Raw genomic sequence first — 132,518 nt, forward strand, 5'->3', positions numbered from 1 at the left:
GTATATGGACTGGAGTAGAAACATCATGAACCAGGAAATTCCTACGAGATTTAATCGAGACGGACCGCTTCGATATCAAATCAAGCCGGATGCAATCAGGACGACACGACGAATCGTCAGACTGGGAGAGAGCATCTCAAATGATACTCCGCCGAGCGTGTAGGCGGTGCGCTGACTTGATGGTAGCTTGGGCGCGGCGGTCGCAAATCACACATACAACAATCTCTGGAGCATATTCGCACGCAACATTTGATATACTGTCACTCATAGACAGCCTGTCTCTCAACTCGTCACCTAAACTCTCTCGCCCCCTTCTACTTCCCATCGTACCCTTTGACCCTCGTCTCCCCACTCCCATCAACCCTCCCACTGGCAACGCCCAAACTCCTCTGAAACGCACCCGTAATCCCAATCTGGTCGGTCAGTATACTAACCATATCAAATCCCCTCTCCGCATACCTCCTCGCATCCTCCCCGGAGTTACAGTACATGGCCACTTTCTTCCCCTCGGCATGCGCTGCCTCTTTAATGCTCTCAATCGCCTCCTCCAACTCCTTGTCCATTGTCGCAGTCAGGATAGGATGCCCAATATTATTACCGAGATCAAACGGCCCAATCAGCAAACAGTCCACGCCGGGCAAAGCGGCAATCTCGCGGCAAAAAGCAAGTGCAGATGCGGTTTCTATTTGCACAATGGTGAGGAGTGTAGCATTTGCGTGTTGGAGGTAGTACGTCAGCGGTTCATTCGAGAAACATTGCGTAGGGAGCGGGGAGCCGAAACCGCGGGTTCCTTGTGGCGGGAATTTGGCGGAAGAGACGAGTTTCTTGGCGTCGTCGACTGTGTAGATCAAGGGCACTATGATGCCGTGGGCGCCGCTGTCAAGAGCGCCTGTGGTAATCGTCAGTCCGTCACGTGAAGATGCGTGAGGGGTGGTTGACGTGTGTGTAGGCACGGAAATTACGTACGCTTTACCATCCACGGTTCGTTGGCTGCGATGCGAACAAGAGGACTTACGCCTGCGTGTGCTATGGCGGTGACGGCTTCGTGCATCTCGCTGTCGTTGATATTGCCGTGCTCTGTGTCGACACATATCCAGTCTACGCCTGAACGGGCGATGGCCCGAGCATGATTTGTGCCTGGTAGCATCTGGAACGGTGTTAAACTCTTTACATCAAGTTTTGTATCATCATTGAGAGGGCTTACCTGCCATCCTCCGAATGTCGGTCCGCCTTTCTGGAAGGCCTTGTATACCCGGCTTGCTTCTTGGAGGGTGTTCATGTTTCGCGGGCGGAAAGGTGATTGGTTGTTGTGAAATGGAGTGATTTCAGGACGTTTGAGGAGTGATTGAGACGGTGGCTTGAGTGACTTTGACAGAGTGGCTCTTCGTAGGGCGTGCGATACCGTCATGGCTTTTGCAGGGTCGAGAGGGGTATGGCCGTGTTGGAGACAACTACCCCACAATGAGACCCGCTAGGCTATGCGGGTTCACGGGGGCGGCATCATGCCTTCTTTGCTTTGGCACATCGCAGCCTTGAAAGATCGTTCGCCTAGAAGCCTTTTGCGATGAGAATCCATTCCTGTATTAACTGTGAAGCATGCTGTTGTGGGGTTTCATCCGTGCAAGGAAGGTCAAGGGCGCCGGGGGTCTTTGCGGCGAACACGACGCCCTGCTGGATTTGTGGAGCCTTTTATCTCCGTGTCATCAACACCAACGCGCTGTGACCATCACAGAACTCACTTCCATCATATTCAGATATCTGACTGCCGCCAGATGACAGCGGTCGTCTGTCGTATCGTGTGCGGCTGCTATGCTGTCGAATACTCTCGCGGGTGCGACCCAACATCCTCGGAGATACAATCCCAAAGTAAAGACCGGATGCAAGACGTGCAAGTAAGATGATGGATTCGCCACTACACGACGATGACTTTGCCAACCAACGCCAGAAAACGACGCGTGAAATGTGACGAAAGCCGGCCCCATTGCCTAAAGTAAGCAGGCAAGCTCACCCACACGCAGGCTGGCAGACTGCCATGCTTACCTGAGTAGATGCACCAGTACTAGTCGCAAATGCGATGGATACAGCCAACTGAAGCACAGATACCAAACTCAGATCATTAGCTATGCGCTGGATCCATTAAAAGTGCCCCAACACCCGGTTTCGGCATTCTCCGGCAATGTAAATGTACAGTATTTGGAGTTTTACTACTACCACATCGGACCAATGCTATCCCGCAGGTTCGATGGCGACTTTTGGTGTGGCCTAGTCCTCCAAATGGCACGAGCGGAGCTCTCTGTCCGCAATGCCTTGATAGCCCTGGCTCATCAGAATCAAACGCAACACGGTAGGCCAGGACACGCGCGTCATTATACATCAACGAAAGACGTAGAGAGCAGTCGCCAATTTGTGCTACACTACAACAAAGCCATCAGATGTCTCGTAGCCCGCATGAACGAAGCATCGTACGCACCAGAAACGGGGTTGGTGACTTGTGTGCTCTTCGCCTGCATCGAGTTTCTACGAGCCGATAAGCAAAACGCCCTGCTGCATATGCGAAACGGGCTTTACATTGTCTCCGAGCTGCGGAGAAGACATGGTGTTGGCAACCTCTCTCGCGAGTCGCGTGCCGCAATGATGCACAATGGCATCAGTGGACCGTTGGAGATGATTGAGAAAACTCTTGTCCCAATCTTCACACAGGGCCTCATATCCGCGCTACTACACGGTGTAGATGTGGACATGGAATTCGCTTTCCTCGAGTCTACACTGCCGACGCACTTGCATCTGGAAACCTTTAACAATCTCCGCGAGGCACGCTTCGCGTACTGCGAGATGAGAGACGCATCGATTATTCTTGCGCGTGATTTCGCCATCAGGCTGTTCCAAGGCCTTGCACCATCGCCATCAGATGTAGAGCGTCAAACCCATGTTCTGGCTTGCCACCAGACGTGGTTGAGAGCTCTACTCGCCTTCGAAAAAAGCTCTACGCCTGTCTCTGAAGAAGACAGACTCGCGGTTAGTACGTTAAAAATCGGTTATTATACCACGTATACTGCTTCGGCGTGTGTGCACGATGCCAGTCAAATGTCGTTTGATGCGCATCTCGATAGTTTCAAGGCCGTCGTATACCACGCTGACGTGCTCATCAATAACACTACGAACGTTGCCGGCCGCTCTCAAGAGCACTCGAGGCCTTCCGGCGCCGCCGCCAACTTCACATTCGACACGTGTCTCGTCCCGGCCTTGTACTACGTCGCTCTCCGCTGCCGCCACCCGTCCACCCGTCGCGCTGCTATTGCGCTTCTCTCTCGCGACCTTCCCCGTGAAGGCCTCTGGGATCCGGGTCTGTATCGCATAGTAGCCGAGCGCATCGTGGAGATTGAAGAGAAAGAAGTGGATGGAAGAGGTTGGCCGGTACAACGAACGAGGTTATGGAGTGCGAGTGCAACGGCCGACGTCAGTGAAGAGACTGGGCTCCGATTAGATTTTCTGTTTGCGAGAGACGTTGGGAAGGGGGCGGGGAAGACGTGGAGCGAAAAGAAGGTGCCTTCTGTAGCTGAGCTATACGTTGAGGTGTGCAGTACGACTTAGACGCTTGGTAGCAATGCCGAATATCTGTGCATGACGCATACAGAGCATCAACAGACCTGGTATACTGGAAGTAACAATCTCAATCTCAATCGCTCATAGACGGACGCGTTCTCTCCGTGCCAGCACTGTCTACAATTATATGGATATTCGCTGCCTCCCACAACCTCCCACAATCGTCTCCATCAAGAACGCCAAGTGACTCCAGATACGGCCAAACCCCACTGCCTGGTCTTTATACCAGCCGCGGCGATGCTGTTAGTACAATCAAGAAGAACAAGAAGAGGAACAACAAGTAGAAGAGTAATGTTACATATCCGTAATCATAGCCTGATCGTCGCCACGCTGACCCTCGGTCACGATACCAAGCAGACGCGCATACGGCACTGTGATACGCTGGAGGTCGCGATGTTTCCCTGCATACCACGTTAGCAACCAAGCCCCATAACATCATCCAAGACAACATTAGCAAGAAAAGAAACTTACCAAGAATCAACACAGCCTCCTTGAGCAACTCCTCCCTCTTCCACCCACAAATCTCCTCCGGCTCCTTCACCGCGCCGTCCTCCTCTTCCTCATCATTATTTCCCTCCTCATCCTCAGCAACAAGACTACCCGTGAGGCTCCGCAACAACTCTTCAATCTTACCCTTGAGGCCCTCCGCCCCAAGCCGCTTAACGTACATGGTCAGATAAATCTTAAACTCCTCTCTCGCACCCAGAGTCCGCGCAGCCGCAACCCTGTTCTCGAGATGCGCGACCGACGCCGAGCTCTCAAACGTCTCGTAGCCCTCTGCCGAAACGAGAATCTTGATGAGGCGCTGGAGGTGGAAGGCGCGGCCCTGGAGTAGAGATTGGTTCGTCGTGTTGCGCTCGAGTGCGGGGATAATGCCCGCTGAGATGTTCTCGAGAGAGACCTGGTCGTCCTTTTCTTTCTGTGTGCTCTTGTCCTTGGAGGAGCGGATGTTGCCGACGGAGGAGTCGGTCGAATTCCAGTATTGACTTGTTACGCCCCACCAGGGTTCTGAGAGGCGTTGCCAAATGTACATGTCCGGGTTGTATGCGTAGCCTTCGCCGTTGGACATGGCTACTGTGATGCGGCCTGCGGAATTTAGGCGTGCGAAGACGATGCCAGGAGAGCGCGTGAGGTGGGGGCCTTGGGCGTAGGCTGCGATGTCGAGGATGGGGGCGAGGGAGATGGGTGGGTGTGGCGCGGACATTGTTTTCAGGTTCCAGATGTAGACCATGCCGACCGCTGTTATGCACATTAGCCACCAGCCTCGGCAGTCCATGATTACGGGTTGTGCTTCTAGGACCATGGCGTTGAGGGTTCGGCGACCAGCGGGCGTCCACGCGTATACTGAGCCGTCTTCGCATGCTGCTGCGAAGAGGTTCGTGTTGCCCGTGACTAGGAGTACGGCTTTTGGCAGGAAATCCTGCCAGAGTGACTGTCCCTTGCTGGTGCACGTCAGTCTTGTTGGATCGTGGTCCTGTGGACGGCCCGTCCGTGATGGTCCGCTCGCGTTGCGCGCTTCTAGAATGACAGTATCTGGTATTTCTGCCTTTCCTGTGTTGGCATCAACGCCGCTCTGCAGTGGCTCGCTGCCGTCCATAGTTCGCACAATGACACTCCTGACTTTTGGCACGGCCAATCGTACCTGAGCAAGGGCCATGTGAGGATTGACAATGGCCGGCCTGAGGACTGAAGGAGGCTCTATCAGTTCGTTCGTCTTTGACGGTGCAGCAGCTGGAGGAATCAGACCCTTCTCGCTGTTGAGTACGATTGCTGCACCTCCAGGTTTGACTGAACCAGCCAATCTCCGCTCCACTTGTCTGTCTTCATCGCCTTCGATTTCAGCAAACTTCCTCTTGTTTCCAATCAACATGGTTGCAAGTCCGCCTTTTGGAAACCCGTCGTATGGCTTCGACAGATCGAGAATGTTGTGGGGATTATCATTCCGGCCGCCTGACGTGGCTGTTGCAGAGAGGAGCTGGGTCTGGGGCAAGGATGATTCGCCAACACCAGACGAAGATGACATGAGCATAGGTGCTATCCGCTTCTTGCCATCCTTATTAATAGTCACCCTTTGCTTGAGCTTCTCGACTCTTGCATCTGGAGCTGGCTCCGTAGGGGCCTGCGGTAGTGCAGCAGCGCTCGACCCATTTGTGAGGTTTGTCGTAGTGGCGCCGTTGGTTCCGTTGGGGATGGTTGGTGGTTGGACTGCACCTCCGGCGTCGCCCATGAGTGCACCCATCCTGCCTTGAACGCCCTTTAGCTCTCCACTCTTGCTGCTCTCTTCCAAAAGTAGCGCGTCTGTACCCTCGATGATGCCAACTCTTCTGCCAGCGCCAAACTTGGCAAGCGTCTTTTCGTTCTCCGCCAGCGTTGCCGGATAGCCTAGTTCTCCAGGCGCAAATACGAGTGTCAATATGCTGCCGTCTAAACTGGTAGCGTATAGCGTCTCTCCGTTTGGTGCCCACGATAAGTCAGAAATCGACTTCCCTGCCAGCTCTTGCGAGATCATAAACGGCCTGGGAAAGCTTGTGTTCCATACACTCAAGCACTTGTCTTGTCCGGCGCAGGCGACAATCGTAACGGTCGGCTGGTTGATGGATCCGTCCTTTTCTGGTCGCGGTGGGTCCCGGTAAAACAATCGTGGCGAAAACGAGGTTACTTCAACAGGGCCTTCGTGGCCGACTAGACTGATATCTCCATCCCACGATCCACGTGCAAGAATAGCGACAGAGCTGACGGGCCCGTTTGTAGCGTTCGCAGCGGCAATGTGTGCGCCGTCGGGCGACCATGAGCAACGGCGGAAGTATGTAGTAAGCGGAGATGTCTGGAAGGGCGCGGTAATAGTATGGTCCAGGACGAAGTTGTTGACCTGGTCTTGCTGCGAGGCGTTTGGCGGCGGAGAGTTGAATCGGTAGACCTTGATGGTGCGGTCGTCGCTAGCAGTGGCAAAGTATTTGTTGGCTGGATCAAATGTTATGCCCTTGACGTGACTCTGGTGGTTCGACAGTGTCTTCAACTTCTCGAAGGAGTGCCCAGACCAGACTACCACCTTCGAGTCCAACCCCACCGATACCAATATTGACGAGTCAAATGACCAGCCCAGATCCTGCACATCGTTTTCGTGTCCTATGAGGCGGCGAGTGACGCGCCAATTCTCGACGGGCGGGGGTTCGTTGGATCCTGCAACTCTATCAGCCCATGTTCACTATGCGTGCCTTGCCTTTACCCACCAAATGTCGGACGCGTCGGGGCCGCATTCTTGTCGAGCATGTACACGCATACTATCTTGTCATCTGCGCCAGAAGCCAGGTATTTGCCGTTGGACGAGAAGCGGACCGCGTGGATGGTGCCCGAATGATGGCTCACAGCTGCGAGCTGCTTCGGTTTCGTATACGAGGGGTCGTTTGAATTGAGAATAGCCTCGGTAGACCAGATGCGTACATAGCCATCTACAGATGATGAGTGTCAACAGTATTCTCGCGAGCAGCGCATCGCGCAGGGGAAACGCCAGGGTGGGTGGACGAACCTCCGGCGGCCGTGGCCAGGCGCGATCCATCAGGCGAAACGTGGCAGCTGTATACTTCAAAGTCCTTCTGTTCCCCTGTGGCAAATTTGTGTTAGCAACATTGCGACACACCAATAACACATGTGTGCGCGGAGATGCACGAACCCGGGTGTGTTAACCACTGTGGTTTAATGAGATGCATGGTCGCGTAGATACCGCTAGCAGTTGAATCATGCTATTACGCGACCATGAAAGTAGGGTAGAAAAAGCTGGCGGAAGCAGTCGTGGGTGGGTAGTTGGGGCGCACGTTTTGGTGAATCGCGACAGTTGTCTGGTGTTGGCGACGCGATCTCGCGGTTGACGCTACTTGGCAGACGTTTGGGCAGGGGTTTAAGGTTTAGGTGCATGCGCCGATCAGAAGGTGGACGTTAAACGAGCCGCCCGAGGCTGTGGGGGGTCATGGATCAGAGTAGTTGGAGAATTGTATCATGCATTTGTGCTAACACCATGATTCGGTCTTCTTTCGTCTCGCTTTCCCTGATTTTCTCGCAGACAGAAAATGCCAAGGTTCTTTTCCAAGCTGGTTGGTTATTCCGCTTCCCTATTGGTTGCTTTTTACAAAGACACCCGCATCCGGAACTATTGTGGTATACTACTAAATGCGAAATGCTACTCAACGCGTCCTGCTCAGATTCATGGCCCAGGTATTCATCTAGCGGGCAATTGCGTAGATGACGCCGATGCTCTAATGTACGCATGTCCTGGTGCTTGTCGCCAAAACCCATACAATGCTCGCTTGAGTTCGTTACAAGCAGATTCCTTCGACAAACATCTACTTCGGGGCTGGAATCCATGGTATGTGGGCGAGGTCGATAGCAGCGTGATCGATTGGTACCGCATAGCTTGTGATTGCATGGGCGATTATTTTGTTCATTTCGCCTTCTTCCTCTTCTTGAACACTACCGCTGGTGCAGCTGGCGCATCCTCATCCTTTTTTACAACAACCTCAGCAGCCTTTGCTTCCGCCTCCTCGGCCGTGGGTATATCCTGCAGGGTCTTGGCCTCGTTCTCTTCTTCAACTTCAGCTTTCACTCCATCCTCTTGTTCTTCCTTCTTGACCTCTGGCTGCGGTTTCTTCTTCCCTAGCAAGCTCTCGATATCATCATCGCCACCCTTGCTGCCCGGAAAGCTCTTAAACGTGTGTCCCCAGCCTTTCCTTTTCGTGATGAGCTCTCCGGCAGCCTTTTGCTCCTCCTCATCTTCATCCAGTTGTCGCTTCCGCACACCCTTGTTCAGCGATGTTGCCTTGAACTCTCCATCCTCGGTGACTTCTCCCACCACTTCTTCCTTGACAGTCTTCCATTCGCCCGCCACAGCCAAATCGCCTCTTGCAGCCGCGGGGAGCGCCACACCCATAGCTGCCAGCTGTTCCCATTGTCGCTTCCTGTCCTCTACTGTGGCTTTCTTCTCGGGTTCCTTCTTGAATGTCGGTTTGCCGCCTATGCCGGTCGCGACGGAAGGGGTCGAGGATGAGGAGGGCACAAGGCCATTCAGACGTGCGACCTCTGCTTGCGCGCGCGCCTGATTGCGCTTCTCGTTTTCTTGTTCGCGATGCAGTCCCTTTAGACTACGCTGGATGTTGCCTTGGTGGCGGCCGGTCGCTTCGTGCTGCGCGCGCTCGAACTTGGTGTCCTTTACAAACACGGAGCAAAACTTGCACCAGTATTTTGGCTGCGATAGAGTTAGCGCGTGATACGTTTGTGTGTGTTGGTCTCACTTGCCGTCGATTTCCAGTATTCGGCCATGGTTGAATGTCGGACAAGTGGTTCGCGATCATCCAAAGTCGGGAAAGCTCACTTGACGCACGGTCCACGTCTCGGTGGTCCGCAAATGAACCACGACTGTGCATCTTTCACCATTACCCCCACTTAACCTTAATTCGTCCTCACATGTCCCGCACCAGCTCGTCATCGCTCTACCTTCCCAAATTCCACATCGGCGGAGTCAGCCTCCTGTCATTTGTAACGCACACACTTGTAACCTTACTGCTCGACTGATGTCATCCTGTCTGGACTGTAGAAACGCCTCACGAAGCTCATTTGTAGTCTGAACGCACAGCACCTGAGACACGCTGGTCAACTCTTCCTTTTATTTTCCACCAAAGCACAATTTGTCTTGCTAGAGCTCTGGTTTGCAGACCCTGAGAATGACGATTCGGCACTGAGGAGCGAGGCCAGACTGCTGTCAAAGACTGATATCTTAGTGCGTCTCAAGACGTCGCGATGCCAGCCAAACTCGATAGAGAGATCTACTAAAAGTGGAAAGCTCCCACAAAGATTCTAGCGCTATGCCATCGCAAGGTACATTTGTGTTGTATTCCAGGTCCAATCGAGTCTGAATACAAACAGCGTCTCATATCATCTAGGCATACACCACTGCACGTAACTTTTTCCAAACTCAGTGAGTTTGGAGCATCGTACTCGATAGCACCAGCAAGCAGATTTTGATCCGCAACGGTACTGGTTAACGGGGCACTCAATATATACAAAACAGTTACCGGCACCGCCAGTACTGCGACCCAATTCCATGTTCGGAGCCTCCAGGTTCGACTCCGTATACTCAGGCAACTCCCACCTATTCTTTTTCATCTCTCATAAAATCCCGCAAGCTATCCCGTCACTCTATCGACCCTTAAACTGCTCATCACCCAAAGCACTGAACCCGCCATTCAATGCCCCTACCCTCCGCGTAGGGTACAAGCGTCTGGCGTTCCTACATAGACTGTCTCATGGTCTTTTTATATGCTTCCAAGGGCAGCAGCCACGTCACCACCATATCGAGAAAACTTGCCTGTAAGGACATATGCGCCGATCAGGGAGAGTGCAGTGCCTACTCCTGTGAATGGGAAGAGATGATCATCTGCGTCGCCGAGGATGTCAATGCGGTCCTTGTGTGGGCTATGCCGAGACATTCTCCTCGGACCGACTTTAGTGGCATGGAAATCTTTTGCAGACTCTCAGCCTTGTAGAAAGCTCGTTCGATCCCATCCCGCAACTTTTACAAGTTCTTCCATACAGTCGTCTGATACCATAGCATATCATATTGTTTTTGTTTTGTTGCGCATGGATAGACCTTAACGCACTAATCGAGTTCTAGTATCTCAAAAGCTATTCGGCCCGCGTACACCGAAAGTCACCGAGATTTTGTAGGAGGCTTACTGTCAAGCCCGTGTCTAGTACACCCAAGTGGCCGAACAATTCAAGGTCAGTATTCAGTGACTACGAGGCATTGGCGATGATCACTTTCGTCGAGTATATATACCTCCACAGGTGCAGCCTTGCCTTGTTGTCTACCTCGCAAATCACCATACCCATCGAAAATTGTACTATTCTCCCCCATATTCGAAATGAGAGCGGCTATTTCCCTTATAATTCTTGCCATGTTTGGCAAAAGTGTGTTTGCACAAAACTGTTCACCTGACGGTGGACTTGGTTTTAACCCCGATACTACGACCTACCAATCAACCATCTGCTGCAGCGGGTGCTCACCGCGTAGTTGTCGACTTGATGTATGTTACTTCTATCAAGACATGTGTCGTAGTCTAACTTTGTTATACAGACCAATGTATTGCTTTATTACTGCCCCCAAATGGTAGACGGCCAGTGCTCAGGGCCAAGTGTTTCCGGATGTCGATTTTGAATAGTCTCAGCGATTTGTAGGAGAGGGGTCAAGGAGCAAGAACTTCATGTTGCAGGTGCATCTCGGCGCCTAAGACACTGTCCTGTAGAACTGGCATCGCTATGAACGAAGACTGGCTTGATATGTATAGTAAAGTTTTTGGGTTCTTCAATAAAGGTTGATTTTCTTAGGACACAGTGCATGTCCAAGGTTCTCTAACAGATGAGCCGGAATCTCTTGGTGCTAGCTTTCCAACGTCATCCGATCGGCGCACAGCACCACAACGACGCCGAACACGTACCGTGCGCCATCTTGATCGTCCGCGACTATTAATTGTGGGGCCGACGCGATTACTATAGTAGACCTGACGCGTGCCAAGGCCAGATCTTCCACCAGGCAGTCCGATCGGGGGGAGGGGGCTGTACTGTACGAAACACAGTTCCACGTCAAGAACCACGATACAGTGGTAACCCAGACAAAGCAGGCTCTAGTGAAACAAATCTAAAGCTATACAACAACATAGCTGTTCCCTCAAACACAGCCTGATAACTATTGCCATACAAATCAGGCCTTCTCTAGGAGACCCAAGGCAATTCCACACACTCGATAAGGGGGAGTGGGTTGATCCCACCATGCTGCATACTCTTTGGCATGTTTTGCAGGCGAGTCGGCCCTATAAATGGCGGTCAAACAAGCTCTTGGCCAGCCTTGTGGATCGTCGTTGCTGAGTCATCTTTGGGTATACATGCCCGCTTACTGCTACTGGAATTTGAGGGCTAGTTGCCTCTAATGGATTTGCTTGAACTCGACACTTGATTTCTTGAGCAAGTGCTTAAGGCAACAAAAAAAGTGATGTCGCTTATCAGGTCTGACTATCGCCTGAGGAGTTTTGCCATAGGTAGTAATTGGATACATGAATCATACAACAAAGAAAACGATAAGCACGGATATTGCGTTACTTAAAGCACATGATACCATTATGTCAAGATCCCGTCAATTTCCCTGGGGGTACCTAACCATCTGCGGACATCTCAGCAGCCCATATCCCAATCCTTTTCCGGCCCACTCACTCAGATCGATATCAGTACTATCCACAGTCTCCCAGCCCATCTTCTCGTAGAATTTCTCAGCTGAAGCGGTGGTTTGTACAATTACCAGTTCCTTCTCTAGCTCGTACTCACGGTACATGTAATCTACCATCATTCTCCCGATGCCCTTTCCTTGCCATGCAATTTTGACGTTCATTGCTCCGATTGCTAATTCAGAGTGTACCACATCAGTCTGCATGTAGAATGCACTCAAGCTAGGAAAAAAACTACTTACTGACATGAGGCTTCCCACCCGTAATCCCACGCCATTTCGCAATCACATTCCTCGACCAGTATCGCCCAAAAGTTCCTGGGTGAGTAGGTCCTACCTCCTCCTCAGAAGCGACTGCATGAGCTCCAGACGGCGCAGCAGCATTGACCCAGCTCCCGTCCTCCCACTTCACTAGCCCCCATCCCACCGTTTCTTCGCTCTGTGCGTCGACAGCTTTGATCAGATGGAACTTTTGTCCATCAGGTTCGGTAAAGCGTGCAGAGAGTCGGGTGACGAGTGTATGCGTCTCTTTTTCCGTGGCCAGGCTGTGGTATGGGCTGAATTGGAAATGGGTTAGCAACGAGGTCTCTGCGGCTTCTGTGCGGATTGCTGCGAGGGTGGGGATGTCGGAGAGGGTGGCGGGGTGGATGGAGATGTGGGCTGTCATCATTGCTATGTAACACTGGTACGAGCTATCTTCTGATGGAAGAGGTTGGCTCAATCTTTGTTACGTTCAGGACAGAACGTTGCGGGGCCCGACATCACCAACAGCGCCGATTGTGGCGCAAGATTGTCAAAACCATGCCGCATACCTCCTGCCGTAATTGGCGTAGCGCTTTAGAATGTCGCCATTCACAAGAACAAAGAATCTAGCTTGCAAGAGCGGGACTCCCGGGCCCGACCTGCATATGGGCCCTGCCGGGCGATCGAGTGACATTAGCCTAAGTCCTTGATCGACGATTTGGATACATTCAAGAAAGTCAACACAATTGCGGACTAACTGAAACTCTGCAACCCGATGTAATGCACAAGACGCGATTTCGCGTTGTATAATCGTGATGAGGAACACAGGTCAAAGGTTGGATTACCAAAGATAATTGAGGTTCATCCATGTTGTCCGAGCCGCTAGCAAACGATGCTGGTTGCAAGCGGCCACGCTATCCTCTTAGAGTATGCGATATTTATCGATCCCCTGCTCTGTGGCCCACACACCCTGCCAGTACGTCCAGATAAGCAACGCCGCTGCAATGCTTCGGTATTTAAGCATGTCCGGGCGGTAAGATCCCTTGGCGATGGTGGTTGATCGATCCATCTCACCGTTGGAGGCCTTAAGAACCAAGAAACCTACCGATTTCGTCTAGAACCCGGGCTCTGCAGCACGCAGCATGTCGCATACCATGAACTTACGCACTGTGTAACCCCAGAAGGTCTTCTCGTCCGTGACCAAAGGCCCGGCACGGTCAGGATCTACCATCGACGTGGATACCGTCACACCATCGATCCATATACAAGGTGCGTGTATGGCCAGTAGAAGCCAGGATCTATCATCGCTTTCGCTGGTAGTGACGTTGCTGACAGCATGGAGCATTGACCCCGAGTATCGAACTATAGTCCTCTCTGCACAATCTTTGTAGCTGCATACAACATGCTAAATCGGCCAGGGAAGCTCTTTTTGCCTGATATGCTACCTTGCTGGTAGTCACAGGTCGTCGTGGTTTCTGTTCTGTTGCATCATCCATAAGCCATGGGGATCGAGTCGCCGGTTCGCGGTGGCCAGCGACGTAGCTATAAAGGGAGCAGCGAAGCCGTATTCGCTGGTCAGATCATTCAACAAGCTTTCCGTAACTCCAAGACCACTCCGGGACCCAGATACCATCTCATACTTCCCTGAACATCATGTTTGGCAAACTCTTCATCACCGCAGCAATGGCGCTACTCGCCACGGCCGCAGAAACGAACAGCACCTCGACCGACCTGGCTACGCAAGTCACTAGGATCGCGGATTTGACAAGGATTGCCTACATCCTTCACCGCGACATCGTCGCCGTCAACAACGATGCGTCCGACCGGCGTGTGACAGTTTCGGCTCTCGATGCGATCGCCAACCAAGCACTGTTGGCCCAAGACTTGAACAACTCCCCGACGGCCAAGCGTGCGGTGTACACGGAAGAAGAGCAGTCCCAGATCGCGGATGCTTATGCTGAGGTAAGTCAAGGAATACGTCTATCTTCGGAAACACTGGGACGTAGCTTACGAAACGCCACTGTCCAATAGTACATGAGCATTACTAGCGCGATGCTGGGCGCCGCCGTAGACAAACATTTTGCAGTCGTCTCGCATGGTGCTGGACACACCGAAGGCGCTGCCATGAACTACAGTATGTTTGCCACGAAAAGCTGGTCGGAGGCTGTGCTGGCGAGCATCCCGGCACAAAAGTCGGCTATGACTGTGCAGAAGGCGGTGCACGATAATAGCTATCAGATGACTGTTGACCTTTACTTGAAAGGGCCGAGCGGTCTGACGGATTCTGCTTGAAGACGGGAGTAGGACTTTGTTTTGATATGGGAGCTAGTGCGGTGGTTTGAGATCAGTCGGAGCATGTGTGTTGAGGAGCTGTTATAGATTTTGCAACGACAAGTAGTCTGTCGATTGACTGCCATTCGTTAGATGAGAAATTCAGCTCTTGAGCAGGACCTTTTCCCCACAGCTTTGCTGTTGTCGTCGCGCCAGCTGTAGTGCCGGCTTATGCTTTCCTGTATGATTCCGTCCGTGCTGTTGTACCCACACCGCATGTAAGCCTATGATCTTCCGTACGATTTGTCCTGTGATCATCTAGGATGTTGGGCCTTGAAGAGCGGGAGTCTCACTACGCGTCTTCCTCCCGTCTCGGTGATGCAGAAACAGCAGATAAGGATGTTAGAGCGGATGCAAGGATACTATAAAATCAGCTGGCGGAGAAGTGAATCTAGCTGGGAAATCATCTGCTGAAAGGATTAGAACTGATGGCGGGGCGCACGCTCTGCGGGTTGCTGCTGCCGCTCCTTGGGCAACGAAACTGCGGGAAACTGCGAGAGAGTGTAGAGACGCTTTTCGGTCTTCTGGCAGGCCTGCTGTATCACGACAATCATTGGATTTGAGCTTTGGGGAATGGTTGATTGTGTGTGACTTTGGTCAGCGGGAAACCGCTGCTACAAGCTATAGAAAAATCCAGCGATAGAAGCCACAGGCGCAAACGAATACAATTGAGTTCTCCTAAATGAGAGTTCATAAGATAACGTCGCGTTTTGGATGAGAATTTGGCATGGCTGAGGCGAGATAGTTGGAGTTGATGATGACACTTGGAGTCGCGGACCTCGAGGATCGACGAGGGGGCAGAGGCGCCAAGCGAAAGTGAAGCTCACGGCTGCGCACCACCAACGCCGACCTGCACCAACGCACTCGCTTCCCACCTCCATTGTCAACGCGCAGGTCACGAAATCTTCCACGAACAAAGTCCGAGCCATCCGTTGTCATCGTCGAATACTCCACACATCGATCGGCCTCGTGCACCCCGCCCAACGTCGCAATGGCCATCTTGGGAACGGCGCTCAACAGCATCGGCGCGCTCTTCCTCACACATGCGTACGTACATATCTAGCCCACATCGGACCATGCTCAAATAGAGAGGACGATGAATATCACTACATGCGCCATGACAGCAACTGACCCCCACCAGCGTCTACTCCACCCACGAACACACGGCAACGTTTGCCTCAACACCCCTCCCGCTCGACATCTCGCTCGAACTCCTCGCCTCCATCTTCCTTCTTTCTCTCGGCATCGTCATGTCTTTTGCGCCGCTGAAGCCGATTCAATGCGCACAATGGGCGGGCCAGATTTCGAGACAAGGACGACACGGCGAGGGACAATACACAAGAGAGGGTGAAGAGATTTTGAGCGAAGGCGATCCTTATGCGTTCCTGGGGCTAGATGGGGGCATTGGTGGCAAGGGCGAAGGCAGGAGGGGTTTCTGGGATGTCATAGGCAAGAAGAAGGAATATGAAGCTTGGGTTAGGCAAGGGGGAAAACAGTAGACGTGTATGGACAGAGAGGGCGGATATGGGTTGACGAGGCCCAAGGGAAGATTGGAGGTATGATACACAGGCAATGCGCATTCGGGTTGCTTGTTGAGCGTGCACACCATCACGAAGCGATTAGGAGTCGATACCAAAGAAGACTGTGTGTCGACTACCGTTGTTTTATCGTACATTGTCAAACACCCAGCCCAGATCCCGTATACTGTATGTGCCGAAAGACCAAAATCCCAAACGCCATGCTTGAACGAGCAACATCAAGCAACCGCTTACAATTTCTTCTCTTGGATCCTCCCTTCGCTCCCCGTCTCTCACGCATCGCCCGTCAGCTTCTCATCCGATCTCTCTCCACAGTCATTCACCCTGCAAGCCCAACACCCGTTCCCCTCCATCGCCTTCCCAAACGCCGCAACATCCGCACTCCTCCTCCTAGGCCCCTCCTCATCCCCATTGACATCCACACCACTGACCCACCAAATTCCCGCCGCAACAATCCTAGCAACAATCTCCACCTCGTCCTCATCCCTCGGCGCATACACCAGCATAAACTCCCTCGGAACAAACTTCCTACACCAGCCCCCCCTCGCCAACGGATGTCTCTCCCCCCACCCCTTCTCAATCACGAGATTCGCATCTGCAGGATGCAACGTCATATGCATCGACCCATCACTCGGATGCGCATGACAAATCTCTCCTCCACACGTCCTCGTAATCGGCACGCTCGTAAACAACCCCGAACTATGCTTCTCAAAGCAGCTCGTGCGTTCCAGCAACCGGTTCCGCGGGTCCGCTGCAAGTTCCTTGATCTTGCTGACCAGACAGCTGTAGATGGCCTCGCCACTCTTTTGCGTTTGCTGGCGCTGCGGCGCGATACCGCGGATCAGTGGCTTGCTTCCTTTTCTCGGTGGCAGGGCGTCGGCGTCTGCGAAATATCCTTTTTGTGGCCGGAAGTGTGGGGGTATGGCGATGGGGCGGAGGGGGTCGCGGAGGCAGATTAGCGAGAGAAGTTTGATTTTTAGGTAGCCTAGGGGTGTTGCTGGGGTGCCGCCGGGGCCGAGGGACAGGAAGGCGCAGTAGTCGGCGTGGATGTAGAAGGCTGTTATGATGGGGAGGGTGAGGGTCAGGGTTGCGATGAGCATGTGCAGATGTGTTTCTGTGAACATGCTTGGTTGAGGTGGGGGGATGGTGGGTTGTTGGAAGGTGGAGGGGAGGTCTGCTGTTGTAAGGTTGTTTGTGTCGAGCATTGCGGATGGCCAGGTGACTGTGGTGAACGGGGAAGTAATTTGGAGAAAGTTTGAGGTAAAGAGGAAAACCAGTACTGAGGTTCTTAACAATCCCTCTTATGCGTAACAGTAACTGCTTTGACAAAAGAGATACGCAAGGAACAATAGCTCCGTGGCCCCAGAAGAAAGAGGAGGTACCCCCGCAAGAAAGGTCGGTGTACCACGCAAACGCAGGGTCCGCGGAAACTAGAAGAATGACGTTGGATTGATACAATAAAGAAAGCTAATTCATGAATCTCAACAAACACGTCGACTTTCAACGACAGTAAAAACCACGAGAATTGCGAAGCCCAAGAGCCCCAATGTTTAGCACCAATATGCATCACACGCCCCGGGCACAGGTGATCCTTTTTATAAGCCCATCCCAAGGTTTCTAGAGCCACGCCTATCCGCAGCGCGCGACGTCAAACCGCGTACCCCGTGGTCCCGACCGTCCACGTGCCTAGCCCTGCATCCGGTTAGCACGGCCTGCGTCTGTGGGGCCCGGGGGTTTAGCGGCCGCTGCGCTAGGGTACTCATTGGTCCACCTCACGCGTGCCTGTGACGTTGAACCTAAATCAATTGCTGGCTTTTCGCTTCGCTTTCTCCCATGCCATGCCATGCCCTTTCTCCACACTTGCAGCGCTCCGTCGTCACTGTGTCGTGGGTGCTTGTTTATGCGCGAGGGTCTGGGCGTGTGTGTGTTTGGTGCATGGCCGACTTGGGGGAGAGGAGAGAAGGGCGGGGAGCTGGATTTCACGTGGTGAGGAGTGAGGGGATGCTGATGTCAGCTGCGCTCACGCGGTGGTGTGCATGCTTGGTTCCGAACATGCGGCGGCTTGGAGCTGAATTCTGAAACGCAGCTGGCTCCGCGCATGTTGCTCTTCGTCGACACATATCTTTATCGTGTCGGTAGTGCGGGTTGGGCTGACTGTACGCCAACAAGCTATGGCCAGCAGCTTGGTGTTCCAATAATTGACAGACGAACCGGAACCTTTCCGGAACAAAATGATAACCAGGCTTCTCCTTAGCGTGGCTGCAACAATACCCGCTAGTTTACGACAGCTGCTGGGATGGGCGTTGTCTAGAGGCACCGTGCAGCATGCAGTGTGATCGGATGAGCGGTGATGCGTGGCGCGCTGTGAGCTCTTTGCTTTATCGCCGAGCTCGGAACCTGGTTCTCGAACATGATAGAAGGCCACGAGTGTTTGCTGTTAAAGTGAGTGGAGAGGGCTTCTTCTTGAGCAAAAATGCTTGTAACTACACATTTTAGGGCCGCGTCAGCCACCACATCTATCTTTTACACTTATACCTCCGTTCATCTCGCATCAGCCTAAGCACTGGAGGCCAATGAGTGTAGAATGAGATTATTATGGCTTGTGAACAACGAAAATATTTCAAGACTTCTCGGTGCTTGCAAGGCAATGGCATGAGAACTTCAGCCGAAGCGTAGTAAAATTTGAACCTGTATTCAATTTTCAACCCAGCCTCAAACGGCGATAGTATGCCATCAATTGATCCGATGCTGAAATTGGTACCCAAAAGGAAAAAGTCCTTCTAGTACATGGTAAGGCTCTCGCTTTTCCAGCCTCTGATCAATGTTCCCGTTCATAGCTGGCACTCTGGAACCGTTACTCGCCTTCTTGACCCTTGGATCCACTTTCGCCTTGTTCATCCTTTAATTCATGTTCGCCACTGTCCGAATCTTCGTCCCTGTCCAAACCATCGTCACTGTCCAACTCGGAATACTCGGTATCCAGATGGTCTTCCCTGCGAACCATGACATAGCTATGTCCGCAGCAAGAAGGCGCCCAATTCTGGACAATCCGTTTGGGAACTCCCTTTTTCAAGACCACGAGAAGCTTATTGTAAGATCGACCAACCCACAGGCCTGCCCATCTCTTTTCCAAGATGAAATTGACGGAAATCAACTTGTCAAAATGCTGGGCCTCCATACTTGTCAAGAAAGATTCGGCGAAGTCAACATAGGCATAAGAGAACATGAGGCGGTTCTCCAGCTGAAAGCCGTCATACCACTCAAGCAATGCGACCTTGAGTAGAGGATATTGACGCATGATTGAAATAACGGGGAGTAAGTCGACTGATTGAGGTTGCTCCCAGTCTATCATGCCTTTGATTTCGAAAGGAATATCCTTCAGTGCCGAATTGTTGTAGCGAACAAAGAAGGAATATACAAATTTGAAGAGATCTTCAACTTTGAGTTTGATCTCACCCCGAAGTGAAAACAGAGTTCCGAACTCGGAGTGAACTTGCTTGTGGGTGCAAGCTAGGTTGGCGGCGTCTCTCGCTGACGGCCTCAGGTCGATAAAGTGCTCGTAGATGATGTTGCGCAACTCTGTGGTCTCGAGTCAGCTTGCGAGGACTGGGAGCTGCAATCAATGATACACCTACCTCCGGACAAGTCGAAGAACGAAGTCCCGCCACTGGTGTCTCTGTCACTTTGACTGTTAGTATAAGATCATCGAGATTCGTGTATGGATACGACTCACGTGACTGCCATGGTGTTATCGCGGATTCTTGCTCTGATCTCTGGGTGGTACTCAAAGAATCATGCAAATGCGTAGGATAGGTGGGGAGTGAGTATTGTAAGAAGCAAAGTGATTGTTGTGGGCGGGGGCGCGTTTATCAGGGCCTGCGCCAAGACCGCGCTAGCAAGTCGAAGTGAGTGCGTGTAAGGAAGAGAAACAAACAAAACTGGAAAAAGAAGAAAAACCCCATTTCATGTCCACCTAAACGCCATTCGGATCCTCCCAAGGAGATGAGATGAGATGAGAGGTTGTCGGAGTGAGCAGAGGCTCAAATGAAGGTGAACGATTAAGTGATCACGTAACTAATCTATTACGTGATTAAATCCGAAGTATATAGTCTATAGGCTTAGGAGGTTTACCTGAGCAGAGTTATCTGATTAATACACTTAACACAACTAAGTAATCTAGTCCTTTTGGTCTAACAGAGGTATATACCTGCAGTCATTCACACCCCCAATTATTATTACCTACATATGCAGTATGTTCAGAGTTTCTTTCCTTCAATTTGATCTTTTTGAGGTGATATTTGGGGTGACAATTGGGGTGCTCTACTTCCGTCTGATCGTTTGGGGGCTTCCAAATTTCTTTTACAAGATTAAGCTGCAATTTTCAACACCGGGTAGCGCAAATTTTTGAACAGTGACGAGTTCGTTACATAGTATCTACACACTATCCGCACGTATCCTCCAATCAATAAGCACCCTCCCTCTTCTCATACCCACTCCCCACCACAGTCTTCACACTCTTCATCCCACTCCAAATCTCCGCATCAACCTCCAACTCCAACCCATCCACCTTTGTACTCCCCCCATCCAGACCCCAAAGACTCACACCCAAGTAATTAGTCCCGTGATAGTTCAAGATACCCTCTGTAACCGGGAACTTGACCTGCGGCCCCACATTACTAACATACTTGCCGTACTGCCAGCCATTAACATAGAGCTGCACACGGTACGCAGGGACACCGGAACCTGACGAAGAATTGCCGGAAGAAGTGCCATTGGTGAATGTGAAACTGAGTGGGATATCGTAGCCAGCTGGCATATTGAGATCGAATTCAGTGGCAAAGAAACCAATACCTGGCGCAGAGATACCGTCGGCGACTGGGCCGGCAGAAGCTTGCCATTTAGCGTCTGTGGCAGCAAGCGCACCGGGGAGATGCAGACCCTGGCGTTCAACGTACAGGCCGCCTTCGTTGAGGGGACCACGAGAAATATCGCGGTAGTCTTCTCCGCCGAGGTTACCAGTGAGTTTCCAGGCGATGTCGGAGGCGTTGTGGCCAGACAGCTTGTAATCCAAGATACCACGCGGGTTCTTCATGGTTTCGGTTCCGATGGTCCAGTTTTCGTCTAGGCCTTGGTTGTCGACGACGACCGTGATGGTGTATGTCTTTCCCTTTGTCAGATTGGGCAGGGTGAAAGTGGTGTTGCCGTTCATGGCTGCGTCGTAACCACGCCATGAGCCGAGGAACTGGTCGCCGATCCACGCAGAGGAACCGAATGCAGAACCGCCTTGCGTGGAAAGGTAAAAGGTTGATTCGTTTCCGGATGCGGTGAAAGTACCGCGGAAGAGCAGAGTTCCTGTGTGGTAGCCGTAATCGGAGCTGTAAAGCGACACAGGTGTAGTCAAGGGACGCAGAGAGTTGTACGTCTTCTTCAGATTGGCTGTAGTCCACTCGCTGTCGTCGTATCCGGGTTGGATCTCAGGTAGCGAGTCGACATACTTCCATTCCAGTTCGCTGAGTTTGGGGATGCTGACATCAGGTTTAACAAACTCAATGTCTGCGGATAGAGTTCCTTGTTCAGAAGTGGTAACTTCAATGTCCTTGTCGTTAAAAGTCAACTTGGACACTCCAGACGAAACTCCACCAATAACCTCAACAGTCGTTGTAGCGTTGAGATCACCAACAAGGGCGATGGTGTTGCCAGTGACCTTCGCAGTGCGCATCAGGTAGCCTGCCTTGACAATGACAGGGTTAGAAGAGTCATGGGGTGCTTGATCGATGGCCCAGTAGTTGAAGGCCTCGCCACGATCAAGCATGTAGACGTAGATGGGGCTATCAGCTCCAACCTTTGCGACCTTTCTGGTACCATCAGCCTTGAAGTTCAGGATTGTGGCACCATGAGCAGTAGTGCTCGCGACATCGCCTTCGACAACTTCCAGCCCGGTGACATCGATAGCTAGTTCGTGGGTCTCTCCTGGTCCGCCGTAAACGACGAGAACTGTCTTGTCATCATATTTGTGCCAAGTGAAAACTTCAGCAGTAGAGTAAACAAGAGTGGTACCACCGATGTCGTAGTCGCTGACATGGACCTTGGAATCGCGGCCATTCAATGTAAGAGAGGTGCCGTTCATCTGAGGTACGGTGATATTTCCGAAGACAGAGGTCGAAACGTGAAGCTTGTAGGTCGTAGATTCCAACGAGTTATACTTGGAGTGCCTCAAAAAGTAGAATGTAGTCTTCTCGTTAGTCGCAGGAGTAACGCTCAGATCGGTGCTGGTTGTCCAGGTGGAATTCGAAGTATTACCGCGCGCAGCAGTGAGATACGCAGGGCTCACCTTGAGAAAGTTGGCCTGGAGTTTGAGCTCAGAATACTTCTCGCGGTCGACTTGACGGTCTTCCTTGATCGGCGCGGCATAATCGTAGCTGGTGTAGCCACCAGGGTGACCAAGGTTACCCCAGTTGGTACCACCGTAGGTCATGTACAAGTTCAAGATTGTGACACCAAAGCTGTACAGCTGCTTGTAGAAGACACGATTGAACTCTGCGCCGACCAGAATACCGCACTTGTCGAAACCTGGTCCACCCCACGGGTCGAAGCTGCCGGACTGGAACTCAACAATAGAGTACGGGGTAGTAGGGCTTTGCTGCTCGTGAAGCTGACGCCAGTTTGTTGGCAGGTTGCGATCAGGCCAAGTGTTGGGGTTAGCGCAGTCAAATCCAAGGGGATAGCCGTCGTGGCCATAGATGTCAACAGCTGCAGGTTGACCGGGTGCGTTGTATCCCTTGGGGGAGGCGTCGTTGCTGATCAGAGGTACAACGATGCCGGCATCGCGAATCTGGTCTTCAACATATTGCATGTAGACCGGATCCGGGAAAGGTTTGATGGCTGAAGTAGCTTGCGTGTACTCGTTCTCTGGCTGTACAAGGATGATAGGGCCACCCTCGGTGATTTGTGCAGGCTTGATCGTAGCTAGTACGTTCTTCATGTAGTTGTCGGTCGCTTCTAGGAAATCAGGAGCGCGCGTTCTCAGCGTGCCGTTGATCCTCTGGATCCATCCGGGGAAACCTCCGCCAGATACTTCAGCGTTGATATAAGGGCCCGGTCTAGCGATGAGATAGATACCAGCCTCCTGTGCAGCGTCGAAGAAAGGCTGGAGCTCAAAGACACCTTCTTCGCGGTAAACACCAGGCTTGCCCTCAAGCAGAGCCCAGTCAACGTAGAAGGAAACGCCGTTGTAACCAAGAGCCTTGATCTTCTGGAAAAGGTCGGCATAGAGATCAGGTACTGGTAGTCTGTAAGGGTGGACCTCGCCAGAGTACAGGAAGATGCGTTCTCCATGTACGAAGAGCGAGTCCTCGTCCCAGGTGACCTAGAGTCATTGTTAACAACAGCCGATTTCCAATTGATAGTTGGATTCTGCCACTCACGATGTCTTGTAAAGCCTCTCTCTTGTACGGCTTGATCCATTCCTTAGGCGAGTATCCCACAGCCCTAGCCGCACTCTCAACAGCAAAACACCCAAGCGCAACCGCGCTACCAAGCCTCAAAAAGCTCTTCATGTTGACCAGTCTGCGGAACCAAAGGCCAAGTTGCTTGTAAAGCTGAGCAAATCCGCGGGGAAGCAAGCAATATAAACAAATTTCCCCCAGCCCCCGAAGCTTCCCATAGTTTGCATGCTAGCCGACCGGGATCTTGACCTGGTTCCTGTCGGGACAAATCAATGACACCATCTCGTGCCATCACGTTCCGAGCGCATTTCCTTTTGTTCCCCACTAAATTTTTCCCCAGTTTACCCCCCATGTTATGTCGGGCGGTGCTCAAGCCGTGCGATTTCAACCGGATGAGTAACCAAGTCACGCAACAATGGACAAGGTTCGCCGGATGAGTAGCCGTAGCCATACTAGTCTCCCCAGCATCTCCAAAAAAAACCGCAAACCACCGATTCCACCAATATCGCGGCATGCACGCTCGTCAAAAGGTCGCTAGGGCGCAGCGCAATGCGTACAACTCGGATGACGCAGGCGGGGAAGTTATGCCCGATGAGCGCCACGGCCGTTGCCCAGGCGGTGCATAGTGGGTGACGATCGGTGGGATTTAGCGGTGGGGTTAATGCTTGACGTCCTAGTCTCTTCGCTGTGGATGCTTGCGGAAAGCTTGGGTCAAGTTCCGTTACGAGAAAAACTTGTGCCGCTTTCTGTTTTGGGCAAGGCATCCGCGCGGTGATGACAACGGGCGTCGGCGTAATAGATGGGTTGACTCGATTGCCGGTTTCTGGGGCAGGGAGATCGCGGATGGCATGACTAGAGATGGGCTGGGATGAGGGTGCGGATGTGGAGGGACTTGCCGAGGTACTTTGGTTTTGGGCTGACGTAACACGGGTCTGATCATCGCGAAAGCAAGTGTGCACATACTCTATATGTAGAACAGTATCGCAGCCTCCTCATTATGGGTGAGTTCTCGTAAGAATCTCGTGTAGGGCGAGAAACGACAAAATTGGCTACTGATCCATTGTCCGAGGTCCGTCTACATGCTCTACCAGACGTCCATATGCATCTACATGGCTCAAAGCAACCAAGCAGCCGACTTGCCTGCAACCATCTCCACGCACAACGCAACGTTGCGTATATTATACCACGCCGTCTCAAGAAACAATTGCAAGACAACGACTGCCTATGAATCCAAAACTCCTGTACATGATTTCCTGCTGCCATGGAAAAGCTGAGCGGCATATCGATGCACCCAATAACACCACCACCAAAAATCGCGCCCTGGAAGATAAAATGCGAAACTCAACAGGAGTAAGGTAGCCAAACATGCTAAGAACCGAGCGCCGCAAAAGCGATACGGCACAAATACACCCATATATCAAAACTACCCGTCGTCCAATACACAACTCAACGACCGCAGCAAAAAATAGAAAAGAACATCCCCTCACTCCTCCACACCCCCTTTATTGCGGCGGATACGAGAAGTTCTGCGCACCACCCGGATAATACCCCGCGTTCCCGCCCACAGTATTAAAATTCGTAAAGTCGACCGTCGTCGCCCCCCAGTCATAAGGGTGATCGTTGTCGCTCATCATGACCGGACCAGCCCAGCTGTTAGTAAACGTCTGCGCGCCGTCAATCTCCATGGCCACTCTGGCTGCGTGCAATTCTTGGGGTCTTGTCTGCCATTCCTGGTACACGGAGTGTATTGGGACGGATGTAGTGCCTGATAGATGGTCTTGGTTGGAGCCGGTATCGAAGCCGGTTCGTGATGTGGGTATGGTGTGCTGAGACGGGTTGCCGTATTGATATGAGGAGTAGCTTTGCGATGAGGTGTGTGCTCCGGAACGCAATATGGGATTTGAGTCGTAAGACGGCGCGTTTGTTTGATGCGTATATGTAGGTGTGTGAGTGGCTGGGGATGTCTGAACTCCATTGCGGTTCACGGCGGTAAAGGAATTCTGTGATACAGGGTGTTGACCTGATCTCTGATCGGGTACCCCTTGCTCTTCACGTTTGACAGGAGCGATGTTGGTAGGTAGAGTACGTTCCGTGGAATCCTCGTCATGTGTTAGTCTGACGTCCGCAAGATCTTTGTCTTTGTTGGACCATTGGCTGTTGTTGTCATTTGAAATGTCACCGAACTGCTTGTGCGACTTTTCGAAGAATTGCGCGTAATCTTTGAGCCCACCACTGGCGATACCATCGCTCGAGTTGCTCTTCGGAGAATCGTCAATTTGTCCAGTCAGCTCTCTATACTTTTTCTTTTCCCGACGATAGTATCGCTGCCACTCTGCGAGTTGAACAAGCCAGGAGCGAGCCATCTTAAAACGCCTCAAGATGCGAAGTAGAAAGCCGTTTGCAATATCGTGAGCTCTGGGACTCAAACGGGATGAGAGCACGCCGTCGGGATCCATTTGGGGGAAATAGTGGCAGTAGATGGCTGGGATTGTCAGTAATATTCAATCAAAAGAGTGAGATACCACCTACTTCCTATCCCTACTGCAAAACAAGAAAAGGCTACCGTAGGAGTCTGCACCAGATCACTATGAACCCTCGACGTTTCAATGGTGTGGAGTAGATCCGTAAAGTCCAAGCAGGCTCTCCAACAGTCTTTGGCTTGCTTTATCCAATACTCCGGATCCGGGGGTTTCTCTTCGATCAGTGGCTCATCCAACGGGCCGCGAGGATACGCCAACGTCCACGGTGACGTGGGCATGTACTCTCTATAAAGCCAGACGAAACACAGCGTGTACATTGCGTGTATCGAGACGTACTTTCCCGGTTTGTTGTAAATGCGATCTTCGGTGTTGTCTTTGGTTAGCTGGAGATGGTCAGGCAGGTCGTGCTTCAGCTGCTTGAGCTTATCCTCCAACTTCTTGAAACCTGTCGTTGAGCGCCATGGGGGAGTTTTGCCTTCTTGTCTGTACACTATCAGCAACACATCCCAGTCATGTTATCGACACGGCACATACCTTCGGCCCCGCTTGCAAGACCATTGCGACACTTCGCCGAATATCACGACGGCTTTGATGTACCATGTGAGTTCTGCCTCGTGTTCACCAATCTCCCACTTTCCTCCATTTAGCGGGTCGGCTTGATCAGCACCATTCTGTTCGTTGCGACGGCACTCAGTATGCTCGTTCCACCGCTTCCTCCGTGCTTCGTATGCAGCATCATCCTCGCCCAAAAGTCGCGTCCGTGCTTTCCTTCCAAAGTTGAAGGCGCCATCGCTGCACACAAGTTGCGTTCTTTGGAGTTGGTCAGGCGTGAGCATCCTTGGCCGATCCTCCCCCCAGCTCAGATAGCAATCCATAAGACAACAACTCCAAAATGTCCGTCGCTGCGTTTCGCGCAAAATGAATTGATCCTTCTCGGAAAGGCCCTTCTCGCTATCTTTCAGTGGCGCAGGTAGCCCCTTGTCATCGACATCCAGATGTGGGTAACCCAAGACTATGGCGCATCTGATAGCAAGGCCAATCTTGATCCAGCCCTCGGTGCCTTGCAGGTTGGTCCATTCGTAATAGCCCAGCATGAGCAGTGTCTGGATCTTCTCCAGAGTTGGGAAGCCAAAGGCCTCGGTACCCATCTGCGTACGCGTAGCCTGAGCATAAAACTCGGCCGTCTTGGTAGGGTCATTTCCAGTCTGCTGCACGAGCTTGTCGTGGAAGCGAGCAGTCTGAGTAAGGAACGCTAGCAACAGAGGGGGGTACAGTTGAGGAGATTGGCTCTTGGTCGGAGTCTTGGCACCAGACGGGCTGTCGGTTGATTGTGGCTGCTGCACGGAGCTCAGGAAAGTTCTCTTGTGCAGGAAGGGAAAGTCAGTAGAGAAGTGCTTGTCGTAGATATCGAACAGCTCCTCCCAGACCTGGGGCGTGAGCAGAGGCGATTGGAGAGCGTCCTCATACGTACCCAGGCCTTCGACTGGGCGTTGTGCTGTAGTCGAGGAGGGCGCTAGCAGCTTGCGCCGCTTCTTGGGCGGGGCCTGGGAGTGTCAGCACTAGCTCACGTGACTTGAACCAGCACCTGTTGTCGGCGATGGATGCATGCACGCACAACGGCTTCCGGAGCATCCAGAGGGACGGCTTACATCAAAGTCAGCAGTGCTGTCGCGGCGCACCGATGCGGTGGTGCTTGCGACGGCTGCGTGGTCCCAGGTGCAGTCACGGTTGGTGTTGGCGCAAGCCTTGCACGTGGTCCCTTGACCGGTGTTTTCGCACTTGGTCTTGCTGCGGCGACATCTGGTGCATGCAATCTGCGAGCGCATGCCTCGTTTTGCGGAGGGCTCAGCACTGCCGCCGACGGCATCAAGAGGACCCGGAGTCTGCTGCGGAGAGGCCTTGACGGTGGACGGTGAGAGCTGCGTCAAGGGAGATTGGTGGTGTTGGTGCTGGCTGGGAGGAGACGATGGCCGTTGGGGCCCTGGCGGTGGTTGTTGTGGATAAACAGGCACTGCAGTTAGCCGCGGTGCATTCTCTCCGGTCATGGGAGTATGCGCAACGGCGCCCAGCTCAGGCGGTGCGCGAATGTTGGCGAGGATTCCAAAAGAGTTCAAAAAAGGGGGGCAGGCGAAAACAGATAGCGACGAAAGAAGGCGGTGCGTCGAGGCGGCGCGTGTTGTCGAGTCTCTTCGGGTGATGTTGCTGCGATGTGCGGGCCGGCGAGATGGCTGCGGTTGCCGGAGACGCCGTGCAGGGCTGCTGGGGCCGACGATTACCAGAAGACTTTGTGTAGATGCAGATGCAGGCGGGCGGTATTGCGCAATCGTCTCGTGCTCCAACGTCTCTCGCAGCACAATCTGCAGTCGCTCGGATCGTGGTGTTCCAGAGTCGGTGCTGGCTGGCCTCTGACGGACGACCGCTGCGGGCACACGGGTATTAACGTTGGATCTCCCTTCCGACGGGACGAAAGCAACTTGGCGCCGGTCCTTGCAGCGCGCTGCCATAGCATACACAGCTATTTAAGCGATCGCTTCATCTGACAAACTGCCAGTCACCGCGATTCCGCCGCCGCTCTACGGCCACGAGCTTATTGCTTACCCTTCTGCTACGGTAGCTAGGCCGCTCGAGACGACCCTCTAGCTTGCGCTCCCCGCGGGGTCGTCGAAGCAAGTTTACAGTTCATCGGTGGCCCGGTCAGAACCACTGCTACATCTCCACATTCCGCCTGGCCCCTAGTCTCTCAAATGCCCTCTTCTCCTGCTTGCTCAGCGTATGGGCGGTCGCACACAGAACAGGCGCTGCCACGTGGGCGGGCCTGCATGCAGTAGTAAGGTGTCGCAAAGCCTTGAAGCGCACGTACAAATAAGCCCAGCCGTTTGCGTTTGGCTGTAAGCACAGCCGCTTCACCGTCACCTCACTCTAGCCTGCCAGTACCATGCCCGTCATCGCCAGCGCATGTCCCCCATGGTGGTATGCAACCCTCCGAACGGTGCACCGTCTTCACATGATGCGAGCGCTTCGTCCATCCATTGCCCCATCGAGTCGGCTACGCATATCGCTTCCTCTGATATGATCTGACCGTGTCGGCCAGTAGACGTAGCCTCGTTGTCTTACCTCCGCGGGTCTGAAAGCGGCGTCCATCTCGATCGCTCGGCCTTAGCATATGCCTCGTTGCCGGGAAAATCATCGACATGCGCTGCTTCCGCATCTCAACGACGTTGTAGATGAATAGCTGTCAAGGATCCACGACGACCCATGGTACGCCGCACTTGCACGTCAGGCCAGATGGGACGTTATTCCCCTCGCCACGGTTAGCGAGCTATGTTGCGCATGCGCATGCGACCAAGTTCAGCCTGACATTGAGGAGTGAGATCATCTGCAAGCTTCCTAATCTGGCGCCTGCTTGATCGGTGTAGAACCTTGCGTTATCTGCCATCGCGGGATTAATTTCGCGCCCGTTGCGCCTCTAAATCGCAGTACACAAGGTTTTCGGGGTGAGTTTGAGCGTGTCATTCGTCCATGCCATACCGTTTTCAGGAGGTAATTAACGCACTTTCTTTGGAGACACAAGGTTGGAAATGTTACTGACTATCTTCAGCCTTATGCATCTGGTATGCCTCTAATCCCTGAACGTCATGTCCGGGAACGACAACGCCGCCCAACTCCCTTTTTGAGTAACGTCCGTAGAAAGCGCTCGGACCGCGTCCAGCCGTCTGGTCCGCGGAGCGTTGGCGATCACGATGACGCGGGCTCGACCATGTGGTCTCGAGTCGTCCGGACGGCGGAGTCAACATGTGAAATTGAATACGCGCGACTGGATCAGGTTTGTTGTGAGGCGTGCATCGTACAACCGGCAGACGGGGCGGCGATGTTATTGCTTAACAAAATACATTATCAATACGAGATGAACGTGTTCATGCCTCGGAGCACGTCTTCGCATCCTTCTCATGCGACTCTGGCGAGAAGCAGTAGCCAGCGCGAGCCACCAAGTCCAGGCATGATATTGATCTACCAATCATTAGCATCGCAGCCGGATACAGCATGCGCCAATAGTAAGCATACCTTGCTGAGTCGCGGTGTAACAGTCACTGGGATGATACTCGCTGTATTGCTAATCGAGATGTCGATATCAGTAGCACGAAGAGAGCGACACGCCATGCCTGATGGAATTCTTTACGTCGAGAAGCCCCTCGCACACTTGCCTCATCCCCAGACCGAGGGAATACAAGGTGAAGGTGCCCTGGATGACGCACAAGTGTACTTCTAGAAATCGTGACCAACGCGGCGAGGTACACTTGTACAACACTAGGAACGAGAAGCGTTGTCATTAAGCTCATCATACGTCGTCCGGCCGTTACTCATCTAATGACATCCCACTTAGAGGTTACAGCCACATCCACTCCACAATCCTCTTGTAACCAATCATCATCCTACCACTTCTCAATCGCAGGCCTGAGATCGATCTCCCAGGTAAAGTTCGTCTTGGGCTGTGTATGCAACCACCAGTAGTCATTCGCAATCTGCACTCAATTAGCCCTTTTCCCTTTCGCACCCGACTAACCTCCAGTCCATACTCACCGCATCAGCACTCAACTTCGCCTCAGGAGGCATATCCTTCAACCACTCCTTCGTCCTCGGAATATCAATCACCCCATCAATAATCGCATGCGCCACATGCACCCCCTGGGGCCCAAACTCCCTCGCCAGACTCTGACTCAGCGCTCTCAACGCCCACTTCCCCGTCGAAAAACTCGCCATCTGCGCATTACTCTTCACGCTCGCCGTCGCGCCCGTAAAGATGAGACTAGGCGGGTGTTCCGAACTCTCCACCCCTTTCAACAACAACGGCAAAAACGCTTGCGAGAATAATATCCCGCCCATCGCCGATACCCCCAAACTAGCCTGAAACGTCTCTGCTGGAATCTCCAAAAACGGTTTCCGCATAAACGCACCGCTGGCGTTGAAAATGGCTGCTGCGGCGGCGACGTCGGGACCAAATTCTTGTTTGATGCCGGCGACGGCTTTGGCGAGGTCTTCTTTGGAAGATACGTCGGTGCTGATGCCGAGGGCTTTGCCGCCCGCGCTGTTGATTTCTTGGGCGAGGGCCTCGTAGTTTTCTGGGTTGCGGGCGAGAAGGACGACGGGGTAGTGTGTGGAGAATTTGCGGGCGACGGAGGCGCCGGTTCCGGCGCCGACGCCGGCGACGATGGCGATGAGTTTGGAGAGGGGCATTGTTGTTGGTGTTGTTTTGTGTGTGGTTACTGGACGGTGATGGTTGGTGTTAGTGTTGGTGTTTGGAAGGGGGTAGTCGAGTCGAAATGGAATTGGATATGTGATGACAAGGAACCTCGACGACGCGAACTTATTATACGTTACACTTTGCTCGCTGCTCGCTCTTACACGTTTCAGTACCTTACCAATGATGTTTAGTAAACTTGTAGACTATCCAGTGGTGTCATGGCGGTTCCTGATTGCATGATTGCGGAGTAACTGGAGCGCGAGGTGCGTCATGATTAATAAGCACCCCTCCACTTGTTCTATACTCTTCCGTTCCTATTCGAAATGAAATAGAATCGGATCTCTATAGCTGCATACAGCAGATGCGAGGTGTTTGAAACATGTACTTGCTTGAGACCATCCTGGTGAGTTGTCCAACCGCGTGGTGCTGCCCGGTTCTAGCCACATCACGCATCTGGTATATCGTGAAGCATGAACTACTTGGACGTAACTTCGTTGATGCATTACTATCATCTTTGGTCTATGCAGCTCTTCCGGCTCATCACAACCTCATTCACGCCATACCCGCCCTACCCACCTGTATCCTCTCTCCGGTGGGTTTGTCGTCGCTCCTCAGAACAGGCCAACTAGCGCCATCCGCCTTGACCAATGTCATCTCGAGCTTGGTACCCAGTATCCTGAACTTGCTCTCTTCAGGCTTGATGGTCGAGAAAAGGGGGAACTCGGTCTGGTAACGCTTGCTATCTGTAGTCGGCAGATCGAGTGTAACGTGCTGTGGCTGGAAGTCGATGACTGCAGTTGCTTTATCGATTTTCTTGAGGTAGAGGGAGGCGACGACCGAGGTTGCGGTTTGATAGTAATCATGTCTGTGTATGTAGTCAGCGACTGGTCTTGGAGGCGGCTGCCAGCAAGAGAAAAAGGCATAGAGGACATACCGGACCGTCTCTAGCTTCTCCTCGCCCTCCTTCTTCTTCCCGCTGCCAACGAACAGATGTCTGTCCTTTGTCTTGCACCCCTCAATCTTCATAAACTGGTCAAACTCCATGACCCTCCGCTTACAGCAACTCCATCCCTTGCTGCCCTCGTGGAAGATGGGCGCACCAGGGTGGTGCACACAGCTCTCGCCTTCGCGGTTGCCTCCCTTGTGCACGGCGCCGCATCCTTTCCGCCTGCAGGTCATGCCCTCTTTGATCTCCAGACTAGGGTCGTCGTCCTCGGACTCTGGCGGCGGCGCGGGCGAGGCCGTTGGCTTGGGCGTCGCTTGTGCAGTGGGCAGTCTCGGGGCAGGCGCCGGCAGCGATTCCTCTAGCGATCCGAGGTTGACCTGCGTGCCATTGGGCACATCGGGGGCTTCGACGGGCTCTGGCTTGGGCGTGTCGTCGACGTCCGAGTGCTTGCCCCGTGTGCAGGGCTCGATTGCAAGGAACTCGTCAAACGTCAGGACGCGAGGTTTGCAGCACTCCCAGCCTGGAAATTGTTTCCATATTAGCATCTTCATGTCGTGATGCGCGTGTACCGGGCTGCGCTGACCTACCTTTCTGCCCCTCGTGGAATTTGGGTGGGCCGGGATGGTAAACACACTCCTCGTTGTCGTCGTCGTACGTCTTGCCGCAGCCCTTGTGAACACACTTCTTCGCCATGGTATCGGTTTGTGCAGAGACGCGTCTAACGAGGGGTGACTATGTGGAATGCGCGCTGCGCTGGGTGCTGCGATGCCCCAGATTTTGTTCCGCTGGCTCGGAATATTCTGGAAATCAGCCGTCACCGATGTCATTGGGGTCCAAGCGCGAGCTTAATCCGGGGCCTTGAGCTTCCATGCTTGCAATCACGTCGCGTCCACTCGGTCTTTCTTGTCTGTCTCGTACGCCCAAAGCAGTCGTTACGGCGTGTGTGGTTGTTCAATCAGTCGCCACCATGTTTCGCGCCACGTCCCGTCTGCTCGCTTGCCGCATCACCTTCTTCACCCGAACCCCATGCGGCCTGTGCGACACGGCAAAAGCTGTCGTCCAGAACGTCCGGGCGCAAAGACCCTTTGAGTACGAGGAGATTAATGTCATGGAGTCCGGCCACGAGAAGTGGAAGAGTCTATACGAATTTGATACTCCGGTGGTAAGGAGCTGCACGCCAACTTTATAATATTACGATGCGCAGAGTACCTGAGTGTTCAACTAGATCCACATCGACAAGGCCGAAGCTAAGGGGACGAGCGCATCTTCACTCAAGCTCATGCACCGTTTCAAGGAAGATGCAGTAACCAGGGTCATGGATCAGGCAGAGTCATCGTGAGAACGACATTGCGTACAAACAGCCCTCACAAGACACCCCACCCCACCATGACTTTGCTGGCCCCTCAACTCCACATCGTCTCCGACCTCCACCTAGAATATCCAATCACAAATCCACAATACTTGCACACCGAGCTCAACGTCACCGGCACTCTATTGCTCCTACTCGGGGACATAGGCCTAGTCAGGCACCATGGCCTTTTCGTGTTCCTGCGAAATCTCCTCAGCGAGAACCGCACCTGCCGCATCTTTTACGTCCTAGGCAACCACGAAGCCTACCAGATGACCCTTGAAGACGCCGTTGAGAAGATGAGGAATTTTGAGGACACCGCAAGACGAGACTACAATGGTCGCTTCAGCCTCCTCTTCCGCGACCGGTGTGACGTTAACGAGCACGTAACAATACTAGGCTGCACACTCTGGAGTAGCATCCAACCGGATCAAGCTGCAGATGTGCGTTCCAGAATGAAAGACTACAACCAAGAACGAGGCATACAAGACTGGACGCCTGAGAGAAGTTGCACAGAACATAGCCGCGACGTAGAGTGGCTGAACGAGCAAGTCAGCCACATCCAAGCGACTGAACAGCATAGAAGCATCATCATTGCGACACACCACTGTCCTACGACTGATCCTCGCGCGGCAGACCCAAGGCACGCTTCTAGTTCTATGAGTTCTGGCTTCTGCTCTGATTTGTCAAAGGAAGTGTGTTGGATGAGTCCGGCCGTTAAGGTCTGGGCTTTTGGACATATGCATTATAGTTGTGCGTTTAGGGACAATGTCACGGATAAGTTGGTCGTGTCGAATCAGAGGGGTTATGGAAGTATGACGGGAAGTGGCGGGAGTACAAAGAGAATTGAGACGGTGGGAGTAGAGCAAAAGGGAGACAGGTGGCAGCTTGTAGAGTCCGTGCCAGTACCTAGGGATATATGAAAGATCTGAAATCGTAAAATTCAGGTCACAGGGTATCTACACAAAAATCGAAACCCACCCGAGAACGCCCTTGATATCATTCCATTCCTATCTTTACCGCGGCCTTACTTCCGAAACAAACTCGTCGCACTCCCCACCAGCGGATTCGGCTGAAACTCCATATCATTTCCGCCTGCAAACAACGGTACACTATCATCATCCACCCTACTCCTCGGCTTCAGCTCCTCCCCCCTCGCAATCTCAATCGTATTGATGACGGGCAACGCCAACAACAACAACGGCAGCAACTGTCCAAAACTCCAGTTCCCCTCGGACGGACCCACCAAACGCACTGATTCCGGCGGCGACCCAAAGGCTTGGGATTCGAGCACGACGCGGATGGTAGCGCCGACGCCCATGGCGAGGCAAGTGAAGAGGCCAATGACCTGGACCGTCTTGAGCCACTTTGGGTTTGAGCGGTTGTGCAGGTACCACGTCGCGAAACCAAAGGTGAGGACCTGGCCGGCGATGACGGCGATGGTGCCGGCGATGGAAAGCGCGGCGTTGGAGCTAGTCCCGTTGCTTTGCACGTGCCAGACACATGCAATCGGGAGTCTGGGCTCCATATTCTTCATCACCGTTTGCAGGATAAAAATACCAGATAGAATGCCGAGGAACATGTTGATGAGCATGAGGAGCTGTCTGATCCAGCGCAGTACCCAGTCGCGTTTAAAATCGTTTACGAGCGCGAGCAGCGTGGCGAGATTGGTTGCCGTGGAGAGCAGCGAGAGCAGCCAGATGATGAAGAAGTGGTAGGGCACCATTGTTTTCATTTTCGCGAGCCCGACGGATTGGATGCCGATGCCGGTTAGGATTTGTTGGTCGGAAAAGGATTGGAGGAGTTTGCGGGAGATGGGGGCGGATGTGGATTTGCGGAGGCCGAGGAGGATGATGGCGGCGGAGAGGAGGATGGAGAGGATGTTTGTTATTATGAAGGATAGAAGCGTCTGTTGGGGGTCATGGGTCAGTATTGGAATTATGGTAGGTTGGTGGGACGTACGCCTGCGCCTGCTACTCCAGCATCTGTGTTTGTTGTCTCGGGGACGGTGGAACAATTGAATGCCATGATTCCTGTTCTTGGCTCTTTTGTCGCTTCAGTATTCTCTTCGGTATCGTGTCTACAAGGAGCGTGGTCGCGTCAGGCCAGCATGCGCGGAATCGTCGGAACTGCGCTATCTTGTCGCAGGATGAAAATCGCAGGATGGCAATCGCAGATACGCGCGCAAACAAAAGGGACGTTAAAGAAAGAGTGGCGCTAGACAGCTACAAGTAGATTTGTAAAAAGTGAAAGTGAACGTAGATAGAATCAAGAAGCCAGCACAGCCTCAAGCCAATGTCATCCTCACCCGCCAGGGTCCCGCATCCCTCCCATCTAATTTAAGGCATGTTGGCGAGCGCTCAACCACAACGGCAGTGGATTGCAGTGCAGGGGTAGAGATCGACGCGTGAAACAAGGCGGCAATGCCAGCCAATCGACGACCGTTGCCCGTTCACATCTGTGGCGCAGCGCTTAATCTGCGACAGATGCTGGGCCAGTTAGAGGTGCGGGGTAGGCAATCTCCATGGATGGACGATAACGTTGTGTTATGCGTAGAAGCGATTTGGTGTGCGTGGTGAAGGAGGAGTGGGGTTTTTGAGGTGAGGGCGCTTGCGCAGGGGAATGGGCGGGCGTGCATAAAGGGTCCGCGACGGCTTCATTTCTTAGCGCGTAGGCGGATGGTAGGGCCGGGCTTGAGGAGATCTTCATTTGTTGTTAGTCCATCACTTCACCTATAATGATCCGGCGAATCTTGTGATGCAGCTGTGATATTTCTCTTCGGGTCCTGCTAACGACTAAACAATATTTCCAAATGATCTTTGGACTCTCTGTTGCGCATAAAATACAATCAGACTAGCACCTATATTATTCACTGCGTAGAAGGGCATAAGGACGATCGCGGTGTTGTGGTCGTCGGTGGAGGCTGAGTCCACCCTGGCTAGGCATCCATCGATGTCTCACGGTTGCAAAGAATACATTTACCCCGCAGGCGTCAGCATCCCCCAACCTCCAGACTGACATGCCTCAAGAGCATCATCTGCAACACAGGCGTTCATAAGTACGTGATAATCCTCCATCTCGTCTTTAGTGACTAACGCCATCTTAGTTACGGCTTGTCAAATTTATCTGGTCCACACCAATGTCGATAAGGTTTCCACCAGCCTCGCACTTTGGAAGATTCCAAGCAGCTCAAGATGACGGACGCTGGGTCTGGGTGGCTCGCACTTGATATCAAGGACATCGACGAGAAGAAGCTACTGCCCGGTGTCATTGGCCAAGATGGCACGCCGCCACATCTCCCTACGCAAATGGTGGAGATACCCTTTGACAATCCGGATCAGGTCGCAGTCGTTTCGTGGCGCTGGGACGGCGATCTACACATGTCAGGTTCCCGGAATATCGCCAGCGTCATACGCGTCGCGAAGCAGCGCGGTATTCGATATCTGTTCATTGATATCATCTCCATAGACCAGAAGTTGCCTTCAGGCGATCTTATCGCGCAAGTCGCAGCGTTCTCGGCACTTTACACGAAGATCACAGTTCTTGCTGCATACGACATTTGCGCAGACGGAAACCCGTATGCCCTCTTCAGAAACACTGTTCTACGCCCGTGGATCCTGAATGAGATGCGCCTTTTTCGACAAAACCCCGGAAGAATTATCTACGTAGGACATAACTACCTGGGTGCAGACTCTTCACTTATACGCACCTACTTCATCATCCCAACCCAAGACCAGGAAATGGTGCGCCCGAATTTCCTGAACAGACTTGAGGAATTGTGGTGCACTAGTTTCGTTGGCTCGATTATTGGTATACTTGTCGAGGAAGTCGGAATGTCTCTCGTCTCGGACTTCAAATATATCATACCGGCTTACTCACACATCTTTTCTACCGCATACGAACAGATGGAGCGAAATGACTACCTCTTAACGGTCGCAATCTTGTGCTGTAATTATAAAGGATCGCGTTCACCTATCGGGGGTCATGCCTCTAATTGGGGTATTCACAATTTGCGTTTCTCTCGCTACAATTTTACGGCGGTGTTAGATAGACCGGATGGATCAGTTGATTTGAATAAACGCTGGAAATCATCTCAGTATGAGATTGCGCTAGATGGGATACGAGTTGCACAGTGGGGGGACAAACACATGGGTAACACCCCGGTACACATCTATAGTCTTGACCCGTACAAAGGTAGCGAGCGCTCTATATTCGCAGCGCTAGGTCTCGCAGACTCGGACTACGAGGACCACGTAGCAACAGAAGAGGCAAGGCTCGCTTGTCTACGAGTGGATAACAGGAAAGAACTGCCGGTACCTGTTCTGGAAGCCATCGAGGTTGATCTCCTATCCGAATGATTGTCTCCTTCTCATCCTTGTATGCAGCAAACGCCTGTAGTATAGATTCAACTTTGGTACACGCGCACTGAATGTTAGGAATCATTCCATTGCTCTACAGCAATTAAGCATCTCTACCCTGATCAGATGTCATTCTCACGATTCGGGTCCACTCCGCTTATTGTATCCTGACCATCATGCTGAGACGGCTTCGGTCTTTCCAGTGGGTGGATCAAAGATACCTGTGTAGTAGCTAACACCACCAACACTCTGCTCTCATGCTTTAGCCTGCTCCTTGAGAGAGGAGTCACGTCAATTACCTATCGACTGTGATCTCTCCTCTCGTATGTGAATCGCGCAACGGCTGATTCACGACCTAACTGCTCTATAGCCACATACGAAGCTTGCATTCAGGTGCAGTCATAATACTAATGAACCACAGGGGTTGTTGTATGGAGTCGTGGCTAGCACGCCAGTACGTCACAAAGGCAGACTTCAGTACTAGCCAACACGCGATGGCCTGTAAAAGCATGCAGCACAGTGAAACTCGATAGTCGGCCACTCAACCACCACATCAACATCCCCGTACGCGATTGATCAAGTCACAAGTGCATAAGTGGCAAAATGTGTTGTTGATCCCACAGTGGGAAGTTGGTATCTCTACCATGTCGTGATTTTGGTATTCGTCTAGCAACTGCTCATAAAGACGTTATAACCGTCCGTCATGATCATGCATAGTCTTCGTCAAAGGTCATAACATCGCACGCGCCAGCAGAAAGTCATCTACAACTTCTGCATAGCAACAATGTCGGTGGACTGGACGTGGTCCTCGAATTCTTCGATCTGTTGCTGGAGCTCGTCCAGCGAGACCTTGTCGTCCTCGACAACCAAGTTGATCTGGAGCTTCTTGATACCGAAGCCGACAGCGACCAACTTGGAGGCACCCCAGACGAGACCCTCCTTCTCGATGGAGAGAACGTTCGCCTTGAGCTCGTCCATGTTTGTCTCGTCATCTGGAAACTGTTAGCATACGGGTAGAGCATAGCAGAGCCAGAGAACATACCCCATGGCTTGACGTCGAGGGTGACGATGGACTTGGCAGCAGGCTTGGTCTTGCCGGCCTTCTTCTTGTTGTACTCGGCCAGGCGCTCCTCCTTAATGCGGGCGGCCTCGGCGTCCTCCTCCTCGTCGTCGGAGCCGAACAGGTCAACCTCGTCGTCGTCATCCTCGGCCTCCTTCTCGGGGGCCTTGGCGGGGTTCAGGGTGAGCTCAGAGGACTCGGGGCCGTAGGCAGTGAAGTCCTTGGTTGGGTCACCAGGCAGGGAGTCGAACTCGCCCTCGAAGGTGAGCATGTGGTTGTACCACCTCCATGCGTAGGGGTACTTCTCGGGGGCAGGGACCTGCTTGATTTGCTGGAAGACCTTTACATCGGCCTGCGATGGGGAGTAGCTGGGGCATGTTAGCTGATGACTCCTCCGTGGTATATGGACAAGTTGCAGCAGAAACAAGGGATAGATCAGAGGTGCGACAAGCGCGTGGTTTTGTATTCAGATAGCGGGGTCTTAAGCCGCCTCATTAACACGGACCAATTGTTCTCATCATCGAAGGGTGGGAGTGCGACGCGATGCAGTGGGAGAGTACAAGGCGGGACGAAATGCAAGGCGGGGTAGGAACTTACCCAACAATGTAGCTGCGGGTCTTGACATAGTTGTTCAGGAGAGTCAGGCCTGCCTCGGAGACGAGATCGGTGAAGCCCATGTTTGCAGTTGTGAGGTTGCGAGTAGGGAATGGAGGAATCGAAGGTGTTGTGGTGGGAAGGAGAGGGACGACCGCAGTTTTTGATGGAGGAAATTGCGCTGAGAAAAACACGCTAGCCTTGGCGCTAGCACGTGCCCCTCCCTGCCCGCGACAGCGACTGCGACGAAGACACGGTGCCAGCCACAGTCATTTTCCTCTGTGCATCTGGACCTCGCATGCACACGAGCCGGTCCCACCTGTTCTCCTCGGCCTTCGTCTGCATTCGCCGTGGGTGCTGGAAGCCTGTAATGCTTGCTCATGGACGCGTAGAAAGCTGTCGAACCGCCGCGCATCTTCGCCGAAGCCTGTGCTCTCCCCATCCGTCAAGAATATAATGCTGCCATCTCTGTCCTCCTCAATCTGACTGTTGCTTGTTTTCTGACTCTGACATCGTCATGCTGACCAGTAGAGCACGCATAGCCGCGAGGCGCATCGCCTCACCCTCCATCCCACGATCACTTCCCATTCGTACATCGTCGTTATGTCTCAACGCATCTGCAGCACGATTGCCTGGGCAGCAGAAGCTCTTGAGACCGCTTGTTTCGTCGAGGACATATGCAAATGGAGGCCGACCGCACCCCCCAGGCGGAACGCATCGCATGAACATGAGTGGTGAGCCGGAAAAGCCTGCCTTGGAACAATACGGTGTAGATCTCACGGCGCGAGCGCGTGATGGCAAACTAGATCCAGTCATCGGACGAGACGGCGAAATCCAACGTACCATCCAGATCCTGTCGAGACGAACAAAGAACAATCCTGTCTTGATAGGTTCTGCAGGAACAGGAAAGACGGCAATTCTTGAGGGCCTGGCACAACGTATCGTGAAAGGCGACGTACCCGAATCGATCAAAGACAAGCGCGTCATCTCCCTCGATCTCGGATCGCTTATTGCTGGCGCAAAGTTCCGGGGAGATTTCGAGGAGCGACTCAAGAGCGTCTTGAAGGAAGTTGAGGATGCGCAGAAGGGTGTCATACTATTCGTTGACGAACTACATACATTACTGGGCTTGGGCAAGGCAGAAGGCAGTATCGATGCCAGCAACCTTCTGAAGCCTGCGCTCAGCCGAGGGGAGCTGCAACTCTGCGGAGCGACAACACTCAACGAATACCGGCAGATCGAGAAGGACGCAGCGCTTGCGAGACGATTCCAGCCAATTCTAGTAGGCGAGCCATCCGTACAAGACACCATCTCGATCCTGCGCGGTATCAAGGAGCGATACGAGGTTCATCATGGTGTCCGCATTACCGACAATGCTCTCGTCGCCGCTGCTTCGTACAGTAACCGATACATTACCGACCGGTTCCTCCCAGACAAGGCTATTGATCTGGTAGATGAGGCTGCCAGTGCGCTGCGTCTCCAGCAAGAGAGCAAACCCGACGCGATTCAGGAGCTCGACCGCCAGATCATGACCATCCAAATCGAGCTCGAGTCTCTTCGCAAGGAGACCGATATCGCCAGTAAAGAGCGACGTGAGCGTCTTGAGGAAACCTTGAAACAAAAGCAAGACGAAGTGAAGGTGTTGACCGAAAAATGGGAAAAGGAGCGAGCAGAGCTTGAGGAGATCAAGAATGCGCAGACAAACCTAGAGAGGGCGAAGCTCGAGCTTGAACAAGCCCGCCGAGAAGGCAACTTTGCCAAGGCTGGTGAGCTACAGTATAGCAGGATCCCCGAGCTAGAGCAGAAGCTTCCCAAGGACGAGGAAGTCACTGCAGGCGCCAACCGACAGGGCTCTTTGCTGCACGACTCTGTTACCGCTGACGACATTGCGTCTGTCGTATCCCGTACGACGGGCATTCCATTGTCCAAACTCAACTCGGGTGAAAGCGAGAAGCTCATCCACATGGAAGATACCCTACGGCAATACGTCAAGGGCCAAGATGATGCACTGAAGTCTGTTGCAAACGCCATTCGTCTGCAGAGAGCTGGCCTGTCCGGCGAGAACCGGCCCATCGCTTCTTTCATGATGCTGGGACCGACTGGTGTAGGAAAAACCGAAGTCTGCAAGAGATTGGCGGAGTATCTCTTCAGCACTCCCCAAGCGGTCATTCGATTCGACATGAGTGAGTTCAGCGAGAAGCATACCGTCTCGCGCCTCATCGGTTCTCCTGCAGGTTACGTTGGGTACGAAGATGCCGGCCAGCTCACAGAAGCTGTCCGACGGAAGCCTTACGCAGTCCTGCTGTTCGATGAGTGGGAAAAGGCTCACAAGGACATCTCAACACTTCTCCTGCAGGTGCTTGACGAAGGCTTCCTTACAGACGCTCAGGGCCACAAAGTTGACTTCCGCAACACCATCATCGTCATGACATCGAACCTTGGAGCCGATATCATTGTCGGCGACGACGTCCTGCACTCGGTGGACAAGGATTCGAGCGAGATCTCACCGGCAGTACGCAGCGCTGTTATGGATGTCGTTTCCGCCACGTACCCACCAGAGTTCCTCAACCGCCTCGACGAGTTCATCATCTTCCGCCGTCTGTCGCGCGAAGCGCTAAGAGACATTGTTGATATTCGTTTGAAGGAACTGCAGCAGCGACTGGACGACCGCAGAATCGTGTTGGAATGTCCGGACGAAGCCAAGCAATGGCTATGTGATCGTGGATACGACCCGAAGTTCGGTGCTCGGCCACTGAACAGACTCATTGCAAGGGAAATCGGTAACAGCTTAGCGGACAGGATAATCCGTGGAGAGATTCGCACTGGTGACACAGCCAGGGTCGCCATCAACGAGGACGGCACCGGGCTCACCGTCGCTGCCGCATGAATCAGTATGACTAACGACGATATGACTGTATAACAGAATGTAAAATGTAATATTGCATGTACATAACCATGTAGCATTAGCGGCGTTTGTAGGTCAACGATTTCCTCTCTGGAGACTGTACCAATGAAAACGATACCCTGATCAGTTTAGTATCTTGTTCTTGTGGAAGGCACGCGTCACGTGAGCGCTCTCATGCGACTTCCTCTCATCGCAACTCACTTCACTTCCTTTCTTCTCACCTCACCCACGTGTTGTGACCTCCAAAGCCACCATCCTCGATCAAGGCGATGGCGCGCAATCCTACATTCAAGGCTCCGTATCGGCATCGGGGTAGTCGCGGTAGCGCTACCTCTCGTAGCAATCGCAATAGTCAGCCCGGTCGCACGCCCGCCACGAACAGCAGTTCGCGTGCATCGTCTAGTCGCGCCGCTTCCAGTGTGCCCTCTGGACCAAGCAGGCCTCACAGGCAAGTTCAGATTGAGCCATTCCGAGACACTTCCACAGACGCACCTTCGGAAGCTCGTGACGAGGCTGAAGAGAACGATGACACGTTGATCGAGATCGTCATGGCCGTCGATCTGACGCCACGTGGTACGGTCGGATGTTGTTACTACGTCGCACGAGATGAGAAGCTGTACTTCATGGAAGACATCCAGTGTGGAGATGTGGATGTCGTCGAAGCCCGTATGCTCCCCCAGGATAAGCGTTAGGTGGACCACTAACAAAATCATAGTAAGAACTTTCATCGAACCGACCGTGATTCTGGTATCAACAAAGATTGACAACAAGGTGATTGAGCGCGTTGATCCAGAGGCTGGGAATGCCGATTGTGGACGTAGTGACAACGATCAATTTCGCCTTCCATTTCTCTTGGAGGTGAGGCCTCCACACGAGTTCTCTTACGACACTGGAAAAAGCAAGCTCGTCAGTCTCCGCCTGGGCGAGGAACATGGCAATCGCGTCAGGTTCAGGGTTCCCGGAGAGCTTGCGTCCATGGACCACCTGGATGAGGAGGGAACGATGGGTCAACAAGGTCAACAGCTCCGTCTTGCAGGGTGGATTGACCTTGAAAGTCGTTTGACAGTAATATTCCTTCTTTGCAGAAGAATCATCGCTGATATTCAATAGGTTGGCTGCGCCGGAGCACTCATATCGTATCTACAACGTCGACGCGCTGTCGCATACCTTCCTGGTGACCGTGCAGCATACTTGATGTTCCGTATCGCAACTTTGGAAATGTTCAGTCTGCGAGAGACAATGTTCATCAACGCAGACACACTTCACTCTCTGCAAATCATGGGTTCGGAATCGCATCCGCATTCGCACAACAAAGGGCCTACCAAAGCTAGGTCTGGTGAAAAGGAGGGTCTCTCTGTATACGGTCTATTCCACCATTTAGCGCGGACACCACAAGGAAGATTCCTTCTTCGGCAGCAGTTCCTCCGTCCTAGCCTCAATCTCGAAGTTATCAACGAAAGGCTGAGCGCCCTCGCAGTCTTCACTCGCCCGGATAACGATCCTCCATTACAGAATCTCGTACAAAATTTGAAGAATGTTGGTAACATGCGTGTCATGATGGTTAATCTCAGAAAAGGCGTGGGTGGCTCGACAAAAGGAGGCAGAGGCTTCTCCAAAAGTATATGGACATCAATCCGATCTTTTGTGTTCCATGCGCTCAAGATCAAGGATACGCTGCATGATGTTGTCGGTGGAGAGAATTTGGCAATCGGAAACAGAGTGTTCGAGACCTTCGAAGGCTATCATCTGGCTCAAATCGGAAGGAAGATCAGCGAGACCGTCGACTTGAAGAGCTCGGCAGAAGAAGGCCGCACCATCATCATACCAGGGGTTGACGAGGAGCTGGACCAGATGAAGCAAACTTTGGATGGTCTTGATGACTTCCTCAATCGAGTTGCGCTAAAGCTGTCCGAAAAGATGCCTTCTGACATCAGAGCTACGCTGAACGTCATCTACTTTCCGCAGATCGGCTTCCTGTGCACCACCCCCATTGACGAGGTGACGGGAAACGCGGTCTATAAGGGTACTTTTGATAGTCCGTGGGAAAGAATGTTTGCTACCGAAGAGCAAGTCTACTTCAAAACCAGTGAAACGCGAGAAATGGATGATCACTTCGGCGACGTGTACGGTATCATCTCGGATCGCGAGATCGAAATCAGTCATGAGCTCGCTCAGTTCTTGCTGCGATACGAAGAGCTGTTGACAGCCTGTTCGGACATCTGCGGAGAGCTGGACAGCTTGCTGGCTCTAGCACAAGGCGCGAAAATCTACAAGCTATGTCGCCCTCGTATGACACTCGAAAATGTTATACAGATTGAAGGAGGCCGGTGAGTCTGCTACATTCACGCTTGGGGCATTTTTGCTGACTTTGGTTCAGTCATATACTGCAAGAGCTTACTGTACCATCATTCATCGCAAATGATACAAATTTAAGAGGAGGTGAGGGTGACAGAAGCTTCGAAGAAGCCAGTAACAGCTACGATAGCGGTAGTCTAAGTTCCGCCAGATCCGCGACTCGTTCTTCATATGTGCGCGACGACAACCCAAGTATGCTCGTTCTAACTGGGCCTAATTACTCGGGCAAAAGCGTATACCTCAAACAAGTCGCCCTCATCGTATACATGGCGCACATTGGAAGCTTTGTTCCTGCGGACAGCTCAAAGATTGGACTGACGGACAAGATACTATCCAGAGTCACAACACGCGAAACGGTGTCTCGTGGCCAGAGTGCGTTTATGATAGATCTTCAGCAGATATCACTGGCGCTAAGTCTAGCCACACGCCGAAGCTTGCTCATCATTGACGAGTTCGGCAAAGGAACTGAGTCTAGCGACGGAGCTGGTCTAGCATGCGCAGTCATGGAACATCTACTGAGCTTAGGTCCCGAGCGGCCAAAAGTGATCGGTGCTACACATTTCCACGAGATCTTCGAAATGGGCCTACTTAAGCCAAGGCCTGCGCTTGCCTTTAGTCATATGGAAGTGCGCATCGATGCCGATGCTTCGGAAATCAGTGACCAGGTAACGTACCTGTACAACCTCTGCGAGGGCCGTAGTACTTCGAGTCTCGGTACATGCTGTGCGGCTCTGAACGGCATTCCCCCGGAGATTGTTCGACGTGCAGAGAATCTCATACTGCTTTCTATGCGGGGTGAAGATCTTGTAGCTGCCTGTTGCCAGATGCCGGAAGATGAGGCTGCGGAGCTTGAGGAAGCGGTATGTGAATTCTTGCTTCTGAGAGTGTTATCTAATGCGGAACCAGGAGCAAATTGCGAGAGAGTTTCTTGAAGCGGATTTGTATCGGGACCCGAAGAGCACCTTGGCGGATATACTGACTGTCTCTACGACAACGGATTCACGCAGTTAGTGGAGGATGATGTGGTGATAGTATGCGAAGTGTGGGACCAGATCACGTGATATATGGATGATCGTCATTCTCATGGAGCCAATGTCTCAACTTTACTGGCTGACGAGACTGCAATAGCGATGGTGCTTCGTGCAATGTACATGTCAACACGTTCTTCACTCCATTTAACGTCAAGGGGTCAAGAGCATCGGCCAAAGACACGTGCGTTCATCGTAAGATATTTGCGGGCTTCTATACGCTACAACTTGGGGAACACAGCGTGAGGGATGTTGCGTATGCCGTGCGTACACTGGCGCTAGCCCATCCTTCGCGGATTTCAGCCGGGCATCCATTCCCTATTGCTTGCAATCCCGGAGATTCAAACAAAATACCTTCTTTCCAACGATGCACAACAGGGGAGTGAAAGGTTGCATTTCAATGATACTGAAACCTCCGCGGCATCGCTAGATAGGGGGCAGTACGCCGCGGAACTACATGCGTTGATAACATTGACCCCCGGGAGTAGAAGTAGGAGGTCGCCGATGTACAGAAGGATTTGTTGGTGGCTTGACGGGAAAGTCGGCAAACACACTTTCTTCCAATGACGTACGTTGGGAACGAGAAACCGATGAACAAAAGACGCTAATTTACGAGAGATCCAGATTGCAGAAATCTAGTAATTCCACTCTGGTTAGTGTGTCGTTGGTTCATAGATGCACCGGGATCCGGCGGACGCGACGACGCCGCCGTGCGGCTCGGGGAGGCGATAGATGGCTGCATGAGACAACTGATGCTTGAACTGTTGTAGGCCAACTCGTACCCTGATCTTTACAGCATGTCACACCATAGCAGCAACACGGAAAGCCTAGAATCTCGCTAAGTCGTGTCCGCCGGACTCCGGGGATTCGCGGTCGGTCGGGGCGCAAGGGTCTAGAACTGAGTATGGTGCTCGAATAGTGTCAGGGTATCACGTGAGAGATCCCACGTTCTCACCAAGCCCCGCTGATTTGCTAGTTCGAGTGTTTCTTTAATTTACAGTGTACTTTTATTAAGTCAGTAGACGCTGAGAATTCGTCTTCACGTGATACATTGGGCATTCGGCCCGAATAGGGACGATGAGGTCATCAAGTTCTGGAATTGGTCGGTCGTCTCAACGTACACGTGTCCACAGCGTAACTTGGAGATCCTGCTAGCCCTCTACAACCGCAGATATGGAGGGAGATACAGATGAATTGCCTGAAAGGGCTACGGCCAAACGCGCGGTACGATCTGCCATCCCCATGGCGTTACAGCCCTAATGGTTCGCTTGTAGTGTGACTACTGCAGAATCAAAAAGGTTCGATGCGATAGGCAGGTGCCATGCTTGAACTGTAGATTGAACAAGACTAGTAAGTAAAAAAGCTAGCCTGCACTTGGTCTCTGCGATAAGCCGTGTTGTCGGCTAAGCATCCTGATTCGATCCCTGAATTGTATGTCTTAGGCTTCAACGTAGTGACTAACGAGCCAAGTCTGCAGGACCACGGCACTCGCTGAAAAGGGGCACAGGAGGATCCACATCTCTCATGAATAGTACGTTTGTCGAGCTGTCCTCCGGCACATTCCTAACCCGTGCAGCGAGAAGAAGATAGACGGCCTCGACAATCGTCTTATCAATATCGAGGACGCTCTTGCTACCATCGCATCCAAATTAGAAAGCAATTCAACCCCTGCAGGTTCCGTGGAGAGCGGCAGCCAGGCAAGGACGCCACAAAGCCGACTTTTTGACAGTCTTGTCGTTCCAGAGGTACAGAGAGCTGTGCATTTTGAAGGCAAGACCGGAAACAACACACAGTCAGATTATGTCAGAAATCTGCTTGTCCAGGTGGTGGGCGAGACGCCCTCAGTGGGACAAAATGCAGAAGTCAGAGCCGCATTGACAGCACTTGAAGGAATGGTTGCTCAGCACAATCATGACACAGCTTTAACAACGTCCCTCAACCAGCCCTTGCTTGACCGCTCTCTTGCAAGTGTCAACAGTGCAACGATAGGGCAGCCGCCTTGGGAGGTTGTGAAACTTGTGTTGAACAAAGCTTTGAGTCATTCAGCCCATCCAAATCGGCCTTGTATACTGCTGACGTTGTTACAGAAACACCGACCATCATGTTTGCTAACCTCTTTTCCATGGTGAAACTAGAGACATTGTGTGAGATCATCGAGGATGCGTACTTCCACCCAGAAACATGCGGCACTGCTCGTCGCATTATAGCGTATTGTGTACTCTTCAACCTTTTCAGGTGGTTTTCGATAGCACCATGGAGTGGTACTGACAGAAAGACTTTGACAGGGTATGTACAGCTATGCTACCATCTATCTTTCCTCGGGATGACATCACTTACAATTTCCAGGTATGCTCAACAGGGTAAAGCCGCACGGGACTCCACTAGCCCTACGTCCGCTAATATAGGTCACATGCAGCCAAAACGCACTTGGAGATCGCATGGAGTCAACTCGATATGTTTTTCCCAGCAAGCTATGAGAATGCCTTGGCTCTGAATGTGAGTACAGGCTGTGCCATTCAGATGTCCAGGCCTTTGCTTGCCTGGGTTCTAGTTTCCAATGCCGCCGAACTGTGCCAGAATCTAGGCTACCACCGTTTCGAAACGATGAAGTATGACACCAAAGAAGACCAGAGGTTCAAAATGCACATTTTCTGGTTCGTGTGCATGTTTGAGAAGCAATTATCACTGCGCCTAGGCCGTGTGAGCCGGATCCATGACTGGGATGTGTCGTTACCTCTTCATGCTATGAGAGAGACATCGCCCAATGGCTTCGAAGGGGGCAACAAGTTGATATACTGGGTCAAGGTGGCCAAGGTCCAAGGACAGATCTACGAAAAGCTTTACAGTCCAGCCGCGTTCCGCAAACCGTTTGAAGAGAGATCTCGGACCGCAGCTTTTCTCGTGAAAGCGATGAATCAAGCTTGGAGTGAACGAGGACAAGAAGGCATCGTGGACATCAAAAATAACTTGGAACCAAACGAGACCGAAGTTCCGTCCAGGCGCAAGACCACTCAGCCTCAAAGAAGCCCGACGGCTTTGGAAACCGATGAAGATACACAGAGTTGGTCAATCTGGCCGTGAATCGCGACGCTCAGCTAACATGGGTTAGGCTTCTCCAGTCGCATAGAGGACATTTTCTTCCATGCCGATGTTGTAGTGCACTACTCGACATGCGCTCTCATACAACGAGCAACAAGCTTGGACAACAGCACCTATAGCCGGGAATGTCTCGAATCTTCTCGAGCTGCGCTGATAGCACATATGCGGAGTAACGATCAGTTCAACACTGGTGGAAAAACGGAGTTATGGGCAGGATATCTCCACTGGGCGATCCTCCAAGTATGTGCAGCACCGACGAACTGAAATAAAATTCCCCTGCATTTTCAGTAGACTGACATCACTACAGGCTCCACTCACCCCGTAAGATTACTTCTTAATTTGTATGTCAATGCACTAATTGAGTTCAATCAGGTTCATGGTCTTGGTCAGCAATGCAATACAGCAGACTGATCCCACAGACCTCAAGCCTCTCACAGACTTCGTCACAAGCCTCGAATCGTGTCGAGCATTCTCTGTCGGTGCAGAAAAGCTGTACAAGATGTGTCTCCTATTCTTGAAGGTCGCTGGGTTCTACATCCAGGCAAAAGTTCAAGAGCGTCAGAACGTCCAGATGCCAGCGTTCTCCGGCTCGAACCAGAGTTACACCAATGCAGAAAATGCAGGCGGCCCGATAGACCTAGATACCATTGCACAATTCGGTCCGCACCTGAGTGCTCTCGGCTTCGTGTCTGACCCCGCATGGTCGACAGCGGCATACGCGCCGGATCTGACGGCCCAGGCCCAGGGACAGGGCTTCTTTACCCCAGACTTTGAGTTGGATAATGCACTAGGCCATGATGGGTTGGGTATGGGCTACAATGCTGGAGGTGCAGGCCATAATTCGATCCAGGATTGGTTCGCGGGGTCACGGTATCTCAACAATTTTATGGACATGGAGATCGATCTGCCAATGCCGGACTTCAGCGATGCAGGATTGTAATATATGGTATACAGCTTGAAGAACATATCCTCTTACCACTTTGAAAACTAGCTCTTCGAATACATCAGAGGGATTACGCTGACGCAGCTGACAGTCAATAGTGACGTTTGGTCGACGCACACTGAAAGACAGCTGTGCGACGCCGTGTTTGAACGTGAAGATCCCGGTGGAGCCGATGCAGATAACGGTATGTAAGTTGGACATGCCCTCGCACCCTACATAAGCTTGGAATGTATCCAATGAAAAGATTAGGCTGATGCGATCGCGCGCAAGTCCAAGACTGCACATGGCCTTTGGACTGCAATTGGAGCATACATGAAGAGAATCTATAGAGCAGCATATATGACTTCACTGAGAAGAAGTCGCCAAATCACGAATCCAACCGATGCGGTCAGGGCTAACGAGCCAGTGCAAGGGCTAATACGTACGTCTCACAAGTATCAGCATGAAGTGAAGTAGGAGGGTCAGGCACAGCGTGCAGGGCATTGAAAAACGTTGGATTAGAGTTTCCCTGATCCTAGATAGAACCGCTATCTACTCAAGAAGAGTCCTAGTCTAGCTTATGCCAAGTTGACAAGGCATGTACGCGTGTGGCCTTGGGATCCATGCTGACTAGTAACAGTAGTGCCGGAAACTTGGAACATCAGATGTGTAGTCGGGTTCCGGCGGACGCGGACGTGTCCGGCCGCGCGATCTAGCGGCTCACTAGTCCGTAGTTTGGGTGCGTCTAGCTACAAGTGGATTTCGTTTTCCTGTTAGTGGCTTTTTCTCGAACGAAGTAAGACCGAGCAATGCGACTGATGGCCTTGGGTCATGGATGACTGAAGCCAGCTCAGAGAGATTTTTTTCACAAATGCAACGATAGTAATCTGCACTATCTGTAATGACGGGTGGTTACAGCGCACCCTGCTCAGTAGTGGAACAGGTCTGCTGGAATATTTATAAGATAGGTGGAGTGGAAGCGACTTGAGACATCTGCATTCATTCTTTGTCTCTTCTCCCCAACACAACGGCAACTCTACAAATACCTCTTTCATCCTTTGAAGCGCAAGTCCCAGTTGAATATTATGGCTACATTACGACCACACATTGTCGACGCTCTTATCATTGGAGCAGGTCCCGCGGGATTGAACGCCGCCCTGCTTTTCGCACGGACTCGGGCTACAGCGATAGTATTTGACTCGCAAGAATACCGCAACGAGGGAATCAAGCACATGCACACTATCGCTAGCAGAGATCACCACGATCCACATGATTTTCGTCGCACTGCTCGGGAACAAATCGAATCTCGATACGACACTATCTGGTTCCAACAAAGCAAGATCACTCATGCGAATCAAAAGCAAATCGGAGAAGACAAGTACGACGGATTCGAAGTGCGCGACAGTAACGAAAAGACATACCTTGGGAAGAAGCTCATTCTCGCAACGGGATCAAGGGACATCTTACCAGATATCCCAGGGTACAGGGAGAACTGGCCAGAGCACATCTACCAGTGCTTAGCATGCGACGGCTACGAGCAGCGTGGCACTCCCATCGGCTTCCTCGAGTTCAAACATCCTTCTCAGTTGAACCTCGTCATGATGGCTAGAGCATTCGACGACAGGCTCACCATCTTCAGCAATGGCGCTATCGCGGACGACCCTCCTATCCAACGAGCGCTAAAGGTTGCCCGAGCCTTTGGAGCGAAGGTAGACCCCCGCAAGATTGTGCGTTTCATCAACAATGGACCTTCACATGAAGACGGTATAACGATCGAGTTCGAAACAGGTGAGCCAGTGACTCTGGGCTTCCTTGTGCATCGTCCAGGCACTGTGAATAGGTCACAGCATCTGATTGATCAGCTGGGCATTGAGACGGTTGATCCGGCCATGGGTGGGCATATCAAGATCACGAATCCAGCATCGAATGAGACAAGTGTGAGAGGGGTCTTTGCGGCGGGCGATACCATGCTTGTGATGAAGCAGGCGGCGCTAGCAATGGCGGAGGGAATGAGAGCGGCGTCCGGCGCAGGCATACAGATGGGACAGGAAAAGGCGGAGATTGCGCTCAAGCAGTTCGAGTCAAATATCTAGGGAGTATTGAAAATGCTTGGAAGCACGTAGGAAACTGCGGGGCACTTGTGATTCTGTAATAGAGCAAATCTGGGTAACCATTCATGTATACGCCATTCGCCCACTCTTTTTGCACTCTTGGGGAGTAATGTGGCATCTCATCCTGCCAGTCTTGTTATGCTAGATCGGATATCAATCGGGCTCCTCGCAAGCGTGATTGTCGGGCTATTCACACAGCTGGGGTCAAGTGTAGTTCGTGGGGTCCTTAGCGAGTGTTCTAGTGGTAACGCAATGGACGTCATGTTGTTATTTTGCGTGCTGTATACTCGTTTAGGAAGGTGACAGGAACTTGACCGAGGCATTGATAGTTCGGAAAGAAGGCGAGCGCCAGGCGAGGCAGTTGATAGACGGATTCGCTGGCGCAACTTTCAGGACGAAAGTGGTTTATATGTATCTACGTCCAGACTTTACACTGCGCGAATTGATCTAATCGGGTTGCGATTGTTATTGATCCCGTTGGTCTGACCTGCCACTGCATAGGCTCGATCATAACCCTACCACTTTGCCCCTCGGGTTGACCTGGAACCACGCCCCAGCGATACAGGACGCGTGTCGCACCATGGCGCAGAGGGGTATTTGTCATTGGGATCTCTCTCCGCTGCAAGCAGTCTCCGAGTGCGTTGGTGATATGTCACTGTCAAAATGGCAAGCTGGATGAGTTGTTCAGGGATAAACCCTTGTAGGACTCATACAGATGGTGCGCTCTCAACTACTTGAGACCAGTGTCATCCATTAGTCTTGGAAGCAAGGATGCTGTACGGGCATATCGGCCTCTTAGAAGCATGGTGAAAAGGACAATCCTGCTTGTTTGCCGATCGCTATCGGGAGCACAATGGATTATGTGTACAGTAAGATTGTAGGTTGACTGAGTGGCACCCCTATCATTCACTCCAACGATACTGGAAGCAGACAGGTATGAGGCTATCGGACCTCGGGAGGGTCAAACCAAGGCTAAGAGCATTCAATAAGCGAGAGAAGGAGTGTGTGCCAGTTTTGATAGACGAGAACATGTCTCCAGCCAGATTGAGGCATGATGAAGCATGTGGATGCCTGTTCCGTCTCTTACAACATGGTCATCGCCGCTAATCTCACGTGAGCATACGGATTTAACACGGACTTTCGGATTTCTTGTAAACTCTACTACGCTTTGGAAGAGACTCGCGTGCATGCTATTTTCCCATTTTGGCTTATTGGGTAGCAGTACATTATCATGGACTGTTCACGTAGCTAACCCTGCGCCCGCTACGTCAGCAGACTATCAGCATGTGTTATACTCAGCTTCCCACCCACTACCTATTAGAAATGCCTGATCCCTAGTTCTCTCGCCGCGGAAGCTACTTGTACCTTTGCCCTGCTTTCTTCTCACCGATGATGCACCACACCGTTGGATGAGATTTCGCACCACCATCGCACAAGCAGCCACATGGCTCAAAGTGCGGTGACTCTCGTGCTACCACACACACGTTCGAGACGATACTGCAATTTGATGGTGTGTTGAGTGCTTCAAGAGCTGGAACCTTACGGGCGATGTTCGATAAAACCTGCGAGTCAGAAACGAAGTCTTTGCGCGGGCCGCTATGCCGTCATACGGAGTAGCCGACTTCCGGGTCCATGATCAGAGGGCAGAAATAAGTAACATGAGTCAATGTAGTGGAGTGATCGAAGCAGCTAGATTTCCTCGCACAGTTGGCACAGTCAAAAGATTGAACCTCGTGACGAACCATCGATGTTTGCTTCGCCGGGATGCAACCTATTCGAGGACTGGCGGAGTCGCTTCGTTTGACTCCTCAATCCGCCTGTAGCCGTCCATCAGGCTCATTGGCTGCCCATCTTTTTCCATCGTAAAAACATCCTACACATCCGGTTAATCTAATTCAGCCAGTAAGCACCAGCGCATAACGCCTTGCCCAGCCGGTTGTGGCAGGTCCTGCGCTTCTCATGTGCCGAAGTAGGCAGTGTCCGCATCGCTTTGGGGCGTCACCTTGCGAGGCCTCTCATCGAATGATGTGGGGTGCCGGTGTGACGGTCGGTGGGGGGCTGATGTGAGAGGAATGACAACGTAAGTCGACACGCACAGAGTGTGTTGCGTCATCTGTCTTATTCATCGTGGAAGCGATGGGCTGAGCTATCGAAAAAGTGGGCGTCAGGCCCTCTAGTCTGTCCGTAGATGTAGGTACAAGTGGCTATGCATGTGTGGGGCGGCATCGGCCCGCCGCAACAATCCCGTACCGATCACGACCGGCCGGCGAAAGCTTGACGTTGTTACTCCACGACTCCAATCCTTTCGATATGTTTTCCGCTAGATCGCCACCGGACAAGAATCACATACCTTGTCCCATGTTGTCTTCTCATAATATAAAGGGCCACACACTTGCGACATGATAAGCCAGGCCGATAGCTGACCCACCTCAGCACTAGTTTGTCTGCAAGTCTAAGCCACTAGTCCAATCCCCACCCCTACACCGGGTACAGGAACGGCCCCATTGATCCTAGCTTTTCTGTGGTCCACTCAATCACACATGTTCCTGCTCCTGTGATTGGTGAAAGCATGTGAACGTGTGGAAAGGCAGCGGGCTATCTTACGCCTATGTTTAGATGGCGCCTAACCTCCCACGCATCCTGCGGGAACTTGAGGTGGGAGCTGGTGTTCGGCGGGCAGCGCCGGCGGGAAGTTCTCGTGAGGTGGGATGATGCGGTAAGACGTTCAACTGCATTCTTCGAAAATGAGAGAACAGAGTTGCTGGACTGACTGGGGATAGTTCGGAAAATTTTGGCTTAACCATGACTGTTCAACGAGCCAACAGCGTAAATTCTTACTTACCATGACAAACATTCGGACCATGAGCTACCCGTCCAGGCTTGCATTTTTGGCGAACCAACATGCCATGCTGCCAATTCCTCGATCGTCCTCCATGTCGATCCCAATGGTCCTGTCGACCCAAGCGCCCGGCCCAGTAATTCCTAGCAACCAGCAATCAGCATGGCCTGTTTGCGCCCCAAGCGCAGGCTTGGGAGGCGAGCCCGAGATACAGGTACAGGCCGTGTCAGTGAGATGCAGTCAACATACCTGATTTTGCTTATTAAAAAATTTCCTATTGACGGCAATGCCGCTTTACGCCAGCTGTCGATTGAGTGGATGACAATACTGAGTAGATTTGTGTAAATTATTCATTGACCGGCACTGCTGTGCTGAACACTTCTTTGCCGTAGTTTTCGCTGATTAAGAGAGATTCGCAAAGGTGTAATTGCGGGGTGTGGTGCTGAGCGCCAACGGTACGTGGGGCACGAGTAAGATGATGTACACGATACGGAGCTAGACACGGAAACGAGGCTTGTGAAAGGCGGATTGGCATAGCGAATCAGTTGAGGCATACCCCACTGCACATGCTAGTGAGATATTATTCATGGTGGGTAATATATTACACGTGCACCAATAAAGATGCGCTGAGAGAGAATCCTACGACATTACTCGCTATCCGCTCTATTGAGACGCCTAGACCCTTTGAAGAACTGGCAACCTAGAGTGTGTGCCGGCGGTATGAGGATGAGGTGGAGATAAAGGAAGCATGCCTGAGAACGATGCAAAAGAACGAAGATTGCTAGAGCCTTCCCAATAAATATGATGACGGGGTACATGCGTGGGGTTCTATCATCTAATACAAGAGATTACAAACCGTTGACAGTGCGACTATGTAGATCACACTGTATTTACGCGTAAGCAGCTTTGGGTTTGCGTTGCCATCTGGCGCTTGACGTTCTCTGGAGCAGCTGACATGGTGATCCTGAAAGTCTCGCGTACGCGGCTCCTAAGCGACTTCTCCATAGCCACGTAAACGCCGCATTGGATACCTGTCTCGGCGGTGTTGACCGGGTTGCAGTAGCGCTTAGAGAACTTGTCTATGAGCTTCTCCAATCTGCAAAGCTCAGCCAGGATATGATTCGTTCGGTAGGTATGTTCGTGTTCAGAGCTCAAATCGCCGTTGAAGATACGCGGATGGGATAACATATCCATATGAGTCACCGTGGAAAAACATCCGTCCTGCTGAGTAACACCAGCGATTTCTTCATACCAAGATAGTATCTTCATCATCGTCAAATTGATTGTCGCGGAGTAATGAGGGTTCGATGCGCATTCGCAGCTCAAGAGCGTGTAGAGTCTGTCAATCGCCGCTGTGTTCGTCGAAAGTACTGACCCCAATGTAGGGAGACTATCAAGCGAGTCAAACTCCCCAGCAGCGGACTGAGTCTCAGGTGGAGCATACAGACTGCACAGTATCTGGAACGCGAATTGAGTACAATCGTGCCTCATAGGGATATGAGAAATTGGTGGCGTCGGTAGAGGGGAAGCCATCATGGGCGGCGGCGAAACCATTGTCTTCTCTTGCCGTGCGTCGTCTGGTCCTATCACACCGAGGAATTGATGACTAAAAGCTGCTGAGATCTGCGTTTGATCCAATGGAGGCAGCATCTCAGGCTGACTTTGCACGCTGGTGGATCGGACGTGTCCATGGAAAGCCGTGTGTGGTGGAGGATACTGTGGTACGGGAGCAAACAAGTCCGCCTGTTGTGCAAAAAGCATTTGTTCACCGTTGGACCAGGTATTTGAATGTGGACCAATACCTTCAGAGGACCTGGAAGATTGGCTACCCTCGAACCTGTTCCCCAGGAATGCATCCTGATAGTGGTACTCTGGTGTACGAGGACCGAAACAGAGGGGGTCTGTCGGCTCCGGAGAACTCTCATACGTGTATGATGTGGTGCGCGGAAGTAGATCCACTCTGGCTCCAAGGGGTACATAGGAGCCTGCGGGTGACATGTCGCGCTTGATGGATCCGTCGATGTTTCTGTTCTTGCGCGGTTTTCCCAACCTGGATCCATGTGAGTTCGAGTCTCGAGCAAGAAAGAAGTCGAAAATACCTCATAGAAGGTGAGTAATTGCAACAAATGTTCATAGTGCCGCATCGGTGGCATGTTGGCCGAACTTTATCGCACTTCACCTACATTGATGTTAGGAGAAATTATTGATTCACAGATATATGAAGTGCATACCTTGGCACGGGAGCAAGCGTCGCAAGAAGCTCTCATTTTGCGGATTTTCGGCACTCCGTTCAAAGAAGTGGGCATGATGGCGATCTCGTGTCCGGCCATCATGTCATCTATCGGCGGCGATCGTGAATGAAGTGGCGGGAATGCTTGAGTAGAGGCGTGGAACATTGTGTCTATGATTGATGGTGTGACTGTGTGATGAAGCGCAGAAGTAGGCATGAAGAAGGATGTATTATATAGAATGAATGACACAAAAACAGCTCCGTTATGAACTAGGTTGAATCCAGGAATGATCGTACTTGGTATCGTGGTGCAGTGGGCGTATCTGGGCTGCATATGTCTGCCAAGCAGGACTAGGCGTTGAGCTGATATTTGGAAGTGCAGGGGCAGGGAACCCTGCAGCCATTGCGGACGGACGTGCTCTGGATGGCACATGGGGGCTGAAGGCTTACCGGCGAACTTGCATCATGCTCCATTAAGCCTAGCGTGTTGGGTAGGCTGCGAGACCACATGCGCGCATTTTCGTTCACCAGTAACATTGCGGCACTTTCTGTCTCATTGATGATGGGCTGGAAGCCTTGCCGAATAAGTTGTTGGCAAACGTGTGTGGTAATTATGGCGTAGTAGGAGGCTACCAATATCGAGCACAGTCGTTGCTCGAGGGAAGAGATTATACTGGATTCCGTGCCGCATGGTCGGTACACGATGAGGCTTGGTGACCTGCGGCTTCGGTTTGAAGTGAAAAGCTAGCCGCATTAGATGGAGAAATCCACGAGGGCTGCACCAAAGGTCCCATTTGTGAGGTACACTCTATCTGCGTCTTGCAGCGGCGTTGGTTCAGAATCGCAATACCTAGCTTTCTAGTCATCAAGACCCTGTAAATGATATGCAGACAGCTTCCCTGTGCGTGGGGTTTTCCTAGCGCTGACTTGCCTTGTTCGGGCTACCTACACAGAAAGAACGACGCTTATCGGTTTTTGCTACGGCGCGGACTAAGCCTCGCATGCTTGATATAGTGAGGTGACAGTGAGATTCTCGGTGTGTATAGTACACAATAGCGTGTCCAGCAATCGTCGGTACTCCTTAGGGCTGAACGTGTTGTAGGACAGTAGCCCACCGCCGTTGAGCCATTAGAAAAGCGACAGACATGGCTCGTAGCATGGGTCAGATGCTGCAGAAAATCCAAAGCGCCTGCTTTGATTGGGCCTACTCTTTAGCACTGTACGACCATTAGATATGGTCGGGAACAGACGTTGGCCGGAGCTGGGCTGATGCGGGCCGATCATAGATCGCAAGGCTCGCTTGTGCACTCCGCAGCCGTCCATCTCGCGGAATCTTAGTCTCGAGGTTTCCAGCTTTGTGCAACGATTTTGTCGAGAAATGAGACGCAAGGAGGCATTGCAAGATGAGTACTGCTTACCTGGGTACGCTCAGCCTCAGGCACAAACCAAGGCAAGCGAAAGAGCAAGCCACACCTGCTGTCACGTCAGGACTGCGATACAGGCAGTGCGGCAGCGACAGCCGCATCGGCGAGTACATCGACCCCATGCAGAGAGTTTTCGATCATTGACTACCACGAGAAGGAGGGGCGGAAAATCGCTTGTCGTAAGTGCGCAGTGTTGGGGCGCAGACGTAGGTGAAGGTGGGCGAACCGGAGGATCAGGGACGGCACTGGGAAATAACCGCCCGCACTAACTTGATTGGTGCGTAGTGCGGGGTCACATTGGTTGTCACTCTACCCCCCTATTTCGACGGCAAGCGTGCGCCACATGACCTGGAAACGTTCGCAATCCACAGTACGTTCCAAAATGTAAAGTTCAATCACTTGGATACAAGGAAGGCATTCGACCTGTGCATAACCAACCCTGGAATACCGAGCCTAGGACAAGGCGCACCCCGACTCCAGATCGCTTAATATTTGACTCCCCAGGGATCATGATTCTCAGACTTGAAACACAGGATGCCCTCCGACGTAGTATGCACGATGATGGCGAAATCGCGAAGCTCCTACATGTTACTATCACGCGCTGCGCAAAGTGGCCGGTAGCGCACGATCCTACACCACACGACCAGCTATTGAATCCTAGGCTTCACCCCGGACAAGGGCATAGTGACATGCTGGAATGAAGACATGCTCGAAGTTGAGTTCAGTGGCTGCGAGGTCGGAAAGCGAAGAAATTAATGGGAACGTGGTGCGCCGTTTAACGTCTTGGGTTGGACAGCGACATGAGCAGGACTGCCGCATGCGACCGCAATTCAGACCGTGTATCACAACCACCGGACTTCTTTCTACTTGAGCTTGGATTGCGCTATCTTCCTACCCGACACCACTGTTCGCTGGTATACTAGCCACGGGTGCAGCAACTACTGTTCTGCCGACCAGACGCTGGCGTCGTATTCGATCATCCACTGCACGTACTCATCGCCCGCAGTTGCCCATCCTTTCACGCCCTCATGGAGCACGAGACTCTCCATCTGCTCATCTCCTTGATTCGCTATATGGTCGGCGAACCAACCTGCGGCACGGGTGCCACGTCCCTTCGAAGAAGCTGTATTGCGATAATGCTTAGCGCTGCTTAAAGTGTAGTGGCTGTCGCGCAGGAGTGGCCTTACAGCAGTACCAGATTATCTTGCTTTGACCTGCCTCTTTGAAGAGCGCATATAGAGTGGGTATCGTGGGGTACAAGCTCTGCGCAGGAAGGTTGATGGCACCGCGAATAGTGCCACCCTGTCTCAACTGATTAGCTTGACAATAAGGTGCGTAAGTGAAGATTAACGCAACCTCGTAGTCATTACGACGCAAGTCTACAAGAACAAAATTCCTGCTGGAAGTATCCGCACTTTGCTTCAGCATGTTCAGGACTTCTTCTCGGCGGATGGGGTTAGGCGTGCTTCTGGGCGCTGGGTACGCAGCATGCCATGGCGAGGGTGGAATACTGGTCGTGGTGGACGTGGCCATTTTTCGAAATCTTGTCGAGGATTTGCAAGCAACTTCAATTTTTCGCAGCATTTGAAAGCGGCTGTGGATCTAGAGATCTCTCCACGTGCTGGCGTTGAGATGTTTGGTATGTCACTGGTGGGCAATGATTGGCCCAAATCTCAGGTCAAGGCTAGCCCTTCCAACGTATACTTTTGCCTTGCGTCTTCTCTGGTATGTCACTGCTGGAACATGATTGGACGAATTCTAATCGATATGCCATTGCCGTTTACAACGAAATACATAAAATGTAGATGCCATGTACTCAGTATCAGTATTTTCGCTCATCAACAATTACAATTTCAGGTTACCTAGCTATCACAAAAGCACAAGGACCATGTCTCAACCATCAGCTCCGGCGCCGCAGCCCAATCCTACTCAAACTTTCTCATCCGACAAAGACACCGACGAAGAGAGTCTTCAACTCGAAGAACAAGCAGTGCCCAACGTCTCAGTGATCAGAGGGCTAGGATTCCTCGATCGTTTCCTCGCGCTCTGGATTCTCCTCGCTATGGCGGTCGGCATTCTTCTCGGTAACTTCGTCAAAGAAGTTGGACCAGCACTCCAAAAGGGCAAATTCGTTGGGGTATCCATACCTATTGCCTTGGGCCTACTAGTCATGATGTATCCTATCTTGTGCAAGGTGCGCTACGAGACTTTACACCGTCTTTTCCGCACTCGCGCGCTCTGGGTACAGATTGCCTTCAGTATCGTCATGAACTGGATCGTCGCTCCATTACTTATGGTAATTATCCATCCTCATATTCCATGTTGGTGATAGACTAACCCTGGCTAGCTCGGTCTTGCGTGGGCCTTTCTTCCAGACCAAAGCGACCTGCGAACAGGATTGGTGTTGGTTGGGTTGGCACGATGCATTGCAATGGTATGCTTGTTCATGTCCTGAAGCCACATTTCCTGTTTTCTTTACTAAAACATGCTTTCAGGTCCTAATTTGGAACGGGCTCGCCGGCGGCGACGATGAATACTGCGCCATATTAGTAGCAGTCAACTCCATTCTCCAGATGATACTCTACGCACCCCTCGCTATCCTCTTCGTTAAGGTCATCAGTCGCGAAACCGGCACCGTCGTCGTCTCCTACGAAACAGTTGCCACAAGCGTCGCCGTATTCCTTGGTATACCACTTGGCGCTGCGATTCTGACACGCCTTTCGCTTCGCAAGCTGGCAGGTGCGCAGTGGTATGAGCAAGTCTTTCTCAAGTGGCTCGCGCCTTGGTCTCTCATCGGTCTTCTTTACACCATCCTCGTACTCTTCGCCTCCCAAGGACGACAGGTTGTTCACCAAATCGTCTCCGTCGTTCGAACCGCTGCACCCCTGATTGTATACTTCATCGTCATCTTCTTCTTTACACTCTTCGTCTGCAACAAGCTCGGATATGGATACAAGTTGGGTGCAACACAGAGTTTCACAGCTGCGAGCAACAACTTTGAGCTTGCTATCGCTGTGGCTGTCGCGACATATGGCCCTAACAGTGACCAGGCACTTGCCGCCACAGTAGGACCTCTCATTGAAGTTCCTGTGCTGATCGGCTTGGTGTATCTGGTGAAGTGGATGGGTAAGAGGTGGGCGTGGAAGAAGGTCTAGTTGACGATGAATCTTGTCGTTTCCATGTATGATCTGACTAAATCATACCTTTTCTTGTACATATCGCTTCAACCATACGCTCAGCAATTGAGCCGTGTGGAACTGTATAATTATCCTACTCTTCCTGAGCTCTTACGCACACACGCACACACATTGCTTCTTTCTAGCAAACTTTACTGCCTATAGCATGCAACAATTGATGTTAGTTGACGAAGTTTGGAACGCCAGATTAGCTTTACGAAAGCAGTTGAGCGCGCCATCAGAAGAAAGACTAAAGTAGTCGCCGACTAAGCTCATTTATGGCTAGCGCGAGCACGTTTCGGAGCTAAGACCAATCTCGATTTCTCCACGGAGATTCATCCTCGCGACCCTGCCTCTCATAGGTTATGCAACCCACCGTCCACGAGGGGCAACGTATCATATGACAACACTTCACGAGTCCTCCGACAATTTACAGGGTGATTTAGCGCTCGATGACGTAGATACCCGGCCCTCAGTGCCTGTCGCGAAAAGAGCCTGCGACGCCTGTAAGCGTCGCAAAGTCAGAGTAAGGCATTGCAGATAACACGAGATGGTGCGTCCTCAAGACTTCGCTGACATCGTCAGTGCGATGCACTCTCTACGCCATGTGCGAACTGTCGGATATCACGCCTCGAGTGCGTTTACAACATAGTACCTCAGAAAAGAGGACCAAAGCGCAAGCGGAACGTTACTACGCAGCCAACGTTCAGAGTTTCAGATGGCGCAGCTATGCGACAAGCAAGTGCGACGGCCCAACAAAGTGATGCGCGTCCGAGCAGTACGACCTTGAGGACGTATAGCTTGCAAACTTCACTTACAAGTACTTCTCCATCAATAGCGAGAAGCCTGCGGCCCTCGTGCCAAACATTTCAACAGCTCGACCTTACGCTGCACAGCATCGCAGACCAATGTGTTACCCTGTACATGAATTACCTCTTTCCTCTATCGCCCACTGTTCACGAACCGTCAATTCGTGCCATGGTACCCTTGTTGCTGGGTAATGATAATGAGGACATGGCTGCATTACGCAGTCGTACACTTTTAACAGCATTATGTGCTATCACTGCTTTCACGATACCTGTCTCGGTTTTACCAATGCGAGAGCAAATCGGACGCCAGTTTCTTACTGCGTCGAGAGAGACGCTCAAGTCGCATGAAGATTATGGTTGGTAGAGCAATCCATACCCCACGCATAGGATATGGGCTGACTTGGCACTGTTCTTGAAGACATTGAGCATCCCGATTACATCTCTTTGGTCACCAGATTCTATCTTTTCCACGCCCTACATGCCGTCGGCAAGCCGCGTGTTTCTTGGCATGTGCTTGGAGAGGCTATACGCTTCGCACAAGAGATGCGACTCTACGATGAGGCCTCCTACCAGAATCTCGACCCGCTTGAGGAGCGTCTTCTCAGAAGTATATTCTGGCAAATTCACACCGCTGATAGGTGCTCGGCAATCCTGAACGGGCGTCCAATCTCGCTTCACCGGGCGTGTCTAGGGGTTAAAGTTACCACGTTGTACTGGCGTGGGTCATTGTCCGATGTGCCTTTACTGGATTATTCGAGCACCCCGAACGCTCTAGATATAGAGAGCGTGGTCATTCAGGGATATGACCTCTGCCAGGACATATGGACGAAAGCGTCGAGCATCATCATAAAATTTGACTCCTTGGAAATCTGGAACGAAGGCGTCGAGGATCGTTCTGCATTGGTCGGTCCGTCTCACGAAGTTGTCATCACCGACTACCTCGACTTTATCGCCATGATTGATCACTGCCGGTTTGACATCAAGGTACCAGAGACAATAGATCCCGACTCGCCAACATCGACGCGGATCCAACGAGCCTTCGACATCCAAAGAACAAACCTATGTGTGACGTACTATTGTTTGAAGATGGTTCTACTACAAAGGTTCTATGAAACAGGAATATCCGAACATCTCGGTGTTAGTGGAACTTCATGCTCGCTTGCGTTGAGGAGACTGGACATCGCGAGTGACATGGTCAGGGTACTATCAGAAGTTTCCATCGAGTCTCTTCAGCTAAATGGGGAGCCATGTGTATGTCAAGTTATGTGTCTTCATGTATATCTGCTGACAGCTTTGAAGATAGAGAAGATTCGAAGGATCGGAGTGACTCTCCTCGAACTCATTCAGCAAAGTCATAATTTAGCCCTAACGGAACGCGCAAAGTCATTGTTCTTCACTCTTCTAGATGTCCTTTCGAGACTGGATTCTCGCGTCTCCGAGGAGCTGGATGTCAACCGTGGGTTTTGAGTGGGCTGCTTCGCAATGGCTACAATCGTCGTCACTGAAGATGAGGAGTTATAGTTCGGTATCATTTTCTAAAAAAAAACAAGTAAGTGACGGGAAGAGCGTATACACGGCTGTTCTCCAATGAGATAGCGGACATGTTAATAATGTTATGGGTAGAACTTGGAAAGCGAACATGTCCTGCTGGGTCAAGCAACGGGAAACGTATTGAAAGCCCCAGTGCTCCGCGATCATACTTGCCACGATTATGATTCATAATCCGGACAGGTTCCCATAATGAAGCGTTGCTACCGGGTTTTGCTAGAAGCACCATCTGCTGAGAATGTCACGACCTTAATTTCGCACTTCGAGTTCTTGATATTTCTTGTCGACATCCGTTTTGAACATCGTACCTAGCTCCAGATAGGTACGATCCTTTATCTCAGGCAAGTAAAAGCATAGACAGATGGATACAGGTACTGAAGGAATGGAGAAGACGAAAGCGATCTTTGTGCCGAGATTCGCGTCACCGCGGTTGATCAAGATAGGGATGGGCGGGATTACTAGACAGACTGCGACCGTGGTTGACATGACGTTGATTGCATATATTCTCTGTCGTAGTCAAACAGTTGAAATAAAAGATCCCAGAAAGACGCGAAGCCAACGACGGCTAGAAGAGCGGTACAATTTTTCTCGAGTGTTTCAAGACTGTCAATGAGAAGAAGCAAGCAAGTGACCGTAATCGACGAAGAACTGGGAACTGATGTTGCAGATCAACTGAGTCGCATAACGGATTTGCACCATACCACTAGATCTTTGACACCCGTCTTTGTGAGGGACCACCTTAATTACGCTGGTAAATGGGTATAGTATACCCAGCTGTGGGTTGGGGTTGGGTTAGAGTGGTAGGAGCGTGGGTATAAGGTTAGGTTATAGGTAAGCTATAATTATATGTGATAGTCCCCTACAAAGAGGTAGGTATACTTAGGTATACTATACCTAACCCTAACCCGCGCTTTGACTACCCTAACCTAACCTATACCCGCCTCTAGCGCTAATTTTATGGGTTAGAGGTTGTGGTTGGGTTGGGGTCTGGCAAATCCAACCTAACCCTGACCTAACCCTGACCCATTTACCAGCGTAACCTTAATCATATTATCGTCTCTGCGTCCGAATCTCCATGCCTCATGATTCTACATACGGCCTTGAATGAGATCGGCGCCCACGAGTTGCTGCACAGTGCATACAAGACACACCACCATGATGCGCCGCAAGTCCATATACTTGAAGTATTTGAGGTACAACGCACTTTCGAATTGAAATTTGCGCTCCCTATCCACCGCCGCCTTTGGCATCGCGATTGCGGTGGTAATATGATTATCTGGGTTATTGAACTCACAGAGCGCGACCATAGCTTTCCACTCTTCTATAGAGGATGAATTATGGAAGTGATTCAAGATCAAAAATCGTGCCTGACACAGCCGTCAACACTGAGGGTAGCAACTGCGTGATGATCGGCATGCACTATCCACCCCACCATAGTCAACTAGCGGGCAGGACTACTGGCCGATGACGAGCATGGTTTTCTGGAGAAGGGTCCGCGATGTTATTAAGCCACAAAGTAAGCTCAGTCAACTCACCGCTCAGCTCCAGCATGTTCCTCTCAGATCATGGGGTGCGATCTCCGCAATGTATAACTGCTGCACAAAACTCAGACGGTGCAGATTCAGTAGACCGCAAAAACCACCTTGCGGCGACCAATCTCGTCTGCGAAAGAGAGCCAGCAGCAAATGCAGCCACGAATATGCCAATTGTCGTAGCAGCTTATGACACCTGCTCATCACGTGCGCTCATTCTAATGACAATAATGGATGTCTCTTGGCTAAATCGATCGAGAAATGCAGACATCGCATTGACGTTGCAAATGAGAGCAGGTACAGACATAAAACCAAGAGGAACGTGGAAGACGAGCGGGCCGAACTCACAGCGGTCAGATGGACCATGACTGCTAAAATGTGGTCGAAAAATATTCGCTTCTGCTACCAACGATCCAGGGACCCTGGGCTCTCATGATTAGTTTGGTACTCTTAGGCATCTAAACAGCGGACAATCTTTTCTGTCAACTACGTATGATTGCGCAATACTAGTACGATTAGAGGGCCAGAGGCAGACGGCTCGTAAACTAAATAATAGACTTAGACTAATACCATGCCATCACTGATGCGGTACTAATAACAAACGCGGGGAAGGATGCTTGTCAACCTCGTGGCATAGTCTGGGATAGACTGTAATTCTCCACGGCGAATTGTCAATGCCTCGAATCATGGGCATTTGCTACCAAGGACATGGCAACGGCGCCAAAACTGGATTTGCGGACAAGGAAAGAGACTCCGTGTCGTGTGATTGGCCAGCCGTGCGGGCCTCCACGCCACAGCAGGTTAGCGGCTTCAAGTTTCTCCGCGGCGAAACAGAACCGCAATACGCTTTACGCAAATTTCCCCATGGAGTAATTAAGCAGGAGAACAACGTCGGAGCGATGGAGACCGACTATAGTCGGCTCGAGCTACATTGCTCGACCCGATCCAGGTCGTTTCGCCGTCTCTTCAGCTCCTCGACCTTCGTCCGATCCATCGCACGCAGGAAAATCCAGAAACCATGTTCAACAATCCTATAATACCTGGATTTGCGCCAGACCCATCTGTCGTTCATGTCGACGGCATCTATTATCTTGCGACATCCTCCTTTCATTTGTTCCCCGGCATTCCGATCTACGCGTCCACAAATTTGAAAGACTGGAAGCACATCGGTTCGTCTGCTTCTTCGCACTGTACTGGCATGAGCATTGGCTGAGGCTTCCAAGGGAATGCAATCAACAGATCAACGCAACTCGATCTGCACAATGCGACTACAGCTGCGATGCCACTCGACGATGGCGACGTCATGGTAGCATCTGGAGGATTAATCGCACCCACAATTCGACATCACAACGGCACTTTCTACGTCGCCTGCACAAACTGCTACCACGGAAAGGACAACTGGCAAACCGACAACTTTCTAATAACAACCGACGATGTCTGGTCGGACAACTGGAGCGACGCGATCCCATTCAATTTCCACGGCATTCATCCTTCCCTTTTTTTCGATGATGATGGCCGCGCGTATATCCAGGGCTCGTGGATGATGGATCACATGAAACAGCCAGGTCGCACGATCAAGCAGTTTGAAATTGACGTCAGAAGCGGATCCGCACTATCTGAAACGCGTGAAATCTGGGGCGGCTTCGCCAAACAAGATACCGAGGGTCCACACATCTACAAAAAGGATGGGTGGTACTATCTACTAGTGGCTGAAGGCGGAACTTTCGAACATCACATGCTGTCCATGGCACGCTCAAGAGATATATGGGGACCATATGAATCGTGTCCACATAATCCCATCATGACTGCAGACGGCAGGAATGAATACGTGCAGAATATCGGCCACGGCGAGATCTTTCAAGATATGAACGGGGATTGGTGGGCAACAGTTTTGGGTGTACAAGGCGACCAGAACAAAGCACCAATGGGTCGCGAAACCTTTCTTACGACTGTAGAATGGCCAAAAGATGAATGGCCTGTCATCGAGCAGCCACAGATGTCGTTCAGCATACCGCGCACAGTACAAATGGGGTTTGCTGCGGCCCAATTGATCAAGAAATCGCGATTACTAAACCCCCACCTGGATGATTTATACCTGCATAGGCCACTAGGGAGTCCCTACAAGAAGTCCGGCTCAATAGCGCTCACACCACATACTTCGACACTCTCCGCCGCGTCAGCGCCCCTCGCTCTACTGGCTCGTCGCCAACGAAGCGTGAACGCGATCGCTGCAACGACTGTGCTCCTCGACAATGATGCCACCCATTCAAACGCAATAGGCGGACTAACCGTATACAAAGATCCCCTGCGCCACGCTAGCATTTCCGTCGCCCTATCCACTCGTCTCATCCATGTCCACTTTGTCGATGCGTCCAAAGACTACGAGTACACAGCATCGTACCCAGAGCCCGTCTTTCGTTCATCCACAGCCGTGGACCTCCGCATCATCGCTTCCGAAGAGCGTTACGCACTTGAATTCCGCGACCCCGACCACGATCGGCGATGGAAGCAAGTCGACATGGTGGACACGAGTATGCTGAGTGCACGGGACTTCACCGGCACAGTCATGGGTATTTTTGCACTCAGGGACCGCAATGCGAGTCCGAGTAATAGCCCGCGTGATGACTGTGACAGTGGAAGTGACGTAGCGGACCAAAAGGTCACATTCCGCAACTTTGAAGTCAGAGGTTAGCAGGATGTGTTACCGATATTCGTTCGAGCGATTGTGCGCGGCGCATGTACGGCGCACAGCATTTCTAGCCCATTGCCACCGATGACAGATCAGACCAGGAAGCCTCGAAACCAAACGACCATCGCGTTCACAGTTATGAATAGCCTCAGCTATGGAAAGCTTCGGTGACTTTGATGGTCTGACTTTAGGGGGAGCGGGCCTACGCTAACACGACTACAAACTATATTTCGCCGTCGTTTGAAGCGTCTTACGTCCATCATGATATTCTCAACTTGAGTGCACCGCCGGAACCAAGCTTCTTTCATTGAAGCTAGCGTCTCGAAATCAGCCCTGTGGCAAGCTTAAAAACGTGGACAGACCTCGACCTGGTCACGACTCTATCGAAAGCTGCATCTCTCGATGTGCGCAACGTGCCAAGGATTACACATAACCACCGTGATTATACCGACAACAATATGTGATGCGCAGATCGCGAGGATCTGCGCCTCTCTCGTTGACCCATCTTGGAAAAGATCATGCGGCTCAAATTCGTGTATTCTACTGAGATTATACCGACAACAAGACGACCGTACTCAAATCAGGCACGCACAATACGGACACAGCAAATATATATAAGACATCGACATTTGTCATCGGCATCTCACAGTAAAGACATTATTCCCATCTCCAGCACCGCTTTCTACCACGATCCAAACACCAAATATGGTTTCCTTCAACATCATCACACTCGCGGCCGCTTGTGCCATTCTTGCATCTCCTGTCTTCGCTACGCCCACGCCGTAAAGCAGTTGTACCTGGACTGAAGTAACCATAGACCAGATTACTTGTGTACTGCCAGATAAGACATGCCCCACTGGTCAAACTGTAGGGCGCATCAGACAAGTCGGCGGAAAAAAGGATGCGAAATGCGGGTATCGCGAGATCTCTGTAAGTCTCGACTTCCTTCTAATTACTCCATGTGTACTACAAACGTATCTGGATTCTACTTACTAACGTGGGATTTCTAGTGGCAATGCTGCTCGTAAACATAAGAAATGCCGACATTCGATAGCGGATGAAAGGGTGTGTTATAGTCCAAAGCTTGGGACCGATCCATCGTCACATCGTGGGAGCATATCGTGCACGACCGTACTTCTTCATTCGCGATTGCCCTTTATCTTCTAAGGGGAGGATCGCCTTTCGATTTCCTCGAGACCTGATTGGTATGGCAATAGTCGTTGGGCTGTGCTTAGGGAACGTTTGGATCGTTGTATAACATTAATTTGTTTCGCTGGAGCTGGTTCAGGTCACCGCTGTACCGAACCTTTCAGCGTGGTATCGTGGTTCTCGTCAAATCCGATGCCTTCCTCCATCTTCTGTATCTGCTTCAAATCACCATATTTAGCACACAGCAAAATTATCTTTTTTTAGAAAAGTAACTTTGTCAGCACGCGATTCGTGTCAGTCAAACTCTAAAACGACGCACTCGGCAAGTGAACTTTGTACGGCATTACGTCGTCGTTGGCAATGGAAGCCAAGCGGGGATAATTTCCCCTTTACGCACGCGCCCCACTTGGCTTGCCCATCAGCCGGAATGACTCTCTTGATGCCGCACTAACAGCAAGGATACCCTATCAACGTGGCAAGGCCGTTGGGCAAAAGCGATCTGTGCACTGTTCTTTTTTTTGTCCAAGACTAAGCATCCAGGTCGAGGCATTCTGCGCCCTGAAGCTAATGGTGCGTCTGCCTTGGTTAACGTTGTACTGTAGGGCTGACCGATCGATACCTGAAATGACGACGTCACGTGTGAAAGAACTAGGAATGGAAAAAAGGCTATTTCGACGATGCTGCCGCCCAAGTCATAAATAAAGGTCAAAGGCGTCGCGACACAGATCTATAGCACTAACAGTCCGTTACAGCATCTTTCTTCTAGGAAACAACGGCACTCTGCAATTATTGGTACCTAATTAGCGTAACAAGACATAATTTCTAGCATCCAAGCCGCAAGAATTGGAATGGTGAAGCTTGTCTTATATAAGCTAGTAGTGGAATTGATTTCTACATCGCAACAACGCTTCACAAGCTGTCTTATCCTACGCTTGCTTCTAGTGTTTGCGCCACTCTTACAATACACCCTTCCAACCGTAAAAAGTAGCCATGAAACCATCACCAGACACCACAGTTTATTGAGATACACGGCCGTGAACATTACTATTAGACCCATCCCCCCAGTCCATACCTAAGCCCGCGCTCATACCAGCGCACTTGTATATACCTGATTCCCGCAACCCAATCCAATCCAATCGTACACACCCCGTCTAATCGAAACAGAAAAAAAGAAGATCCAAAATACGCTCAACCCAGCGAAGCAAGAAACCGAGAAAGAAAAAAGAAGAAAGAAGAAGAAGAAGAGATGGAATCAAATATACACGACACACAAAAATCCCCATCCATCATCATCCCACCGACCCCACACCTCCTCCCACCGGCGGCGGCGGCATGATCCCCTCCTGCGCCAGCTCATCCGCAGGCGGCACCTCCTCGACCGCGACCTCTCCATTCGACAAAACGACGCCTTCCGCCTCCACATCCTCAACACGACCCAATCCCTCTTCCACATCCTCATCCGTAACATCACGGAACCTAGCATGCTCCACCACCGTCAGCTGGTCCACCACATCTCCCCGATGATGATGATGGTGATCATTCCCCAACCCCCCATTCATCACAAGTCCATCTGCCTGTTGTTTCGTCGTCTTCCCCTTCTCCCCCCCAATCCCTAACCCCCTCACCGCCCTTCTCATCCCCTCCAACCTCGCCCGTTCCACCACCACCATCCTCCTCGCCAACTCCCTCAACGCGGCCCTGCCAGTCTCCACACGATTCTCCTGCCAACTCGCCAACTCCTGCGCAACAACCTGCTGCGTGTACCTCAGCTCGCGACCCAAATCCTCCATCTCACCTCTACTCCTCTCCATCTTCTCCTGCGCATCGCGCTGGACACGCGAGCGCGCGTCGTCGAGCAAGCCCAGGGGCCAGCGATCGCTGCGGCGCACGGAGAGATTATGTCGCTCGATTGATTTCTGTGTTGTTGCCATTTGCGAGATGATGGTTGAGGGGCGGGACAGCGCGGTGAGGATGGCGGTGATGGTCGAGGAGATGGCGTGCATGGAGTAATAGAAGCCGGACATGGGACTTGCGTCGCTTTGCTTCAGACACGCTGTGTACGCGTCTAGAGCTTTGACATGTGTGTGTGGTAAGAAGGTCAAGGAATGTAGCGCTGTGTTTGCAATTCGCGATGCGTCGTGTAGGTCGCTGGCGCTGGACCGCACTTTATTTGCGCGCCGCAGGACGCTGCGCGAGGCGTGGTGCAGGGCGCGAATATTTTCGCGCATGTGCTGGACAAAGAGTTCTACTTCGCGCACATCGTATATCGGCGCGTAATCTTCTCGGAGCCGCTCGACGCGCAGTTCGGCTTTCCGTGCGGACCGCTCGGCGAGCATCGACGAGTCAATGTCTGGCACGAGGAAGAACTCCCAGACCATTTCGTGCGTGGAAAAGGTAGGGTGGCGCAGCAAGATCTTGAGAAACGCATCGAGACGTAACTGCATGTCCCGCAGGATCGACCGCGAAGGGCGTGACGGGATCAGATAAGGAGACGCCATGTTGTGTATGACTGGTAACCAAGACGCAGGATGTTCTTGCGCGAGCCATTTCGCAAGGTTTTCAAAGTCCTGCAACGATCTGCGACATGTTGTTACGGTAATAGTCTTGTTAGCATTCGGCGCGCCGGATTTGAGTACGAGGCGGACTGTTCCGTCTTCGACAAAGAAGGAGCGCACGACGGTGGTTGTGCGGCCGTCTGGACCGGCTTCATTCGAGAGAAGAACCAGGTCGTCGATGCGATTCCGGACGTCGTCGTCTTTGGCGAGTTCCACGGCGGTAAGGCCACGTGCGTCGCGGTAGGATAGGTCTACTCGCGGGTCTTGGAAGAGCACCCGTACCATGTCTGTCCGACCGTATTTGCTGGCTACCATGAGCGGCGTGAACTGCCGGTCGTTTGTCGCGTTGGCATCGGAATCGCAGCGGTAGAGTAGCTTTGCAGCTAACTGAGGGTCGGTGATAATGTGTAGCAGGCTGTTACCCTTGTTGTCAACGTGTTCATCAAGATGCAGTGGCTGTCCGTCACCCTGGTCCTGGGTTGCGGCGAGCAGTGCTTTATCGACCATGTCGTGGTACTCATCGTGATCGTATGCCCTAGCCAAAGCGAAAACTGGTGTCTGACCGTTCTTGTCTTTCATTTGCCAAGGCAGAAGGTGTCCGATGCGGTCAATGAGCCGAGGCTGGTGGAACAGATAATGTGCCACGCATCTACCTTTTGCGTCTGGTTTTGAAAGGAACTCCTTCAGCGCCTGGGTACTGGGGCTATTGTCCAGAATATAATTAAGGATCATATCCGTCGTTCTAGTGTGGCCCAGTTGAATCGCTGCACTCAGCAGATTGGTGCCTTCGTTGTTGTAGTCTTCAAAGACATACGCGGGAGTATAGTACTCGGTGAGACTAAGCAGGTACTGCAGTGCCTTATCCTGGTTGTTTTCAATCGCCATCATCAACACCGACTCGCCATCGGGCCCTTGGGTCATGGTAAGCTTTTCTATCGAAACGTCGCCTTCGATAGCGCTGACCCTGGAATCAAGGGTTGTACGAGACCGGAATGACCGTGCCGAGCCACTCGACATACTCCTGGTATCCATCGATACCCTCTTCTTCATCTTCGGTCTGCCAGGCAGTGGAGGTGTCTGAGCACGCTGGAAAGGAAAAATGTGTGCGAGCGGACCATCTTCATGCGCACTCTTGTCGCGAGATATGCTTCGCCGTCGTGACGAATACTCGTCGTCGCCGTTCAGCGTAGTCCCCCCTACAGAATGCAAATCTGATAGACTCGCAGCAAACCTGAGCTGGCGATTCCTTGGCGGGGTGTCGCTCTCGTCCGAGAAGCTATCCGTATCCGGATTGAACGATCGGTCGGGCTCCAGTATACCCTGCATTGTCGCAAGATCACCAGATTTCGTAGCCTGCCACAATGCCCGATTCCGTCGACTTGCTCTTCGCAGACCGCCTGAATCCGTCGTCAGGTAGGAAAGGACAGCCTCGAATGTGCTGAGCGCATAGCCCATCTCTCCGCTCTCCACATCGTCAATGAAGATAAAATGTCGCATGTACGATAGCCGTGCCTGCAGATGCCGCACAGGCGCTCGTATCACTACTATGAGCAACAACGAGACAAGCGTGTCCGCGTTGATAGTAAGAAGATGATCCTGCTTCTCCGACATTTGCTCCCCGTTTGTCATGGTCCGCGCTTGCGATTCATCCGGCATTGTGATATGCTTCTGTACGCTGAGTAGTATCTCCAGCATCTCCTGCGGACTGCCTGCAACACCCATCTTCTTGAACATGTCGACAGCCTTGGAAAGCCGTATAGCCAGCTCTTGCTTGCCTCTGCGGCCATGACCGATATCGATTCCGACCTGCGATATATCAATGTCCACCATCTGTCGCGTGCGGCGCTCGAGGTCGGTGTCTTCCAGAAGCCGTATTTCTCGTATTCGCGGGAAGAGGATGGTGTGGTGTACTTGCTCGGCAATGTATCGTTCAATCATGCGCTCCACGATGGGGCCGGTCAAGTCGGTTGTCGCGCCCAGTAACGATAGCTGTTGCTTGTCTACCATCTGGAAGAGGTCAATGGCCGCTGTCACTGCGGTTTCCAGCGACCTCCGCATTTGGTCCTCTTGGTCGCCAATCTCGAGATTCGAGACGAAACCATTTGTGCCGTGTGACATGCTGCTGTGTATAGAGAAAGGCGTCGTCTCTCCCGAGGACACTGACCCGCGGCTTGGCGAACTCATGGACGATGTCCGCGACCTCTGTGATGGCGTCGCGGGCAAGGGCTTCTCGAGCTCCTTGCCAAAGTCGTTGAACAGCCTCTCCAGCCCTGGCTGCATTTGACGTGCAATCATGGGAAAGTGGTTCAACAGGTCGCTAAAGGACTTGACTTGCTTCTTCCGAGGCATGGACGAGCTGGCGCTTCCAGACGGACCTGCTGCGACTGATGTTCCTGCTCCTGCTCCTGCATCCTGTCTGGGCTGTAGTGTAGCGGGTATAATCGGGTTCGCATCGAAGGTGCCTATGAGGGGCCGCGAAATAAAGTACACGAGCCATGGCTGGGCATCGAAGGAGTCGGGGTAGAAGATGGTATCGCTCAAGAGCTGCGCCTGGTTGAGTGTCTTGAATCCTGTGTCATGTCAGCAGTCGTAGCCCATTCCTTGCCACTCCAATGTATGCGCACCTTTGTTGCTGTAGATGAAGGCGTCCTTGACTATCACCGTGCGCCCGTTTGCGGTAGTAAACTGCTTGGCCTTGCCCCGCGTTTCCCTGAAACTGCCCGAGTCCTTGGGGTGGTTGTTCGGCCCCACGCCGCCCGGTACGCGCAGCACATGGCTTGCGAGGAAGTCTTCGGAGCCGCTGAGGTCGACGTACGAGGTATTTGATTCCTTGTCGCGCGACGTGAGGAGGACTTCGGTCGTGGGTACGAGGAGGACCTGTGTCATGCGGGGTCAGTTTTCGGTCTCTGTGTGCACATGACTTGTCTCGTACGTGGTGCTGGGCTGGCTGGCACTGGCTGGGGAGTGCACTGCGGAAGAAGGCCCGTAGGAAGGGATTCAGCACGGGAGGCATTCAATCGACATGAACAATCTTCTGGCCGTGTGTCGGCATGCGCGGGGCATGTGGATTGGCAGGAACGGCTGCGCGATCGGGCGGAGGCGTCACAGTGGGCCGTGTCGTGAATAGGAGCCTGGTGCGGTGATTCGGAATGCGATGGATGGCGGCGGCGAGGAACAGCGACGGCAGCGTAGACGGCGGGCGCGCAAGGAGCGGAAGTAGTGCAAGCTTCGGGGTCAATGCACAAACAGGCGATAGACAGGCAGCAGAGGGCTCGCAAAACAGTCGGGACGATGGCTGGTACCACACACGACAGGCCCGTTGGCTTGTGAAGGTGAGGTGATGCTAGCCCGCCCTCGGTCTAGCGCTCAACGCGACTCTTTCGTCATCGCTCCCGCTCTTCCCCAGCTTTGTCTCACCACCACGGATGGACAAGGGATGCACATGGGCGCGTCAATGCTCTGGGGCACGCCATGTTCACCGTCACCATCTACGTGAGCGTTCGCCGACGACCTTGGAGCGCGTTCCAGATGTCGCTGGATTGCTGCTATACAGAGTACGCGTATTGCCGACACGGCACACGCGATCAGCCATCTCAGTATTATCATATTTCAACTTTAGCAACACGCTTTCAACTATCGCTTGCTAATCGCCCATTATAAAAAGCAAAACAACAAAAAGACGCTCACATCTACTTCGTGCTCTTCTTACACAGCTTCGTCCCATAATCCAGCACACTCCAGTTCTCCGTTCCAGGCGTCGTCTCCGTAAAGAACACGCCCTCGGGATCATACTTCTGACGTATCTTCAACAGCCTAGGGTAATTCGTTCCCCAGTATGCTTCCTGCCAGTTGGGCTCATTCAAATCGCCCTCGTTGACGTAGCTCGCACCGCCAGGACTCACATCCCGCAGTGCCTTGCCCACGACGTTGGTGTTGAAACTCTCGCGTTCCTTCTTGACCTCCCAGGACTCGTTGCCCGTCATTAACACGTTTGTGATGACGAAGCTGCTGGCGTTGCGCCAGGCGGGGTGAATAGCGTTGTCGACCTTGGGATTACCATGGCCGGGGTTGACAATGTGACCGACGTTGAAACCGAGTTGGGTAGGCTCAGGTATAGAAGCGAAGATGAGCGCGTCCGCGATTTCGTCGCCGTGGGCGCTGATATCGGATTGTGTGAACAGACGGCCGCCGACGATGGATTGTTGGTTCGCGCGCTCGTCTTCAAACATGTCGATGTAGAACTCGTAGAACGTAGGAAAGGCGCGGGTATATGTGCCGTAAGGCACCTGAGCTGCGTCGAGCTGCTCGTACAGCGGTGCGAGGACCTTTGCGAGCTGCTCTTCGTTCATGTTGGGTGCAACAAACGGTGCAATGTGGAGGCGCATCGGGCCGGGACCCTGCTCGAAGTACACAAACATGCCATACTCGGTGTAGTGGTTGGCCAGATTGTGGAAGATGCGAACACCCTTGGCAAACACCTCAGGGTCGTTGGTGTGCGTAGAGTTGATATCGAGGATCGTGCCAGCAACAGGGATTTCAGGAAAGGTCTTGACGGTGATGGAGACGACGACAGCAAAAGAGCTGGGACCGCCGCCCTTGAGAGCCCAGAACAAATCTGAGTTCTCCTTTGCATTGGCAGTCACAAACTTGCCCTCGGCGGTGACGGCGTCGAACGAGAGGACGTTGTCAGCGCCCATGCCGTAGATGCCGGAAAGAGGGCCGTGTCCGCCTCCCTGGATGTAGCCTCCGGCCCAGCCAACGGTCTAGGATGTGTTAGTGATAGTTACAAGCTTCCGAGTTGTTACACGTACCGGGCACTCTCCACCGACAATGACTACCTTGGGGCTCTGCTCAAAGCACTTCTTGTACAACTCGCGACCTTGCACACCAGCACCGACAACAGCCGCGCTACCCGTCCAGTCACCAGGCCCAGTGTACTTCTTGATGAACTTGACATCCTTGAAGCTGTGGGTGTTGATGAGAAGCGCGCCGTAGCCGGTGGAACGGCCCATGAAGTCGTGACCAGTGTTTCTGATGATCAAACGAAGGTTGCGCTCACGTGCAAACTTGACACCAGCCCGGATCTGTTCCTTTGTAGTGGCCATGATGACGTACTTGCCATAGAAACCGCGTGTGCAAGTTCCTGATGGATCGTCGGTCGGCATGCAGGTGTTGTTCGTCTTGAAAGGCCAGAGCTCGGCAATGGGGTGGTCGGTTCTGGCAACATGTTAGTATCGGTCTTTGTGTCGCTTGACAGGATTGACCATACAGCCATTGCTCGTTGCCCCAGTTGGCTTGTGTATCCGCGCACTTGGCCGCATCGTACACGCTGGTGCCGTTCTCAAAGTTCTTGTAGCAGACAGCACCAGGTGGGATGGCGACCTGCAGCGCGCCTGAGACGGTCTGGTTGAGCTTCGCCCAGTCTGCGTTGGTCGGCCAGCAAGCGTTGTCCGAGTAGCATTTGCCTAGGACACATCGATTAGCATGCGCCCGAAAAAGAAAGCAAAAAGGCGGCAGTAGCTTACACTGGTAGTCAACGCCATCTACCTTCTTGACTTCACCAATCCATTTGGCGCCCAAGACACCATTGGTCGCCAACAGCAAAGAAGCAAACAGCGACAAGCGGCCCATCTCGACGGAAAGTTTGGTACAGCGTCGATCAGCTGAACCCGAGTGTACCAGTGGGATGCCCGACTATTTATTGCCATGTTGGCTACGAGGAAGCTTTGCAGTTCCCCTGCTTAGCCTAGTGCTCCATCCTGCTTTACCTTGAGGCGAGAAGCTTCATCAAAGACACGGAACGCCCGTCTGCAGGGCACCGGCCTCGAGATTGGACTATTACCAGCGGTAGTCAAGAAAGAAACGCCTTTTACCTTTTCCTAGCCTGTGTACCGTCTTCCAGGTCCAGGGTACCTGGAAATATGCAAGCCACACTCAATAGCGGCAGAAGAGCTGCAATGGGTAGTCAGCTCGTCCTAGAACAGATCGCCGGTACCGGGCCGCTGGGAAGTTACAGACTAGTTGGAGTGATTGGAGAGTTTCTATTCATCCGGGTAGTGTTGGGGGCCTAGTGGACAGTTTGCCAAGACAGCGGTGCTCCTATAGCCTTTTTCTGCTCGCGCCACGAGGGGACATTCTAGGAGCCGGCTGTTATCTCGTGATTGCCACGTTGTTCAGGCTGGCAAGGCTGCTATCAAGTGCCATGGCGATACGCTGTGCTCGGGCTCATGTCCGGTATCATGTCTTGGTGTAGCACTGGGCCTTTACTAATCAAGCCGGTGTGAACTAAACGTCCGATTACTGTACCCGCGCATCAAGGGTCTCGCTTGGCGGCAGTCGCAATATGTCCGGTAAGCACCCAATCTGGAGTTCAATCTTGAATAATTGTGATGCTGTATCGTTTAAAGACACGCAATCATCGCGCGCTTACGCGCATATGTAGAACAACCGCAAACGACTTTCTCGTCAGACACTGATGCAGGATGCACCTGGGCATCCCTGATCTGCAAAAGAAAATATCTGCGCGTGTGGGCTGAACCAATGGGGTGCCATTTGTTATTGGATGAGCAATGCGGCGCAGTTGCAGAGCCTCGTCCGTAGGATTTAGGTTTTCAGCTGCATCGACCGACCCATGCAGTATATTTAGCCCCGGAACAGCAGCCTCTCTTCGCCATAGTCTCCGCATATCCCCGCGGTTCACGACTCCACTTCGTATCGGGGGGGTAAGGGTCCAGCGGCTAGCATCCGGAGATGCACAATTGGGCCCTTGCGCATCAGCAAGTGCTTACCACATCAAAATCTTGTTTCGCGCAAAAATGCTAAATGGAGGATGTAGAACACTATCGGCGTTTCCCGCGGCTGTCCCTTGTCACTCTAGCGGAGGCAATGAGACAGCGGCCCCCTAGCTGATCGTCACCATGGTTGACAGAAGGGCCGGTCTCATGAATCCGCAGGTCCGGCAGAGAACATGACACGCATCCGAGCCGTGTCTTGGTCCCGAATAAGATTCAACGCTAGCATCCTCCACTAGGCTCGTATTCCATGTGAAAGCAAGCAACGAAGCCGAGATGGCGCTCAACTCCGCATATTGAAGTGGATGCATGTGCTTAAGAAGTCGACTTTCGCCGTCGAGACCAGCTCCTTCGTTTCGTGCTTCGGACCGACAGTCTTTGCTCAACGTACGATTTCTTCGGCCAGACGACCTGCGACAAGCTTGCCCGTATCATAGTCCAGTAAATGTAGGTCCGGAAAGTCATCTCGGATCCGACTTCTGGTGACCCTGCTCGCTGTTGCAATCTGGACAGTACCACCTTCCATCTCTCTCAACTTCTTCACGAAGCACTGTTGTGGCGCACGGTCCACGCCGCAGTCAGGAGTATCTCGTCCCTGCCTTGCGGCTTCTGTCACTTGCCGTGCCTCGTAGTGATAGTTTTCCTCATAAGTACCCCATATAAGAATCTCGAGTAAAGGACATCGGTCATGCGCCCACTGAAAGAATCGCGTAGCAAATTCTTGATGGACACCGTGAATGTCCACCTGCGGGCCAGGCGGACGAACAGTCCTAACGCGATCCTGGTAAAGTTGCAGCATCTTCAAATTCTTGAGCTTTTCGATTGGTGCCTATAATAAGTCATGAACGCTGCGTTAGGCGACACCGGGGTAGTCTCGACTCACCAGAATGTCAATAATGTAAGAGAACATATCCTCCGCATCAGCTCTGGGGATACTAAATTCATACACACTTAGCCCGAGTTGTTCCAAGGCGCCAAAATGATTGCATATTTCTATAATCTCTAAGTCCCTTGGAAAAGGATAGTGGTCGTTATCTCCTTCACGCCACAGATCCAACAGTGAGAGCGTTTTGAGCCTGGTATGCAGCGGCCACAAATATGGCCCAAGGTCTGGTATATCATCAGGGTCCAGAGATATACTGTGTAGGCCGTTGATGTGAAGACAGAGGTGTTGAAGACCTTTGTTCCATAGAGACAGCGCTCTTATATTCTCGCTTGCGTCGTCATCGAAATGGTCTGCAGTCCGTACTTCGAAGTGTGTCAAGTTCCGTAGTTCGGATGAGCTGGCCAAATATTCTAGTTGCCCAAAAGTGCAATCTACGAGAGCTAGCTTGGTCACCTGCGACAAATCGAAGATGTAAGGAAGGGCAGAGTTGAATGCGTCAGGCATGTAACCATCAAGCATGAGTTTGCGCGCTAAAATCCTCTTGTCTTCAAACGCACTAAGGCAGCGCTTGTCGTTCCAGTATGTGTGTATGCTATCAGTCCATCCTCCCAGGAAAAGAATCGAAAGCGACTCTAGCGCAGGTAGTGCTAGAGCAAATCGCACAAACTCATGTGTACGTCGTTCGTGCCCATCGAATCCAGCGGTTACGTGACGCATTTTCGGGGATATGAGCTGGTGTGAGTCGCCATGCGACACGTGTAGACCGTTTATAGACTGCTGGTGCTCTTTGAGGAAGCTTATCAGGTCCAAGTGCAGATACATAGGGTTAGGGGTTGCGGCAACGTAGCTGGATCTCTGTCAGTCTGCTAACTCACCAGAGTCGCATCGGATCATGGCCAAGAAGCAATGACAAGTGCGACAGGAATCTTGTAGCAATTTGTGAGCTTACCGGAACTCTCGTAGCTTGTTCGAGGGAATATCCTGCAGAATATTCAACATCCAAGAGTTTCTCACAGCTTCATCCAGCGGGTCATCCGCAGACGAAATCCATCCAAATTCCCTCTTGGGGATGTTGAGTAGACTCAAGCTCCGTGTGTGTACCAAGTGCTTTTTCGCGCCGCTATCAACACACTGACGGAACAGTGCCAGCTGGCCATCACGAGCCCGAACATCGAGCACAATCTTCCTATACAAGTACTCTGTGGCGAGATGGTTCCAACTCTTTGAAGTCAAGCAAAGCGCCTGCAAGTCAGCGTAGAGTGGAAGCTGGTGTGTGTCGTTAGCGACCGATCAACTGCTGCGCCGGGCAGGTGTGGTGAGATATGGGGTTCGCACATAATCCAGTATCATCCGCTGTACGTCTTCCACAAGCTCAGCTCTGGAAAGAGGGTTAACCGTGCGGCTGCTCATATTGCGAGTGGGGAGGCGGAAGATTGCAAGCTGCATGGGAGCATGAAGAGTGGCTAGAGTGCGGGGATGTGTCATGTGACTTCGTGTTAGCGACCTCCAAGGCGTTTTTGGTGGGTACGGCGAGGTCGTGCGACTAATGTGGAAGTCGCGGCTGTGCTGCGTCCACCACACCACAACTTCTTCCAATTCGCATTCCTTCTCGCTTCACCGCAAGTCTTCGTTGAGTAAGTGCTACGATTGCGGCTCAAAACAAGAAGTATTCAATGGTACCAAGCAACACAAGGAAGCTGATTCTGCATTTAGGTTGCGAACACGTACAATCTCACTTTGAGTCAAATCGTCTCATCATCTTGCAACGTCATCTAGGGTATACGCATATAGTTCCCACAACCCAAATATGACCTACTGTGCATTCGGCCTAAATGCCGGCATCCCATTCTTCTTGCCCCAACCCCAAACCTTGCCATTAAGATCAGGCACCATGATCAACCAAACAATCGTCGCAATCCAAGCGCCTATCGTATCGAGAACCACGTTATTCCTCTGACTGCCCGACATGGAACCCCAACGCATCAAATGCACCAACCAATTCGTCGGCGTCATGAAATCGCCGCCTTCAAGCCCTTTGACCGCTGCCGTCGCAGCTTCTAGCTCCGTCTGCTTTGGATCTGAAGACTCTAGCTCGAAGCTCACCGGATGTTTAGTCTTGTTCTCGTTTTCGAAGCCCGGAGAGAGTATGCTGCCTGGAAAGACGACATGGATATCGACGTCAAAAGGCGCAGGTGCAGCGCCAGTGGTGCTCGTCTTGGAACGACGCGCTGCGTTGTAGAGTTGTATTTCTGAACGCAGACCATCGGCGAGGGAGCGGATAGCGGCTTTGGCAGGGGAGTAGGCAGAGTAGCCTGCTATGTTCATGAAGGCGAGCGCGGAAGAAGTCATGATGAACTTGCGAGGCGGTTCCAGCGCAGAGCCCGTTTCTTGCGGCTTGTACGGCACTTCTGGGTAGAGCCACGCTTGGAGTGTCTTGTGTGCCATGTACGCTGACGCAAAATAGTTGAGTTCCATCTGTTTCCTCAGCGTATCGGTGCTCGTCTCGATGAACAGGCCAGGCACTGAAGACCCTGCGACGCACCATACTATCTCCGGCATACGTCCATTGTTCCAGGCTGTTGCTTCCTTGAGTATGCGCGCGTTCTCAGCCTCGGAGGTTACGTCGGCGGCGATGTAAGTGAAGCGCTGGGCCGAGGGGTTCTTTGCGTGGGCTTTTGCGTGTGCGAGGGCGGTCTCGAGGTTCTTTGCTGTGCGTGCGACGAGGATGAGGTTTGCGCCGCGGGCGGAGAGGAGACGAGCGATCTCGCTGCCCATGCCCTGGGATGAGCCAGTGAGCAGAACAGTCTGTTTTCAATGTCAGTGTGTAAGCGGACTAGACAAGGTGATGCATGCTTACTCGGCCCTCTACGGGGAACTGATTGCCTTTCCAGAATGCGAAGCCCATGATGTCCGCGCTTATTATTCCGACAAGCACCAGGAGAATGATGGTGGCTCCTAGGAGCAACTGCGACATGGGGAATGAGCTTTTGCGTATACCGACGGATAGTAATTGGCACGCCTGAAGTCTGACGATGCTTACGCTGCCAGCATGTACCGCAGAGCCCAATGGGTGCTAGTTCACCAGTATGCGGAACGGTGACAGGTGAATTCACATGTGGAGCCAAGGGTGCAGGCCTAGCTCCACGAGTGGGGAACTTTCCGACTCCCGCGGCGAAGCCAAGATTTCCAGCCGAAAAAAAGTCACCCGCGACGTTTGCGACCGACACGCACACGCCACAACACAACGCAGCACATATCGCAGCCATGGCAAGGAAGAGGAAGGCTGGTGGTGGCGCATCGCGCGCGCCTAAAGCGCCAAAAGAAGAGGATTCCAGAATGAGGATCAATACGTTTGAGGATGTCGCGGACTCGGAGGACGAGTTTCATATGAATCGCGATAAGATACTGCTCGACGAAGGGCCGGCGGCCAAGCGGATGAGGAAGTATCAGGAAGAGGGTTTGTCACGTTTTACCCTGTGAATGTGATGCGAAGACTGACTTGAGTCTAGACAAATTCCTACAGCCATCCGACGAAGAAGTACTCGATGCCGGCAGCGACGACGACGACGTTGATGACGACGAAGACGCCGGCGATGAATCAGCAGACGAGATCACAGGCCAGCGCAAACCAGCCGACGACGATGAAGAAGAAGACGTGGGTGGATGGGGCGCCTCGAAGAAGGATTACTACGACGCCGATGCGATAGAAACAGAGCAGGACGCGCTAGACGAGGAGGCCGAGGCACGGCGCATACAAAAGAAGCAGCTACAGAGCATGACAGAGGCAGACTTTGGTTTCGACGAGGACGAATGGCTCGCCGAAGAGGGCGACAAGACTGCCGAAGGTGGCGCTGTAGTGACAGAGGTCCTGCCGCAACTCCAAATCACCGACAGCATGTCTGAGGAGGAGAAGATGAAGATTATGCGCACCCGATACCCCGAGTTTGAGCACATTTCGAAGGAATATCTGAGGCTGCAGCCATTACACGAAGAATTGGCTGCTGCCGCCAATGCCGCCGAAAGGGTGCTGAAGGTGCAAGCTGCAAAGTCTGGGAAGACTGGCAAACCTCTGCCTACGCCCAAGGCAGTCACAAAGTACAGGGCTTGCGCGGCATATCTTGCAGCCATGGCCATGTACTTTGCTGTTCTCGGGTCGACTGCAACAGACAATGGATCGCCAGTCATTGCCATGGACCCTGCTGAGCTACACGAGCACCCTGTCATGGACACTCTTTTAAAGTGCCAAAAAGTGTGGACGAGAATAGAAGACCTTCCCCTTGGAGATCCCATGGTCGAAACCGAAAATGACGAAGAAGATTCATTCGTGGACGAAACCAGCGCCGAAGAGCTCGAAAACGACCTCTCCGTCAAGAAGCCCATCAAGCAAAAGAAGACGCGCGCAGAACGAGCCGCAGAACTCGCCCGCGCAGAAGCGTCCGCCCGCCGCGCCGCAAAACTCGCAAAAGCCGAACAAGACCTCGCCTCCCTCGATACCCTCACCGACCAAGCCGCGCTCAAAAAGGCAGCCCGCAAGCAGCAGCAGCAAAAGAAGAAGACACCCACTACCGAACCCAAGCTCAACCTCCTCAACGCAGACGACTCCGACTTTGGCGAAGAAACCGAGCTCACCGCGCACGAAGCCGCCGAAAAGGCAAAGAAGAAGAAATCCCTCCGCTTCTACACCTCGCAAATCGCCCAGAAAGCAAACAAGCGCGACAACGCTGGGAAAGACCAGGGCGGCGATGCTGATATCCCGCACCGCGAGCGTCTCAAGGACAGACAAGCGCGTCTGCAAGCCGAAGCTGAGAAGCGCGGTCAGCATAAAGATGCTGGGCCTGGTGTTGCACTGGGTGATGACGATGGCGCTTCTGTTGCTTCTGCTGATGATGATGCGCCTGGTACTCGGCGCGACGATTTTGAAGATGAGGATGGGTATTACGATATGGTGGCTGCGCGGTCCAATGATAAGAAGCAGAGTAAGCTTGAACGTGCGGAAGCGTATGCGCTGGCGAAGAAGGAGGGGGCGAGGGTGGTTGAGGAGGAGGTCGTTGGTGATGATGGACGGCGAATGATTTCTTACCAGATTCAGAAGAATAAGGGGTATGTTGTTGTCCTGTTTATTTGTTTGTTTGTGGTGAGATTGACTAACGTTTTCTGTGTAGATTGACGCCACATCGCAAGAAGAGCGTGAGGAACCCGCGTGTGAAGAAGAAGGAAAAGTACAAGGAGAAGCAGAAGAAGCTTAAGAGTATGAAGCAGGTGTTTGATAAGGGTGCGGCGGCGAAGGGTAGTGCGAACTATGGGGGTGAGCTTACGGGTATCAAGTCTGGGTTGGTGCGGAGTAGGAAGTTGTAGGGAGGTTAGTGGTAGAGAAAGAAAAATAAGGCGCAGTTTTGAAACTTGGGTCGCGATATTAGGTGGACAAGAAGACGCGCTGCGGACCAACCAAGGAAATTACATTCAGAACAACATTCAAAACATCCTGTGCTACAACTACGATGACGATAGCGATCTTCTTCGTGGCAGTTACTCTCTTTTTCGAACTCTCTATGATAGATCGCCAGACTGCTCCGTTCTCTTCTCTGCATTCGCCGCAACGCTTCCCCATAAACACTGCATGGCCTTTCCGTTATCCAACTCTTTTGCCCATAGCCCCTGCGTATCAGTCTCTTTGTGCCATTCATAGTCCTCATCAAGTCGAGGACTATGGACTTGACACTAGGTTCAATACTCACAAGATGGTGTCATCGTGCAGACCTTGGGTATCGGTTGTTGATGCTGACAGGGAGTCGGATTTGCGCTGGTAGTCCAGTAGGAGAAGACATTGTTGTGACGAAAGGGTGGAAAATTCTATATCAGCCTGGACAGCATATATACTGGAGATTTCGTCGGCCATTTCCTTGTATAAACCCAGAATGAGCTCGTATTGCTCTTTCGGTTGATCAATGCTGCTCGAGTCTTCGAAGAACTGCGCTGCACGGTTGCTCTCCATTCCACCGATCTCGATACAGTAGCATAATGCCTGCTCCATCCACTTGTATGCGTCGTCCATCTTCCTCATCTCTATCAGCCCAACGCTCAGATAAGCCATAGCTCTGATCGAGCGCCCTGTAATTTCTTTCAATATCTTTATGTGAACCTCGATCGTTTCCAGAAGGATATTGTGGCTTTCAGAAAACACTCTCCGGGCTCTCAAGGTGTTGCAGAGCATGAGTTTGCAGCTCAATGTGTCCCGGTGATGGATACCAAGCCGTCTTTCTGACATCATCGTTGCCTTCCTGAGCAAGGCCTCGCTGTCGGCGTATTTGCCTTGGTAGTAGAGTGATGCACCAAGATTGTAGGGGATCAAAACTTGCTGCAAATCTGAAACATTTGTAACATCGAAGCTAAGTTCTAGTACGACTCTCGAAAGCTCCTCACTTTCCGAGTACCGCCTTGCTAGGATGATCGAGGTGCAGAAGTTCTGTATAGCAAGTATGGTGGCAGCATGTCTTGACCCGAAGGTGGTCAATTGGATCTGAACAAGCTCCCTTAGAAGCCCTTCTTGACTCGTCCGGTCATCCAGGAGTCCAAAAGAATACGCTAATTCAAAAGTAGCCCGCTGGTACAAGGAACCACCTGGATCGATGCTTCGCGCCAAGGCATGGACCTCTTGAGCCATCTGATTGGCTTCTTGAAGCCTTCCAAGAGCCAAGACCGCATTCGTGAGACCTGTTTTCACGGAGATGAATGCATGCGAGTGTTTTCCATATCGTCGCTCGATGGGCAGGATAATCTGTCTGTACTCGTATTCAGCTTGTTCGAAGTAGCGAAGCTCAAAGTATGTGTCTGCCAACTTCTTTCTCATTCTCAACGAGGCGGTGGTCAACCCCAAAGCAGTACTCTCCAGCTGCCTGATCTTGAGCAGACAATCATCCAAATCCTTGCTCAGGACTTGAAAGTGTGTCACTACTGGTTGTACCCAGAGGCGTCTTCCTTGGTGCTGTGGGGAAGCGTAAACCTCCCGTGAGAATGGATCGAGCTCAACTACTCTGGACGAGGAAAATATCACATCGACAGAAGGGTATTTGAGTGCACCAGCAGTGGTGCGCTTTCTCGAGCTGTATCGGTGAGACGACCACATGATAGCACCCTGTTGAGACGTCTCTTCATCGTGATGACTGGTGGCTTCAATGCTCCTTAGAGAGACCGATCTGTAGGATGGAACCTGCTTGTCGACCCAAGGTACTAGCCGTCGATCAGAGCTGCAAGCCTCTAGGTCTTGCAGAGAGACGGTGTCAATCGTTGACGTGGATACCTCTGGTACCGTATGAGTTGGTGAGCTGTACAAGACGATATCAACGGGATTTATCTTTAATGCCGAGAAGAGACGAGTCATCAACTCAATGTCGCGGTCTGGAGTCTTTAGGGGAGTAGGGGACGTAAAGTCGTGCTCTGGTTCCTGCACGGTACAGAGATCCACATGACCACCCGGTGAGGTTTCTACTCGCTCGAACGAGTCCATCGAGAGCGTCCTTGGAGAAAGTCCAGAACTTGTAGCTTTGACTGAAGAGACTGCCAACGAGAGGGGGACGCGGTCCCCTGCTTCAACATGATGTGTAAGAGATTGAGTTTGTTCTGCTGGCAGCGTCGAGGACGACATGATCAACACATCCGAGGTGTCGTCATATCTCGAAGTGTTCGACAGATTTGTTGTGGAGATACCCGCTAGAGGTGTTTTATTGGTGAAATCGGAGGGCGCATCGAACATGCCTTCGAGATCCTCGGTACGTGTGCTCTTTTGCTCGCTATCAAGAGTTTTTAGTCTCTTTTCCCAACGTTCGCGTTTAGCCGCAGTGATCCGGACTCCATCCATGGAAGCAGCTGGCTCTCCTAGCAAGGGCTGTGTCTTCGACAGAAAGGCTCCTGTCTCATGCTGCTTTACATTCTTCTTGAAGTTCCAATCAGCGAATCGCTTGGTGAGCTGTTTCTTGCTATGAGATCGTTAAGACGACTGCGCACCATGACTGGGTAGTGAGAAGTACCTAAGCTTAAGGCCATGGCTTTCTTGTAGAGCCTTTCTGACCGCATCCAAGGTCTTGTTCTCCTCGAGGTAGAGTCTGCGTAACAACGGTTCCAACTTCGTCCACTCCGCCTCACATAATTGCCTGGCCTTAATTCCTGGGTGACACGATGATTCGGAGACGGGACGTTGCTCTGTTACCACATCATCAAAGTTTTGGACCAACTCAGGCTGTGGGCGCCATACGCCGGGCGCTCGTAGCAAGGCTGAGCTAGGGACACCATGACTAGCACCGAGGGGGATCGCGTCAGAATGTGTGCGTTTCATCACCACGGTGGCTCGTGGGTGATGGCGATGGCGAGCAGCAGAGTCTGTAACTTGGAATTGATAATTGTAGGAAAGAGTAATGAAGCTGACATGCGGAAGGCTCGATGTTTAAAGCACCACGAGCTGAAGCCATCTTGGCTACAAGGCAACAAGCGATTGGCCGTCAACAAATTTCCTTGCATGAGCTGGGGGCTGAATGCATCACTGACCTATCAGTGACTCAAAATAGTTGCCTTGCATTAGCGCCAACACACCCTTCTGAGTACGAAGCTTGCACGTGATTTATTTGCCGACGTATCTACACCATGAGGTTAGCCTAGCCGCCAGATGGGTGTTGGTTAGTCCGAATACAAAATTTCCTTGCATGAAGCACTGGGAATTGAGGACCGGTGTAGCAATGACGGATCAGCCAAGGATGATCAAAAGTTACCTTGCATGAGTGCTTTCAGCAAAGACCAATCGTAAGAGGACGCTGAGTGATAGCTCATTGGATCATAGGTTGAAAATCCGCAATCGCCTTGTTTCATAGCCCCAGGAACGAGAAATATCCCGCATGAGTTGGCTCCGGAGGCGTCGATGATGCCGACGAAGCCACGAAGTAGGCTGGAGGGCACAAGTATAGGTCAAAGCTTCGCTGAGATTCAATCACACATGGCAAAGCTCCACTGACGTATATGTCCCTCTCACAAACTGTTTATATCATCTCACGCCAACCATCCAAACCACCGCTAGCCACCCACTTTTTTCGTCTGTCATCGAGCCTAGCAAGCTCACATACCATCATGGATCCGATTAGCATCACCAGTGCCGTCCTCGCTATCGTTCACATGACCAGTATATGTCTGAAGTCGGGTAATCAACACCTTGGTCCCTCGTGCCACACCTCCGCCACACTTCTCAGTCTCATCCAAGAGCTTTACTGCTTTTACGGTGCTATACAAAGCCTCAAGACCCATCTCGAGATCAACGAGCACGATACCATCCGACTCAGCTCACTGGACTGCCTGGAAGGGCCGCTGTCGGACTGCAACCTTGCGCTATGCCTGGTGAAGAATCAGCTAGAAAATGATACGTTCTTCAAACGAAAGCTTGTCGGCAAACACCGCGACAAGAAGTTGGACGATGCCATCAGTATGTTGAGGAAAGGACGCGGTTTGTTTGAGACTGTTTTGTTAGCGGACCAAAGGTATGACTCTCGCGCATTGTTCCCATACCTTGTAATCTCAATGCATCGCCTCCGGAGGCCGAGTGCACCAACAGCCAGATGTCACATGAACTAATCCCCAGTAGGACTATCACCACTGCCATCGAGAGATATACCATCAACATAGCTGAAGAAATCCGCGATATAAAAAACAAGCTCGAAGGTGACGGAGACCTCATACGAAGCCTCACCAGACAGCTCACTCTCCGGCTGGACGCGGCTAATGAGCGCGACGAAGAGATGAGATCGACCTTGCTGGAGATCGACAACAAGTTGCTACAGGAGCGTGGCAATAAGCGAAGAGAACCCCGGAGGCAGAGATGGTCGAGATGGATTGCCATTGCCAGCCAATCGGCTTTTCAGATTGCCATCCAGCTGGCATTTAACTGTCTGCTTGCGAGGAACGGTAGGATGTGATCTGTATCTGTAGCTTCATGGTCTTCTCCTGCCATACTTTGAAAATAGATTAGAAGAGCTCCAGCTATTGTCTCTCCTGTCCTGGCGTCTGTCGAGCAGCAAAACTCCCCTTCAATAGACATGTTACAATGTCCCCATCTGCCAACTACAGTGCGATGTCCTGCAATTTTGTCGTTGGTTGGTTGAAGCCTGTAGTTCCTACTGAGACTTCGAGAAATCTCAATGAATGAGAAACATGGTGTCCGGCCTGATATGCGCAGAATCTCTTTGATGTTGTTCCATGAGGTGAGGAATAAATGCCGCGCTCACAAACTGACTATGGGCGGATGCCTCTCCAGTCGCACCGTTTCCATCGCTCGTAGTGTCCAGATCTCGGAGTACATACAGTGCTTCCCCACCATACAACGCAGCGATTTGGTCTCCTGATTGAATTCCTGGGTAAGCGTATCCGATCCGACCGCCTTTCGTACTGAAAAAGGTATGTCCGCGCATGTATGCTAACCAAAAATGGCACTGTATATGTTCCCAACAAGGACCAGCATAAAACCAACCAGAGGGATAAGAGTACCACGTCGCCAATCTGGGCAGTACCTCGTGGTATACCTTCTTGGCTGCTTGAGTTATTCGGCAGTCCAGGAAGACAGACGTGATGAAATCTTCTGGGATATCGGTAACATCTTCGCTTTTCCCATAGAAGACACGGCGAGCAAGATCGAGACCTCTCAAATGACAATCAACAGCAACGTCATACAAAGCCATTTCCACTGCCGAACCAGGGTCATAGTGACCGTGATTCATATCAAGAGAGCCTTTGTGTTCCACAATCTCCTCAATTGAGTCCACCACAAAACCACGAACGCAAAGCACGTCTTCATGCAGCAAAGTACTCACGGGCGTCTTGACATGGTTCCAGATTGCTTCGCGTCTTTTCGGTGCTTGTTCATAACTGTTTTCCTCGAACAAAGCCCAACGAGAGCTTGATGATAGTTCGACTATTGGATCATTCCACCTTCCATCAATCGTAACCCTGCAAGCTGATTTCCCTGACAGATTCGGGCACCACGACGGCAAGTGCGGAGATTTACGTTCCAGAGTAGGCGTGCTGTGGAGCAGATCTATCCCACCAGGTTCGTCCATCAGAGCTCTGGCAAACATGATCCAAGTCTTCCAGTACTCCTCCCGACCTTGAGCACTGTAGTCAATGCATGAGGTCAACTTATCTCGAAACCCCTTCTGCACAAGTCCTGCTATTGCCCAAACACGGTCTACAGGCTCTTTTACACGCCGCCCACGCAGATTACACAATTCGATTCCAAGATCAAAAGCTTTCATCTCCAAGAAACCTCTGTTTCGAGCGGTCGATTTTCGATAGAAAGTGATGGCATAGCAGATACGGGCTGCGACAACATCATTTGTACTCGATGCGAGCTTTGATGTTCTTGCAAAAAAGCTGCTGTTGTAGAACCCGTCCATGAGAAAGTCCACAAATTCATCAAAATCCACCGAAAGAGTACCGCAAAGTAATGTTGCGGTACTTGGGAGAAGAATCTCCTGGAATGTCCATAGACGCCTGAACCATTCGTTATTGAGGAGCCGACTCAATCCCTTCCAAAAAGCTTCTCCATGACAAGGCAGCTCTTCCTTCTCTGGGTCAGAACATCCACGATCTGCACTAAATTTTACCATCCATGTCTGTTGTTTGGTCATCACTTCCTGGAATTCACCGAAGAAGACTTCAGTTTCCGGAGTCGAAAGACCCATCCATACGACAACAGCTGTCGCCCCGGAGTATATATCGCGCATCAGTGGTATTTGAATACTTTTCTCTTCTTTATCTTCTTGATTGATGCATATGGCGTCGATCCAGATCTTTCGAGCTGTCGTATTCGTTTGGTATTGGTGTAGGTAATACAACATCTCGAGTGCGGTGGATGTAACGACGAGAAGACTACCGCTGCATTTGATGGTAGTCCAGGCTAGCGAACTTCCCCAAACATACGAAACTGCATCGTAATCAAGGTCCTCGGTAAATGTGTACTGTTCGATCTCTATCTCAACAGCCCCGTCAATGCATTTCGTAGTGAGGAGGCGTAACTGATTCTGCCGAAGTTCCCGGTAGTTGTACGAGGAGCGCGGAGGCTCCAGATTTGAGAGAATTGTTTCCATCGCTTATTCACGTATTGTGATACTGTGCTGATCAGCGCGAATGGTGAAACGAGAAGCGAGAAGCGATGGTCCTCGAGAGAAAATGTGAAGATGTGACAGTCAGTAGGCAGCGATGGATCTTCAAGACCACAGGCGCACCAACATGGTCAGGCTGAGCGGGGTAGTCCTGAGGTATAAGACTGTCGGCGTTGTGAATCTCAGCCTGTCGTCTTACTCGACTGGGTGTCAAGGAGGGGGCAGTGCAAGCCACATCGGCCCACCATTGGTATTGGCACTCGCACAGACTGAGGAGGGCAAGCACATGAGCTTGGAAACACAGACGTCGTGGGCCAGACGCAAAGCCTGAGCGTCATGACTCGTTGCTTTGGCGTAAACGCGGAATGGAGAGTAGTAGGTTGTTGGGGCTTGAGGGGCAGTGTGTCAGCCCGGCTAGGTGCGAGGGGACTAGCTTGTGTTAGCGTCTTGATATACCAAGAAGACGGAGAGCACGTAAGATTTTATAATGGATCTATTCCTCATTTCCTCAGATGCGCATCCCTGCAGATTATGCAATCATAGTAAAACAATCGGGTAACATGAAATCTAAACACGCACTCTTCCTCCCGACCATTCTCACCACGCACCTACAACTTGATAGGATACTTATCCCTAATCACTTTTCCGTACCTAAACAACAGCGCCGGCACAGGAATAAAAGCCACAGCCAGGAAACCCATTAAACTGTTTCCCCAGCCCAAGCCCAATGACTCGTACATGGTCGGTCCCGCAAGCGGAAGCAGCGCGCCGAAGAGACAACGCAGAGCTGTCACACTAGCAATGGCAGACGCAGCGAATTGAGGGAAGCAATCGATCATGTATGTCTGCAGCGGCGCAAAGATACCCATGAGGCCGAAACCAAAGGGGACAAGGGAGATGATGGGCACGATCCAGTGCACATGGTTATGAGCAGTCCATCCATATCTGGTTATGTCAGTGGGAGTTGTGCGCGTGAGGTAGGAAAAAGACCTACATGAAGAAAGAGATTGGAATCAAAGTTCCGAAGAAGACACAGAGCGGAAGTCGCATCTCTGGTTCGTAGACGCCCTTGTTCTTCTTCGCGAGGCGGATGATCGTTGCATCGCTCGTCTTGGCTACGAAAGCGATGCCCATCAAGTTGCCAATTCCGACACCCAAGTACGCGAGACCGGTGATTTCGGGCGACCAGCCATATGTCTGGACGAAGACAGATGTGATGGTGGTAAAGAGGAGGAACAGCAAGCCGAAGAGGAAGGACACGTAGAGTGAGCAGAGCAACACAATGGGTGATCGGGTGAGCATCTTGAGCGGTCGTGTAATACCATTTCCGAGGACAGCGAGAGGACTGAGCACAGCAGCGTCTTTCTCGTATGTCATGATGTTCTGAAGCTCAGGGCGGTTCAGCTCCTTCCGCAAACGCTCCGTCTTGCGGTTAAGCAGCACGGCGTGGTACGTTTCGCGATTGAAAACGAACAGGGCTCCAGTCAAGAGACCGCCGACAATGAGTACTACCCACATGTCCCAGCGCCAGCCAGCACGTTGCGCAATGAAGCCACCGCAAATAGGACCGAGGATGGGGCCGAAAAGAACGCCCATGCTGTAGACGGAAACAGCTGTTCCACGCTGCGCAGGAACAAACATGTCCGCAATGACACCAGTGCCGATTGTCAGACACGCGCTGCCTCCGACACCAGCGAGAAACCGCATGCCGATGAGTCCACCGAGGTTAGGTGCAAGCGCGCAGCCAATGGTGAAGGCGCAGAAAAAGACATTGGAGCAGTTGAGCACGATGCATCTTCCATAGATTTCTGACAGCGGACTCAGGAAGAGCGGACCAAACGCGAAGCCGAGGACGTAGACGCTGACGGAGAAGGATCCAAGAAGCTGCGATGTGTTTCCGAAATCCGCATTTACGAATGGTATGCCGGGTGCGAAGATGGACGAGGCAAGCGGACTGACAAAGGTGATGGCAGCGACTAAGCCGAGGAGTGTGATTTTCCTCCTTGTTGTGAAGTTGCGAGGGTTCGCTGGATCGTCTTGCGAATCCCAGCCAACTAGGTTGTTGTCGAGGTCGGAGAGCGGGTACTTTTCAGGTGCGAGCTGGTCCTTCTTCGTACTCTTCCTTGAGAGGTGCTTTTCGAGGTTTGCGTCGATCTCATTGTTCGTTTCTTGTGGTTGCTGAGCGGTGTTAGCTGTTGTTCAGGGTGTTGTCGATATGATTAGTGATGGTGCAGCAACCAACCACCAGATGCTTGGACTATTTAGCCTGAATGCCTTTGGGCTTCTGCACGCTGCGCGACGAATCGCACGCTGACGTCAAGTCTTCAGACTTCGTAACAAGAGAACTGAAATGCTTACTTTCTCTTCGACGGCCTCTTCCTCTTCCTTGTCAGGTCTCGCGTCGCCCTTCTCCAAATCTGGGATATGCGTATCTGAGCTGCTCCTCGAATGCCGGCGATACTCCTCCTGTGCGGATGAAGGCATCTTGTGTCGTGTTTGTAGCAGTCGCTACGATACCTGAGCGAGGATTCCTAGCCAGTCAAGAGGTCCGATGGCTGTTTCGTAAAAGTGGCGTTTGCGGCTATGTCAGTCGTGGTGCTCTCAAAGGTTAGTTTCGAACGCCTGCAATTGTGGTGGGCAAAACATCAATCCAGGATCCAAGCCAAGTATATAGCGAAAAAGACCCCAGGCAGCTGCATTGCGAAATGAAACTCCGTCCGTGGCTGCACCCTGGCCATGGAGTCTGGCCCTTAACCCCGCGGTTCTCGGCTGCGACTAGGCCAGAAGCGCAAGAGCAGAGGGCATGATCTCGGTCAACGGCGTTAGCTAAAGCGCCGGATTACTATAGTACGTTCCTCAGGTGCGGGTGGGATAAGAGCGGTGCGTCGGAGGCGATTAAGTACCGGCAGTTCGTAGGGGCGGAGGCCAAAACCCCCCGCAGCCCTACGGAAACTTAATCGGTGCGAAGCATCACGCCGCCTCCTTGAAATCCTTGACGGGCGGTATGACTCTTGAAGGGCGTAATGTGCATCCTCGTGCATAAAATCCGATCCCAGGTCCGAAGTGGAAAGGGCGTCAACGCCCGACAAAGTCCCTTGTGTCCATGAATCCGTCTCTTGTTGCTCTTTTCTCGACTGTCGCTGCCGGTTGGCGAAATAGTTGCGAAGATGTGAGCAGGTGACTGAGGGAAAAAAAACTCTGAATGAAAGTGGAGAGAAAACACACACCATACCGATACTCTACCTTGCGACCTCGTCGTCAGTGACTGGAGTGTTTGCTGAGGCGCACTGATGATCGCAGACACGTCTTTAAATTATCCAGCCACGGCGCTATTGCGGCCGCTGTACCTTGACTGTAGCTGGGTGGTCTTGGGTGGCCGGCGTGGTCATGATGCTGACGACAGCCAAAAGCCATCACCGTAAGGCTTGGGCATCGAGCGCATAACACACAGATACAAGTGTCGCCAGCCATTATGACATTTAGAAGAACGTCCGTCTAGATGACGGGAAGTCGCAAACCTATATGTTTCTAACGGCTGGCTCGGCTCTCCTCTCGGAACGACGCGGTGCCGGAGCCAGGCAAAGAAGCGCCGCGCAAATCTGTTATCAGTCAGATAGTAGTAGGAGTCTTCTAATGCTGCTGGATCTCAATTGCTATTATTGTTGCAAGAAAGTTTGCGGACATTGCATGCGATTCCTACTCTTGCGACGGACTCGTCGAGTCTGACCCGTGGCATCAGCAACGCATCGGTGCCGCGTCACCACTCTCGCTTTTTCCATACCATGCAACACACTTCCAAGGGTTACTCAGCGCTATCATGAAAGTCCTTTCTTTCTCTGTATGGGGTGTCAAGCCGGATCCTACGGCACGGCACGGTCCTTGCAAGCCCCGCTGCCTGTGGACCGTTTCGGAGGGCGCGTGCTGACTTCACGAATGGATGTACAAAAGAGGATAGTCTTGTGTTAATGTCTCGCACCCAACACGCTTACAATCCACCTCTGAATCCGCTTTTATGTTAACCGCGTCTTGTTATGGACACCTAACACGACGTCACGATACGCCCTGTATTAGCGCAAGGCAGTGTTTGTGGGGAATGAGACATATGGATGGCCTCGAACTAGGATCAGGGCATGAGAACGGAACAAGTTTGGAGAAGAGCTGACGAACTGAATCAGTTACTCGGGACACACAAGGAGATGACCATCTGGTGTTCCCCGATCTGGAATTCGTTTCATGTCAGCGCGTGGCGGCGGCCTGGGAGATCGACAGCAGCCTCGTTTATGCTTACGGCGCCCTGGCGGCTGAATGAGACGACGACAGATGCTTCACGACCGACCATTGCCGATCAGGCGGCTCTCGTGTGACTTTGGGAGCCTTTGAGCGGGGGAGTCACGATGATGAACCTTGATCCTGCCACCTTGTTGCGAAGACGGCTAAAACTTTTCCAGTCAGGAAGAACGGGTATGGAGTATGCTTTCGATGGAGCTATACAGGGCGTAAGGCCCGGGTTGGAAGAGAATGAGCAGTTTCAAGATGCTGAACATGATCCGATACCACGCCATCGAAGACAGGCTCTTCCCAGTTATCTAAACCTACGTTGTTTCCAATGTGGCTTTGGTATCGGGACGAGAATCTGCGGATGGGACGAGGAAAAAACAGAGCAAGAAAACTTCTCATGGTATATCCATGTAATCGCTGGGGACATCAGATCTTCCCTGCCATGAGGCAAGCAATATCTGGTGAACAATACATTTGGGGGCTATAACTCAGACACCAAGCAAATAGCAAGGAGAAGGAAGACATTCCGCAAGTCTTTCACAGCGATTCGCCCGATCAGCTTCCTCGTACGACCTGAATCCATGACGAAGTGGACACCAAACAAGGTCTTCCTTCCTCCTGCCGCCGTCTTCACACTCCCAGCTCCACAACCTCCACTCTACGCCCCGTCCCACCTGAGACCCAAAGAAACATCCAGGACTACCACGAACCTTGTAGTATAAACGAGCTCTAGGACTTGTCCACGACGATCTTAATCCCATCATCGCAAGGATGTGCACTGCGATGTCGCGTCCCCATCACATTCTGCCCTGCTACGATGCCCCTCGGACCGAAACCAAAATACTTGGCCCAAGTACATCCCTTGACGCCGGTGACGGAGATGTAAAACAAATGAGCTACGAATACCATCATCGTGCAGAGGAAACGAGACAGATGGGAAGCCTGAAGAGAGGAGGATGGGTATATAAAGGGATACGTTGGTCGGTTTGAACAGAGAAACCATCACACAACACTTTATCCATTCATCTCTACAAACCCACAATCCAACAATCTTTAAGAAAGAGAATATTCTCATCAAACCAATACACCATGTACTTCTCCAAGCTCGCCGTCTTCGCCGTTGCCACCATGACCACCACCACCGTTCTGGCAGACAACTGTTTCGCCGGCTACGCCTACTGCAGCGGCAACCTCCTTTCTCAAGGTGCGTCTCCCCCTTTCCCTCCTTCCCTCCTTTCACACCTCCCCACTATCCCGGCTAACACACATCCAGGAGACTACGCCTCCACCATCTACCAAACCCTCTCCTCAGCCGGGCAGCCGACCGACGCAAACGCCCAGGCCAAAGCGTTGTTTAACTGTGTGAACAATGGGGCGATTCAGTTTATTAGGTTGTGTGAGGGGAACTGTGTGAATGAGCCGTTTGGGAGCCAGGTTAGTGATCATTGTTAGAAAGTTTGTGCGGGCTATGGGTATGGGAGGGGAGGATATGATTGGATGGCAAGAGATGAGGTGGTATGGGGAGGAAGGGAAGGATGGGGATGATGTAGTGGGAGAGGTTGATTAGAAAGAAATATCACGCTCGTTTATTATACCTTGTGGTTGAAGACTTTTTGCTGGTCTTATTGTTGATGTTGAGTGGTGGTCATGTGAGATTTACATGTATCTCAGACAGTGAAAGCCAAAGCGGTAGAATTGTTAAGGAACAGCCATCATGCCAATCGCATCGCATCGCTCATATGTATTCGTGAACAAGTACAGCTCAAACTTTTGTCGTACAAAAGAAGTCATCCCGCCATTACCCTGCCTTCGCCCAGCTGAAATCCATGTGCGCACAGAGTATCTGCTTGCCATACGAAAGCATAGTCCAAAGACCTAAACATGAAAGGAATCCACCAGCACCAATACAACAAAACAATAAGCAGACATCCACCCAATACCCTTTTATGCTAAGCCCACATCAAACGCCGAAGCGCTCGTCACCAACATCCCTACCCACTCAAAAGATCCCTAACGCTCATCCCCCGCGCCCCACTCCAACTCCTCCGATCCGTATTCAACATCATCAACGCCTCCGTCGCCTCCTGATCCTCCCGATCAGCCTGCGGTTTCAGCGCAGGACTCGTAAGCGCAAAATGCAGCGACCCCAGCGCCGAGCCCGGCGCGGCCAGGGGCCCCGTACTTGGGGGCCCATTATGGCTCTGGAACGGGTTACTAAAGTGCGTTGCGGATGGCGTGTGGGCACTGAAAGCAGGACTCGGGTGGATCGAGGGACTGGTGACTGTGGAGCCTGGTCCGAGCGAGTAGTGGTGTGGGTCTGAGGGACGCAGCGCGGGGGAGGGGTTCGCCGAGTACTGGCCGTTTGTGGTGTGGGTGGTGCGGTCGTGGGGGTAGAGGGCTGGGGATGTGGTCGTCGAGTGTGTGTATGCGCTTCGGTCGGAGGGGTAGATGGCGGGCGAGGCTTGGGCGAAGGTGTAGCGCGACTCGGTGGGTGGGAGCGCGACGTACGTGGGGGATACGGCGTCGTCCATTTCCTCGTCTTGGTCAGAGGCGTCGTCGTCGTCGGAGCGCAGGCGACGGGCTGGGGGTGGGGGGAGCTCGGACGTGGCAGAGGAAGGGGAGTCGCGGCGTGAGTTGGCGGTTTTGAGGTCCGAGACGCATTGTTCGAGGTAGCGCATGTATTCTATGGATGCCTGGGGGGTGTTAGCGTACTGGAGCAATGTCATGTAGTATGTAGACGCGCCTGGAGGATGGCGAGCTTGTGCATCTCTTGCCCTCTGCACGCGGGAATCATGTCTTTGAGGACGCCAAACTCCTCGTTCATCTTGGACCTCCGCCGTCGCTCAATCAGGCTGTGTGCCGTCTTCCTGGCAATCTTGCGTCCCGCAGCCGTCGTGTTGCCCGCGTGCTTCTTTTTGGAGCCGGTAGTGGCAGCGGTCGTGGCCTTTGCATTCTGTGTTTGGGGTTGCGCCTTGGGCGACTCTTGCGTGTCCTTGGGCTTCATCTGGATGATTTTGCGTGATCGAGTGGGCGGCGGGGGCAGAGAATAGTCGTCCTTTGTGATGATGCTCTGCTGGGAGCGTTTGCGCGCATGGGCGGGCTTGGACGTCGCGACGGGCGACGAGGGGGACGGCGGGCGGTACGACGAGTCCGAGGCATTTTCAGACGGACCAGAAGAGCTAGCTACGCTTCCCCTCCCCCCCAGGGCAGCAGGCGGCAGGGTGAAGCTCGTCTCCAATTGAGGGGCATTGGCGCTGCTCTTGCCGGTGATGTCAGTCGAGGGCTGGGGCGTTGGGGGGAGGTTAGGGCGAGGCATGATGCGAGGAAAGGCGCTCATAGAACGTCGTCAGCCGCTGTCGAGGGCGCAGTGCCAGGCGAAGAGCGGCGGAGAGGGGATAGGAAGACGGTCGAGAAAATGTACGGCGTGCATTATCAGCGCTGGGGGTGTCGCGTGGGCTCATTTGTGTCGCAGCTCAGAGAGAGCGATCCCGTGGGTGGCCTGCGCCTCCATGATTGGCTGAGGGGGCCAGGATACAGTAGCAGATGGCGCCGTCCGTTGCGCCTCGAATGAGAACGTCACAACGGGAGCGTGGGCGTCGCGGCCGCTGTACGGCCTTTGCCAACCTACACTGTCTTGAACGTGTGGGCCGCCTGGAGAGGTGCGAGCAGCCATGGCGGACGCTGTTGAGGTTGCAAAGGAGCACGTGCTCGCCTTTCCTCCCCTCCACCCGGTCCTGTATACAGCAGATGCTGCCTTCACCCGCGGACATGTCCTGAAAAGGGCCGAAGCAGGTCGTTGAATCGCATTAGACGGTGGGCCATGGAGAAGGGCAGCAGATCTTCTGCGGAGATTGGTGTCGCATGTGAAGATGGCAATGCGCTATCGAACCCTTCTTCTGCGGACAGTCAATACGAGGCCCCACCATTATATCAAGGCAGTATAGCGGCCCATGTCCCTTGAGAGATGCTGCAATGCACCTACTCCAATCGACGACTGGGCGGATCGACTGTTGTCTTCACCCTCAAGGTACAGCAATCCATGGCTTTGCCAGTTGCCTATCTGGGCCATCGTTCACCACTGTATGAGATGTCATCTAGAAAGTCTTGTTACTTGACCCTAACCTTAACCCTACACCTCTGCCGTCTTCAACGGGTTTTCAAAGTTGCCTATTCAAGCAAGTCGTCCTTTGACCATAGCCCTAACCTTAACCCTACACCTCTCAGTTTTCAACGGTTGTCAAAGTTGCCTGTTTGGGCTAAGTCAGCATTCAACCAATAGGAGGCCGCCGCAATCTTCTGTCCCCGCAATTTCGTCGGCTGAGGCGCCATCTCGATCCAAGCCACGCGACACCAGTCATTCTCCTCTTCTAAGCCTCTCTGGCTTCGTAACATCACTCTTCACGCAAAATCGATAAACGCTATTTTATCTAGGCGACGTGACGTGCGAGTACGTACGTGCTGAGAGTCGAGAGACAGCCATCGCTTCCCCGCCCCAGGGGCAAGAGTCCTGGCAAGGCTGTCTAAATCGTCTATTTCTTACCATGGGGTCAACTAACCCATGCCATGCACGATGCGCATCGTACTATCATCTACCAGTGCTGCGTCTGCTTTCGTGCGCGACGGCGGTCTCGAGCACTTGAGCAACATCCATAACACAAGGTATCATCCGTCATTTTGCCATTTAGAATGCACAAGGTCCTACGTCCCGTAATGTTCAGTGAAGCCGAACACCTCAGGGTACACTTCGCATGTCAGGTAATACTTCCGTTTTCCAGAGGTGTGGAGTTGCAGGCAGCTGCGAGCCTCTTAGTCCAGCGCAGGTGAAACAACGTGTCGGTATGAGCCTCGACTGCACGCGTGACCTCACAACTTGACCAGGCACACACGACACATATCCACAAGAGGTCGCGGCACGAGCTCACATCACCGGCTCAGCGCCAGAGACTACTCGTCCAAACAGATCTCTTATTCCTATCGCTATCATCCACATCACATACGACTTTACAATCTCCATCTGCTCGTTATGGAAAACCGTCCTTTTCGGCCCGCGTCGCCTCCCGAGAGACTGCCTGCATACTACCAAGACACAGGGGATGATAACATCCAATACTGTTTCCGTGACTTCGACTCAAAACGCAACTTTGATCTCTTCGACCGTCAGACACGAGAGCACAAGAGCAGTAACTTCTGCCTCGACTTTGGCGAAGATGATGCCTATTGCGCTTTCGATCTCGACGCACAAGCATACAAGACGCTGCTCAATTCACCACGGCCAACTGAGCTGCATACACGATGGATCAACATATGGATGCCATACAACCAGAAAGATCTCATCCGGGTGCTAGCCTCACACTTTGACTTTACGCCACGGCTGTTGGGCATAATCAAGAGCGACCCCGTGCCGCCGCGAAACACCCCATCACTGCAAACGAAGAAGAGCTCCTCTACGTTAAGATCGATGCTGTCACATGCATCGAGCAAGTCGAGTTCGATTAAGCAGCGGGCGAAACAGGCAAACGAAGAGTCCATGGATTCAGAGTCGAGCATAGGCATGACTGAGATGATGCAATCCACACAGCTCGAGTTGGTGAGGGACCTGAGCCATTATCAGCTAGTAGATAATGTCTGGCATTGGAGCACCGTGGATCAGGGCCGAAGATGTAAGCTACAGGCACTTGCTGATGCCATCTACACTACATTTACCAGTGAGCTCTGCTGACAGATCGCAGACATGTGCATAGGCTACAATTCGCTACACAACGTTCGCAGTAAAGAAACAAACACCCACCCTCACATCTCGGATAGAAGCCGTGATATACCCCACGGCAAGCGCGTGTGGAACTGGCTCCTCCTATGCGAAGACAAGACAGTCATCTCCATCTCCGAAGACCCGTTTCCCTTCACCACCGGCCCACTCAACAAAGAAGACCTCAAGACCCTCTTCACCACCCGCCGCAACCTCGTCAACGTCTTCCGACAACTAACCAAAGCCCCCACGCCGCTTAGAGACACGGCGCTCACCCAGCTCCCCATCCGCCAACGCCTCGGCAGCAGCGACGAAGAAACCGCGCACCGCCCCACCGACGCCCCCGGCCTGCTCTTCTACTACCTCTTCGAAGACTGGGGCGCAACGTTCGACCTCATTTCGCGGCGCGAACACGGATACGCGGCTGAACTCGACCGCCTGCGCCAGGAAATGCTGCAAACCGCCAATCTCACACACGTCGACCAACTGCACCACATTGGGTGCCAGCTCGCCGTGCTGAAACGCGTGTACAATTCGTATGAACTGCTCATCGAGCGCGTGCTCAAGAAACAAGAAGCGACGCTCGCGTCGCTCAAGAACTCGCGTATCCTGTCTGGCAACGCATCGCTCATCTCTTCACACCCACTGCTCAATGAATCGCCTGTTGGCCCGCTCATCCCCGAAGCAGATAGCTTACTCGGCGTGGCTCTTAGTTCCGCGGCACGCGTCCGCTTCGAGCGTCTCAAAGACCGGATTCTGTTGTACGCGCTCAGCGAGATTACAGAATGTCTCGACCAAAAGGAATCTCTCGTCATGATGAACTTTAATCTCATCGCGATTAAGGAATCGTTCTCCGTCGAGCGGCTGACCTGGGTGACGTTGTTGCTAGCTAAGATTACGATTCTGTTTACGCCCGTGACGCTCATGACGGGGTATTTTAGTATTCAGTTCCGCGCCGTTGAGTTTGAGATCAGGAGTTACTGGGTGGCGTTTGGGATTGTGTTTGGGGCGAGTGTGGGGTTGTTGGTGTTGTTTAGTTGGGTGAGTGGGACGTTTGAGGGGAAGATTGTTACGAGGAGCTGGACGAAGAAGGTGTTTGATGTTGGGAGAGTGTGGGTGGGGCGGAGGCGGAAGGGCGGGAAGATGATGTGAGGAGGTGGTTTGCTGGGTATGGGAAGATACCTGGTGACGGAAGATTTGTAGTAGAGCATGGAGTCAGGAAAATGAGAAACTCTCGTGTATAGTGAGCGGTTGTGGCGCGACTTGTGGGTATGAACGGCCGTCTTTGGCATAGTGCGCTGCTGCCAGGTGACCTTTTGCACTACGCCACCATTGGAGATGGAGTTCTCCATACTCTTATAGCTATATTACTTTATTTTCCAGTATACATTGTGACTCAACAATTAAGTAAAACCCTAGGGTGGTTCTTGTTCACCTTCGTGCTATCGTGTACAAAATATGTACGATATTGTACGCAACTGTACCACGTTAGTGTTCTAACGGCTCAGCTAACTGCCGATGATTAGCACTAGTGCTTCACGATCGTTTCTGCATTATCGGCGTAAATAATTCCGAATAGCCGACATCTTCCAGAGGTCGGATGAGAGGACTACACGGTGTGAATCGATCGGCGAGAAATAAAAACACTCGCACGAACCACGGCACCTGGCAACACGGGATATATAATACTTCGATCTTAGGGATATTCTAGGACCTAATATCTCCTGAAGCTTCTACTTCTACGTGTTCTAGTTTCTGGATCTTATAACATTACACATTCACGATGATTACACCTTTCGAATCACATTCGTGGCTCTTCAATTTTATTCCAGAATATTTTGCGCTCGCTCTTGTTTTCGCGGCTGTCGGTTGTCTCGCATACCGCTGGGCGTTGCCCAAACTCATTCCTGGGATTCCCTGCGACAAGAAAGTGGCACGCAGTATATTTGGGAATCTGCCACAACTCATAGCCTGGCAGAAAGCTCATGGTTGATCGATCCCTTACATGACGGACTACTGTCGTCGGCTCGGCAGCCCTCTGGCGCAGCTCTGGCTAGGTCCTCTCAGCAAACCTGCATTGGTGTTGACCGACTTTACGGAGGTTGAGAACATCACGTAGCGCCGAGCAAAAGAGTTTGGTCGAGGTCAAGACTTTATCCAGCCCTTTACGTATGTAGTGCCAGAGTTCCATGTTGCTCTTGAAAAGGAAGATCCAAGATACAGCGCAAATAAGGATTTATTGAAGGATGTCATGACGCCATCATTTCTCCAGAACGTAAGTTGCAAGTTGTCCTCACGGTTCACAGAGTTTCTGACATAGCGAAAGGTATCCGCCTCACAAATCTATCTGAGGACTACCAATTTGGTTAATCTGTGGAACTTCAAGCTCAAACATGCCCGCGGCCGCGCAATTGATGCTTTCGAAGACATTTTCAGCGCCGCTTCGGACATGATTCTTGCGGCAGCGGTCGCGGTGAATGACGAGAACAGCGCTATTGTTCAACAACTGAAGTTTCTCGAGTCTTTTGACAAGGAACTTCCGTTGAAGTTCGATGAAAAGCACAACAGCATGGTCTTTCCACACATGCAAAACCTCGCTCACGTCACCGGCCTCACCAGATTATCTGAGCACATTGGCGAACAGGTTCTTATTGCCTTCCCAAACGTAATGCACTACTACTGTCTGCTCAAGGATAAATTACTACGTCAATCTTATGGTTGCGTGAAAAGGTTTGATACGACGGAGATCCAAAAGTCTGTTTCCCGCTTGGAAAACGAGACCGTAACATCAGTTCTGGATCACATGGTGCGGCGCGAGAAGAAAGCAGCAGATAACAAGGGAGCAAAGCCAAATTACTTCCGAGCTGGAATCTTTGATGAGGAAGGCCACTACAACGAACCTCACGGAACTTGGTCTGTTTTGCTAACTATTCTCACAGTTAACTGGTTACTACCAAGCCGGGCACGAAACCAGCGCAACGACCATGCCAAAGCCTACGGGGAAGGTCGACAGCCAACCAAGGACGAGATTGCCAATGCCAACATTCCATACCTCCTCGCTGTGATCGAAGAAACGCTGCGAATGCGACCGCCTTTTCCTGCTCTCATCCGCTCTACCCTGGTCGACACTGAGATTATGGGCTACAAGGTTCCGAAAGGGACTACCGTTCTTATGCCGTCAACTGGACCTGGACTAGACGAGCCGGCCATACCCGTCCCGGACGACTTACGTACCAAGTCTGGAATCCCAAAAAGACGTCCAGATTGGTCGCCAGAAGACGTACATTTGTTTAACCCAAATAGGTGGTTGAGGTGGGACGAGGAGTCCAAGGAGATGGTGTTCGATCCTTCAGCTGGACCTATGCAGTCGTTTGGGTTTGGCCCTAGGCAATGTTTTGGAAAGAGGTTAGCATATATACAGCTGCGAACGCTTGTTACACTACTGTTCTGGAGCTTCAAGCTTGGTCGACTCGATGGAGAAATCGCCTCGCTTGGAGGTCATGAGTCTACTACGCTCGTTCCCAACTACTGCTACGTAAAACTAGAGGAGGCACCAGCCTAACCTTGGGGATATGCTTCAATCCAATTAATCTTTGCGTCTTACGACGATTATCGGTAGACTTGCCATTCTCGATCTTCGAGTGCATGCCGCTCAGGACACTCTCGTATCTGGTGCTTGCGTAAGCCTGTACGATCGATGTGCTAGCTTCTAGGCTGGTGCCCTGTCTGCTTGCTCCTGAAAGACCAATGGTTTGTCACAATGAACTTATGATGAGTAGGTGGGGATATGGACTCAGAGGGCAGCGCAAGCGAGGTGCCATGGGGCGGTGGAGACGGCGCGATGGCGCGGGCGGGGCAGCGTGCGTCGCGGGTCATGGTGTTGTAGCTGTGGCATTTGCGCGTCGACAGCATCAAGGCGCATGGTGATGCGGCGGAGAGCGGGAGTCCCGCGGTGCCGTCTTCTTGTGGTCGGTGGAGTCATCGTGCGGGGCGGGCGGACTTGGCGCTCCCCCCATCCTTGCCCGCGGGAGCTAAGGCTTGGCGAACATCATCACATCGCCATCTTCGCCCCTTTCCTCTCAGCTCAATCACTCGTTATCACTAACCTCCACTATGTCTTCGGAATTTGCCCATCCCCATTGCAATCTTCCGCGGTGCCTCTGGCTTCATTTCACCTCACTCGAGCATGCCATCGCTCGCAGCGCGATGCGCGTGTAGCTCTCGTCCTGCGCCAAGTCCAGGCACGGCCTCAGTACAACGATGCACCCAAGCTCGAAGAAGCGCGCGGTTGTGAGCCCTTGGGGCTGCTAAGGGCTGAGGCGAGAGGTGGCGCAGGTCGGGGATGCGGCAGCCGGGTTTTGGAGAGGACACGATGCATGTGCAGACTCTGCAGAGGGAAGAGATGTCCCGGAGGGAGAGATGAGAGCTGATTGATCCTAGCCAGGTTTACAAAAGTCGAAGCGACTGCATTGGGATCCCGAATGCACGTCAAGGCTAACTCTCAGCATACGTTTACCCAACCTCGACTGTCCAAGTGGTTAAACAGGAAGAATCCATGATCCTCTACGGTACTCTCGAAAGACATGCTGAATGCATGCTTGTCATGCCTGCACGCTCGAATGCTCGACGCCTTATCGGCGTCTCCATCGCCCTACCACTCAGCGATATCCTTGATCAAATTCGCACCCATACTTGGACCACTAGGTCAAGGTATGGGTGCGAGAAGAAGAAAAATGTTGTCTCGATTGACCATTCGACACCGCGCAACAGACTTACTAATAGAAATAACGTACTGGCTTGAGGCTACCCCCGAGGCTACCGATCTATCAATAGTCTCCCAACTTTGATAACAGGTTCCTAAGGAAGACCTTGTCTTGCGTCAGATTTCTCATTCAGACCCCATGCTTGGCTACTATTATCGTGGACCGTAACTCTTCTCATATCCCTGCGATACCTGTACGCGAATGGACCTCCCATCGCTCGGTGCATGGTGCAAGTGTTATCCCAAATGACCAAATCGCCAACGTCGTGCCATTCCACAGTCACTCTGTACTTCTCCTGCGTCGCATGCTTGAATAGCATATCGAATAAGCCCTGGCTCTCCTCCGGCTGCAACCCCTCAATTTGGTGGATATGCATGGCCAGATACATATTCATGCGTCCGGATGCCTCATGGCGCTGCACAAGCTTATGGCGACCCATGGGATGATCGGCAGGCTCGATACCTGCAAAGTGCTCGGGCGCAGCTAGCTTCTTTGAGTGCAAGATCGAATGGCAGGCGACATAGTCTTTAGCCAACAGCTCGCTCTTTACGTCGTGGGGAAGGTCATACCATGCCGTCCTCGTATCGCAGAACTCTGTCGCACCACCTGTGCCAGGGGGAGGCAGCTCATGAGCTAGTAGCAGGGAGTAGCCTGCTCGGCGCGGATTGAAGCTACTGTCAACGTGGAAGTAGCTGTTGCCTTTGTTTGCTTGCGCGCGTGGGTTAGTCGGAGAAACGAGTGTGTTGTCTGCTTCGATGTTGCCGACATCGAAGAGTTCGTCGTAGTCAAGACGGTTCTTACGGCCGGCCTTGTTGTATGGCTTCACATCGTCTAGCTCGCCGAATTTGCGGCCCAAGGCGATGTGGGTTGGGTCGGTCAAGTTTGTCTGGCGCACGACGACCACACCATACTACACATGTAGTGAGTAACAAGCCATAAATATACATGGGACGCAAACCTTCGTCAAGAGGTCCTGAAGCAGGCGGAAAGTTTCATCGGAGGCACCGTTTGTGAGGTCAAGCCCTCGGATCTCAACACCGAAACCGTTCTTAAGCTCTCGAATCTGAGGGGCCGGAGCGGAAATGGTCGTTTCAGTCATCGTGGTTGTCATGTTGGTTGCGTTTCAGGGTATGTTTTTCAATCTTGTGTGATCCTTGATTCCCTTTGATAGCTGATAGGAATCTTATATGTTGCAAGCTTCAGTCCTATCGGTATCCGTTCCTTGTCGTCGACCGTTGCCGATCGACTCTAGCGGCTGCATGTTGCATCCATAACCGATGATAGATCCGCGCACTATGTGGTAGTATTCGCTCATGCGTACCGATCTCATCGCAAGCAAACTTGCATGGAATTCTGCATACAACCCCGATCGATTTCCAAAGCTAAAGATTGCCTATGGAGGGACGAGTGGTACTCTTGTAAGACGAACATCAGTGCAACCTGATTGCTCCGTGCTTGCTCAGAGCACTATCCTGATTCGACCAACCATCTCGATAAAATTATTCTCTGGTAAGTTTTGCAGCTGATTGGAAGACACCAGCGCATCATTTGGAGTGTCAGCACGTGCAACGGTAATGAGAACAAAAGCGCACTAGTCCCGTAACCGACCATAGCCGAGGGATGATGCAGCCAATCTCTTACCTTCATCCCTACTGTCGCTCCTGCCATCACGTTTTCCATTACGAACAAGCAACAGAAAACGATGACGGCATCGACTGGTAAGCGATCCTTTCGTGCATGTCTTCGCTGTCGTCGCTGCAAGACCAAGTGCGACCTTGACGGCTCAGGTGGCCGAAAGGAGCCACCCTGCAGATCATGTCACCTCTCTGGCAATGACTGCGTCCTCGTACAGTCAAGACGAGGCCAAGGAAGTAATAAAGCCACTCCCGATGCTCGCGATACCGCAACAGACATCCCAGAAGCGGTCGTGCACAGGAACGAGAGTGCCGCTACGAGCTCCGGGCCATCTTCGACACCCTTGGACGCTGATGATCCTACAATTACTGCACGAAGCTTGCCAGAACCCTATGGTTCGGGCAGAGAGATAGAAGTCGAATTAAGGAATCCATCTGATGCGCTTGAGATACTGGCACATTCAGACGAACGTTCACTGTTAGCTTCGACGCGCTCTCCAGCCGATCATGCTGCTTCAGCAGCTCCCAGTATTCAAGTGACCGAAAATAGATTGACAGAGCTTGGCGACTTCGAGTTGCTAACAACCGGGGTACTACAGATGAGTGTAATCCTTGAGCTATTGCAGAAGTCAGTCATGGTTGAAAATTTGACCTATCGTTCAAGCCGACTAATGTTGTTCCAGATACACGAGAATCTACCATCCTCACTATCCTATAGTTCCAGACTGGCTTTTATCACCAAGTGGTATGGACAGAATTGGGAAGTCTGAGCACTTTCTCCTCACAGTGCTGCTTACTGTCGCATCGCGAGATTCGACGCAGCATGTCCTCGTTCACCGGTACTGCTGGGACCACGCTCAAACACTGCTACTTGATGTGCTTCTGGCCCGCTCCTCAACTCAAACACCTCGCACAGTTGAGGGCCTTTTGATCCTAGCGGAGTAGCTGCCTCACATTGAGTCCAAGCTTACGACTAAAGAAGCACCCGGAGATATCTTCGCCGAAGATAGGCGTGCATGGTCACTCATAGGCCTTGCGATACGGCAAGGTTATATGCTTCGCTTGGACAGAGGGGCTTTCCGTCGATCAGGTAGTTATGCCACATAAGAGCAGAGCGAGCAGGAACGACTACTCTGGCATTGTGAGTACCTTTTTTTTTTGATCACCTAAATCTTGCTGATAGGATCCTAGTTGTGTGTCTCGCTGACCGTCACATATCAGTCCGCCTGGGGCAGTCTTTCTGGTCTCGAGGGCCATCTCTCTCTTCCCATTTTACTGCGGATGATTTTCCCAGTCTCAAACCTAAATCTGGGGATTTCCTTGATCAGTCCGCGATTCTGCAAGCCAATCTGGAGCTTGTACAGATCTTGTACAATGCCCATCTGATTTTGTACGCTTCCGCAGAACGGACACAGGCTCTTATCAAGGACGGCGACTACGCTCGGTATCTAGATGACTTTCTAAGCGCCGCAACCATGTGGCAAACTACCTGGCGACGACTGGACAATTCTTCAGTGGTATCGAACTCAGTCTTTATGACTTACGAGTACGTCTGTCTATACGTGAACGCGTTCTCCTTTCAGGCAGTTGTCGCGCGATCAGTCAAAGATTCAAGGGGGAAGCCTCAGACACATGACACCGGTGGAGCAACTTGTCAAGAATCTTTCCGTCGAAGCACCCTTTCTCTACCCGATGGGCTTTACATCAACGGTGCCATCCACGCGGCAACGAAGTTGCTCGAAAGAATGACGACTTTGGACCCGCAAGGCGATCTACAATACCTTTCATCGCGTTTCTTCCTGTAAGTCCCTCGGGTCTGTTATAATGCCATAATCCTACTGACAAAACTCGTAGTTACGGTGTTTACGCAGCTGTATTCTTGTATAAGGTAGTAAACTTTGACATGACCAACCTTGGAATACAGCTAAACGCAATTGATGGTCTAATTTCACGACTGGTTTCAGCCATGCAAGAGGCATCCGCAGCCGGGACTCATGTCTGCCATACCTATAGTAGAATGTTGGAAAGGCTTTGGCGCTGCCGCGACCCATCGCAGGAACCGTATCGAAGGCCATTCACGGACACGGAAATCGCTTCCGACCGGACCTTACATGGTCCATGTGTGAATGAACCTTCCTATATTCAGCCTCTACAAGATGCTGTTCTTGAAAATCAAATAGCCGATGGCGTCTTGCCAGATGTTCAGTCTGCCTCCACGAATATCTCGTCATCCGCTTGGCAAAATCCCTGGCCACGTTCTAATGACTCTCCATTACCATATTGGGAAGAGCTGACGGTGGATCATTTCTGGCCAGGAATTACCGACTTCTCCCAGCTGATAGACGAATTGATCGCCGCTTAGCCGGTTGAAATGATGCTAGAGGATCGGCTGACCTGCTCTATTTGGACAAAAAGAAAATACCTGGCTAGCGGCAAGTGCGGCTTGATAACGGTGTTTAGAGTGCAATGCTAAGGACTGAAATCTTGGCGTGGATGGTGATCCTGCGCAGAGCCATGCATGCCAATAGAAAAAGATGGGATTCGTGTCGTCTGGCAGATTGGACTATCGTCTAAGCCGCGCGTTTCCGCCATAGAAAAGGCGGTACGCTTAACGCCCTAATGCCCCTTGATGTCTTTCTTATATTCACACCTGAAAGTCGAGCAATGTTGCAACCCAAGCTCATAGATGATACTACATCTCGGCATCATATGGGAGGTTTGCTGCGCAAAACAGTTGTATTTCTGTGTCAATTTACAGACTATGGAGTAACAGCACCCCGCTTCTCGGCAATAACACTCCTCACGACTTGCTCCAAATCCTCCGGTTCGAGACCCAGTTTCTCGTCCCAAAGCTCCACAGAACTAATATCTCCCAAATTGACTGGACCAGTCGTCATCGCCTTGACCAATAATGCGATACCAATGTAATCGCCCTGTTGGAATCTCCTGTGGCCTTCTTCGATGAGTTCCCTTGAATCTTGGTGTTTGATTGTCCATTTTTGCCCATCTATCTTCTCGAGGAGAGCCAAGAGGTCATTCTGACAGATGTGGAATGATGCCGTGTGGACATAGGTGTTTCTCGTCTCATCGGCGTGATCCAGGATCTTCAAGGTAGCTTTTGCCACGTGGTCCAGTGTCGAGCCCGAGAATTGGGTTTTCCCTTCGTCTGTGATTGTGGCGATTTGGGTGTCAAGGTCAAAACCTAAATGACCGTCTCTAAGAGCCCAATCAAACTATAGCGAGGTGATGAGGCTGGTCCATTCCATCTTGTCTTCCTTGGTCCGGAGATAATCGACGGTCTGGACCTTGAAAGGAAGGACAGGGATGAATTCGGTGACGCGTGGATCTACCGTGTTCGGACCAAATTCGCTGGGGATAAATCTCTTCACTCCAGCCGCCACCGCAGCGTCGATGAATGATTTCTGACCGTCTGTAACAGTAGGGCCGACGGTGCTGATGACCACGTCTTGGCCTTTCATCGCAGCTTCCAAGGAGCTTGTGTCTCCGTAATCTGCACGGATGACCTTTGTACCCTCAGGGAGCTGGGATGTGGACTCTTGTCGCGATAGAACAGCCACATTGTATGAAGATTCCTTGAGAGCCTCAAGCAGGACGCTACCCAAAGTGCCGGATCCCTGATGAGATATTAGCTGATGGCCATCACGTTTTACAAGATAGACTTACGCCAATGAGCAACACATTACGGAAAGTCGTTATCTTGATTCTTGGACTGGAGGGAGGTTGTTTGGGCGTTGGTTTTCTTGCTAAAAACTGTTGTTTGAACCGATTGAGGAGTGGAAATGATGGTTTGTTTGCTGTATGCATATTGTAATTGTTCAGTTACTCCTTCAACTTGTATATTCATCGACCAGCTTTCTAAATCTCCACTCTCGTTTTCTAGACATTCTATGCTTCATCATGATTGGTTACTGCTACTTCGAAATCACCTGGGCATTGCCTGAGGTGTCTTCAGGCGTTCCACTCAACTCTCAGCCTCGTACTGTGTTTGTCACATTTTGAGTAATCATAGAGCAGTGATCGACCGCTATTCGTCCTGGAGATCTCCGCGTCAAGTTTGAATCACGGGGAAGTTAAGGCGGAAAGACCGAGCATCGACACAAGCGAAAATTGCAAACCACCACGAGTAAAACTGTTGCTCGCTATAGATTGCTTTCACGTTGTAGACGAAGAGTTCAATGTATCGTGTTTACTCGTTGCAGGATAAGTGCTTACGCCTAAACAAGGGCTCACTGTACGACATCGTACATTAGATACCTCGTCGCTGCCTAGTGCTTATTCGTACCGCACGCTGCATGTTCTGAGCTAAAGCTTCAGGTACCGCTGACTACTAGCATCCAGTGGACAATTTCGAGCAATGATTCTTCGCGGTTCGTGATTTCAGCCATGAGCGGGGTTGCAACGTAAGAGAATTTACCCCACTATCTTGTCGTTCTTTCTAGAACCCCTGATCGGATGCACATCCGGCTACCGCAACGATCATGCCGTTCTACGGGCGCGCAATTCAATACTATTTATATTTTTTATAAATTTTCATCCTTTCATCCAATCACAGTCGGTCGCTTAGCTCAGTTGGTTAGAGCGTGGTGCTAATAACGCCAAGGTCGCGAGTTCGACCCTCGTAGTGACCATTACAGACTTTCTTTTTGGCAAGAACATGTTTCTGAGACTCACATCGGAGTGCCGGAGTTTTTTTGCCCGTCCTAGCCAGACTCCTTTGGGTTGCGCGACTCGTACAACCGTCCCTATTCTATCTACAGCAACTGAGGCGAGTCGCATGTCCAAGCACTCGGTTGCATAATCTTCTCCACTGTTTCTAGAATACATCTCGTGTTTAGTAAACTTCGCTTTGTAATAGACGACGATCCTTGAGAGACGTTGCCATCTGATATTCAGTCTGAGGAAGCGTCTTGGAGACTCAAGGACTCGTATATATTGCGCACTAGAAGCCGCAGAACACCTAAACGACAAGCAACTCATCCAGGCGCGCAAAGCCAAGTCTGTTGCATAGGTAGCATTGGTTAAGTTAGAACTGAAATACTTGTAAGGCATGACTTTGGAGAGGTGTCGATCCTAGGTCGAATCTACGACGCTGTTGAGAAGACGAGAAGTTAGAGTGTGAAGAGAAGAGGAACTTTGTCTGATGTATAAAGGATACTAAGGATGACGTCAAAGGAATACAGGAGGGCTTGATGTGTAAGAGGGAGATTGTAGAGCATAGTAGAGATGAGACAAAGATGCAGAAAGAAGGCGCAGCAGAAGTAGGAGAGATTCACAGAAGCGACATGTAGAAGGAGTAAGAACTAGAAGGAGCAAGAAGTGGGAAAAAATAGCAAAAGGAAGGTGCACCAGAGGGCTAAGAGCATAATAGTCCTGCGCAGCATGTCTCGGACAAGTCATTTAGCAATAACAGAAGGGAGTCATATTGAACAAACAATCTAAGATCTGTATTACCCGACCCTATAATTGCGCGCAACGCAGTCGAAAAGCCCTCTAAGGCAAATCACACGACCGACACCCAAACAATCAATTGAGAACCTTGCCCGCCCGAAAAAGAAGGAAAAGCAAAAACCTGCCCAGCTAAACAAAGTACCGCACGAAAGAAAGAAACCAAAGGCCCTAGACTCAGACAGCCAGACCTATTCGAAAATAAAACATTATGCCAATATTGCCGCCCTTTTTAGTATCCGAAATGGCTGACAATGCAAACGGGCGAAAACATACATGTATGTCGCCCAGGCCAAAGGTATAAACACCCCAAAGAACGCCAATGGTGTATAATACAACAGGATGCGTGACCGTAAAGGACTACGCAATAAGTGATGTGATGTGATGTGATGTGAAGATACGTCCTTCGTATCTCATGCGACCTCTCTTGAGCTTCATCGTAAATCTGCGACGGGAAGGGGACATACGCATTCCAGTGCAATTCCTCGTTCACCTCACCGGTCCAGTCAAGTCCAGTCCGGTCCGGTCCAACAATGTCGTCTGGCAGGCAGGAGTTTCACGGCCGAAACCCGACCGGATACTCACGAAACGTCTGTCCGCCCGCAGCCGTATAATCCACCGGCGTCGACGACACAGAACTCGACTGCGTGACGGGCAACAGCACGATGTCCGCCTCGTGCATCGAGTCCTCTGTCCATTGCACTTGCATTTTCCGTTGCGTCTGCTTCTCCCGACCCGTCTCTACGAGTCACCTCTGCTGGCGCGCATACGAACTCTCTTGCGACGGCGACACGTGTTGCTGGCCCGGCGGCGCCTGCGACCACTGGCCTCCCGGAGGTGTACGGCGCCGCAGCGACGGCGAATGGCGTCTGTCGTCGTCGTAGGGGGCGGTGACTGCACTCTGTGTGCGTGGCGTCGAGACACTACCGCCAGCGATGGGTGTTCCTTTTGAGGACCCGCCACCGCCGCTGCCTGAGGTTCGGTGCGCGGTCCGGACCGTGGATGGGGTCGCGGGAGAGCGGGCGCTGGGGCGCTGGGGTGCCCGGGGGGTTGTGCTTGCGCCGCTTTCGACGCTGGTGTGGCGGTTGTGAGATGTCGTGTCGCGACTGGTGTTTTCGGCGTGCCGCCGTGGTGGAGATTTGGGTGTGTCGTCGTATCCGTAGCTTTCCTTTTGTCGGGGCACAGACTTGCTTGCTGTGTTTGCTCGACTGCGTACCGGCGGAGTCTGCATGGATGAATCTGTGAGCGGCGATGTCTCGGCTGCTCTCCTGCTACTTGGCTGGGGGCGCTGTGTAGGGGATGTGATGGGCATGCTCGATTGTGGTATCGCACTTGCAGCTGCTTGCGGGGCGTTCTGTGCGACAGGCTCGGGACTCGCCATGCCTCCGACGCGTGGCGTGCCTTCCCAGCTCTTGCGTTTCATCATGCGACCCAAGATACCTACGAGCTCGGCAGCGTCTTCAAACTCCGTGTCATCCATAGCCTCTTGTGCGCGGTACACGTCCTTGATTGCTCGTCGGGCGATGCGCCGCGAGGCATCGTGATCATGTAGACAGTCCCACAGGAACGCGCTGTGCTCGAGCGCAACGGACAATCGTAGTGGATGCGAGCCAGGAAGAAACGAGGTGGCGTATTGTGTGGCGGTCGTAAAGTAGCCACTGGCTAAAGGAACGAAGTTGAGGGGTGGAAGTATGAAGGAGGACGGCTGAGGAATAGGCACTGGGTTGAGACCTGGAGGCGCGTTGATCGTAGGTCCTGGTGATGGTGTACCAACTGGGCCTCCGGCTGCATATGGATTCGTGACGAAGGACGTCTCGGATACCATTGAGTTGATCGGCTCCCGTAATGCTGCTTGTTCTCCAGAGCGCTTCGAAGGGGTTGACAGTCCCGGGGGATCTGGCTTGCGACCATGTCCGTTGCCATGCTTTGGGGGTGAGAGGTGTAAAGGGGGTGAAGCAGGATTCCGAGGATCAGTGCTTGTCATGTTCATGGTCGTGACGGGTGGTTGATTGTGGAAGAGGCAGAAGATGTGGTAGAAGCTCGCGCGCAACTTGACGCTCAGCACTCTGCATTCCGGTCCATGCTGATTGTCCTGAGCGTAGGGGAGTACATAGAGCTCGAGTATAGACAGTCCCTCGCGAGACATCCATAGTATGTGCTGGTAAGCCGAGAGAGAAGGTGTGTCCCGGCTAGTATCCAGCTTGCGCAGTTTCCTGGCGCGAATGAGCCTCCGGGCCAGAAGGACTGACAGACCGAGGATCTGATACAGCGCGCTGGATAGGAACGGACTCGTCTCTTCAGTCTGCTTGGCTATCCGACCAAGGAACTTTTGGTCAAAGTCCAGAGATGCCATGGCTCAGTGACTAGTCTGGTATGCTTCGTAAGCCGCAGTTGAAGTGGAACTGGAGAGACGGCGGAACGAGAGACGGGGATGGTGATGGATGATTCGAAGGAGCTCTGTCAAGACACTATGTGTTGACGTGCGTTGACGGTGAAGTGACAATGGTAGAGACGGAAGGCGCGACTGATGAACCACTAACCTTAACCGCCAACCCGGACCGTTGCGCTGTATCTTCTGGAGACAGACACAGTGCAGCCCGGCCCAGGCTGACCGATGACACCTCGCGATGATGTCTGTTTGGAGATGAGGCTCTGGCACCGACGCAACAAGTGCTGGCCAATTGATGTGTTTCGGCAAGCGACGGAATGTCCGTGCGCGTTCCTTGTACGGGTGAAGGTTGATTCTCGTGATGGACCAAGCTGGGAAGCGCTACTCGGAGATTTGTTGAATTAGGCGATGGCGATGGAAGCGACGATCATGATACAACGTATATAAGGTGGTGTACAGTGTTGGGGGTGTGAAATGAAGGTGAGGCGGTCGAGCGCCGAGTGATGGAGTGATGAAGTGTCTGGCCAACTGTCAGCAATGCCTTTGAAATGCCAAAGGCGAGTAACGGCTCACGATGATCGGGATATCTCGAAACGGATAGGGCGAGACGGTGTCGTGGTTTAGGGCCAGTGCCGTGCTCTTATTCGACGACTGGGGTGATGGGGGAGCCAATGGCAACGCGCAAGACGTGAGGCGCCGCAAGACCCGTTTGCGGCGGGCTAACAGACGTCAGACGTCGACTGCGAGATGGGCTGGGGCTGGAAGAGGTGGACCTGAGGCCTTGGACAGCGCATTGCGATGTTGGCCAGCTTCAATCGTCGTGCGCGCACGCGGTAATGCGACCGTCTTAAGGGCCGTGACGTCGGCAGGCGGTGTGGCAGCAGCGGTCAGGGCTGCTGTTTTGCACGCCGAGCAAGCGAAACTTGGCCGCGCACACTCCTACACACTCGAGATTCCCAGCTGCGCGCGACGAGAACCGTTTGATCGCGCTCGGGGCAGCGGGCGGCGACGTTCCTTTTTGCTCCCCGTGGTGTTGCGCGAAAAGACGCTTGCGCTTGGTGTTGAGCGAACGAGCGGCAGTCCCGCAATGGATGCGCGGCGACAATGGACAAAATGACAACTACACCACAACGACGACGACAACGGCGCAAAAAGGAAATGGCAGGGCGAACGCAGAGGAAACGCATCGCTAGTATTAACCCGCACACTCTATCCGGCTCTCTGGAGACGCAGGTGCAGCTCCTGCGTCAATGTGCAGACAGGCGAGCTACTGTATGGTGGGCTACGTGTCAAGCGTCAAGCTCCTCCGCTAAACTACACACGTCTGCTGCATGTCCTTTTTGCCGTTAGCGGTTCGAGCGAGGCGTTGCCAGCTGGCAGTGAGGCTAGAACGACTATAACATATTCTCCTACTCGACGTCAATGTCTCTCCAACACGGCCGCTTTCCACGCCCGCCAGCGAGCGCATGCAGGGCTGTGCCTCAGCTGCCGTCGCAGACGAACCACACCGTTTGCCAGCGCATCGTTGCACAGCTTGGTGGGGTGCAGCAATGCCATCATTCTACTTGTCCCTCTGCCGCAAGAGACGCCTCGAAGACGCTTTGCCAGCCCTGACCAAGACGCTCCCAAATCAGCCACGGACGGACAGCACGCGCTTGTGTTGTCATTCCGGCTTTCTACCCCATGGTGAGAACTAGCACGATGCAGGCTGACGAGACGCTGATGTAGACATGTGTTCCTGGCATGTCAACATGGAGCCTGCAGGCTTAGCAATACGCCTGCTGGTGGAGCCCTCTGCATCTCCCGGCATCGAGAGCGAAAACGAAGCCGACGACCACATCGGGAGCCCCGACACACCATCTTTGCATTCGAGAATCTACTATCGAATGATAGATCCGAGCTATCGTCTCGTCATCTGCAGGATCTGGTGGCGTATCCGCGTTGAAAAGTCTCCACTCGAATTGGCGGTGAGGCTGGATGCTGATTGGCTGGCATTTTGAAAATGCTGGCCGAATGTCATCGGCAGCTAGGAACCACTATTGATAGCCAGCCTTCCTGATTACACTCCGGATGACGCCGCGACAGTGTTGAGGTGGTTAGCTGCCAGTGGGCTGCAGTGCGCTTGGAATTCCAGTACCGTGTGACCGGGACATGGCGACGAGGTACCGCCGCGAATGACGACGAGCATTGCGCAAACACTGCAACACCAAGTGTCGCATCCCTTGAGGATGCGAGCCGACGGCACGGCGGATCGAGGCAACTCTGGAAGTACATGCCAGCGATGAGGTTCACAAATCAAACATGCTACCATGATGGCTTCTGCCTTTGTAAAGCAAATCTCGCATCGTAAGGTCCAAGTTTGGCCATTGGTCTGTATGCACAACGCCTCCCGACAAACACGCGTTCGTGGAACTCGACGAACCCAAACAATCCCTTCTTACTCACCTACCCGGAGCCGCCCGTTTCACCTGCACAACAACGAGGCATCGCCAGAGCGGATGTTGATGATATTTAAAGATTCGTCTATTGATGTACGACTTCATCTACCGTGACCGGTGGTAAGCTGAGGACCGTTTTGACAACCTCCGTCCCGTGACGGATGTGCGCTGATTCATACAAAATAATGTGTTGTGCTTGTCTGACCGGGCGGATAAGCTTGTAATTGCTCGCTTGCTCACGGATATCAAACGGTGCAACTCGAGCAGTAGCAGGCAATCATACATTAGGTGAGATGTACGTAGCGATATAAAGAGCTTGGAGATGCAATGAGCAGACAGTCACAGCGTCGGTAATCTGGTTCCCTCTTCCGCGTTGCCATCAAACACTTTCGCTCGCCACCGTCTTGCCGTCATTCATTGCTGCGTACACTCGTTCATTCCGACCGACATCACTTCGTGCCTAGTTTCGAGGTAACAGATACAACAGGAGCACATTGGCATTGTAATGTGCTCCGGATATCTTCGACGTCAAACAATTCAGTAGATTCAGCTCGCACCACAGCCCTACCGATCCCAAACGACCTACCAAAAACCTGTCCCAGCAGTCGTCCAGTCATTACCAACGTTGCACCCACGACCATGTGTTTCTATCACGCCTACTCGCACAAGTGCGGACACACACAAATGATCTTTCAGCAAATGTGTCCCAAAGGCCAGATTGCGCAGCGAAAGTGTGCGCGCGGAAACGAAGGCGTGATCCTCGCTACGGTCAAGGTTGAGACACCTTGTGGTGTATGTCCAGGCTAGGTACAGCTCGCCTCCACATAAGAAGCATGTGGATGGCAGAGGATATGCAATGGGTAGTACGTCCTACAGGCCTTGTAGACTGAAACAGAAGGAAGAATTAGCATACGGTTATCAAGCAGCGAAAGCCAGATTTTAGACGGAGGGTGCTTGCTTTGCTCATGTATATTTACCTTGTATATCTTCAACATATACTATGTACACCCAAACCATGTCTTTACCTCACCATCTCTACCCTCTCACCCAACACGACTTCATTCGTGATGCACCCACGGGAGCGAACCGGCCCGCAGCGCAAATCTGCCCACTACCCAGATCTCGTCAAGGATGAAGGTTGAAGCTTCCAGCTTCTACAAAAAGGAATTTCCTTACCAACCAGTTAGCTACCCCACCTACCCTCACCATCTGGCTAATCATGTTCCCCCAAGATACGCACAGGGATCTGCGTTCGCGCACAGATGACAGACAGGGGTTCCCATTCGACTGTCGTCGCTATGCTCGCGTTGGACTCGCGCCTCGAGTACAGTCAGCAGATGCGCATGCAGATCGTTCAGCAGTGGATTTGTGGGGAAGGTGAGAGGACCAAAGGTGCGTTCTTTCACAACGATAAAAGTATCTCTCTTTTTTTTTTATCCTGATTCTGGTCCAATCCTCACGAGTTTTGAATTTCATAGTAGGATGGTAGTACTTCTCCATGTAGTGGAATGTCTGCACATCAAAAAACAAACTGGCATGCGCGACTACGTTCAGCAACCTCCAAGGCTACAAGCGATTTTCATTGTATACACAGAGCTAACTTCCGATGGTGATTAGGATCGGAACGGCTGTATCCTGCGGCAATCCCCCATTGGCCACTTGCGCTCCGGCAACACAACGTCCCGCGCCCTCTTCACGACCTCTTGATTCCAGACGCCCCAGTCGACACTATCGCTTGGCTACCAGACGCCGTTAAGAGTACGGCCAGCACTCTCTTTGAGTTTGAGGCGTGGGACCAAAGAATTCTGTATAGGATGGGACCCTGTCATGCTGCTGCTTTCCTCTAAAGCTTTTTATTTTTCGCGTTCGCCTCATTCATCGGACTAGAGTACGCGTCTTGTGAGTTACCAGGTATGTCCGCTTTCCGCGAGACTGTTTGTTCGGTCTACAAGATACCCGTTGACGGGTAAGCAACGTTTCACCGAGGTTTGTAGCGGCCCGCCTGCAAAAGGCTTGTTCTGGCTGTGTGATGTTGAGCCGGACCTCGGGCTAGCTAGCCGTTATGCAGATACACGGTTGTACAAAGGAGACGGTGAGTATAGGCACGGCTCTTAGCAATGCTGAGCACACACGGGTATTTGTGGATAACGATGCAAGACTGGGAGAGTAGAAGAGCAGCCTCGAAGATACTTTTGCGCACGAGGAAATGAAGAAGTAAAGTGACACCCCCTCGGTGCTTAAGACGAGAGATGATAAATCCCCTTCTAACAAAAAAGGCAGCAATAGACTTTTCTTGTCAGTCTGGGCATAGAGCAGAAGAGTGTCGAGGGCAACAAGATCACGGCAGGTGGTGGAGCGTAGACATGCTTTGTATTGTTTAGATCGTTACATGTTTGTTACGTAGACTACCACGATCACGTCATCGCATGATAACATGGCCTGCTACACAGTTTCCAGATCTTTGTTTACTGCTCATCTGCGAAACACAAAATCTCTGTATCACGACACATGCTCAAGACCTTTCAAGCCGTCCGAGAAGATGCTTCCGAAGCGCCTTCTTCTCGTCCATGCTCAACGTCGCCAGCATCTCAGCCGTGATAATATCATCGCCTTTGTCGCGCTTGACCTCTGCACATACCCGCTCCATCGTCGCCATCTGGTACCCGAGCAGTTTCTTTTCGCCAGGTGCAATTCCGTTGACACGGCTGTCAGCTGACATGTCCTCAGCCTTATCCGTCTTCAGCGCCGTCATACCCTTCGGATTCAGGAACAGGTTCCGCCTCTCTTCCTTCTTGGTCTCTGTATCTGTAGCTTCGAGCAACGCCGCTTCAGCCTTCTGCCAGTTCTTGTAAGCCAGCTCGGAACGAGTCTGCAGCCAGAGATTGTAGTTGGACTGCGATAGCCTTGCTAGTTGTCTGATCCTGGCGACTCCGGTAAGGATCCACTCTTCGCGGACGGGTTTCTGTGCTTCCAGACGTGCGCGCGCGTCTGGAGTGTGATGATACTTGCCGTCGATGCTGGACAGCGGAGGCGGTAGAGAGCGGAAATCGGATCGCGCGGGTGGACGATCTCGTGGAGTCGGTACGGATGCAGAATTACGGAACACTGGAGTAAGCGGTGTAGCACTAACAGAGGCCGCGGAGAAGGGGGACGCTGATACTGGTGTGGGTCGGTGAGTGGATCCAGCGTTCACAGGAACTGAAGTGTGCCATGCTGCAGAGACTGGTGTAGGAGGTAGTTGCATGGGTGGCTGGGACGGCAGCTGAGTGTGCGTTGTTGGCCTAGCGATGGGAGACCTGGTAGACGGTGAATCGAACCAAATCGGCTCAGAGTCCACAAACGGATCGGCATACTTTCGCGCGTGTCCGAAGCCATGAATGAAAATAGTTCCATCGTCGTCGATCAGAGCGCTGCGTGGTCTTATGTCGAAGGTTGGTGAGATCGACCCGGTAGATGCGTAGGGCTGAACGGTAGGCGACGAGGTGTCTCGCTTGCGGAGGTTTGCTTCTGTCATTTGTGCGATGGTTTCCGGTGGACTCTGCCATCCCATCTCGTAGAATCGTCGAAGATTTTCGTATGGGACTGAGCGGAGCGGTGCAGCCCCGCCGTTGGTCTTGGGGGGTTGCTCCTTCACATGACCAGGGCGCCATGGGGACGAGATACTTGGTAGGCTTGACAACGTGTCGCCCTGCTTACTGTCGTAGGATTGTGCTCGGTGCGGCGTGTGAAGGTCTTCCGGTGATACTCGTTGGTTGGACAGGGTTGGCTGGTGACGACGAGCCTGGAAACCGGGCGCGCTAAAGTTGGCACCCAAGTGCAACGATCCTTGTGGGTTTTTGTCCTGCTCATACCACCAGTCGATTGACGCGCTATGAGTGGCCGGCTTTGCATAAGTATGGCCAGGGCCGCCGGGGTGAGGTTGACGCGGCGACTCGGTCGAGCCTCCACCAGGCGCATCAGTGCGGCGGGAGAGCGGAGTTTCTGGACAAGCATTCCTAGAGAATCGATCATATTCTCCTTTTGACGCGATAGCAGCGGCTTCAGGGACCGGAGTCTGCGAATAGCCACCATGGCGACCTTTGTAGCCGTTGCCCAGCTTCACCGTGGTGTCGCTCGAAGGCGACTGGACAGTGGTCCTAACTCCGTCACCTCTCACAATACCGCTAGATGATCTCTGGAGCCCTTTAGCTTCTTCATCCCACAGTGGTTTGATATGAGAAACCATCCGTTGGTAGGTCTGTGTGTCCATCGACTTTTCCACTGCGCGCTGCGAACTCTCCAGCGCGTCGTTCCATTTCTGCGACTCAATCTCCTGCGGAGTTGGGAACGACTGACTGGTCGCGCGCATCAAGCCCGCGAAGTTTAAACGGCTCTTCCGACCGTTCGAACCGGCCATGTTGATGGTGTTGCGTTGACGCGTGGAGGCGGCCGTGGAGGCGTAGCAACTGTTGGGACAACGAGAGAATTTCAGGGAAGAAATATCCAAGCGGTCAAAGCGCGGTAAAGACCGCAGTCAAAAAATACTTCCTTAGGCGTGAATGCGCATCGTTTCTGGCTGTGAGTCAAAGTGAAGGCGACTCGATGTGGTCATGAAGAGTGGTGAACGCTGAACGCAGCTTCTGGCAGGACGGAAACGCAACACCCTTCAGCGCATGCGAAATATCTGGGAGCCCCGTTCTGCTCCACTTTCGCATGTGGAGTATTACAAGATAAGATCGTTCAATACTACCCGTAATCCGCTTTTAGGTGGAATGGACAGTCTACAGCAAATAATAGGGAACGGCACTAGCTGAGCATACCTAGGTAGATAGCACACTACATCTGAACCAACCAGATCTCTATTCAGACAGCGATAATGTACCACTCTATACAATTTCTCTGCAATGCTTCATCGAGTGTCCATGCCTACAAGTCCAACCTTCCAAATTTTTCCCTATATCATCGCAACATCCCAGAATCCACGCATACTATCATCCACCATCTACTTATTCTTCCTCCTCCCGCAACACCCAAAGAACCGACTCCTAGTTGCCCTGAGCGCTCTCGCCCTCTCCAGCGTACCAAAGTCCTGCACCAGACCCTTCGCGCGGGATTAGTCAGACAGCCACTAAATACAACGAGATAGAGTGACACTTACACTATTCTCTGGAGTCTGCCTTTCCAACGTACCAACGCCCCTCACTAATCCCTATTCACACTCATCAGCCTCAATTACGCGTACGTAATGTCAAGCTAGTACGGAGGGGGATAACGTACACTATTCTCTGGCGTGGGCAACAATGGGACATTGGCCTGCGCTGTCGTTGCAGATGAAGAAGAAAACGGTTGCGAAATGTATCCCGTGCTCGTTGTGCTCTGGGCGTCGGTGTCAGTTTCCGCAGTCGCCAAGCTTCTCAGTGATGGGGGCGTAGGAGCTCGCGGACGCGTTGGTGTAGATGGTAGCCATGGGTCCTCTCCTAAAGGACCCGAGTGACGGGTCATGGAGGATGTAGGATGGGGTGCGCGGAAAGGCGGTGGAGATGATACTGGGGATTCTTCGACCGCGGGTGCGGGCTGTGGCTCGGCAAATGTAGAACTATCATGACCGACACTACTTGAGCCTAAAGTTCAGAAAGAATCAGCCAATAGCTTTTGCGACCCAGCGGCTTCAGCACTAGAGTTACCTGTCCCCTCGGTCTCGTTCAAGAAGTCTAGCAGACCGAGTGCGCCAGAAGCAAGGCGCTGCCCCATCTCACTGGACTTGAGCTTCTTCATCTCTTTCTCCAGCCTCTTCCTCTCCGCTTCAATCTGCTTCCACTCTTCCTCACGCGTCATACTGCTACTCTCCGACTGATCGCTATCCATGTCCTCCCCATCATCACCAAGATCTATAACCGCGACTACATCTTCATGGGGCCCCATATCTCTCCTCGCTCTCCGTCTCACGCCCTCGGCAAAGCCCGCTGCGCTATACGATTCTTCGAACCAGTACGGCTGGATCTCTCCGGTCATCTCTCTCGCGTAGTTGTATTCTGGGTCGCTGATGTGACAGCGAAATCCTGTGAGGTAGATTGTTGGGGCTGGTGGATATCGTGTTCGACGTTGGGATACTGAGCTGGGAAGAGGTGGGAAGGACGTCGGGGCTGTGATATCAGAGTCCAGGGTGGGAGGCTCGAGGGTTTCGTAGCCTGAGATGTGTGCTGGGAGGTCGGCCATGTTGAAGCTCGCCAGCAGGGGTATGAGAAGATGATAATCGGGTAGATCAGCTTATGCAGGGATGAAATAAATGGATGCGATGATATTTTTGGAGTAAGGGTCTCACACAAGGTACGCAAATGATTCGGCTACCCTGAAACATACTCTGCATCGTGCTGAGCCAGCAAAGTCTTGGTTCGCTATGGGGCTAATTTACATGCAGGTTACTACTGCGACATCGTGACTGGCTGGTTGATCAGTAAATGGATACAAGGATGTAAGATTTCGCGACCAGAATCGAAACCGCACTCGGCTACCGATAAGTTAGCAAAGGACCCACAAGCATACCAAATTCATAGAATTGCTGTGATGTATGAGTTACTTCATGCGACACAACAGAGTCCATACCGCCCCAATTTCCCAAGACAATATGTCCACTCTATGCCAATTTGCCCGGCACAAACGGTAATCCACCGCTCAACCCTCCGTCCACAGCCCAAGCCTGCGCATTCACGTAGCTCGCCTCATCACTCGCCAAAAACAGCACCGCCCTCGCAATCTCATCTGGCTGCCCTCCTCTCTGCAGCGGATTCAGCTGCCCAATCTTCTTCTCGCTCCCCCTCTTCCTCGCCGCGTCGTACGTCGTCCTCGTCATGCCCGTTTCGATGAGACCCGGGCAGATTGCATTACAACGGATACCCGTGCCAGCAAGTTGATACGCGCATGTCTGCATCAGGCTGACGACCGCAGCCTTTGAGGCTGAGTAATCGGTCGGGCCGGCATTGGATCGGAGACCTGCTGTGCTCGCCGTGGCAATGATACTGCCGCCAGGATACGGCTTCTGATCCGACGTCTTCAGCATAGCGCGAGAAGCGTGTTTCGCAGCAAGAAAGACGGAGAGGGTGTTTACGCGCAACATCTTCGTAAAGTTTTCGACCGTCTCTTCCCAGAACACCTTGCCGGATACCATTCCTGCGTTGGCAAAGAAGACATCGAGCCGGCCGTACGTGTCTATGGCGTCTTGGCAGACTTTTTGTACGGCCGCTTCGTCTGCGGCATCGAATTTCCGGGTGTGGATCTCGGTCGATGGGTATAGCGTGTTGAGCTGGCGCTTGTGGGTCTCGAGGTTGGAATCGTCAAGGTCGCAAATGTAGATAGCGCGGGCACCGTTGCGCGCGAATTGATGTGCGCTTGCACGGCCGATGCCTATTTCGGAGTTTGCGCCTAGAAGCAATGTCAGATGAAGGTGGTATGCGGCATGTGCTAGCAGTCGTGAGCATACCGGTAACGATGATTACCTTGTCTTTGACGCGTCTACGTGCAGTCAGCAATCGCTCTTCCAGTTACGATTCCGCGCCACAAATCCGTACTCACTGGCTACCCAGATCCCCAGCGATAGTTCTGATTCCCTTCAACCCCTCAAATGACGGCGGCTCAGGAAGAGGTTCGGAGAGCTCCTTGCTCAACCCCTTCCGTTGGATCCTCGCTTCTGCCATTGGTATTTTGAGATTGTCCTTGTAAGTCGACAAGCTTAGCTATACAAGATTCGCAAGGCGATTAGTGTTAACGTCGCAGTTGAGTGAGTTATGAACGCGTTGGACGGATCGTGACTGCGGAGTTCAGTGCGGAGGTCGCGATAAGTCTGGGGTAGTTACCGAGCCGAGGCAAAGCCGTATTTGGACTAGCGTGGCTTTGAACGTCATCAACACCATGGTTATTACTGATTTCTCCACTTCTGGGATGTCAGCGCCTAGATATCCAGAGTATTATCTCTGGGAAGGAATACTGTAAATGGAGAAGCAGTGCCATTTCTGTTCATAACGGCATGCAACGAAGCGAACACCAGCTGGGTGGCCTCCCCGACATCAGGACTTCCAAGATCTTTGGAAAGGTCTACAGTCATTAAACGAATGTGTGAAACTGTCGATTGATAGAAAATGTGTTGCGGAGCACATTTTAATCATGAGCAGGGATGACGCCGTCGCCTGATCGCCGTCTACCGCAGATACAGAGGGAATTGGTTAGAGGCTGACACTTCCAAGGTTGACACGAGTGAGGGGCATGTAGGTGATTATCGCGCACATGCGAGTTTGCTAGCAGTGGTTAATTCCGTTTCCAAGCAGACAAATGAGGAAAATGGGAGAAGCTGGAAGACCACAACAATGTGAACCTTTGGAATATTTTAGGGAGATGGCTGAGGGAATGGAGGTAAGGACATGAAATCCAGTATGAGTACACGCACATTCACGCCAAGCCATCTTACCATCACATTCCTTGCCTGCCGATTCTCGAGTATATCCTGCCGATTTTCTAGCTTCCTCGTCTCACACTGGAAAGCTACCCAGTCAGCCCGTCCTTCTTGCGTTATGTGGATTCGACTTCTTTAGTCCCCCCCCCCGTCCCTGATCTCACCTTCTTTTATGCTGCCTGAATGATGTTAGTCTATTCTCGGTTTCCTAGACATGTATCTGTGTTCCGCTTACTCGTGACTTCACCTACCTTCATTTGTATCTTGCAGTACAGGTCCTGCACCGCATCCTGCTTTGGACCGAAGCCAGCAGTACCGACTAACAATCTCCATTCTACAGACGAGCCAGGAACTGTGTAGACAATAACTTAGGCAGAGTAGTAGGCGATCGGGTTCTGTTCTGTACTGTTCGAGATGAGAGACGTGATGACAGAGAACTGAAGGTCTGGGTGTGCCTGAGAGGGACCGTAGACGGTACGAACTTGTTCTTGATAGTGTGTCAGTGATGTGAGAGGCGGGATAGTTGGGTATTGGTACCCAAGATGAGATTCTTGTATGTCGCCATCACTTTCATGGACTTCACGAGCGGGGATAACTCCATCGTGAGTGACTTGTAGTAGCTCAAGGCAAAAGAAGGAAGAATGTTGAAGAGACAATGAAGCTGGAAGTTTTATGCTTGGATATCTCCTACAAGCCTCAGTCGCCGCTAACAGCTTGCGGCACGGATGGTAACTGAGGAGACGCTCGATCGTATTGAGTCCATCTCCTTGTCGCCTTCTTGCACATCATTTTCTCGCTCGTGGCTCTCCTTCTTGGTGTGTCTTTGCGGTTCACACTCCGGTCGGCGATATCTGTGCGGCTTACCCTCCCAATCTGAATTATCCGAATCTGATTCCCAAAACCTGCCGTCTTCTCTAAGACACGTACAAACTTTATATATTTGTACTATATTGCGTCAGCATTTTTGATCTCTAGAGCTAGATACCGTTGTCCTTACACGTGATTCTCCCCATCTTTTCTAAAGACTTGGAATATAGGTCTTCCACAGCATGTTGTGTCGACCATTCGGAATCACTCTCAAGCAGTATCTTCCACCCCGCATTCCAATTCTTTTCGGTTTACACAATAGCTTGGGCACAATAGAGACTGTCGTAGCGGGCGACAGTTACCTAGAACCTGTATTTAGGGCTCGGGTACCGATGACCGTAACCGGCGCGCACGTTATCTAGATAGTACATTAGTAAGATGTGAAGTTAGTACCAAGGGAACATACCAAGGATGAGGTTCTTGAAGAGTTTGACAACTTTCATCGAATCCAGAAGTGAGGTTGATGGTGGTATCGCGGTCATTGTGAGTGCTGAATATTGGGAGACGAAAACGAGGGGATATAGTACCTATCTTAGAAGGCAGTTGACCATAGAGCAATCGACTTTGATCAGAAAGCTCGAGCGATTGCTTGGCTCAATCCATGTACGCAAACAAACAACCACCAAGTCGTTGACTTGCAAGACAGGGAGAGCATGCAACGTCTAGCTTTAACAGAAGATCGGGGTGTGTCTCGAGGGAACCCGCCGAACCATGGGCGAGGTTTCAAGAGGACAGCATACTGCGAATGCCTCAAAAATATGGAATTGTGCTGCCACTCACACGAGACCTTTTGGCAAGAGTGGGATGGTTATAAGGTTTTCGAAGATTGGGACAATGTCGGGCACATCCTCCAATCTTTCCGCTTGACCCAGAAGTTCTTCTGCTTCTGTTGTCGTGAGAACCAATGATTGTACTGCATCTGCAGAAAGTAACAGTCTCAAAGCTCTATAATCTCCCTGCTCTATCACAAGACCGATATGAAAACCCTCCGTGTCCGCAACCGCCTCAGCATCCGCATCCGCATTTGAACACTTGATCCTGCACTACCAGACACCGTGATTATGGGGCTCGAGCAGATACGATAGCATAGTGCTGGCAAATTGGCCAGACTTTCACGGCAAGCGCGGCGCCCTAATTCATGTCCGACTAGACTCCATAATGCACGTATGGTGCCCAAGCGAGTACCGGCCTTGCTTTTCTGGGCTGGATCTTGCTATCCTGGAACGTCAAAACTCTATCGCTGCCAGTTGTAGTCATGGCTGCCTCAGATCCCAGCAGCAGATTTTCCGTATCGTTGCCGCTCGTTGCCGCGTGTGCTCCCGGAGACATGTGCGAGTTTTTCGCATCAATACCGGCCCCATCTACATCTCCTTCGTGGTTAGCCATAAGTTTCCCGACTCCAGGTACGTCGCGCAAAAGCGTGAGGTCGGCGTCGCGCATCGATCTCAGAGCGCGATGCAATCCCAGACACACTGCAGAATCATTCAAGCCTTGTTTCTCGAGTGTCCCATATAGTTGCCTTGTAACGTCCACACTGTACTTATCCGAGACTTCCCAAAGTGTGCCAATAACATGCTTGAAACCCGCAAGCTGCAGAGCACTCACGAGATGTATACCTTCATCGACAAGGTTTTCGGCCTCGATCCTACTAGTCTCACAAGCCGAAAGATACCCTAGAAATGAGGAACCATGTTGAATTTGGTAGTCGCGGAGACTCGATACTGTCAAAGGACTGGTCTCCCAGTCTTCTAGCAGCAGCTTACTTTCGGCTGGATTTGTTGGATTTGACTTCCCATGGCCCGCGAAGTGGAATATGTTGCAACTAGGCAATGCTTTGATCACTGCATCTCTGCTCTTCTCCGGTTCCAACACCTCTAAGCCGAGCGCATGGCACGACGATGCTGCAATAGCAATCTCATCTTCTGCGTATCTCAACATTCCCTCTGCACCGTATCCTGGTGTTTGCCGCATGCATACCAGAACTGCATTCGCTGGCTGGCATACAGGATTCGCATCGATTTTTCGCTTGCGCATGTGAATAAGCGCCTTGATGTTCGATGTATACGAGGACATGACTCGGTCCAAAACTGAATCTCCACAGCCCTTCTGATGGTCACCTGCTGCATGGATCGGGATATGGCTTAACACTCCAGTGCAGACCCACCATATCCGAGGCCATGTATCTCTTTCTACTGCTTCCTTGTATCCTAGGGCGTCCAGAACAGGTCTTGCTGCGACATCCCACAGCCACTTCAAGTCTTCCAGCGATGTCCGCTTGAGACCCTGATTTAAGAATCGTGTTCGGATCTGGCCTTTACTTAATGAACGTAGAGCAACCAAGCGGATTTGATGAGCCTCAACGATGAAAGCATCACAGCGGTATTCGTTGATGTTGATGACGGTGATTGGGCCATTCGCGGCTGCCGCCATGATCTCGGATGCCGAGGGCGGTAGAAGGAACCTTTCTTGTCCGGGTATACTTCGTATCTTCGCGATGATAGCGTCTAACCTTTCGCTGTCCATTTGATGCTGTCTCAAGCGGTCTTGCGAAAGTGCCTCATGTACATGCTTCATGGAATTGACGGAACGAGGATCTATTGGCGGATCTAGAAGGTCTTTGTAGAACTCGAATTCTTTGCAGAGCTTCTCATCGGAGATGTTGAGATTAGAAATGTCAGTTCTTGTGTCCATGAGAAGTCCAGATATGACTCCCCGGCCCATTTCCAAGAGTTCTAGAGCTTGGCATGGTGTCTTGCCTGCCTCAAGGGCAGCGGTTGCAGCCATTGATGCTAGGCCTTCGAATTCTCCGAGTTGATCCTGTTTGTCTGTGTTGTTGAGAAACCGGGGGCTGACCAAAGATAGATTTCTAACAGCTTGTTCGAGAACAGTATGCGCTTCAGACCCTCTAGATTGCTGGAAGAGTATGTCAGCTATCCTACGAGACACATGTAAACGCCACCGTGGCTGGATGTTCTTGCTGTTTAGGCCGTTCTCATACGACAAGAGTGCTTTCCTCAAGTCTTCATCATCGCGATTCTGGCTGTATCGTTCCGAATACCATCGGCCCAGGTTGAAGTACACGCCACACCTTTCGATAGCCTCTTCCGGCATCAAAGACGCAGCCATCCCACATACTTCGATAGCTCGGTTCATGTCATCTGCTTTTTTATATTTCTCATGTCGGATAGCGCGTATCGTCGCTAAGTTGATAAGGGCGTTGCGATATTCAGAGTTTTTCTCATGGATCATCGTGGTGACTTCCTCAGCCAAGAGAATCGCTTGGTCAATATCATTTCGATCAGAGGGGCCTTCTAAGTCGAGGAAGCGAAGACTCAGTAGATCTGCGCTGTGGGCCTTGTATTTGATGGTATATGGGTGATCGGTGAATGTAGAAAGGTCCGCCGTCCTTTCGTGTAATTCGATGGCTCGGCGAAGATCGCCTCGATTCTTTCTCTTCTCGTATCGAAGAGAGTAAATGGACGAGAGCTCGCTCAAACGTGTATTGTAACGCATATGTTCGATGGGAGTGTTTGTGAGTATCTCCTCTCCAAGCTCGATAGCGCGGTCGAGATCCTTCGAGATGCCAAACGTTCGGTAGCGGTTCTTCACGCGCAGCATGAGTCCCACTTGGATATCCTGTAGCGTGAAGTCTTTGCTTTCAGCATCGCGCATAGCATTGACAGCGTTCTCGGCCATATCAACCGCTCGATTGAAGTCATCCACCATCCCATATCTATCGTACCTGTCTTGGAGCAGATTCCCTAGGTTAGCCGATATGGAGGCTTTCTGCGAATTTTCCGAAGCCAGTCCCAGAGCCTCTTCCGTTACATTAATCGCTCTTGTAAGGTCTTGTGCCTCACTTCGTGCGATAAACCGGCGGCCCAGCCAGCTACCAAGATTCACAAGTCGGGCTAACCGGAAATCATGTTCAGCAGCTGGTAGTACCATTAATGCCAGATCTGCCATCTTCACAGCCTGGTCAATGTCGGCAGGATCTCCGTGCTTTTCGAACCTTCGACCATACATCACAGCAACGTTACTGATGGTCGAATGCAGATACTGGTGACTGATCGGAGTCATACTGATGGAACGTCTCCCATCCAGTATGGCCTGCTCAAGATCTTCGTTACGGCCCTTGCTCTGAAATTCTCGAAGTAATTTAGTGGATTTGACTATCAGGGAGTGCGCTTCCCGCTGCCGATCTTCGTGTGTAGCCCTGGAGAGAGTGAGTTAGTGTAGTCATCGAAAATAAGCCAAGTGGCCATCTCTGCTTTATATCTATACGATAAATGCCCACCGCTATTACACATGCTATCAGAATTATGCGCTTACAGGTCTGGAGGATCTCCATTCAGTAACGAGACATCTTCTAGCAGATATCTGCGCTGATGAAGCTTCGCCGAGAGTAAATTCATGATCTCAGCACGACGTGTGTGATCTTCGTTGCTGATGCTCGTCATCGTAACCCATTGTTCAGCTCTTTCGAGACCTTCTTCCAAAAATACGACAGCTCCAAAGTGATCGAATATGCGTGCACAGACGTAGATGTAGGGCTCAATGTTGGTAGAAGTAAGCACCGTCTGGGAAGCGACAAGGGCCGCCAATTGCTCGAATCCCATTGGCTCGATAGTGTTGACTGCCTCATCTTGGAGTTGAAACGGATACATGGTAACGTGACGACTAGATTGAATGACTTCTGAGTGTATTCACGATGTGATGTCTCTCAGAGTTAGCCGGACAGCATAGCTCTTGTGGTTGGAGATGGTGGCAAAACCACGTCGATGACCTCATGGCAATCCGAAAATGATGACCTCGATTGGCGCTCACAATATTAACCGGTGAGACGAACACAGCGTTGTGCATATAGTATGACCGAAAGATGAGATAC

General features: G+C 52.0%; 35 protein-coding genes across 35 annotated transcripts; 12 read left to right on the forward strand and 23 right to left on the reverse strand.

Moving 5' to 3' along the window:
• Positions 1–293: 293 nt before the first annotated feature.
• ACET3X_009941 (uncharacterized protein) lies at positions 294–1,402 on the reverse strand. The gene is made up of 3 exons (XM_069456112.1): positions 1,205–1,402; positions 967–1,147; positions 294–889 (listed from the first exon to the last, which is right to left on the reverse strand). Exons 1-3 carry the CDS (start codon positions 1,277–1,279, stop codon positions 315–317), a joined length of 831 nt encoding a protein of 276 aa, XP_069302774.1. The 5' UTR covers positions 1,280–1,402; the 3' UTR covers positions 294–314.
• A 2,304-nt stretch (positions 1,403–3,706) lies between these two features.
• ACET3X_009942 (uncharacterized protein) lies at positions 3,707–7,432 on the reverse strand. The gene is made up of 5 exons (XM_069456113.1): positions 7,274–7,432; positions 7,130–7,204; positions 6,834–7,052; positions 4,075–6,783; positions 3,707–4,004 (listed from the first exon to the last, which is right to left on the reverse strand). Exons 1-5 carry the CDS (start codon positions 7,308–7,310, stop codon positions 3,898–3,900), a joined length of 3,147 nt encoding a protein of 1,048 aa, XP_069302775.1. The 5' UTR covers positions 7,311–7,432; the 3' UTR covers positions 3,707–3,897.
• A 193-nt stretch (positions 7,433–7,625) lies between these two features.
• ACET3X_009943 (uncharacterized protein) lies at positions 7,626–8,922 on the reverse strand. Its single transcript, XM_069456114.1, has 2 exons — positions 8,890–8,922; positions 7,626–8,839 (listed from the first exon to the last, which is right to left on the reverse strand). The coding sequence occupies exons 1-2, from the start codon at positions 8,911–8,913 to the stop codon at positions 8,039–8,041; spliced, it is 825 nt and encodes a 274-aa protein (XP_069302776.1). The 5' UTR covers positions 8,914–8,922; the 3' UTR covers positions 7,626–8,038.
• A 4,018-nt stretch (positions 8,923–12,940) lies between these two features.
• Positions 12,941–14,521, forward strand: ACET3X_009944 (uncharacterized protein). Its single transcript, XM_069456115.1, has 3 exons — positions 12,941–13,378; positions 13,452–14,071; positions 14,141–14,521. The coding sequence occupies exons 2-3, from the start codon at positions 13,763–13,765 to the stop codon at positions 14,399–14,401; spliced, it is 570 nt and encodes a 189-aa protein (XP_069302777.1). The 5' UTR covers positions 12,941–13,378; positions 13,452–13,762; the 3' UTR covers positions 14,402–14,521.
• A 910-nt stretch (positions 14,522–15,431) lies between these two features.
• ACET3X_009945 (uncharacterized protein) lies at positions 15,432–15,939 on the forward strand (the record flags this gene model as incomplete). The annotated part of the gene is made up of 2 exons (XM_069456116.1): positions 15,432–15,487; positions 15,582–15,939. The coding sequence occupies 2 exons, from the start codon at positions 15,432–15,434 to the stop codon at positions 15,937–15,939; spliced, it is 414 nt and encodes a 137-aa protein (XP_069302778.1).
• A 2,893-nt stretch (positions 15,940–18,832) lies between these two features.
• ACET3X_009946 (uncharacterized protein) lies at positions 18,833–19,722 on the reverse strand (the record flags this gene model as incomplete). The annotated part of the gene is made up of 3 exons (XM_069456117.1): positions 18,833–19,557; positions 19,614–19,660; positions 19,712–19,722. The coding sequence occupies 3 exons, from the start codon at positions 19,720–19,722 to the stop codon at positions 18,833–18,835; spliced, it is 783 nt and encodes a 260-aa protein (XP_069302779.1).
• Positions 19,723–20,440: 718 nt separating this feature from the next.
• Positions 20,441–24,266, reverse strand: ACET3X_009947 (uncharacterized protein; the record flags this gene model as incomplete). The annotated part of the gene is made up of 2 exons (XM_069456118.1): positions 23,403–24,266; positions 20,441–23,344 (listed from the first exon to the last, which is right to left on the reverse strand). Exons 1-2 carry the CDS (start codon positions 23,532–23,534, stop codon positions 20,441–20,443), a joined length of 3,036 nt encoding a protein of 1,011 aa, XP_069302780.1. The 5' UTR covers positions 23,535–24,266.
• Positions 24,267–24,925: 659 nt separating this feature from the next.
• ACET3X_009948 (uncharacterized protein) lies at positions 24,926–27,948 on the reverse strand (the record flags this gene model as incomplete). Its single annotated transcript, XM_069456119.1, has 4 exons — positions 24,926–25,905; positions 25,953–26,386; positions 26,438–27,447; positions 27,553–27,948. 4 exons carry the CDS (start codon positions 27,946–27,948, stop codon positions 24,926–24,928), a joined length of 2,820 nt encoding a protein of 939 aa, XP_069302781.1.
• Positions 27,949–29,848: 1,900 nt separating this feature from the next.
• ACET3X_009949 (uncharacterized protein) lies at positions 29,849–31,135 on the reverse strand (the record flags this gene model as incomplete). The annotated part of the gene is made up of 4 exons (XM_069456121.1): positions 29,849–29,911; positions 29,966–30,014; positions 30,338–30,423; positions 30,482–31,135. The coding sequence occupies 4 exons, from the start codon at positions 31,133–31,135 to the stop codon at positions 29,849–29,851; spliced, it is 852 nt and encodes a 283-aa protein (XP_069302782.1).
• A 559-nt stretch (positions 31,136–31,694) lies between these two features.
• ACET3X_009950 (uncharacterized protein) lies at positions 31,695–32,781 on the reverse strand (the record flags this gene model as incomplete). Its single annotated transcript, XM_069456122.1, has 3 exons — positions 31,695–32,007; positions 32,077–32,608; positions 32,676–32,781. The coding sequence occupies 3 exons, from the start codon at positions 32,779–32,781 to the stop codon at positions 31,695–31,697; spliced, it is 951 nt and encodes a 316-aa protein (XP_069302783.1).
• Positions 32,782–33,055: 274 nt separating this feature from the next.
• ACET3X_009951 (uncharacterized protein) lies at positions 33,056–33,427 on the forward strand (the record flags this gene model as incomplete). Its single annotated transcript, XM_069456123.1, has 2 exons — positions 33,056–33,250; positions 33,314–33,427. The coding sequence occupies 2 exons, from the start codon at positions 33,056–33,058 to the stop codon at positions 33,425–33,427; spliced, it is 309 nt and encodes a 102-aa protein (XP_069302784.1).
• A 1,036-nt stretch (positions 33,428–34,463) lies between these two features.
• Positions 34,464–35,464, reverse strand: ACET3X_009952 (uncharacterized protein; the record flags this gene model as incomplete). Its single annotated transcript, XM_069456124.1, has 2 exons — positions 34,464–35,345; positions 35,399–35,464. 2 exons carry the CDS (start codon positions 35,462–35,464, stop codon positions 34,464–34,466), a joined length of 948 nt encoding a protein of 315 aa, XP_069302785.1.
• Positions 35,465–38,556: 3,092 nt separating this feature from the next.
• ACET3X_009953 (uncharacterized protein) lies at positions 38,557–39,531 on the reverse strand (the record flags this gene model as incomplete). Its single annotated transcript, XM_069456125.1, has 3 exons — positions 38,557–38,786; positions 38,837–39,222; positions 39,452–39,531. The coding sequence occupies 3 exons, from the start codon at positions 39,529–39,531 to the stop codon at positions 38,557–38,559; spliced, it is 696 nt and encodes a 231-aa protein (XP_069302786.1).
• A 638-nt stretch (positions 39,532–40,169) lies between these two features.
• ACET3X_009954 (uncharacterized protein) lies at positions 40,170–42,335 on the forward strand (the record flags this gene model as incomplete). The annotated part of the gene is made up of 1 exon (XM_069456126.1): positions 40,170–42,335. One exon carries the CDS (start codon positions 40,170–40,172, stop codon positions 42,333–42,335), a length of 2,166 nt encoding a protein of 721 aa, XP_069302787.1.
• Positions 42,336–42,622: 287 nt separating this feature from the next.
• Positions 42,623–45,719, forward strand: ACET3X_009955 (uncharacterized protein; the record flags this gene model as incomplete). Its single annotated transcript, XM_069456127.1, has 5 exons — positions 42,623–43,019; positions 43,069–43,418; positions 43,464–44,680; positions 44,731–45,568; positions 45,615–45,719. 5 exons carry the CDS (start codon positions 42,623–42,625, stop codon positions 45,717–45,719), a joined length of 2,907 nt encoding a protein of 968 aa, XP_069302788.1.
• A 1,190-nt stretch (positions 45,720–46,909) lies between these two features.
• On the forward strand, positions 46,910–49,775 carry ACET3X_009956 (uncharacterized protein; the record flags this gene model as incomplete). The annotated part of the gene is made up of 9 exons (XM_069456128.1): positions 46,910–46,960; positions 47,011–47,086; positions 47,207–47,267; positions 47,313–47,773; positions 47,824–48,022; positions 48,142–48,797; positions 48,846–49,075; positions 49,143–49,156; positions 49,208–49,775. The coding sequence occupies 9 exons, from the start codon at positions 46,910–46,912 to the stop codon at positions 49,773–49,775; spliced, it is 2,316 nt and encodes a 771-aa protein (XP_069302789.1).
• A 1,067-nt stretch (positions 49,776–50,842) lies between these two features.
• Positions 50,843–51,850, forward strand: ACET3X_009957 (uncharacterized protein; the record flags this gene model as incomplete). Its single annotated transcript, XM_069456129.1, has 1 exon — positions 50,843–51,850. One exon carries the CDS (start codon positions 50,843–50,845, stop codon positions 51,848–51,850), a length of 1,008 nt encoding a protein of 335 aa, XP_069302790.1.
• A 3,447-nt stretch (positions 51,851–55,297) lies between these two features.
• On the reverse strand, positions 55,298–58,559 carry ACET3X_009958 (uncharacterized protein). The gene is made up of 4 exons (XM_069456130.1): positions 58,356–58,559; positions 56,939–58,260; positions 56,807–56,886; positions 55,298–56,757 (listed from the first exon to the last, which is right to left on the reverse strand). The coding sequence occupies exons 2-4, from the start codon at positions 57,368–57,370 to the stop codon at positions 55,587–55,589; spliced, it is 1,683 nt and encodes a 560-aa protein (XP_069302791.1). The 5' UTR covers positions 57,371–58,260; positions 58,356–58,559; the 3' UTR covers positions 55,298–55,586.
• A 1,648-nt stretch (positions 58,560–60,207) lies between these two features.
• Positions 60,208–61,516, forward strand: ACET3X_009959 (uncharacterized protein; the record flags this gene model as incomplete). The annotated part of the gene is made up of 3 exons (XM_069456132.1): positions 60,208–60,657; positions 60,709–60,795; positions 60,857–61,516. Exons 1-3 carry the CDS (start codon positions 60,250–60,252, stop codon positions 61,514–61,516), a joined length of 1,155 nt encoding a protein of 384 aa, XP_069302792.1. The 5' UTR covers positions 60,208–60,249.
• A 4,884-nt stretch (positions 61,517–66,400) lies between these two features.
• On the forward strand, positions 66,401–69,510 carry ACET3X_009960 (uncharacterized protein). The gene is made up of 2 exons (XM_069456133.1): positions 66,401–69,045; positions 69,126–69,510. Exon 1 carries the CDS (start codon positions 66,706–66,708, stop codon positions 68,116–68,118), a length of 1,413 nt encoding a protein of 470 aa, XP_069302793.1. The 5' UTR covers positions 66,401–66,705; the 3' UTR covers positions 68,119–69,045; positions 69,126–69,510.
• A 782-nt stretch (positions 69,511–70,292) lies between these two features.
• Positions 70,293–75,134, reverse strand: ACET3X_009961 (uncharacterized protein). The gene is made up of 3 exons (XM_069456134.1): positions 74,752–75,134; positions 74,444–74,696; positions 70,293–74,389 (listed from the first exon to the last, which is right to left on the reverse strand). The coding sequence occupies exons 1-3, from the start codon at positions 74,830–74,832 to the stop codon at positions 70,554–70,556; spliced, it is 4,170 nt and encodes a 1,389-aa protein (XP_069302794.1). The 5' UTR covers positions 74,833–75,134; the 3' UTR covers positions 70,293–70,553.
• Positions 75,135–75,508: 374 nt separating this feature from the next.
• Positions 75,509–77,450, reverse strand: ACET3X_009962 (uncharacterized protein; the record flags this gene model as incomplete). The annotated part of the gene is made up of 5 exons (XM_069456135.1): positions 75,509–76,582; positions 76,631–76,850; positions 76,887–77,036; positions 77,089–77,284; positions 77,345–77,450. The coding sequence occupies 5 exons, from the start codon at positions 77,448–77,450 to the stop codon at positions 75,509–75,511; spliced, it is 1,746 nt and encodes a 581-aa protein (XP_069302795.1).
• A 3,777-nt stretch (positions 77,451–81,227) lies between these two features.
• ACET3X_009963 (uncharacterized protein) lies at positions 81,228–82,577 on the reverse strand. The gene is made up of 2 exons (XM_069456136.1): positions 82,354–82,577; positions 81,228–82,301 (listed from the first exon to the last, which is right to left on the reverse strand). The coding sequence occupies exons 1-2, from the start codon at positions 82,468–82,470 to the stop codon at positions 81,309–81,311; spliced, it is 1,110 nt and encodes a 369-aa protein (XP_069302796.1). The 5' UTR covers positions 82,471–82,577; the 3' UTR covers positions 81,228–81,308.
• Positions 82,578–82,730: 153 nt separating this feature from the next.
• ACET3X_009964 (uncharacterized protein) lies at positions 82,731–84,853 on the forward strand. Its single transcript, XM_069456137.1, has 3 exons — positions 82,731–82,953; positions 83,006–84,596; positions 84,659–84,853. Exons 1-3 carry the CDS (start codon positions 82,761–82,763, stop codon positions 84,849–84,851), a joined length of 1,977 nt encoding a protein of 658 aa, XP_069302797.1. The 5' UTR covers positions 82,731–82,760; the 3' UTR covers positions 84,852–84,853.
• Positions 84,854–92,235: 7,382 nt separating this feature from the next.
• ACET3X_009965 (uncharacterized protein) lies at positions 92,236–94,111 on the reverse strand (the record flags this gene model as incomplete). Its single annotated transcript, XM_069456138.1, has 3 exons — positions 92,236–92,572; positions 92,622–93,805; positions 93,986–94,111. 3 exons carry the CDS (start codon positions 94,109–94,111, stop codon positions 92,236–92,238), a joined length of 1,647 nt encoding a protein of 548 aa, XP_069302798.1.
• Positions 94,112–96,918: 2,807 nt separating this feature from the next.
• Positions 96,919–97,463, forward strand: ACET3X_009966 (uncharacterized protein). Its single transcript, XM_069456139.1, has 2 exons — positions 96,919–97,109; positions 97,179–97,463. Exons 1-2 carry the CDS (start codon positions 96,995–96,997, stop codon positions 97,355–97,357), a joined length of 294 nt encoding a protein of 97 aa, XP_069302799.1. The 5' UTR covers positions 96,919–96,994; the 3' UTR covers positions 97,358–97,463.
• Positions 97,464–97,629: 166 nt separating this feature from the next.
• Positions 97,630–99,759, reverse strand: ACET3X_009967 (uncharacterized protein). Its single transcript, XM_069456140.1, has 2 exons — positions 98,649–99,759; positions 97,630–98,598 (listed from the first exon to the last, which is right to left on the reverse strand). The coding sequence occupies exons 1-2, from the start codon at positions 99,240–99,242 to the stop codon at positions 97,897–97,899; spliced, it is 1,296 nt and encodes a 431-aa protein (XP_069302800.1). The 5' UTR covers positions 99,243–99,759; the 3' UTR covers positions 97,630–97,896.
• Positions 99,760–100,928: 1,169 nt separating this feature from the next.
• ACET3X_009968 (uncharacterized protein) lies at positions 100,929–105,213 on the forward strand (the record flags this gene model as incomplete). The annotated part of the gene is made up of 4 exons (XM_069456141.1): positions 100,929–101,565; positions 101,635–102,692; positions 103,771–103,926; positions 103,978–105,213. The coding sequence occupies 4 exons, from the start codon at positions 100,929–100,931 to the stop codon at positions 105,211–105,213; spliced, it is 3,087 nt and encodes a 1,028-aa protein (XP_069302801.1).
• Positions 105,214–106,508: 1,295 nt separating this feature from the next.
• ACET3X_009969 (uncharacterized protein) lies at positions 106,509–107,525 on the reverse strand (the record flags this gene model as incomplete). The annotated part of the gene is made up of 2 exons (XM_069456143.1): positions 106,509–107,324; positions 107,373–107,525. 2 exons carry the CDS (start codon positions 107,523–107,525, stop codon positions 106,509–106,511), a joined length of 969 nt encoding a protein of 322 aa, XP_069302802.1.
• Positions 107,526–111,281: 3,756 nt separating this feature from the next.
• Positions 111,282–111,873, reverse strand: ACET3X_009970 (uncharacterized protein; the record flags this gene model as incomplete). The annotated part of the gene is made up of 2 exons (XM_069456144.1): positions 111,282–111,683; positions 111,733–111,873. 2 exons carry the CDS (start codon positions 111,871–111,873, stop codon positions 111,282–111,284), a joined length of 543 nt encoding a protein of 180 aa, XP_069302803.1.
• A 1,662-nt stretch (positions 111,874–113,535) lies between these two features.
• Positions 113,536–119,339, reverse strand: ACET3X_009971 (uncharacterized protein). Its single transcript, XM_069456145.1, has 3 exons — positions 116,477–119,339; positions 116,055–116,423; positions 113,536–115,882 (listed from the first exon to the last, which is right to left on the reverse strand). Exon 3 carries the CDS (start codon positions 115,865–115,867, stop codon positions 114,263–114,265), a length of 1,605 nt encoding a protein of 534 aa, XP_069302804.1. The 5' UTR covers positions 115,868–115,882; positions 116,055–116,423; positions 116,477–119,339; the 3' UTR covers positions 113,536–114,262.
• Positions 119,340–120,853: 1,514 nt separating this feature from the next.
• ACET3X_009972 (uncharacterized protein) lies at positions 120,854–122,737 on the reverse strand (the record flags this gene model as incomplete). Its single annotated transcript, XM_069456146.1, has 1 exon — positions 120,854–122,737. The coding sequence occupies one exon, from the start codon at positions 122,735–122,737 to the stop codon at positions 120,854–120,856; it is 1,884 nt and encodes a 627-aa protein (XP_069302805.1).
• A 1,211-nt stretch (positions 122,738–123,948) lies between these two features.
• Positions 123,949–124,536, reverse strand: ACET3X_009973 (uncharacterized protein; the record flags this gene model as incomplete). Its single annotated transcript, XM_069456147.1, has 1 exon — positions 123,949–124,536. The coding sequence occupies one exon, from the start codon at positions 124,534–124,536 to the stop codon at positions 123,949–123,951; it is 588 nt and encodes a 195-aa protein (XP_069302806.1).
• Positions 124,537–124,720: 184 nt separating this feature from the next.
• On the reverse strand, positions 124,721–126,119 carry ACET3X_009974 (uncharacterized protein). Its single transcript, XM_069456148.1, has 3 exons — positions 125,890–126,119; positions 125,798–125,829; positions 124,721–125,739 (listed from the first exon to the last, which is right to left on the reverse strand). Exons 1-3 carry the CDS (start codon positions 126,009–126,011, stop codon positions 124,955–124,957), a joined length of 939 nt encoding a protein of 312 aa, XP_069302807.1. The 5' UTR covers positions 126,012–126,119; the 3' UTR covers positions 124,721–124,954.
• A 3,624-nt stretch (positions 126,120–129,743) lies between these two features.
• On the reverse strand, positions 129,744–132,297 carry ACET3X_009975 (uncharacterized protein; the record flags this gene model as incomplete). Its single annotated transcript, XM_069456149.1, has 4 exons — positions 129,744–129,747; positions 129,795–130,543; positions 130,766–131,846; positions 131,963–132,297. The coding sequence occupies 4 exons, from the start codon at positions 132,295–132,297 to the stop codon at positions 129,744–129,746; spliced, it is 2,169 nt and encodes a 722-aa protein (XP_069302808.1).
• Positions 132,298–132,518: the final 221 nt, after the last annotated feature.

This window comes from Alternaria dauci, chromosome 10, assembly GCF_042100115.1.
Source record: "Alternaria dauci strain A2016 chromosome 10, whole genome shotgun sequence".
Taxonomy (NCBI): domain Eukaryota; kingdom Fungi; phylum Ascomycota; class Dothideomycetes; order Pleosporales; family Pleosporaceae; genus Alternaria; species Alternaria dauci.

Excerpts from the sequence above, each read along its gene's own strand:
- ACET3X_009941 (XM_069456112.1), bottom strand. The coding sequence starts at position 1,279 with ATGAACACCCTCCAAGAAGCAAGCCGGGTATACAAGGCCTTCCAGAAA. Across the intron at positions 1,148-1,204 it reads CGACATTCGGAGGATGGCAG|ATGCTACCAGGCACAAATCA; the intron begins GTAAGCCCTCTC and ends ACACCGTTCCAG. Across the intron at positions 890-966 it reads CGAACCGTGGATGGTAAAGC|GCGCTCTTGACAGCGGCGCC; the intron begins GTACGTAATTTC and ends CGATTACCACAG.
- ACET3X_009942 (XM_069456113.1), bottom strand. The coding sequence starts at position 7,310 with ATGCATCTCATTAAACCACAGTGGTTAACACACCCGG. Across the intron at positions 7,205-7,273 it reads ACAGTGGTTAACACACCCGG|GGGAACAGAAGGACTTTGAA; the intron begins GTTCGTGCATCT and ends AATTTGCCACAG. Across the intron at positions 4,005-4,074 it reads GGAGGCTGTGTTGATTCTTG|GGAAACATCGCGACCTCCAG; the intron begins GTAAGTTTCTTT and ends CGTGGTATGCAG.
- ACET3X_009943 (XM_069456114.1), bottom strand. The coding sequence starts at position 8,913 with ATGGCCGAATACTGGAAATCGACG. Across the intron at positions 8,840-8,889 it reads CCGAATACTGGAAATCGACG|CCAAAATACTGGTGCAAGTT; the intron begins GCAAGTGAGACC and ends ACTCTATCGCAG.
- ACET3X_009944 (XM_069456115.1), top strand. The coding sequence starts at position 13,763 with ATGTTTGGCAAACTCTTCATCACCGCAGCAATGGCGCTACTCGCCACG. Across the intron at positions 14,072-14,140 it reads TCGCGGATGCTTATGCTGAG|TACATGAGCATTACTAGCGC; the intron begins GTAAGTCAAGGA and ends ACTGTCCAATAG.
- ACET3X_009958 (XM_069456130.1), bottom strand. The coding sequence starts at position 57,370 with ATGTGCCATCCAGAGCACGTCCGTCCGCAATGGCTGCAGGGTTCCCTG. Across the intron at positions 56,887-56,938 it reads ACGCTTGCTCCCGTGCCAAG|GTGAAGTGCGATAAAGTTCG; the intron begins GTATGCACTTCA and ends ACATCAATGTAG. Across the intron at positions 56,758-56,806 it reads AATTACTCACCTTCTATGAG|GTTGGGAAAACCGCGCAAGA; the intron begins GTATTTTCGACT and ends ACATGGATCCAG.
- ACET3X_009960 (XM_069456133.1), top strand. The coding sequence starts at position 66,706 with ATGCCACTCGACGATGGCGACGTCATGGTAGCATCTGGAGGATTAATC.
- ACET3X_009961 (XM_069456134.1), bottom strand. The coding sequence starts at position 74,832 with ATGCCTCCCGTGCTGAATCCCTTCCTACGGGCCTTCTTCCGCAGTGCA. Across the intron at positions 74,697-74,751 it reads GCCAGCCAGCCCAGCACCAC|GTCCTCCTCGTACCCACGAC; the intron begins GTACGAGACAAG and ends CGCATGACACAG. Across the intron at positions 74,390-74,443 it reads CTTCATCTACAGCAACAAAG|GATTCAAGACACTCAACCAG; the intron begins GTGCGCATACAT and ends GACATGACACAG.
- ACET3X_009963 (XM_069456136.1), bottom strand. The coding sequence starts at position 82,470 with ATGTCGCAGTTGCTCCTAGGAGCCACCATCATTCTCCTGGTGCTTGTC. Across the intron at positions 82,302-82,353 it reads AGTTCCCCGTAGAGGGCCGA|ACTGTTCTGCTCACTGGCTC; the intron begins GTAAGCATGCAT and ends CATTGAAAACAG.
- ACET3X_009964 (XM_069456137.1), top strand. The coding sequence starts at position 82,761 with ATGGCAAGGAAGAGGAAGGCTGGTGGTGGCGCATCGCGCGCGCCTAAA. Across the intron at positions 82,954-83,005 it reads GAGGAAGTATCAGGAAGAGG|ACAAATTCCTACAGCCATCC; the intron begins GTTTGTCACGTT and ends ACTTGAGTCTAG. Across the intron at positions 84,597-84,658 it reads CAGATTCAGAAGAATAAGGG|ATTGACGCCACATCGCAAGA; the intron begins GTATGTTGTTGT and ends TTTTCTGTGTAG.
- ACET3X_009966 (XM_069456139.1), top strand. The coding sequence starts at position 96,995 with ATGTACTTCTCCAAGCTCGCCGTCTTCGCCGTTGCCACCATGACCACC. Across the intron at positions 97,110-97,178 it reads CGGCAACCTCCTTTCTCAAG|GAGACTACGCCTCCACCATC; the intron begins GTGCGTCTCCCC and ends ACACACATCCAG.
- ACET3X_009967 (XM_069456140.1), bottom strand. The coding sequence starts at position 99,242 with ATGAGCGCCTTTCCTCGCATCATGCCTCGCCCTAACCTCCCCCCAACG. Across the intron at positions 98,599-98,648 it reads ACAAGCTCGCCATCCTCCAG|GCATCCATAGAATACATGCG; the intron begins GCGCGTCTACAT and ends AACACCCCCCAG.
- ACET3X_009971 (XM_069456145.1), bottom strand. The coding sequence starts at position 115,867 with ATGGCATCTCTGGACTTTGACCAAAAGTTCCTTGGTCGGATAGCCAAG.
- ACET3X_009974 (XM_069456148.1), bottom strand. The coding sequence starts at position 126,011 with ATGGCAGAAGCGAGGATCCAACGGAAGGGGTTGAGCAAGGAGCTCTCC. Across the intron at positions 125,830-125,889 it reads GCTGGGGATCTGGGTAGCCA|ACGCGTCAAAGACAAGGTAA; the intron begins GTGAGTACGGAT and ends GACTGCACGTAG. Across the intron at positions 125,740-125,797 it reads CAAGGTAATCATCGTTACCG|GCGCAAACTCCGAAATAGGC; the intron begins GTATGCTCACGA and ends CATTGCTTCTAG.